The following is a 131,630-nucleotide window of genomic DNA, read 5'->3' as shown; positions in this document are numbered from 1 at the left end:
ATACTTTATTAGTTTTTGTAATCAAACCCACGTATATAAGACCTTACATATTTAATACAGTGTGTTACCCCTGTACAAATGGAAAAAACTTAAGTTCAACATTTCTAGACCAATATGGCTGTTAATTTCTGTACAGTGCCAACTCAACACAGTAAACGGGGATACTTTTTTCAAAAGTTGACAGCACAGGTAAAGTTTCAAAAAATTCAAATTATATATCTGTATATATATATTTATATTTATATAAAAAGACCAATAATAGCAGTGTGTTATGCATCAACAGCAGCAACAGCTTTTCCAGGTTCTGCAGTCATCTGAACAAAACTGTAGAGACATCCAGCACACTCCATTAAAAAAAAAAGTAAAAAAACAAAACCCGAGAAAACAGCACAGTTCTGTTACTCTTGTGGTACCTGGCACCATTTTTTTTTAAATTAGCTTCTCAATCATCATCTGGAAAGAAAACATTCTGAGCAACATCATTAAAAACAGCTCTGATAAAGCACGGTCACTACTACGTATCATAAAGCAGGTACAAGCTATTTTACATCCACAGAGGTATGATACAGTACTGTCCTACATCTATAATACTAGAGGATACAATTTAAAAGGCATTATTTGAGACTTGATTCTACTTTTCCAGCAGAGGGCCCAAAGGATGGTGTGACACAGCTTTGTAAAGAAACATACTCTAGACAGGATTTCCTTTCACTAGTGGCACACACTTCTAAGGATTCATTCTCTCCATGAATGTCAGCTAAAACCGTTATTAAAAAAATGAAATATCCCTAGAACAAAACCGTATAACCACCGGATTCACATGAAGATGACCTAGTGGAGACAAGCTGGACCTCACCTTACCAACAAGCTATCAAATCTGTTATGTTTAAACAGTGAGACCTCCAAGGAAGGAGATGCCAAGTAGTGCTTCAAAGCTTCGGACCACAATCAAACACAGCATCCTTTTCAACAGAAGCAGAAGCTCATCTGAATATGCTCATGGATGCTGACATCAACATTTAATCATCTCCTCACTCATCCAGGAAGAGGGGGAGATCAGTTACTACTGTACTTTATTGTGTTCAACCAAATCACCATGTTACAAAAATAGCAAGCTGCCATAATAAAAAATAAGGCTCCACTATCCAGCACCAGATAGCATCATTTTACTTTCAAGCCTAGAAATTGCACACTTGTATATAAACCAATCGAAGATGAGGATTGAGAGTTCATCTTGGTGGATTTTTCCTTTGATGAATATGAAGTGTCCTTCCTTATCTTTTTTGATGACTTTTAGTTGAAAATTGATTTTATTTGATATTAGAATGGCTACTCCAGCTTGCTTCTTCTGACCATTTGCTTGGAAAGTTGTTTTCCAGCCTTTCACTCTGAGGTAGTGTCTGTCTTTGTCTCTGAGGTGTGTTTCCTGTAGGCAGCAGAATGCAGGGTCCTCATTGCGTATCCAGTTTGTTAATCTATGTCTTTTTATTGGGGAGTTGAGGCCATTGATGTTGAGAGATATTAAGGAATAGTGATTATTGCTTCCCGTTATATTCATATTGGGATATGAGGTTGTGTTTGTGTGCTTTCATTCTCTTTGTTTTGTTGCCAAGACGATTAGTTTCTTGCTTCTTCTAGGGTATAGCTTGCCTCCTTATGTTGGGCTTTACCCTTTATTATCCTTTGTAGTGCTGGATTTGTAGAAAGATATTGTGTAAATTTGGTTTTGTCATGGAATATCTTGGTTTCTCCATCTATGTTAATTGAGAGTTTTGCAGGATACAGTAACCTGGGCTGGCATTTGTGTTCTCTTAGGGTCTGTATGACATCTGTCCAGGATCTTCTGGCCTTCATAGTTTCTGGCGAAAAGTCTGGTGTGATTCTGATAGGTCTGCCTTTATATGTTACTTGACCTTTTTCCCTTACTGCTTTTAATATTCTTTCTTTATTTTGTGCGTTTGGTGTTTTGACTATTATGTGACGGGAGGTGTTTCTTTTCTGGTCCAATCTATTTGGAGTTCTGTAGGCTTCTTGTATGCTTATGGGTATCTCTTTTTTTAGGTTAGGGAAGTTTTCTTCTATGATTTTGTTGAAGATATTTACTGGTCCTTTGAGCTGGGAGTCTTCACTCTCTTCTATACCTATTATCCTTAGGTTTGATCTTCTCATTGAGTCCTGGATTTCCTGTATGTTTTGGACCAGTAGCTTTTTCCGCTTTACATTATCTTTGACAGTTGAGTCAATGATTTCTATGGAATCTTCTGCTCCCGAGATTCTCTCTTCCATCTCTTGTATTCTGTTGGTGAAGCTTGTATCTACAGCTCCTTGTCTTTTCATTTGATTTTCTATGTCCAGGGTTGTTTCCATGTGTTCTTTCTTGATTGCTTCTATTTCCATTTTTAATTCCTTCAACTGTTTGATTGTGTTTTCCTGGAATTCTTTCAGGGATTTTTGCGATTCCTCTCTGTAGGCTTCTACTTGTTCTCTAAGGGAGTTCTTTATGTCTTTCTTGAAGTCCTCCAGCATCATGATCAAATATGATTTTGAAACTAGATCTTGCTTTTCTGGTGTGTTTGGATATTCCGTGTTTGCTTTGGTGGGAGAATTGGGCTCCGATGATGCCATGTTCTTGGTTTCTGTTGTTTGGGTTCCTGCGCTTGCGTCTCGCCATCAGATTATCTCTAGTGTTACTTTGTTCTGCTATTTCTGACCGTGGCTAGACTGTCCTATAAGCCTGTGTGTCAGGAGTGCTGTAGACCTGTTTTCCTGTTTTCTTTCAGCCAGTTATGGGGACAGAGTGCTCTGCTTTCGGGCGTGTAGTTTTTCCTCTCTACAGGTCTTCAGCTGTTCCTGTGGGCCTGTGTCTTGAGTTCACCAGGCAGGTTTCTTGCAGGGGAAAAGTTGGTCCTACCTGTGGTTCCAAGGCTCAAGTTTGCTCGTGGGGTACTGCCTAAGTCCTCTCCGCGGCGGCAGCAACTGGGAAGATCTGCGCCGCTCTTTCCGGGAGCCTCCGTGCACCAGGGTTCCAGATGGCATTTGGTGTTTTCCTCTGGCGTCTGGATGTGCACAGAGTGCAGTCTCTTCTGGTTTCCCAGGCGTGTCTGCCTCTCTGAAGGTTTAGCTCTCCCTCCCACGGGATTTGGGTGCAGAGAACTGTTTATCCGGTCTGTTTCCTTCAGGTTCCGGCGGTGTCTCAGGCAGGGGTCCTGCTGCCCCTGGGCCCTCCCCTACGGGAACCCAGAGGCCTTATACAGTTGCCTCTTGGGCCAGGGATGTGGGCAGGGGTGGGCAGTGTTGGTGGTCTCCTCCGCTCTGCAGCCTCAGGAGTGCCCACCTGACCAGGCGGTGAGGTCTCTCTCCCACGGGGTTTGGGAGCAGAGAGCTCTTTAGTTAAGATTCTTATCAGTCCTGTTTTATAACTAAATTTTACATTTTTTCCAGTCTTGTTTCTCAAGGTAGATTCCAAGACACTCCCTACGAAGTACACAAAGACTAAACTCCATCTCACATTCTGTTTCCAAAAGACTGCACACTGTGTAAGAGTTCATATGATGTTTTCATCTCTGCAGCTTGCTTTAGTAACCAACCCTGTGCCGAACCATGGGCATAAATCTGATACATTCTTTCACTGATTCTGTGATGTTTCTAAGGCTTGCTTAAACTAATTTGTTCATTCTAGTGATTCTTCCTCAGACACCATCCACCCAGTTCTTTGAGACAAGGTCTCTTACTGGCCTGAGAATTGCTTACTAGGGGAGGCTTGGGGGTGGGGTGGGCAGCGAGCCCCTAGGATCTGCTGTGTCTGCCTCTTCAGCCTTGGGAGCACAAGCATGCTTCAGCACATCCATGGTTTTCATGAGAATCCTGACCTTGAACTCAGGTGCTCATGTAGAGGTGACAACATTTCCCAACAACTCTCTTCTAAGAGCCTCCAAATTTTTCAAACAAATATGCCCATCACAGACCAATTTAGGCACAAAACACTTCCAAAGATCGCATTACAGTTTTCATTAATGGGTCCTTTATTTTTTTTTAAATACCCACACGTTAATGTATTTCTTCTTCTGCTTTCTTTTCTACTGCTTCCAACACAGGTCAATAACTTGTATACTTGAAAACCTTGTGGCTAGTCCATACAGAATTAAATGTATATATATTTTTCCTGTCATTTCTCTCTCTGATTTTGTGAAATGTAAGAAAACGGTATCAATATTATTCGTTATCTTGGATAAAACGTAATAATGTTAATTTACTCTTCTGTAAGTGTAGTCCACACACACTAGAAGCATTTTAAGCTATAACATTTGAAATAATAACAAATAGATTAGATTCCAGACTATCAAAAAATCATATAGTTAATATATAAGAAACCCAAATTGCTTCCAGTTTCTTAGTCTGTAAAGTAACTAAGCCTCTGGATAGAGTGAGAAATAAAGATTGTGTAAGCTCATTGTTTCGGCAGAGGGTTTTGCACAGAAAGGATGAATCATAATCATGATTACAAATTTTTCATATGCTTGGATTTTCTTTCAGGTCAGGGGCGTGTGTGTGTGTGTGTGTGTGTGTGTGTGTGTGTGTGTGTCTGTGTGTGTGAGACCTTTTCCTCCCAAAGTTGTTAATTTTGAGAGAAATTCACCTTACCTGTTCTTTGTTGTAGGTAAAGAACTGTGCTATATGTAGGCTTCATGATACCTAATTCAAGGCATTTACCATCTTAATCATTCCCACTGCGTTGGTCACCAGAATGCAGTTCTACACCGATACTGAAGAAGTAGACATGGATAAAACCTCTGACTAAAGTCAAACTTTAAGCTGTAGAAAAATAAAGCAGAAACAAACATCCACACAAACTAATCATACCATTTCCAAGAATCAGTTCACATCTAAATGAGGGCTTTTGTCTTGATGTAGAGTTAATTGGTGCTATTTTGCCTCTTCTTTCCTTTGCCCAGAAATCAAGTTCCTCAGCTGTTGGGGCCCAGGAGTCTTCATTAACACTGCAGCAGAAACATACAGAAGGGTTTTGTTTTGTTCTTTGTTTTTTGTTGCTGGCTGTTTTCAGGTGACCCTGGTTTGCCTTATAAGTGATCCTCAGATCTGCTACATAATTTCAATATTTCGTTTGTTTGTTTTTTCCTTTTCTCCTCTGTTTGACATGTATTCTATTGGGCAGCGTTTAACCTCAGGTTTTTGTCACCGTGATGTTGGAGCTTTCTTCTTGGCTTACTTCTACCTGGTCTAGCAAGCCTGCCGACCCAGGTTTATGGGAATCTGGCTCCTATCATGCGTCGTCTCCTCTTTAAGTAAAAGTAGATCCAGGGTACAGTAAGAATCTCTTACACCTGGGAGAGGAAACTGTGACTTGGAGAGCAGTGGATGGATCAGAACACCTCCAGAGGAAACTAGGAAGGGACTAAAGAATTCTGAGAGAAGACGCTCAAAATCTTCTCCCTGTCTTCCAAGGCAACAGAAGATGAATCCAGGAGGAAGCCTGCTGTGGTTTAGTGAGTCAATGCTTTGTAGAACAACAGTCCAGAGCAAAAATATAACACTCATTCGGCAGTCTCACAAGTAATATTTGGGGATGGGTGTTAGAAGATCTAATAGAAATGGGTACTCATTTAGCAATTTTGTATTAAACATGCCATTCAAAAATATCCGTACTTTCATTCAATGGTTCATAACCGAGTATGGGATTATTCCACAATGGGGCATTTAAAAAAAGGTAAGGACACTTTTATCATTAAAATGATGGAAAGATATCCCTTGTCTGATAATGGCAGTGATCAAAGACGTAAACTGAATGTTTCTGGAAATTCAGCCCAACAAAGAATCAGTTTATACAGATTACTACCAAGACTCTGGGAAATCTAGCAACGTGGAGAGAGAGACAGACTGTCAGCCAATAGTGACCTCCTATTTTACATATTACTGATAATGAGTAACCTTTAGCAAACACAGTAATTACTGCAGCACTGCCACCTCCACCTTCGGCTGTGTAAATAAATTCTGTACGTTTCAAAGCTGTCTATTCAGTGTCAAGGAGAAAGGTCAAAATCACTCTTTATTATACAAAGTCATAAAGCAAAGAATGCCTAGTTAGGTCAGCTACTTTTCATGTCCTCATCAACTAAAGGGTCTTAGTTTCATAAACACGAACGCTTGCACGCATGCATGCACACACGCACGTATGCACGTACGCACGCACATACGCACGCACGCATGCATCAAATAAACCTCCCCAATTCAGAGACGCAGTCTCTTGAGACTGGAGGTTTCTAGGAAGACACAGATATATCTCTGCTTATAAACACAAGCATATGTTCATACACAAGTTGTCATGCAAATTGCCAAACCCCCAAACAGACTTGTTTATCAAAGGAAAAAATTCTCTGCAGAGAATTTTAATAGATAAGTAAATGATGATTCATTGCAGTAGTGTGGGGCATCATCAGATTCAGACACAGATGTCTAAGACATGCATGACCATCAGTGCAGGTGATGTCCAGGGACAGCAAATGTTAACTACCCTGACAGAAACTTCTATTACCATCTGAAAATGTTTTCAGGTGTATGGAAGAAATACTCGTATTCTTTTGTGAGTGTTGCAGGTATTTAGATTCATCCTGACTTGAAGATTGACATTGATGCTGATGGGGTAAGCAGTTCGCAGCAATGGAACTCTTAGGAGAAGCATTTTTATGGACTTCTAGGACAGGGGTTCAAAGTTTCCTTCTTCTTTTGTGACATGCATCTTTGAAGGGATGTGATTCTTGTTTAAGGTATCATATTTTACGGTCATCTAAATATTTTGTCTCCAAGTATTAATTAATTAGAATATATACTTAATATCTGATTATTTCTCATTTTATTTTGAAATTCATAGTGGTAGAAAGTGCCTTCTTTTGGCTTCTGTAACTATATCTTTTTCTTCCGGAGCTGGGGACCGAACCCAGGGCCTTGTGGTTGCTAGGCAAGCGCTCTACCACTGAGCTAAATCCCCCCCCCCCCGTAACTATATTAAAAGTAGCTCCCTTTAACACCCATCCTTCCTTCCTCCCTCCCTCCCTCCCTCCCCCTCTCTCTCTCTTTCTTTCTTTCTTTCTTTTAATTTCAGAGTAGGATGCTGCCCTGGCTCATGCTGGCCATGAATTAATTATGTAGTCCATGCTGGCCTCAAATTTGCCATCCTTCCTCCACACTGTCCAGACCGATGAGAATAGACTTGTCTCCTACTTTATGTGTTAACTTCTACACTCTAAAATTTTCTTGAAATTACTTTACTCCTTTTTCTCTTTGCATTAGTGAATAAAGGAAATTTCTATTATGTAAAGGAGACCTGATGCAAAAATAGAGATTGCAAAGTCCACCATCAGTTAAATGTTAAAGTAAGATTCACAGCAGGTTTTCTTACTCTTGGCTGCTATAATTTGAACTTTTAATGATTTTTGCTTTCTCTCTCATATCTAACTAAATGTCTAGGTAATATCTGTAGTCTAATTTGGGATTCAAGAAAGTACAGAATCATAGAGATGGAGTCCATGGACAATTTGTTGTCTGGTAGCATCAGGAATTGTTTCAAATGTTCTGAACCACTCGATAACGTAAAGCATAAATGAGTCCCTGTTTGCTTCTTATGTATACAAAGGTTAGTACATATAATAAATTAAACTCATGATTCCATAACTTTGGAATATTAGATATTATCAGAAATGAAAATATTTGTACCATTGGTGTCACAAGTTTCCCAGAAGTTTACCAGACCTTCTTCCTATGTAACTATACCAGTGGCTTATGGAGTCTCCTAACCTCTCAAGGTCTCAGTGAAATTCGTTAGATAAAAATGAGTGTTAGCACATGGTATCCACTCATTGATAAGTGGCTATTAGCCCAAATGCTTGAATTGCCCAAGATGCACAGAACACATGAAACTCAAGACAGATGATCAAAATGCGAATGCTTCACTCCTTCTTTAAAAGGGGAACAAGAATACCCTTGGCAGGGAATAGGGAGGCAAAGATTAAAACAGAGGCAGAAGGAACACCCATTCAGAGCCTGCCCCACATGTGGCCCATACATATACAGCCACCCAATTAGACAAGATGGATGAAGTAAAGAAATGCAGGCTGACAGGAACCGGATGTAGATCTCTCCTGAGAGACATAGCCAGAATATAGCAAATACATAGGCGAATGCCAGCAGCAAACCACTGAACTGAGAATAGGTCCCCTATTGAAGGAATCAGAGAAAGAACTGGAAGAGCTTGAAGGGGCTCAAGACCCCAAAAGTACAACAATGCCAAGCAACCAGAGCTTCCAGGGACTAAGCCACTACCTAAAGACTATACATGGGCTGACCCTGGACTCTGACCCCATAGGTAGCAATGAATAGCCTAGTAAGATCACCAGTGGAAGGGGAAGCCCTTGGTCCTGCTAAGACTGAACCCCCAGTGAACGTGATTGTTGGGGGAGGGCGGTAATGGAGGGAGGATGGGGAAGGGAACACCCATATAGAAGGGGAGGGGGAGGGGTTAGTGGGATGTTGTCCTGGAAACCGGGAAAGGGAATAACAATCGAAATGTAAATAAGAAGTACTCAAGTTAATAAAGGAAAAAAAAAGTGTTAGAATCCAAATGCTGTATTTTCCTGGATTTATTTTTAGAAGTACAGTGGAAGCATAGAAAAATAAAATAAAGGAAGAGAAAATTCGATTTCATGACCTTAAAAAGATAGTTAGATGATAGATAGATGACAGATGATAGGTAGGTAGAGATTCCCTATACCAGAACTTATGAACTAAAGCACAAAGTAGTCTCCAATATGGAAAAATGTTTCTAGAAATAAGCTAACTGAATACACAGTTATATTAAAAACTCACAAACTTCTAAAGAAAATCATGACTCACATTTTAAAAACAAGTTGATGACAATATGTGATTTACCAAAGTCAAAGTTCATGTCTCAAACATCTAGTCCATGTATGAAGAGCTACACTAATAGTCCGGGGAGGCTCACTGTTTTCTTTTCTTACTCCAATTTCATATTTGAAATATTTTTACTTCGTGACTTCATTGTTTTCTTTTGACAGCCTTCCTTCCGTCTACACTCAGCCTCCTCTTGGTTCATCATGTTCCCCTACTTTCCAATGAAGAAATAAAAGTAGTCAACATCTCCCCCAACATCACTGCATAAGACTGACAGATTTACCTGCTCTTGTTACTATATTCTGTCTTGTAAACTACAACGATCCAATGTAGCTATTTCCAAAACCTGGCAAACTCTGGGCCCGATTCTCTGAATCACATGGGCCTTATATGATGCATGGCGACCCCGTGTTCTACTCTTCTCTGCTTTGTTTACTTAGATCTTTCCGAAATAAACCCATGTCCTGAAAACATTCATCTGCAGATTCACAGACCTTAAAAGCAGATGAAAATTGATCATGGTACCTTTGATTGTCCCAAACATCTTGCAAGGATGAGCTGGCTATCTCCATTCTCCCCCTGGTTCTTTTTCACTTTGCTGCAGCCCTGTTGCTAAACTGCAGCCCACAGAACATGCCACCATCAACTGTGTAGACTATCTGGAGTCTACTTTTCTAATAACTACTTTCTGTCTAAAGGCACCCTGGTATCCAGGCTGGTTGCTATGTTGCCTCCTCCTCATCAGGCCAGATTTTGGCTCTAGAACTTTTAGTTTCAGGTAGGGTGCAGAGCAGTTCTTGTCTAACTGACCTTTTAGACTTTCATGGCTTTGAACTTCGTCCAAGTTCCAGATCTGTGAATTTATGTATCTACCTGTCAATCAGTATCAATTTTCTATTTCATGGAAAATCAACCGTGAAAAACCCAAATGGACTCCTTTTAGTGCCGTTCCAATTGGCTATGGCCACAAAGATGCTACATAACAAATAATCCTGAAAACAACTCCTTAAAATATATGACCTCACACAATGATGGGGTGGCTGGTTTCTTCTGCTTTATTCTTCTATCCACCAATGGGATTATAGGGGTTCTGTGCTCTATTATATTGTTCTGGCTTCAAGTTTCCCAGTGAAAACTTTTGATGAAGAGGCTTCAAGTGTGGGAGGTGGAAGAATCATCATGCTATGGCAAAGTCTAGAACTGGCATACAGCCACCTCTGTCCCATTGCCTTTACCCAAGCAAGTCACTAAAGGAGGGAATATATATATATATCTCCATCCATAGGTTGAGTACCGCTGGCTTACAGAGATGTGCAGAGAGCATCAGATAATGGATACATAGGGCCTTCTATTGGTAGGTCACTACTTTCTTCCTATCTCCAGAGAGGCAGTGCTTTGGCTTGCTTGAAATAGATTCTCCTAGGAAGTCATTCTCTTATATAGCTAAATTTCAATGACGATTACTAATATCTATGACAACGGCTTTACAGTGAGTCCTATGCATTAGGAGCATAAGGTTAATTTTCTTAAGGGCACAGAAACTGTCATCTTTCCATTTTATAGGTAAAATTTGTTCTTTAAAAGACATAGTTACTTAGCTGGACACTTGTATTTTGTTCATGGTAGAGCAGAAATTTGAAGTCATGGCTTTTTGTTTCCCAAGCCTGTGTTCCAGTCTCAGCTAAACATCTACTCATTTACTCTTTTGTATAAACTGCCTTGTCTTTGGGGTGTTATTTTTCCTGTAATCAGCAGGGCAGACAGAAGTACTTTTGCAGCATAGCAGATTAGATTTGATCATATCTACCTTTGCAAAGCAGCCATATGTTGCAGATGTCCATGTTAGCTCTTATTATAAGGCCCTATATTAAGAGAATATTAAGTATGTTTATAGACAACAAAAAAGCAAGAGCTATGCTAAGTAGAAAGTGGCATGGTGCTTAGACATTTAAGAGAAAAAAAACTTGGGTTTAATAGGAAAGGTGAACTAGGAAGAGATTGGAAATAGAGATGCTTTATAACTTCTAGTTCAAGTGAAAGAACTGAGGGCTGAAATAAAGTGTCATTGACAGCCTAGAACTCAAAGGGAAGGACTGGGAAGTACGATGCATGATAATCTCTAGGCTCAGCTGATTGGTTGAGAGAGAAAATGATATGCACAGCTTTCTAACTGAATGTACTCAATGTGTTCAATGGATTGATGTATCTCAATGAAAACATGGGAGACAGAACAGATTTGAGGAGGAAGTGTGGAGTCAACTATTATGTATGTGTGAGCTGTGGAGGAGGGAGAAGATACAGCCAAGGAGATGGTGAGTCAGTATATGGTACAACCAAATCCCAAACATGTGACATCCAACACATTTGATCCGCAGGCAGTTTGAGTTCCTCACTGTTTGTTGGTTTTGACTCAGATGGACCTGGCAGTCAAATAGATGCATATACACGTCTCAGAAGTCCATGCCTCCTGTGGCAACACAAAGTCCTTGTAGTTCTTTCATTTTAGTTGGAGAACGTTTTTTTTTTCAGTTGCTGATCTGTTTTTCTTTGTTCTACAATGTGAAATAGTCAACACTCACCAGGATGGTTCTCACCCAGCAGGTTCGTGGTTAGAAAATCATAGTGACGTACCAATCTGGCATTTTGTTAGCAGCCAACATCTAGCCGAGTCTTTAGGGGTTGACTGTGAGCCTGGGAGAACACGCTATTGCTATCTTAGTTAATGAGAAAGCAAAACACAATTCTGACTGGCCCTGAGCCACACTAGAGTGGTGGGACGATGTCCCTCTCTGCATCATCATACTTACCAGGTCTCCTTACCCAAGCCCTTTGGAGCGATATTGAAACATAAAATAAAAGAAAGAGAGGTCCTGTTAATCATGTGTCCATCTAATTCTAGTTTGTTCTTGTTGTTCAGAGAGCATTATGGATAAAGCTCAGAAGCCCTTCCCAATTATAGATGCTATACTCATGATCACGTGTATCAGAAGGACTTTTGCCTCTTCAGACATTTTGAGATGGTTAGGATGTACTAAAGAGATTTACGAATAGCAAATAGTCTACTAAAATCTCAGCCATGAGAGTTTGGTCATTAGTGCTCTCTAGTGGAACAAGAATTTTGTGCTTAACTCTGCATATCTGCTGAAGAAAGCTTGTTTCCAGGGAAGTTCCAAGGTACTCAGTGTGACCCTTGCCCAACACTCTGGAGGCTTCAATGTGGTGCTAAATGCAGGCCCTCAGTGCTGGAAAAGACTTTTTATCACCATGGACATGGTATGACATTGCCTCGTTTGGATAGAACATGTTTTAGAGTGAGTAAAGTGTCACCTTGCTCCTCTGCCCAGGGCCTTGTATCTGTGGCTTACCCATGAGGCACTAGGACCACCCGACTTCAGATTTAGCCCTTCTGTTTTAATCTGTCAGATTCCCTTCTCTTTTTAGTCTTCGGTTACAAATAATTACAGCTCTAAGATTATTCAAATTGCAGATCAACATGAATAACTTTGTGAGTCCAAGATAAGTAAATTATTTGCCCAAATTAATCTGAACATGCAGTAAGAGAAAAAAGTAAAATCCTCAGGCAAGGATGAACTTTGAGAAAAGTTGTCTGAATGAAAAACCTATTGACATCTTTTTAAGCATGATTTCACTCAGATTCTTTTCAAGTTGACATTGTTTGTAGTATTTCAAAATTCAGCACTTTGGAAATTTAATCCAGCAACTTGATTGCTCTGACAAGGGATCTTATCCAAATACCTTCTAGGTCTGTATGATCCAGCTGGAGCAACATACCTATAATCTCCCTCTGACTGGAATACAGACACTCCCTTGGGACATATCTTTAATCCTAATGATGAAGGTCAAGTTAGTTTGTAGAAGGAAGCCGTCGTGTTTGAAATTGAAATTGTCTAATTGAGAGGCAGACAAGTGATGAATCAGAGGCAGATTGGCAGAATAAGTCAGATATGCCCAACTCTCAGGACAACAAACAGAAAGAGAGCAGCACAGCGAGCTCCACTGAGAGCCAGTCAGTTCCACTGAGTTAAGTTGACTGCAGAAACAGTCCAGTTGAGTGGAGTTCAGTTCAGTTAACCGCAGTCAGTGCAGTTCAGTTCCGTGGAGTTCGGAAGCCATTTTGCCAAGCAGAGCAATTCAGTGAGAAGTTGAGAGAAGCCAGTTCAAATCATTCAATTTAGAGAAGACTTTGAGCAGAACAGTTGAGTTGAATCAGCCAGCCAGATTTCAGGAAAGGAAAAAAACAAAACAAAACAAACTATAAAGGGCAATCTTATTCAGTAAGCCTCCAAAAGGGGAATTATACCTGATGAATAAAATAACTGGGAATGGGGGATAACATTTGAAGTGTCAATAAATAAAATAATGAAATAAAATAAAAATAAAAGAGCATGGATATGCTGGATCTTGGCACCTTCACTTATATACCACATGTTCAAACTGGTCTTCATGTGCTTTCCCTAACAAATGGAGCAGGGGTTGTGTCTGACTCTGTGGCCTGGCTTTGGACCCCTTTCTGTGAGCTGGGGGGCCTTGTCTAATCTCAGTTGGAGAGGATGTGCCTCACCCGGCTGGAAATTGATGTGCCAGAGTGGGTTGGTACCCATGGGGTCAAATCAAAGTGGAACGTGGGAAGGGCGTATAAGTGGGTACTAGAAAGAGGAGGTAGGGCTATAGTCAGTAAGTAAGGTGAATAAATAAATAAACACCTTTTTAAAAAGTTACATTCACATCCAAGTGGTTGATATATAAACAAATGTGACTTTAAGAATGGGGAAAAAAAGCCACATAAGGCAACTTGTATTTTTGATATCCTAGCTCATGTGTATATGACAAAGCCAAGAACAGCATCTGCTTCCCTCTCTCTGTCTGTCTGTCTCCTTTCTCCATCTCTCTTAGAATTCCTATTCACACTTGATTTCTCACCATCCATTTTCCACTCATTTACTGAAGCTTCCCTTTACCACGCACTGGTGTGGCTAAGCAACTCCCTCCCTTTTGTCGGGAGTCCTTTTCTGGTCACTGTGGGTCTTAGTTCTTTCTTTGGGTAAACAGCAAGCACTCTGGAACAAAACCATAAAACAGAACTGGAAAGAAAAGGCAGGGGTTTAACAGAAAGAAAAACGGGATGGAGGGAGCTTTCAAAAGATGATGGCCAGCACCAGGCAGGGGTAGCCGGGGAAGTCTAGAGACAGAGGAGGAGAAGGTTGTTTGAAGGAACTGCACACCATAGGAGGGAAATCACTTTAGAAACCTGGTCTCCCTTCACAACTGCTGAGAGACCAAGCATCCTGGACTTTGGCCCTCTGACAAGCTCTGTTTTTGTTAACTACTTTCATATCAAAATACTTCTGCTGTTTGAATAGCAATCTCCATCTAAAGGCTGAGTTCACTGTATAAATAACAGGACGGAGTGGTTCATATGGCTCCAGGTTTCACAGTGACAGTAGGTTAGGCCACTTTGTCAACTGCTGTGGTTATTTTTACCAACACAAACTCTACTCAACCTAAAAATTTCCTTTCTGTTAGTTCCATGATTTAGTGTTGGGGTGGGGAAATCTATATCTGTATCTATAATTTTGCTATTAAGAAATTACCTATGGTAACATGACTCAGATCAATGATAAAGGCTATTTCAAAGCTATCCTACTTGGGGTTATTTCAGAGGAATTGAAGCCCCAGACAGTTCTTATTAGTAGGGAAATTTCCTGCATCTCATCTAGCTTACTCAGACTTATTAAAAACTGTGGTGATGGTAAATTAACGTAGTTGTGCCATCTGGAAAGATTTGTTCCATGCTGTAAGTGAGACTAAGTAGGAGCCTGCATTTCACAGAGAGCTTCTCACCCAACACCTGTAAGTATCAAATGTTACCTTGGAAACCGTATCCTAAATAAGAATATTTCCATCTTGTTCCAAAAAGGATTTGACAAGGCTTCATACACCATGGTACAATGATTTACGGCAGTTGATGCTGGGTTTAATTCCTCTGGACTAATGAATGAGTGAATATTTATTCAGCAAGTAGACTTGAAACCTGGTTCAATGCTAACAACATTCTTGACTCAGAGTTACTTCTAGCACTGTCTCCCAGTGACCAGGAGAGTGGAAAACCCTAGTCGCAGAGGCAGAATGTTGCCAAAACCAACCAACCAACCAACCAACCAACCAACCAACCAACCAACCAACAAAGTAACAAGGTTGGGGATGGAATCTCACCGTATTGAAGAACCCGAAGATGACATGAAATGCAAAACAGGCTGCGCTAGACGTGGATAAAGAGTGCGACTGCTGGAAGTGAAGAGCTTGAGGAAACAGACTGACCTAAATAATCATACAGGGTAAGCTTTTGACTGTATTGTGAGAACAAAGTGAACTGGACACTGCTATCTTCTAAGTCTGTTCTCCTGAGGAATAAGGGTTAATAATTATGACACACACAACACATGCAGACACCTATGTATTTATCCAGTACAAAATGACCTATACCAAGAACACAGTGAATTTCTCACCTGATAATGACTTTATTCTACAGCCATGGGCTTTGTTTTTTTTTCCCTTTTCTTGTATTAAATGGCTAAATTGTTTAAGACAGGATACTGGCAGTCACTACTTTCTGCCTATGTTGTGTCTCCTTCTTGTTTGGCTTGTTTTTCCACAGCCTACCTGGCCCTTAACCATGTCCCTGATGTCTTCCTGTCTTGTTCCCACATTGTGAAGGATACAAGAACCCTTATTGTAGAGAGATTTAAGGATCTCGATGCTTAAAATACATTGTTTGGTTAAGAATAATAACAAATTCAGCTGAGTTCAGTGAAATATGTATCAACGATATTAGAAGATACCATTGGATGATAGAAACTACAGTTGCTTTTGTTTCAAAAAAAAAAAGACGTGAGTGAACTCTTTTGATATTTCTGAGATTGATTGAGCTGGCATAAAGATATATGTAAGTTTGTCTTAGCAGCAAACTAGTGAAATGGTAGCTCTAAGAAACATGAGCAGAATTCTGAAACCAAGTCGTCAGATTACTAATGCATTTGTTATATTTCGATTGTCTACACTCAGCGAAGCGGTGTAACTTAACGATGCTTTGCCTTTAATCAGAAATAGCCTAAAAACATGCACATAGAACACAAACCTGGATTGCAGGATTGCAGGAGGAGTAAAACAAAGGGAAAGTTCCAGAGAAAGTTATGCCATTTAACACTGCTGGGGGCTGACTTCCTGGGAATTCACAATTTTAGAAACTGGCATTTATGTTCATACAATCACGATACTCTTCTCAGGGATAGACAGTGCTCGCGCTTTTGATTAACACAACTTACTGAAGAACATAGAAGGACGAGCACGTGCCTCAGATTAAAATATAACAGCCGAAAAGACAGCAGCATCACTTTTTCCTCACAATCTTAGAACGCTCAACTATGATTGATTTCATACTCACATACAAATGCACTGTTAATGTAGAAATAAATGCTTCCTGGCTAAATATTCACTTCCTCGAATCCGCCCGCCATCCTCTGGTTTGAGGAAAAGCAGGGGAATTGAGCAGTAATTAAATGCTAATGTTTTTGTGATCCATGTAAATGTTACTGTGAAGGAACAATTCCCAGAGTTGAGGGAGTTCCTAAGAAGAGAGATACCTGATGGGGTATGTAGGCTGTGCGTTGGCCAGGCAGGCTGGTTGTAACAAATGGCAAATAGATCCCCTAAAGATAAGAGAGTAGCAGAAGTCAGGGTTGGGGAGATGAACAGGAAGTAAGAGGCAAGTATCCAGGGAGATGCCAAGTGGGTAGGGAATTCTGCTCACCAGGACTGATGAAGCTAGCCTGCCATTCAGCTCAAAAGGCCCTAAAATTGCAGCAGCACAGCCATAAAGTGGCTAGAAACAAACATCATTACAGGCCTGAAGTGGCAGCCAGGGAGAGCATTGAGTACCAGGCAGGAGAGAGGTGGCGACAGACTGCCCTGACTTGCCACTCTCTCTCTCCCAAACAGGCTCTTTTGCTTCCATGATGCGGGAGCATAAAGAGACAGAAACCTGGACCATGCAACCCAGGAAGCTGATAAGCTGCAGACAAGAGAGCTAACTCAGGAAGGAAGCAGATTAGAGAGAAGAGAAAAAGAAGAAGCTGCCGGGAAGTTTCTTCAAACAACCTGTATCGTTCGCTATGAAGGTAGCCAGGGAAAGCAAGCAAATTGTCACATTAGGTCTAGAAGTAGAAATGGAGTAACTAGAAGGAACAAACAATGATATCTTGGAAAAGGGTCTGTGATATGTCTAATAAATATGGGTCACTAGAATTAAGTAACCTGAGTTGAAGGAAAACACACACACACACACACACACACACACACACACACACACACACACACACACATAGATTCAACTCTGTGTGTGAACTCTATCCATGACTAATATACATGATTTGCTTCTAGCATTCGACTAATTATGCTTTCATATTATTTCCTTGAGTAGAAAAAAAAAAGCATCTCTTTGGTTGAAAGTGTAATGTGAGTTTACTGAAGAAACAGAAAACACACGAACACCGTTAGAAAAACCCAACTTGAGAGAGCCCCTGGGCAGCACCCCACGAGCAAACCTGAGCCTCGGGACTACAGGTAAGACCAAATTTTCTGCTGCAAGAAAGCTGCCTGGTGAGCTTGGGATACATGGAAGCAGAATTTCTCTAGGACCCAGCACGTTCTGTGTTTACCGGAAGTCCCCCACCCGCAGATCCCGGTCCGCAGCAGCTCTCTGCTCCCAGACCCGGTGAGAGAGAAACCCAACCGCCTGGTCAGGTGGGCACTCCTGAGGCTGCAGAGCGGAAGAGACCACCAACACTGCTCACCACTGCCCACATCCCTGGCCCAAGAGGAAACTGTATAAGGCCTCTGGGCTCCCGTGGGGGAGGGCCCAGGAGCGGCAGGACCCCGCCGGACCCTGAAAGAAACAGACCGGATAAACAGTTCTCTGCACCCAAATCCCGTGGGAGGGAGAGCTAAACCTTCAGAGAGGCGGACAAGCCTGGGAAACCAGAAGAGACTGCTCCCTGCACACACATCTCGGACGCCAGAGGAAAAAGCCAAAGACCATCTGGAACCCTGGTGCACTGAAGCTCCCGGAAGGGGCGGCACAGGTCTTCCTGGTTGCTGCCGCTGCAGAGAGCCCCTGGGCAGCACCCCACGAGCAAACCTGAGCCTCGGGACCACAGGTAAGACCAAATTTTCTGCTGCAAGAAAGCTGCCTGGTGACCTCAAGACACAGGCCCACAGGAACAGCTGAAGACCTGTAGAGAGGAAAAACTACACGCCCGAAAGCAGAACACTCTGTCCCCATAACTGACTGAAAGAAAGGAAAACAGGTCTACAGCACTCCTGACACACAGGCTTATAGGACAGTCTAGCCATTGTCAGAAACAGCAGAACAAAGTAAAACTAGAGATAATCTGATGGCGAGAGGCAAGCGCAGGAACCCAAGCAACAGAAACCAAGACTACATGCCATCATCGGAGCCCAATTCTCCCACCAAAACAAACATGGAATATCCAAACACACCAGAAAAGCAAGATCTAGTTTCAAAATCATATTTGATCATGATGCTGGAGGACTTCAAGAAAGACATGAACACACTTAGGGAAGCACAGGAAAACATTAATAAACAAGTAAAAGCCTACAGAGAGGAATCGCAAAAATCCCTGAAAGAATTCCAGGAAAACACAATCAAACAGTTGAAGGAATTAAAAATGGAAATAGAAGCAATCAAGAAAGAACACATGGAAACAACCCTGGATATAGAAAACCAAAAGAAGAGACAAGGAGCTGTAGATACAAGCTTCACCAACAGAATACAAGAGATGGAAGAGAGAATCTCAGGAGCAGAAGATTCCATAGAAATCATTGACTCAACTGTCAAAGATAATGTAAAGCGGAAAAAGCTACTGGTCCAAAACATACAGGAAATCCAGGACTCAATGAGAAGATCAAACCTAAGGATAATAGGTATAGAAGAGAATGAAGACTCCCAGCTCAAAGGACCAGTAAATATCTTCAACAAAATCATAGAAGAAAACTTCCCTAACCTAAAAAAAGAGATACCCGTAGACATACAAGAAGCCTACAGAACTCCAAATAGATTGGACCAGAAAAGAAACACCTCCCGTCACATAATTGTCAAAACACCAAACGCACAAAATAAAGAAAGAATATTAAAAGCAGTAAGGGAAAAAGGTCAAGTAACATATAAAGGGAGAGCTATCAGAATCACACCAGACTTCTCGCCAGAAACTATGAAGGCCAGAAGATCCTGGACTGATGTCATACAGACACTAAGAGAACACAAATGCCAGCCCAGGTTACTGTATCCAGCAAAACTCTCAATTAACATTGATGGAGAAACCAAGATATTCCATGACAAAACCAAATTTACACAATATCTTTCTACAAATCCAGCACTACAAAGGATAATAAATGGTAAAGCCCAACATAAGGAGGCAAGCTATACCCTAGAAGAAGCAAGAAACTAATCGTCTTGGCAACAAAACAAAGAGAATGAAAGCACACAAACATAACCTCACATCCAAATATGAATATAACGGGAAGCAATAATCACTATTCCTTAATATCTCTCAATATCAATGGCCTCAACTCCCCAATAAAAAGACATAGATTAACAAACTGGATACGCAACGAGGACCCTGCATTCTGCTGCCTACAGGAAACACACCTCAGAGACAAAGACAGACACTACCTCAGAGTGAAAGGCTGGAAAACAACTTTCCAAGCAAATGGTCAGAAGAAGCAAGCTGGAGTAGCCATTCTAATATCAAATAAAATCAATTTCCAACTAAAAGTCATCAAAAAAGATAAGGAAGGACACTTCATATTCATCAAAGGAAAAATCCACCAGAACTCTCAATCCTAAATATCTATGCCCCAAATACAAGGGCACCTACATACGTAAAAGAAACCTTACTAAAGCTCAAAACACACATTGCACCTCACACAATAATAGTGGGAGATTTCAACACCCCACTCTCATCAATGGACAGATCATGGAAACAGAAATTAAACAGTGATGTCGACAGACTAAGAGAAGTCATGAGCCAAATGGACTTAACGGATATTTATAGAACATTCTATCCTAAAGCAAAAGGATATACCTTCTTCTCAGCTCCTCATGGTACTTTCTCCAAAATTGACCATATAATTGGTCAAAAAACGGGCCTCAACAGGTACAGAAAGATAGAAATAATCCCATGCGTGCTATCGGACCACCACGGCCTAAAACTGGTCTTCAATAACAATAAGGGAAGAATGCCCACATATACGTGGAAATTGAACAATGCTCTACTCAATGATAACCTGGTCAAGGAAGAAATAAAGAAAGAAATTAAAAACTTTTTAGAATTTAATGAAAATGAAGATACAACATACTCAAACTTATGGGACACAATGAAAGCTGTGCTAAGAGGAAAACTCATAGCGCTGAGTGCCTGCAGAAAGAAACAGGAAAGAGCATATGTCAGCAGCTTGACAGCACACCTAAAAGCTCTAGAACAAAAAGAAGCAAATACACCCAGGAGGAGTAGAAGGCAGGAAATAATCAAACTCAGAGCTGAAATCAACCAAGTAGAAACAAAAAGGACCATAGAAAGAATCAACAGAACCAAAAGTTGGTTCTTTGAGAAAATCAACAAGATAGATAAACCCTTAGCCAGACTAACGAGAGGACACAGAGAGTGCGTCCAAATTAACAAAATCAGAAATGAAAAGGGTGACATAACAACAGATTCGGAGGAAATTCAAAAAATCATCAGATCTTACTATAAAAACCTATATTCAACAAAATTTGAAAATCTTCAGGAAATGGACAATTTCCTAGACAGATACCAGGTATCGAAGTTAAATCAGGAACAGATAAACCAGTTAAACAACCCCATAACTCCTAAGGAAATAGAAGCAGTCATTAAAGGTCTTCCAACCAAAAAGAGCCCAGGTCCAGACGGGTTTAGTGCAGAATTCTATCAAACCTTCATAGAAGACCTCATACCAATATTATCCAAACTATTCCACAAAATTGAAACAGATGGAGCCCTACCGAATTCCTTCTACGAAGCCACAATTACTCTTATACCTAAACCACACAAAGACACAACAAAGAAAGAGAACTTCAGACCAATTTCCCTTATGAATATCGACGCAAAAATACTCAATAAAATTCTGGCAAACCGAATTCAAGAGCACATCAAAACAATCATCCATCATGATCAAGTAGGCTTCATCCCAGGCATGCAGGGATGGTTTAATATACGGAAAACCATCAACGTGATCCATTATATAAACAAACTGAAAGAACAGAACCACATGATCATTTCATTAGATGCTGAGAAAGCATTTGACAAAATTCAACACCCCTTCATGATAAAAGTCCTAGAAAGAATAGGAATTCAAGGCCCATACCTAAACATAGTAAAAGCCATATACAGCAAACCAGTTGCTAACATTAAACTAAATGGAGAGAAACTTGAAGCAATCCCACTAAAATCAGGGACTAGACAAGGCTGCCCACTCTCTCCCTACTTATTCAATATAGTTCTTGAAGTTCTAGCCAGAGCAATCAGACAACAAAAGGAGATCAAAGGGATACAGATCGGAAAAGAAGAGGTCAAAATATCACTATTTGCAGATGACATGATAGTATATTTAAGTGATCCCAAAAGTTCCACCAGAGAACTACTAAAGCTGATAAACAACTTCAGCAAAGTGGCTGGGTATAAAATTAACTCAAATAAATCAGTTGCCTTCCTCTATACAAAAGAGAAACAAGCCGAGAAAGAAATTAGGGAAACGACACCCTTCATAATAGACCCAAATAATATAAAGTACCTCGGTGTGACTTTAACCAAGCAAGTAAAAGATCTGTACAATAAGAACTTCAAGACACTGAGGAAAGAAATTGAAGAAGACCTCAGAAGATGGAAAGATCTCCCATGCTCATGGATTGGCAGGATTAATATAGTAAAAATGGCCATTTTACCAAAAGCAATCTACAGATTCAATGCAATCCCCATCAAAATACCAATCCAATTCTTCAAAGAGTTAGACAGAACAATTTGCAAATTCATCTGGAATAACAAAAAACCCAGGATAGCTAAAGCTATCCTCAACAATAAAAGGACTTCAGGGGGAATCACTATCCCTGAACTCAAGCAGTATTACAGAGCAATAGTGATAAAAACTGCATGGTATTGGTACAGAGACAGACAGATAGACCAATGGAATAGAATTGAAGACCCAGAAATGAACCCACACACCTATGGTCACTTGATTTTTGACAAAGGAGCCAAAACCATCCAATGGAAAAAAGATAGCATTTTCAGCAAATGGTGCTGGTTCAACTGGAGGGCAACATGTAGAAGAATGCAGATCGATCCATGCTTATCACCCTGTACAAAGCTTAAGTCCAAGTGGATCAAGGACCTCCACATCAAACCAGACACACTCAAACTAATAGAAGAAAAACTAGGGAAGCATCTGGAACACATGGGCACTGGAAAAAATTTCCTGAACAAAACACCAATGGCTTATGCTCTAAGATCAAGAATCGACAAATGGGATCTCATAAAACTGCAAAGCTTCTGTAAGGCAAAGGACACTGTGGTTAGGACAAAACGGCAACCAACAGATTGGGAAAAGATCTTTACCAATCCTACAACAGATAGAGGCCTTATATCCAAAATATACAAAGAACTCAAGAAGTTAGACCGCAGGGAAACAAATAACCCTATTAAAAAATGGGGTTCAGAGCTAAACAAAGAATTCACAGCTGAGGAATGCCGAATGGCTGAGAAACACCTAAAGAAATGTTCAACATCTTTAGTCATAAGGGAAATGCAAATCAAAACAACCCTGAGATTTCACCTCACACCAGTGCGATTGGCTAAGATCAAAAACTCAGGTGACAGCAGATGCTGGCGAGGATGTGGAGAAAGAGGAACACTCCTCCATTGTTGGTGGGATTGCAGACTGGTAAAACCATTCTGGAAATCAGTCTGGAGGTTCCTCAGAAAATTGGACATTGAACTGCCTGAGGATCCAGCTATACCTCTCTTGGGCATATACCCAAAAGATGCCTCAACATATAAAAGAGACACGTGCTCCACTATGTTCATCGCAGCCTTATTTATAATAGCCAGAAAATGGAAAGAACCCAGATGCCCTTCAACAGAGGAATGGATACAGAAAATGTGGTACATCTACACAATGGAATATTACTCAGCTATCAAAAACAACGAGTTTATGAAATTCGTAGGCAAATGGTTGGAACTGGAAAATATCATCCTGAGTGAGCTAACCCAATCACAGAAAGACATACATGGTATGCACTCATTGATAAGTGGCTATTAGCCCAAATGCTTGAATTACCCTAGATCCCTAGAACAAACGAAACTCAAGACGGATGATCAAAATGTGAATGCTTCACTCCTTCTTTAAATGAGGAAAAAGAATACCCTTGGCAGGGAAGGGAGAGGCAAAGATTAAAACAGAGACTGAACGAACACCCATTCAGAGCCTGCCCCACATGTGGCCCATACATATACAGCCACCCAATTAGACAAGATGGATGAAGCAAAGAAGTGCAGACCGACAGGAGCCGGATGTAGATTGCTCCTGAGAGACACAGCCAGAATACAGCAAATATAGAGGCGAATGCCAGCAGCAAACCACTGAACTGAGAATAGGTCCCCTATTGAAGGAATCAGAGAAAGAACTGGAAGAGCTTGAAGGGACTCGAGACCCTAAAAGTACAACAATGCCAAGCAACCAGAGCTTCCAGGGACTAAGCCACTACCTAAAGACTATACATGGACTGACCCTGGACTCTGACCCCATAGGTAGCAATGAATATCCTAGTAAGAGCACCAGTGGAAGGGGAAGCTCTGGGTCCTGCTAAGACTGAACCCCCAGTGAACTAGACTGGTGGGGGGAGGGCGGCAATGGGGGGAGGGTTGGGAGGGGAACACCCATAAGGAAGGGGAGGGGGGAGGGGGATGTTTGCCCGGATACCGGGAAAGGGAATAACACTCGAAATGTATATAAGAAATACTCAAGTTAATAAAAAAAAAAAAAAAAAAAAAAAAAACCCAACTTTAGGAAGCAATGCTATACATTTCCAGGTGACGACTGTGTAATTCCTCAGGTTTTCTACACATTTTTTTTCTGAATTGAAAACTTTCTTTTTACAGAATTAACTTTCCCATGAAGACTTTATGACTGTTCCTTTAATACTATTCCACCTGTTATTAAAACAGCTTAAAAGCAGCATACTGTACGTGGGTACAGTATGACAAGACAAAGGGGACCAATAAAGAATCGGGACCAGGAAGAGTGATTGCAGACAACGGACACAAATTATGGAAGAGGATATGAAGATAATTGTTTTGCAAGTTCTAAATCTGTTGAGGAGATTTTGCTTTTGGTGGTTAATAACTGCATAGAGAGATATTCAGTAGTGAAAGAATAAAATTCAATATGAAGCTTCACAACTTCTATGAACAGCAACTTCCACTGTAGAAGTTCACTGAAAAGTATAGCCTTTGGACTGTTGTTATTGTATTATTATTATTATCATCATCGTCATCGTCATCATCATCATTACCATTATTACTTGAAACTTTGAAAATAAAAGTTAAATATTTTTGACGTGATATTTCTATTAGATACATGATTTATTCTGCTGTGGATAAACAGAATTTTCTTTTTAAAAGTTCTTCTGGAAAGCTGGGCTTTCACTGAACTTTGCTTTGAGAAAAGTTACAGCTTTTGAAGTCACCGTATACGTAAAGGTGCCTATATATTTGTAAATTGTTACTCTCACTTGGAATCCCAGTGGTCCGCCAAAGTGAACCTTTTGAGTGAAGGGACAATGCCTGAAGAACTTTTGGTCTGATTTCATGCACAAGATCAGTGCAGTTTGAAATTCCTGCATGGAGCAGGGAGTTACTCCAAGGCCCAATTCCAAATTGATGGCTGACCTAGGAGCAAGAGTTGCCTTTCATTGTTGGGGTCCCCACTGGACGGCTGCGTATGTTCAGCTATACAAGGATGGATGTCACTGTTTGGACTCTGTGAGCTATAAAAAGCAAACAGAGGGCTTGAAACTAAAAGGGAGGGGAACTCAGGGGGCTCAAGGGAAAGAAATGAGGGTGAATATATTAAGATCCATCTATGAAAATTTCAAAGAGTAAGAATAAATTAAGATAGCCCTAAAGAAAATTGTTTTGAAGAGAAAATGTTTCCAGTTTATTGCAGCCCATACTTTTAAATCATTCTTATTTTAAAATTAAGTTAGATTTATTAGTCTAACTATTGCTTACTTTCTGATTTATGTTTTTATTAGATTTAATTACATTTAACATTAAAGTTATTTTTATTGGTTTGCTCTGCCAATTTTAAAATAGACTGAAATGAGTAAATTTCTATTTCTTAAGTTAATACAACTAAGCGAATTTTCTGAGTGCATCGGTGTTTGTATCTTTGTGTTCTCTGTGTACTTACTTGTCTTTCAACATGTCATGAGAATTAATTCCTTCAAATTTTACTTGTAATAAATATATCACCTAGTCTGTGCGTGGCATGTATAAAGTCAGGACATTTAGAAGTTTAAAGTTTTTATTTGATATTTGTAGGTCTCCTTGGGACTTTCCATTTGCTTCTCAATGAAAACTTTTAAGTTAGGAAAAAACACATAGACCCATAGTAAGACACATGCTTGTCAAATATTCTTTATTTTTTTAAATGTTACTGACTTTTGTTCACGTGTATATGTATGGTGTGTGTGTGTGTGTGTGTGTGTGTGTGTGTGTATTTTCACATATGTGTGGATGCACACCAGTAAGCACATGGGTGATAATGTGTATTGAACACTAGAATTAACATCAGTCAAGAACATTAGGAGATCACTCTCCAGTACTCACTAAGGAAGAGTCTCTCAGCTGAAGTCAGAACTGTTCTATGTGTTATTCCTGCTAGACAGGATTCCCACTTCCATTTCCCAAACCCAGGGATTATGGACAGCAGTAATGCCCATGTGACATCTATGCTCGTGCTGGAGGTCACACGGCTCCTCCACCTTTCCGTGGCAAGCGATTTATCAACTGGTGTATCTCCCCAGCCTCTATCCTGTTCTACTGTCCTACAGTTTTCAATTTTTGATGAAATCATCTAGCTTAAAAGTTACGACAGGGTGAGACATAAGAACTAGAGTACCAACCCTACTCCCACCCATTAATTTCTTCAATAAATACTGACTTGAGTCTACATGCTACCATAATTGTATATTTTCTGGAGTCACACTCTGAAGTAGGGACATAAGCATAAAGCAAACCTGGATTTACTCGTGTTTGCATTTTTTTTTCCCTCAAGGGAATTCAATGAAGCCAGAGGGTGGCAGGGAGTGAGGTCATGCATGTTCACAAAGGAGTAATTGTGATGTCCCTGAGGAGATGCAAACTGGGGGAACTATGCAGAATGGTCAAAGGAAAAGGGAGGAACCACTCATGGGGCAGGGGGAGTATTGACAAATTACTGGAGCAGAAGAACTTATAGGAGTGAGTGGAGGAGACCAGACTCTGAGGTTTCCATAGGACTGCAGTAGTGGAACTCAAGGATGCTGGCACTGCTGAGGCTGGGCGCCCCCTTTGAAATTGGTTATTGCCATGGTTCCCCAGTCCTAGCCTTGGGTCAGGAGTCAGTCAAGTGCATGAATGCTAAAATTGTTTGTCTATACAAGAAAGCAGTGTTGATTCAATGAAATTAAAACAAATGAGAAGGTAAACTTTAACTAGAAAAAAAGGATGTCTGTCTTGGGAAACAACTGAGGCCAGCACAAAGGCGGCAAGAAGGTCTCAGACAGGATAATAGCAGATCTCACCCACGGGAAAGGAAGTGCAATCCACAGAAGACAGAAACAGTGACAATGCTAAAAGCTTTTGAAACTAGGACTGGCCCTTGCTCCCCGCTCCATGTGTCCTCCTGATCTCCCCTTGTCTCAGCAGTCTGCTGCTTGTTCTAGATTTCTCTATTTGACAAAGCAACGACTCAGCTTCTCTGGCTCTGTTCTCTCTCTCCATCCCATAGATAATAGCTTCCTTTCAGCCTCTGCTGGCTTTTGAAATGATTCAAGGAACTGACCTTGTTGTCCTGTCTAGAAGACCTACTCTGTGTAAATGTGTCAGGGGCTAGCCTTTAGCACTTACACAGGAATCATGGGGCTACAGCCCATCTTTGTCACACCAATGGACCAATTTTAAGAAACTGGGCTTGAAGAATACAGCAAATACAGAGGCGAATGCCAGCAGCAAACCACTGAATTGAGAATAGGACCCCCGTTGAAGGAATCAGAGAAAGAACAGAGCTTGAAGGAGCTCGAGACCCCATATGTACAACAATGCCAAGCAACCAGAGCTTCCAGGGACTAAGCCACTACCTAAAGACTATACATGGACTGACCCTGGACTCTGACCTCATAGGTAGCAATAAATACTCTAGTAAGAGCACCAGTGGAAGGGGAAGCCCTTGGTCCTGCCAAGTCTGAACCCCCAGTGAACTAGATTGTTGGGGGGAGGGCGGCAATGGGGGGAGGATGGGAAGGGGAACACCCATAAAGAAGGGGAGGGGGGGGCTAGGGGGATGTTGGCCCGTAAACCGGGAAAGGGAATAACACTTGAAATGTCAATAAAAAATACTCAAGTTAATAAAAAAAAAAAAAGAAAGAAAAAAAATGGGAAAAAAAAAAAAGAAACTGGGAGACACCGCCGGAACCTGAAAGAAACAGACCGGATAAACAGTTCTCTGCACCCAAATCCCGTGGGAGGGAGAGCTAAACCTTCAGAGAGGCAGACAAGCCTGGGAAACCAGAAGTGACTGCTCCCTGCACACACATCTCGGACGCCAGAGGAAAAAGCCAAAGACCATCTGGAACCCTGGTGCACTGAAGCTCCCGGAAGGGGCGGCACAGGTCTTCCTGGTTGCTGCCACTGCAGAGAGCCCGTGGGCAGCACCCCACGAGCGAACCTGAGCCTCGGGACCACAGGTAAGACCAAATTTTCTGCTGCAAGAAAGCTGCCTGGTGAGCTTGGGATACATGGAAGCAGAATTTCTCTAGGACCCAGCACGTTCTGTGTTTACCGGAAGTCCCACACCCGCGGATCCCGGCCCGCAGCAGCTCTCTGCTCCCAGACCCAGTGAGAGAGAGACCCAACCGCCTGGTCAGGTGGGCACTCCTGAGGCTGCAGAGCGGAAGAGACCACCAACACTGCTCACCCCTGCCCACATCCCTGGCCCAAGAGGAAACTGTATAAGGCCTCTGGGCTCCCGTGGGGAAGGGCCCAGGAGCGGCAGGACCCCTGTGCCTGAGACACCGCCGGAACCTGAAAGAAACAGACCGAATAAACAGTTCTCTGCACCCAAATCCCGTGGGAGGGAGAGCTAAACCTTCAGAGAGGCAGACAAGCCTGGGAAACCAGAAGTGACTGCTCCCTGCACACACATCTCGGACGCCAGAGGAAAAAGCCAAAGACTATCTGGAACCCTGGTGCACTGAAGTTCCCGGAAGGGGCGGCACAGGTCTTCCTGGTTGCTGCCACTGCAGAGAGCCCGTGGGGAGCACCCCACGAGCGAACCTGAGCCTCGGGACCACAGGTAAGACCAAATTTTCTGCTGCAAGAAAGCTGCCTGGTGAACTCAAGACACAGGCCCACAGGAACAGCTGAAGACCTGTAGAGAGGAAAAACTACACGCCAGAAAGCAGAACACTCTGTCCCCATAACTGACTGAAAGAGAGGAAAACAGGTCTACAGCACTCCTGTCACACAGGCTTATAGGACAGTCTAGCCACTGTCAGAAATAGCAGAACAAAGTAACACTAGAGATAATCTGATGGCGAGAGGCAAGCGCAGGAACCCAAGCAACAGAAACCAAGACTACATGCCATCATCGGAGCCCAATTCTCCCACCAAAACAAACATGGAATATCCAAACACACCAGAAAAGCAAGATCTAGTTACAAAATCATATTTGATCATGATGCTGGAGGACTTCAAGAAAGACATGAACACACTTAGGGAAGCACAGGAAAACATTAATAAACAAGTAAAAGCCTACAGAGAGGAATCGCAAAAATCCCTGAAAGAATTCCAGGAAAACACAATCAAACAGTTGAAGGAGTTAAAAATGGAAATAGAAGCAATCAAGAAAGAACACATGGAAACAACCCTGGATATAGAAAACCAAAAGAAGAGACAAGGAGCTGTAGATACAAGCCTCACCAACAGAATTCAAGAGATGGAAGAGAGAATCTCAGGAGCAGAAGATTCCATAGAAATCATTGACTCAACTGTCAAAGATAATGTAAAGCGGAAAAAGCTACTGGTCCAAAACATACAGGAAATCCAGGACTCAATGAGAAGATCAAACCTAAGGATAATAGGTATAGAAGAGAGTGAAGACTCCCAGCTCAAAGGACCAGTAAATATCTTCAACAAAATCATAGAAGAAAACTTCCCTAACCTAAAAAAAGAAATACCCATAGACATACAAGAAGCCTACAGAACTCCAAATAGATTGGACCAGAAAAGAAACACCTCCCGTCACATAATTGTCAAAACACCAAACGCACAAAATAAAGAAAGAATATTAAAAGCAGTAAGGGAAAAAGGTCAAGTAACATATAAAGGGAGAGCTATCAGAATCACACCAGACTTCTCGCCAGAAACTATGAAGGCCAGAAGATCCTGGACTGATGTCATACAGACACTAAGAGAACACAAATGCCAGCCCAGGTTACTGTATCCAGCAAAACTCTCAATTAACATTGATGGAGAAACCAAGATATTCCATGACAAAACCAAATTTACACAATATCTTTCTACAAATCCAGCACTACAAAGGATAATAAATGGTAAAGCCCAACATAAGGAGGCAAGCTATACCCTAGAAGAAGCAAGAAACTAATCGTCTTGGCAACAAAACAAAGAGAATGAAAGCACACAAACATAACCTCACATCCAAATATGAATATAAAGGGAAGCAATAATCACTATTCCTTAATATCTCTCAATATCAATGGCCTCAACTCCCCAATAAAAAGACATAGGTTAACAAACTGGATACGCAATGAGGACCCTGCATTCTGCTGCCTACAGGAAACACACCTCAGAGACAAAGACAGACACTACCTCAGAGTGAAAGGCTGGAAAACAACTTTCCAAGCAAATGGTCAGAAGAAGCAAGCTGGAGTAGCCATTCTAATATCAAATAAAATCAATTTCCAACTAAAAGTCATCAAAAAAGATAAGGAAGGACACTTCATATTCATCAAAGGAAAAATCCACCAAGATGAACTCTCAATCCTAAATATCTATGCCCCAAATACAAGGGCACCTACATACGTAAAAGAAACCTTACTAAAGCTCAAAACACACATTGCACCTCACACAATAATAGTGGGAGACTTCAACACCCCACTCTCATCAATGGACAGATCATGGAAACAGAAATTAAACAGTGATGTCGACAGACTAAGAGAAGTCATGAGCCAAATGGACTTAACGGATATTTATAGAACATTCTATCCTAAAGCAAAAGGATATACCTTCTTCTCAGCTCCTCATGGTACTTTCTCCAAAATTGACCATATAATTGGTCAAAAAACGGGCCTCAACAGGTACAGAAAGATAGAGATAATCCCATGCATGCTATCGGACCACCACGGCCTAAAACTGGTCTTCAATAAAAATAAGGGAAGAATGCCCACATATACGTGGAAATTGAACAATGCTCTACTCAATGATAACCTGGTCAAGGAAGAAATAAAGAAAGAAATTAAAAACTTTTTAGAATTTAATGAAAATGAAGATACAACATACCCAAACTTATGGGACACAATGAAAGCTGTGCTAAGAGGAAAACTCATAGCGCTGAGTGCCTGCAGAAAGAAACAGGAAAGAGCATATGTCAGCAGCTTGACAGCACACCTAAAAGCTCTAGAACAAAAAGAAGCAAATACACCCAGGAGGAGTAGAAGGCAGGAAATAATCAAACTCAGAGCTGAAATCAACCAAGTAGAAACAAAAAGGACCATAGAAAGAATCAACAGAACCAAAAGTTGGTTCTTTGAGAAAATCAACAAGATAGATAAACCCTTAGCCAGACTAAGGAGAGGACACAGAGAGTGCGTCCAAATTAACAAAATCAGAAATGAAAAGGGAGACATAACTACAGATTCAGAGGAAATTCAAAAAATCATCAGATCTTACTATAAAAACCTATATTCAACAAAATTTGAAAATCTTCAGGAAATGGACAATTTCCTAGACAGATACCAGGTATCGAAGTTAAATCAGGAACAGATAAACCAGTTAAACAACCCCATAACTCCTAAGGAAATAGAAGCAGTCATTAAAGGTCTTCCAACCAAAAAGAGCCCAGGTCCAGACGGGTTTAGTGCAGAATTCTATCAAACCTTCATAGAAGACCTCATACCAATATTATCCAAACTATTCCACAAAATTGAAACAGATGGAGCACTACCGAATTCCTTCTACGAAGCCACAATTACTCTTATACCTAAACCACACAAAGACACAACAAAGAAAGAGAACTTCAGACCAATTTCCCTTATGAATATCGACGCAAAAATACTCAATAAAATTCTGGCAAACCGAATTCAAGAGCACATCAAAACAATCATCCACCATGATCAAGTAGGCTTCATCCCAGGCATGCAGGGATGGTTTAATATACGGAAAACCATCAACGTGATCCATCATATAAACAAACTGAAAGAACAAAACCACATGATCATTTCATTAGATGCTGAGAAAGCATTTGACAAAATTCAACACCCCTTCATGATAAAAGTCCTGGAAAGAATAGGAATTCAAGGCCCATACCTAAACATAGTAAAAGCCATATGCAGCAAACCAGTTGCTAACATTAAACTAAATGGAGAGAAACTCGAAGCAATCCCACTAAAATCAGGGACTAGACAAGGCTGCCCACTCTCTCCCTACTTATTCAATATAGTTCTTGAAGTTCTAGCCAGAGCAATCAGACAACAAAAGGAGATCAAGGGGATACAGATCGGAAAAGAAGAGGTCAAAATATCACTATTTGCAGATGACATGATAGTATATTTCAGTGATCCCAAAAGTTCCACCAGAGAACTACTAAAGCTGATAAACAACTTCAGCAAAGTGGCTGGGTATAAAATTAACTCAAATAAATCAGTTGCCTTCCTCTATACAAAAGAGAAACAAGCCGAGAAAGAAATTAGGGAAACGACACCCTTCATAATAGACCCAAATAATATAAAGTACCTCGGTGTGACTTTAACCAAGCAAGTAAAAGATCTGTACAATAAGAACTTCAAGACACTGAGGAAAGAAATTGAAGAAGACCTCAGAAGATGGAAAGATCTCCCATGCTCATGGATTGGCAGGATTAATATAGTAAAAATGGCCATTTTACCAAAAGCAATCTACAGATTCAATGCAATCCCCATCAAAATACCAATCCAATTCTTCAAAGAGTTAGACAGAACAATTTGCAAATTCATCTGGAATAACAAAAAACCCAGGATAGCTAAAGCTATCCTCAACAATAAAAGGACCTCAGGGGGAATCACTATCCCTGAACTCAAGCAGTATTACAGAGCAATAGTGATAAAAACTGCATGGTATTGGTACAGAGACAGACAGATAGACCAATGGAATAGAATTGAAGACCCAGAAATGAACCCACACACCTATGGTCACTTGATTTTTGACAAAGGAGCCAAAACCATCCAATGGAAAAAAGATAGCATTTTCAGCAAATGGTGCTGGTTCAACTGGAGGGCAACATGTAGAAGAATGCAGATCGATCCATGCTTATCACCCTGTACAAAGCTTAAGTCCAAGTGGATCAAGGACCTCCACATCAAACCAGACACACTCAAACTAATAGAAGAAAAACTAGGGAAGCATCTGGAACACATGGGCACTGGAAAAAATTTCCTGAACAAAACACCAATGGCTTATGCTCTAAGATCAAGAATCGACAAATGGGATCTCATAAAACTGCAAAGCTTCTGTAAGGCAAAGGACACGGTGGTTAGGACAAAACGGCAACCAACAGATTGGGAAAAGATCTTTACCAATCCTACAACAGATAGAGGCCTTATATCCAAAATATACAAAGAACTCAAGAAGTTAGACCGCAGGGAAACAAATAACCCTATTAAAAAATGGGGTTCAGAGCTAAACAAAGAATTCACAGCTGAGGAATGCCGAATGGCTGAGAAACACCTAAAGAAATGTTCAACATCTTTAGTCATAAGGGAAATGCAAATCAAAACAACCCTGAGATTTCACCTCACACCAGTGAGAATGGCTAAGATCAAAAACTCAGGTGACAGCAGATGCTGGCGAGGATGTGGAGAAAGAGGAACACTCCTCCATTGTTGGTGGGATTGCAGACTGTAAAACCATTCTGGAAATCAGTCTGGAGGTTCCTCAGAAAATTGGACATTGAACTGCCTGAGGATCCAGCTATACCTCTCTTGGGCATATACCCAAAAGATGCCTCAACATATAAAAGAGACACGTGCTCCACTATGTTCATCGCAGCCTTATTTATAATAGCCAGAAAATGGAAAGAACCCAGATGCCCTTCAACAGAGGAATGGATACAGAAAATGTGGTACATCTACACAATGGAATATTACTCAGCTATCAAAAACAACGGCTTTATGAAATTCGTAGGCAAATGGTTGGAACTGGAAAATATCATCCTGAGTGAGCTAACCCAATCACAGAAAGACATACATGGTATGCACTCATTGATAAGTGGCTATTAGCCCAAATGCTTGAATTACCCTAGATCCCTAGAACAAACGAAACTCAAGACGGATGATCAAAATGTGAATGCTTCACTCCTTCTTTAAATGAGGAAAAAGAATACCCTTGGCTGGGAAGGGAGAGGCAAAGATTAAAACAGAGACTGAAGGAACACCCATTCAGAGCCTGCCCCACAGGTGGCCCATACATATACAGCCACCCAATTGGACAAGATGGATGAAGCAAAGAAGTGCAGACCGACAGGAGCCGGATGTAGATCGCTCCTGAGAGACACAGCCAGAATACAGCAAATACAGAGGCGAATGCCAGCAGCAAACCACTGAGCTGAGAATAGGACCCCCGTTGAAGGAATCAGAGAAAGAACTGGAAGAGCTTGAAGGGGCTCGAGACCCCAAAAGTACAACAATGTCAAGCAACCAGAGCTTCCAGGGACTAAGCCACTACCTAAAGACTATACATGGACTGACCCTGGACTCTGACCCCATAGGTAGCAATGAATATCCTAGTAAGAGCACCAGTGGAAGGGGAAGCCCTGGGTCCTGCTAAGACTGAACCCCCAGTGAACTAGACTATGGGGGGAGGGCGGCAATGGGGGGAGGGTTGGGAGGGGAACACCCATAAGGAAGGGGAGGGGGGAGGGGGATTTTGCCGGGAAACCGGGAAAGGGAATAATACTTGAAATGTATATAAGAAATACTCAAGTTAATAAAAAAAAAAAATAAAATAAAAAAAAAACTTTATGGAACCTATGGAAAATAGAAAACAATTATAGAAGTCCAAATGGTAAAAAAAAAAAAAAAAAAAAAAAAAAAAAAAAGAAACTGGGCTTGACTTCAGCTACTGTATGAAATGATTCAACTTCATTTCTATTGCATAGTTTAGCTTCCTGAAGCTTTTCAAAGGAGAATTAAATGAAAGTAGGGGGTGGGGGGGACCACCATGGAAGCTAACTCTCAACCAGTATCTTTTAAGACTTTTACTAGAACTGTGTCACCTCAACTGTTAGCCAAAGAAAATGCTCTAAATGCTAGTTCTTCTGAAATGCATCTTTATCGCAAACGATATTTTAATCTCTCTCTGATTAATGAAGTTCCAAGGCTTTTGTTACTTTCCCTTGTTTTGTCTTTTTACACATTAAGAAGTGTCCTATTTTCTATCCAGGTACATGCGTGTATTCTGCTGTGCTGTCAGACTCTTTGAAGAAGTATATGACTATCTGGAGTATACAGTTTGGTGTATAGACGTGTTTCAGATTTGACTTTTTGTGTGTTTGTTCTTGGTTCTGTTTTTAGATATGGGTCTTTGGTCCTATTTGTTATTCTCTCTAGTGAAAATATGAGTCTTGCAGTAGAATCTCAACACTGGCCTCTGTTCAGTCAACACCCTGCTTCTCTGTAAGACTCTACAGCCTTCCCTGTGTTCCCAGCTGCTCAACCACTCCATATTGTCACCCCTTGAATTGTAGATTTACTAGAAGTCAGCTGAGGTGGTCTTGGAAATCATTTACTCCCTTTCAATGGTTGTCATTTTAAATTTCAATAAATCTACTACAAGCTATTTATGTGTGGAGAAACAAACCAGAAAAGAATATTTGTGTAAAAATTAAACTGAATGCCTTGAAAAGTCTCGATCAAGGTGAATCATAAATTGTGGTTGAATTCTGTGTAGAAAAATAAGAACCTGCAAAGGATTGGGACAGGGTCTTGCTCTCTGGGACTTTTACAATATAACTCTGCCTTAATGAATTCACAACAGGAAATGTTAAAGGACAAACTGTGAGTGTAATGTACTGAAAAAGAAAAGGAGCAAATAAGAGTTTAAATCTAAAATCAGGTGAACTGGCCAGCCAGTTCGAGGAGCAGCGGACAGGTTGAATGGACTGTGTCATCTACACTAGACTATCCAAAAAATAAAAAAGTAAGTAAAAAAATCTAAGTTCAGAGGCTGATTTATCCAACCGAGCCCTCACCTCACCACTGTGGTAACGTTATGAATTTTGGATTTTTAAAACAAAGGACAACAATGGGAAAAACAAGATGGATGACAATATAAAAAACATATATCTTAGAATATCCATTTGTTTACACAGAAACCAACTTCTCTTCAAGTCCAAATTTGTCTAAAGAATATATGGATTCCATCATTCACTCAACGCCGAGAACCCACTGTCAGGCAGACAACAGCTCTGGACCATGACAGGAACTGAGATGGGGTGGGGTGACTCATCCTTCTTCTAGCTTCCCCAACTGACCTCACCATGCACCTTGACAGGTAGCCTACCTCTTTCTCCCGATCCTCCATTTCTGGGTACTTGTTCCTCCTGTCCTGCAGGCCTGCTTTTCAAATCCTGCACGCAGAATTTGTCAATGGCTCTCTTATGTCCTCTTCTTTAATTTCCTGAGTGTAAAAGCAAAACATGGCATTGTATAAAACTAGAAACTAGACATTGCCTTGAAAGAATTCCAAATTAAAAGCCATGTTCATTCCACCTAGTGGTTAACCCTCACTCTCATCAGACTGATACTTCCCCTGCCGTTACATGCTTAATGTATCAAAATGGAAATGAAAGGATAGCCCTGTTGAGTTTTGATATATAAAATATCTTTTTGCTTATGTATTATAATTTACAGTACCTAGTGTCATTAGTGAACATATATGTGTTTGTTTTTTTGTATTAAATCCTAATATCTGACTTTGTGCTAGTCTGTGATTGGTTTGCCTTTCCTGTTACTATTATTATCTGGCTTTCAAGTTTAAGGTTTTTTTAAATGCAAATTCAGAATTTCAATTTTAATATATTTACATGGGTTGGCCTAGCTGTCATCTTTGTTCCCCAGGCCTTTGTACATGCTAGGCAAGGGCTCTACCATTCAGCTTCCTAACCTGCTAAAATAAAGGTAAAATAGTGGTCTCCTGAGACCATACATGTTTGAAGAATATATCCCTATTTTCTTCACAAATACATGGTTTGGCATAGAATTCCTAGACCATCTCATTGTCTTATGAGACCTTCATACTTTAGCCTATGTTTTCGGAATTTACTATTATGAAGCAAATGTATGAAGTTGTATTTTAGTTTTTATAGCTTTCATCTTTCTTCTTCACCTATGAACTAACAACTTTATTGGCCTAGGAATAGGACTGGCTGTCCAAAATTATCATTGTTAGAGCAAATTCATCAAGGGCCAGCAGCATAGAGAACACAGACATTGACATCATCCTCCAAAGTCATAAAACTGCATTTTCTTGATGTAAAACTGGCCGACTCCCACATCAGAGTAAATGTGTAGATTCTGGTAAGCAGTCCTCAGACTCATGAAGCAACATAAATTTAGAAAAAGACTTTGGCAAAAGTACTAAGACACATTATTCAATTTTGTTTTAAGTCTTATAAATGTATCCACTTTATGATCCCAAGTTATGATATATTTGTACATAACAGTGATTTATAAGCACATTCATGCACACCATTTAATTTGAGCCTCATCCCAAGTGTGGGGCGATGCTGGGATATTGTGCATTTTATACACGAGATGCAAGATCCTCAAAGCAACCCAGTGACTCTCCCAAATTTAACCACTAATTGAGTTTCTGATGCCAGATATGATTTGCTGCACCCATTATGTTGAAATTTTTATATAATTTATATAATTAAGAGACCGAGAACAGACAAGCAATTCCCGGGAGCCAAGGTAAGGCAGACTTTGAGCCCAATATATACTGAGAAACTTTCTGCTTACCTTAACCCCAGTATCCTGGGTTTATTAGATAAATATCACCACCACCCTAGTTCTGCATATTATCTATCAGAAATACAAACTTTCTAGCAAAAGTAACAACTCATTTTTTCATTATTGTTACATTAATACCCATGGAGGAAAATGACAAGAACTACTGTTAGCAATGTGTACTGGCTAATAAAAAAGGAAGCTTTATTTCATTAGGTATTCTGTATTGCCTCTACTTGAAGGCATGATCACCTTGATAATGTGTTAACATTCATATCCAGTGAATTATCACCTACAATTGATAGTCTTGCTATCATTTAAATACATTTTAAATCCGATAACCCTTATACATATCTAAAATACAAATCCCAGCGTATTTTTATCTCAAATATCTTAGAGCAATGTAAAACTTAGAACATGTTTCTGTACACAGCACATAATTTTTTCTTAACTTACAAATTCCTAAAATAGTAGAACACTGCACAATGTAGCAAATATGCTAGGGTTTGTGGCACAGGCTAATCGACACGCCTGATGTTTGATTGCTGTCTAGTGTCCATCATGATTAAGTATGCCCACAGTAAAAAAGTTCTTCAGCCTTATATGTAGGACTTAACAGCTTCAGTAGTTAGGGGTTGCATCACTCCAAGAGATGAGCTAGACCAGAGAGGAGATATCTGAGTACCTTCTTGTCTCCCTCGATATGGAGGAAAGCAGCATGTTCCCAGACTGTTTGCTGTGCAAAGTCATTGAAAGACTTGCCCCAAAACAGAGGTCAGTTAGCACTTCTACAGTGCAAAGCAGGAATGTAATAAATGCAGTCTCCCATCAGACCTTTCTTGATGTATTAAGAGATAATTTCTAACTCTATAAAATCAATAGCAGCTGTGGCTGCCTGCCTAAGACTGGCAAAAGCCAGCCAATGTTCCAGCACGGAGTGGGGAAGTTTTCCTGAGCCCCAGTGTCTTCTGAGGATGGGAGAGTCCGTTTTCTTTAAAGGTGTGGCTTCTGGTCGGATGGACGCACTCCGGTGGGTAGTTCCAAACCTAGAACTAAATGAAGAACGAAGACTGGAACGGTTAGGTTGTGAACTTAAATCCAGCGAGCAAACAGACAACACAAAGAGCAAGCTTGAAGTGAGAGGGCATGAAGGTGTGTCTGTGAGGAGTTGAGGAGTTGGGGAGTAATATGTTCAAAATAGATAGTTGAAACCTTCAAGGAATGAATAAAAATATTTATTTTTTAAGAACAACAGCCGGTAGAGAGAGGCTAATTTTAAAAATCTGTAGTATATATTCATATTAATTTTGTCGAGACACACGAACCTTTCTCTTCTTTCTGCAGTATTTTATGACTGGTCACCTCCATTGTGTGTTTCATCACTGGAAACCTGTTCTTATTTTTAAGAATGCAGAGTAAATAGGCGTATTACAGTATGATCAGTTTAGGGGATTCTTGGAACTAACTTGTGACAGTCGTGTTCATGCGGTAACATCACTGTTTCTGAGAAACCATCAGCACAGACATTTGTCAGCCACCTACTTCAAAACCTGAAACGGATTCGAGATTCAGACATACCTGTCATTATATAAAAACTCACATGAATTATTTTATGCTACTCATAAAAACCCTTGGGTAATTTTGTTTGCTAGAAAAAAATAAAATTCATACATACTGATAGAGAACACAAGTGAGAAATATAAGTATTTCCCCTTCCTTTGTCAAAAAAAAATAGAGGTACACCACTAGCACCTGCCCTGTACAAGAACATTTTGTGTGCACACTAATATACACAGGATATAATGTATACAGGATATACAAATCATGTGTCATATACATATTATATATAATATGGCAATATGAATTTTTAAATATTTTTTATACATTCTCCTCTTTCCATGATACACATGACTACCTAGCCTAGACTTAATTAAAAGCTCTTCTCTTGCATTTTGGCTTTAAAAACAGACCTGCTTCTTAAAAATGAAAACAAGCAACGACAGAGAGGGGCTGGGGACAACTAGGCACTAAAAAGGGTAGACAATACTTCTTCAGAAATCAATAGCTCTGTCCCCTGCTCGAGGATGATTCAAACATTCATTATCACTCAAGTAACTGCCAAGCAATTGAAGTTCCTCTAATTGCAAGTCCCTAAATGTAGCTTATTGCCTTCCCCTCAAATCTCCTGACTTCTCTGGGTCATTTCATTCGCACCTCTCTTTCAAGCCATCTGGGATCTCCAGCACTGCGAGCCTTAATGCTGAACACCTGGCCTGACAGTGTCTGCTGCTCTCTTTCACCTGCCAGCCCTTTGTTCCTCCCCAAGATTGAATGAGCACTACAAGTCCTGTCAAGCACGCACACACTGCGGCTTTTCCTGCGCCTGGTCTTGCGCTGGTCCTTAAGTCTGCTAAATCCTTTCATTATTTCGCCTCGCCCATCTAGGGACTCCATCTACTTTGTGATCTCTAGAAGCTAAAAAAAAAAAAAAAAATCCACAGAGGAGTTAACTACACTAGATACTTCTAGAACGCAGGGGTAGAGGGAGGAAAAAAAAAAACGCAACTGAAAATAAATCACACAGAACCACCCTGCTCTGGCTGGAAAATAGTTATAAATCACCCGGTGGTAGCTCAAATTTGAAAATTCACTGTAGGCTAATTGAAAATATATGTAATCGGTGTGACAACAGAGTTAAGTAGCTACTCTACCAATTAGGTACCCCTGACCCTGAGGCTGGAATTTTCATTCTTTGCCTAGCAGCCCCCCCCCACACCCCCCACCCCCCCACCCCCCCACCCCCCCACCCCCCCACCCCCCCACCCCCCCACCCCCCACCCCCCCCACCCCCCCACCCCCCCACCCCCCCACCCCCCCACCCCCCCACCCCCCCACCCCCCCACCCCCCACCCCCCCACCCCCCACCCCCCCCCCCCCCCACCCCCCACCCCCCCTACCCCCCACCCCCCCACCCCCCACCCCCCCCACCTCCCAGGATCTGTCGCAGCTTTTGGGCTCCTCCCACACGCAAACCTCCTTTTACATTTCCAAAAATAATCTCTGATCTGACATTCCCAGAGATATTGAGTCTATACCTCAACTTCCATCTGTTTCCTACTCTCGATTTCTATAGACTATACACTAAGAATATGGCTACTTGGCTTAGCACTCCCTCTTCTTAATTATTCACAAGTCTTTCCAAACTTTAGCCTTTTTCGAGCTGCTTCTTTCAGTCAATACAGACTATTTTCCCAGTTTAACTCAGACTCAATGACATGTCTCCGACCCAGGCTTCTGCTGAAAGCGGGTCACTGCAGTGTTCAGTAAGACAAAGCCGGCAGCATAGTTGCCATTCCTGTTGCGAGAAAAGAGCCAGTGGAAACAGATAACAAAAATTCCTATTGGTTTTGCTGACTAAACAGCCACAACAAAGAAGAAAACAAACCGAATGCCAAAGAAGTGTGTGTGTGTGTGTGTGTGTGTGTGTGTGTGTGAGAGAGAGAGAGAGAGAGAGAGAGAGAGAGAGAGAGAGAGAGGAGACTAGAATATTTCATCAGAGTCAAGTCCTGTCTGTACTCCGGGGACATCAAAATGCTGTCATAAGAAACACAATAACTCAGAAAGAAAGAAAGAGAGAGAGAGAGAAAGAAAGAAAGAAAGAAAGAAAGAAAGAAAGACCAAACCAGCGAGGCACAAAGGAGAGAGAGAGAGAGAGAGAGAGAGAGAGAGAGAGAGAGAGACTGAGACTGTATCAACAAAAAGCTCTCAAGTATCCAGCATTCAGTATGTAGACACTGAGATTAGAATCTGATGATACACTTTATTGAAATCATAAAAAAAGGTGTTATCATAGGCAGTCTCTGAGTTGATTAGGGAAGACTAGGCTTTTATTGACTCACCTTTGATAAGATAGTTCCAGAAATATATATATATTTTTTGCAGCTTATATACAGGAAACAAAAGAATACCAACTCAGCCACCTGATGACAGAGAAAGTTTTAAACACTGGCTCTGCCCTTTTTCCTTTTCCTTTGTCCTACTATCACATTCCTGTCTGATATATAGGTAATTTTAACCAGTAAGCCATGAAACACAATTAAGAAATTCTGAATCCAAGCCATACACACACACACACACACACACACACACACACACACACACACACACACACACACACACGTATAATTATAGAACAGAAAAGAGAAAAATTCTTATTTGAAAATTTAAAAATAAAGGGAAAAAATTTAACCTTAACTTGTTGTCTGCTGAACATGAGGTTAGGACTTGTTAGTGGCTAGGGGATTTATAAATAAAGAGAAGTTGTACCAGGGCTGGGGTGATAGTACAGGCAGGTTTCTAATCATCTGGTCTGTAGAATAAACTTAGCTAACTTGAGATTTCAGCTAAGGAAGTGAACTTTCACAATACCATATGTGAAAAGGAGAAGTGGAAGGATCCTTGGTTTAAAAGACAAGCATGGGGAGGGGGGAAAAGCAAAGAACCCAGGATGCTCTGCCACCCCGTATTTGTAGAGAAGCCCAGGAAGACAGGGTACAGGATTCAACACGAAGGACAAAGGAGACATAGGTATAAATAGACTGTAGACCACCAGAGGAGATTTCAAAATGGGAAAAAGAATTAAAACAGAGCTTGAACATGTGAAAAGATATTTTAACTGTGATTGGGAACCTCTGGGGAAAGGACTTCAATGGCATCTTTTAAGATTCCTTCTATTGTCTTTGTTCTGACATTTTGCCAGTATTTTGGATGAGAACATGAATGACACAATGTATCTGCAGTAGGAAAAAAAATGAACAAAGGTAACACTAGCTAGTTTATCAATTTGCATTTCTTTAATTGTTCTGGCAGTCTTATTCCTCACTGCTGATTTTGTGTGTGTGTGTGTGTGTGTGTGTGTGTGTGTGTGTGTGTGTGTGTGTGTGTGTGAGCTTAGCCTTTAATGGCTGAACCATCTCTCCAAGCCCACTTTTTTTTTAATCCATTGGTGTTTTGCTGGCATGTATGTCTGTGTGAGGGTGTCAGTGTGAGGGTGTCTGTGTGAGGGTGTCCTGGAACAGGAGTTAGAGACAGTTGTGAGCTTCCATATAGATGCTGGGAACTGAACCTACGTCCTCTCTCCAGCCCAGCCACTACTGATCTTGATTGATCCAGTTGTTCTCGTGTGCTTTCTGCCAAAGGCAATATGAGGAAGGAAGGGTCTATTTCAGCTTACATGGCATGTCTTGAGTTCATAGTCCATCATAAAGGGAAATCCGGGCAGGAACTCAAGTCAGTAACCTAGAGTCCATGGAGGCTGTGGAGGAGTACTGCTTCCTAGCTTGCTCTTCCTGGTTTGCTCAGTTTGCTTTCTTAGATACTCCATGTACAGCACTGCCCACAGTGGATTGGACCCTCCACATCAATTAACAATGAAGAAATGCCCCATAGACTTGACTCAGGCCAACCTTATAGTGCCATTTTCTCAGTTGGGATTTCCTCTTCTGAGATGACACGAGCTTGTGTCAAGAAGACAGAAACTAACCACCTTAATGGTTCTTCCTTTTTCTTCTCAGACAAAAATTCTTAGCAATTTTTTTTTAATACCATGGCTTTTCCCCTCAACAATATTCACTCCCTAGACCTCTCAAAATGGCTCCTGCCCTCACTACTGACATGAATTATACTTGATAATCTTAATAATTGTGAGCAAGTTGTAAAATCTGATTGACTTATTTCATTGGTACCTTTTGATCCTGCATTATATGACAAATGCACCCTTGGTTCTCAGTCACCATTTTTGCATTCTTTTCTGATCCCCTCATAACAGAGTCTACTGTGTTCTTTTTGTATTCAAGTTCTCTGCTCAGTCTCAGGGCAATGCCATAATTAATGCTTCTACAGCGGTCTTTTGTTGTGGGATGATGTCATTACACAGGTGAAAGCAGGTACAAGATAGAATGAAGCCTGTCATTGGATGAGAAGGAAGGATGGGTGGGAGAAAAGTTTGAGGGAAGAGGAGGAGACTGGAACAGGAAGGCAGAAGAAGTCTCAAGAAAACTCTGTGTGTGTTTACAGGTTGTTATGAATGTTCTTAAGGGATGGATGTGTACAGGGCTTTGTATGTTTAGGTGGGCAAGATATCTTACCAATTAGATCAGAGGATATTGTGTTGTGTGTTCTTTCTTGTGGCAAATTAAGTTTAAGAGAGCATGTGGCGGCTGGGACACTAAAGTGCCATGGAATTGGGATGTATATTTCTGGCATGGTAGATGGGTAGAGAGATTGTTGCCAGGCTCAGAGAGAGGCCATCGGCAGTGTGTCACGGAAATGGGAGCAAAGCGGGTGAGAGGCTTTGCTGACAGATGAAGATATCTACCAAGTGTCTTGGGGCACTACGGTGCCGGACCTAGAGCGGGATAAAAGAGAGGCCTTTTTATCATTTTACAGCAACATTTTATGTCTCTGAGTTCCGGATCAAATATCTCCTCCTAAATATTTGAGATGATATTCAGCAAAATTAACAAAAAACTATGTCTTTCTAACTAGTTCATTGTCCTCCAAGAAGGTGTGGGTTCAGAAATGGACCTGTCAAACAGTCAGCCATAATAAACTACAGCCTTTTCAACTCTTTGCTCTACGTTGAGCGATGTGTGGGGATGCGTACAACTATAGTGAAGCAGATCTAGCACACAGAGTAACAAGAAAGGAGTTGGATGAAAGAATCTTGTTTCCTTATAAAGTTTTCATTACACTATCATTTCAAAGAAGCATTAAAAAGTCTATTGCAAGTTCTGAGTTTTTGTTTCCTTATTGATTATTGAAGTTTTGTTCATCATCCTTTACTTTTAACATACCAAAACTTTTATAGGCTAACCCTTTAGCACTGTCCCACTCTTGTTATAAGGAGAGAAAACGTGTACGTGTGTGTTACAGACTCTTTACTGTGGTAAAAAACTACTGATTATTTCTTTGTATAAAATGACAGTTTTAGCCTTTTAAGGAAATCAGGGGATATTAATTTAAAACTTAATATGAAATGTCACACTTAATTCTTCCTGATACTTGGATGGTGCAAGCTTATATGTGTTACTGCTTAATTATAACATGGGAGACCAATAGGGTTCATCTACAGCTGTACAAAACAGCCCTGCTCCCTTTTTGTTCAGGCAACCTTTCTAACTTCCTTTTCTGCATTCCAGGCACGCACAAACACCACTGCATCTAAATTTAGAATTTAACAACAAAAAAAATTGGCTTTTGCATTTCAACTTGGCTTTGATAAAATCTTAATTCTGAGCTGCCCTTTCAAAGGTTCCCATGTTCCTTCACCGGGGTTTATGCATGTGGCCTCTCTGCTCACAGAGCACTTTATGTGAGGATACAGGTTGACTTTAACCCTGTATAAGCAGTGGACAGTTATAAAGTCAATCAGGGGGCATGCGATAGGGACAGTACAAGGCTCATGGTGCTAGGATAAGTAGCATCTGCCTATTTTGGGTCATTTGTGAATGATACAGAGGAAATAGTTCTCTTGCATATCATTTTGTACTCAAAATGTACAGTTCAAAAGCACAGATAGTTGAATAGAGATGATTTAATTTCTTGATTGCAGATAAGCAGCAATCACTAATTCCACTGTTTCAACCATTAGCTTTTGGACTTCAAGTACATACCCAAGTTCTAGTAGATGGATTTCTTGCTTTGTATAATTTAACTTTTCCCTGTGTAACAACCCTGCTCAAAAGCCTTCTCCATTATCTCAAGAAGTCTTAGTGGCTTACCAGTGAATCTTTCTTATTTCTGTCTGTCTGTCAGCTGGCCTTGGCTATAACAGGTGTGGTTTATCATAACATGATGTCACTCCTTGTCTTTTTTCTTATCTGCATGAACACACTTGCCTTTAGCTTTTCTCTTAAGATACACTTACTACAAGGTTCTTACAAGATGTAGCTGTCTAATCTTGCACTCACCAGACCCCAGAAACATAGACAAAATAGACTTTTCCCTATAAATTATCCAGGCTTAGGATATTTGTTCTAGCAACAGAAAGTGGATAAGGGCAAACAGGGATGAAAGAGAAGCCCCGTGTTGTTAAACAAACTGAAAAGACACACTCTAAGGCAATTTGTTGTCATTGCTCTTATGGGAGCCAGCGTTGTCTAAAACACAGTGTTTTAAACAGACATAATTGGTCAGAAATTTAGACAGAATCCGCAGGCTATCCTTTAGGTCTTCATTGTTTTTAGAAAACCTTGAAATCTAGGAATGCCTTGGCAGAATATGAAATCAGAATCACAAGAAAGTATTTGTGTGTTGAACTCTCTCTCTCTCCTCCCATCTTGTGAGATTGCTTGAAGGCTGTGGAATCTATGGGAAGTGGAACTCGGCCAACAGAAAGGTAACTAGAGGAGGCCTTGGGGGTTATACCTTTCCTGTCTCCAGCCTCCTTTATCTTCTTCCTGTTTGCAGTTGTGTAGACTGAGTCACGTTCATGCTGCCACCACAGCCCAGCATGTTTCCATCATGCTCAAATCCTGGCCTCCCAATCTTAAGTTGTGAAATACATTGTCAAATGTATTTCATATATATATATTTCAAAATATATATATATATATTTCAAATACAATGACAAGAGTTACTAGTGAAGAAGATTCATCTGTTCCCATTAGGAAGGAGGGACTATGAGGAATCAAATACTAGTAGCATTCAGTGGAGGAGCCTACTCATGACTTTCCACATTATATGGCTTCTAAGCGTCAGCTTCTCCAAGCTCAGAACTCTAAGACAAAGCTGTGTTGTGTTTCATGGCAGCATTGAAAGCCATACAACATCAATTTCTCCCTACTTCATGAACACAAGTCATGAATGTAGCTTCCTTTGCTCAAAAGTAGAATGCCGAAGTTACATTAGGGGGTAATATATTATTGCAGCTAAGAACAATGAAATATTACAAAATATGTTATGGACTAGCATTTTAGCCCTCATTGATTGACTTTCCCCACCCATGCAAAATATAATCACGTTCCCCTCTAGCCTCTATTATGGCATCAGCTTGAAGTCCAATGACTCATTACCTAAATCAGGTCCAGGTGTGGCTCGGGCTCCACGGTCTGGTTCTCGGTGTTCTGCTCCCCCACTCTAATCTCATGACGAGTGAGCTAAAGAGCTTCCTTGTCAGGCTGCTATGGGAGCAATGGCTTCAAGAGTTTTGTCTGTACTAATTTTTGACAAAATAGCTTTTGGGGATATGATGGATTTGCTCAGAGAGGATTTCATCTGTTTTAAAGGGTCCATGAAGTCTCAGTGTTCATTTCTGTGATGTCCTAACAGGCTAGGCCTAGTGGTACAAAGCTAAACTCAGTTGCTTTGGAGGCTGTAATAGAGGATAGTGAGTATGAGGCTAGCCTAGGTATATAGCAAGACCCAATGTCAGTTGCAAAGGGTAAGGTCTTAATAAGGGTTACACTGAAAGCCCTTTGGTTTTATCTTCCCGCTATTAATTGAAACAGTTACAGGCCTGCTCTGTTTCTTTGGAGAAACTATTGCAACTAAGTGTAGGAAACACAACTGGCCACAGGAGTGATGCCAGAAGACCCTTAACTATGTGAGATGCCCATGTAAATAATGCACCATGCCTCTGACCAAGTTATCCACTTGCCCGTTTATCAAATATTTATATAGAACCTTCTGTTTTCCAGGTCCAGTTCTAGGTACCAGATGTAAAGTGGTGGACAGAGCAGAGAAACCTTCTACCTTCCTCATGATTTACATCCTCATCAGGGAGACAGATTGAAAACTAAGCAGTGAACACAGTAGATCAGGTGGCGCTAAGTGCAGAGGGGAAGGGAAGCAGAGAGGTAATTTAAGGGGCAAGTTACAAGTTTGGGTAGCCTTACTAGGGGGAGCTCATTGAGAAGATCTGAGCAAAGGATCCAGTTAAAGTAAAGGACACTTGTGTCATTGATGTGAGAAGGGAGACGTGGAGAAGCAAAGAAGAAGTATTTTAAAACTCCTGAGCTTTTTCCTCACAAACTAGTTGTCCTTATTGTAAAATAACTGAGACAAAGGCTAGTCATATAAATAACATTTAAGAAGGCCTCATACCCAGTTGAGTATGGACATAAAGGTGTTGGAAGGCCTCAAGGATAATGAAGGGTGCACTTCTGTTTTAAGTTACCGTTCCTTTGGAATGTTTTAGTCAGCCTCGTCAACGCCTGAGTTCTGTGAACACTGGTTCCAGGCATCTGTACACTTACCCTTCCTGGGTTGCAGTAGAATGAATGCCTTGTACATAGCTGACTAAGGTTCTTTCCTTAACTCTCCTCTCCATGAAATTGTTTCTGGTCGCTCCAACCAATACTGATCTTTAGAAGTGCCTTTGATCATACCTCCTTTCACTGCCGTTCTTTCCTTAGTGATTAGTTTATAGCCTCCTTTTAAGGGCAGGATGTCTCACAATGAAAAGGAGTAGATCAGATACACCCCTGAATCTTATTAAAGTAGCTATGCATTTTTGGTCAAAAAGCATAGATTTAAATCAAGAATGAGCTTAGGTTTTTCCCCCAGACATTATGTAAGATTCAGCGAATACTCAACTGTTCCAAGTGTTACTTTGAACACTTATTATGAATAAAATCTGATCCACTTAGACGGCAGAAAGAAGCGCTGTCACCCTTAGGTTCATTGTTCTGAGGATGTAATTAAGACATTGGCTTGGCCTACTGTCCTCATCATTGCTCACCCAGCACACAAACAAGATAGCTCAGGAGACATCCAGGCATGTTGAGCTCATTCTAACAGTTCGCAACAGCTTCCACATAGCTACAAATGCCATCTCAGTCTTATTCTTCCAAAAAGCTAGAGTTCTTAAGATGTAATAAAACAGAAGCCCCTAAGGTTGAAATGTTGAAAGGGACTGTGGTGGTTTGAATATGCTTGGCCCAGAGAGTGGCACTATTAGGAGGCATAGCCTTGTTGGAGCAGGTGTGACCTTGTTGGAGTAGGTGTGACCTTTTTGGAGCAGGTATGACCTTGTTGGAGCAGGTGTGACCTTGTTGGAGTAGGTGTGACTTTGTTGGAGAAAGTGGAGGTGAACGTTCCAGCTTGTAACTTTTTTTTTTTATAATCAACAGTTTTTCAGTAGACCTTCCAATTATCATTTGGCTTTTATAGTGATTATCAAAACAATCATTGAGCACCTACCAAATATTGCATTTCCACCACAGTTTAAAAGACAGCCATTGCTCTTGTGCAAGTTTGCAGATATCTTTCTTCAGGTTTTCACTTAGCTCAAGGTTCTTACGTGTACCTAGATATGCTAATAAGTGAAAGAGGAATCAAAAGGCAAAATGAGACAAACAAGAGACAATCAAGGAGAGTCCCCAATGGATGCCTGACAAGCATGTTTATCTAAAGACTCCTGGGTGGAATTCTGATTTTTTTTCTTTAAAAAAGGATTTAGTTATGTGACTCAGTCCTAGAAGCTACAAGATTCTTTCCTAAAAAATTATTGTTGCTTACATCTCTCTATACAGGTGCCTGGCATGGATAGTGATACATTTAAACTGTGTGTGTGTGTGTGTGTGTGTGTGTGTGTGTGTGTGTGTGTGTGAAAATGGTTGCAGGTGCCTACAAAGGCCGGCTTCCACTTGAAGCCAACTGAGCTGCAGGTAGTTGTGAGCTGTGTGTTGTGTATCTTCTGGGAGAGCAGTACAAGCTCTTAAATTACAGAGCTATCTCTCCAGCTCCACACACATGCAGTTCTAAGAATAGAAACAGAAACTTAGGCTGACGTGAGAAGCAGCAAGCAAGAAGAAAATGCAAGACCATGAAGATGGGCCGATGTCCATCCTAAAAACATCCAGAACTCTGGGAGGAAACAAGCACAGGGTAGTAAGTATTTTCTGAGAGGCTGGATTTTGGGAGGGCTGAATAAATTGACATAAGGCTTTCAAAACTACAGTTAAGAAAACTGGGCAAAACTCACTTGGGGCCATGAAAATAAAGGCTCCTTTTAATTGCTTAGTGACAGACTATAAACATTCCTCTCTGCTCAACAGTTTTGTCACCTCTTACTGGCGACAGGATACTGGGGACAGTTTCCTAGTTTAGAACAAGGTACTCCAATAACTATGGTTTTAAATTTTTATTTTTGAAAGATTTATTTTTATATTTAATTGTGCCCATATCTATATATGTCTAGGTATGGTACGTGCATATATATATGAAGGTGCTGTAGGAGTCTAGCAGACAGGGTCAGGTCCCCCAGAATTGTAGTTTCAGGCTGGTGTGCAACACCTAACATAGGTGGAGGACACCAAACTGGTGTCCTTTACAAGAGCAATACTCACTCCTAAACACGGAGCCATCTTTCTGCCCTGACATTAGGTGTTTGAGACTTCTTTTTATCAATGATTCCTCTCTCAACCCGTGGGAATTTGTTTTGAACAATGATTATGCTGGTGCTACTTTTTCCATGTAGTAATTAGTTAAATATTCAAAACAATATTCCCATGACCTTGTTTGTAAACCTCATATATATATATATATATATATATATATATATGAAAAACAAGGCTCCACACAGATAAGTAAGCATGGCTGACTGCATGGGTGGCGCAACACAACAGAGTTTGTTCCAACTCCCACTTCTGTGGCTGTCACCTATTATTCTAGAAAGCTCCTCTTCCCAAGGAACCATCACTAAGAAAATCCTTAACTTGATAAGAGGCACTAATTTACCTCCTTACGGCTATGCTGCTCGCCGGGAGTGTAGGGCCGGACACAAGGTCAGAGTAGGTAACGCCACCAAGCATGAAACAAGACGAAGATAAATAGCATGTGTCAGTGTGCTCAAAAGTCAGCCATAGGCAAGAGCAAGGAGAACAGAGCAGAGGGAGCAAAGGGTGGGGGCTATTTACAGGACTGCAGAACGAGGACAACGTGAAATCCTTGGGCAGTGGCCAGGATTCAGGAAATGTATACAAACAGAAAGGGTCAGAACAAGAGCGAGCAGGAGAGCAGAGCACATTAGTGTCCGTCAACCTTAATCACTGAAGCAGATCCCTCCTCCTAGGATATTTTTTTTACCACCCCTGTATGCACCAGGAACAACACTGCATAGCAATACTAGACACAGCATGAAGAAGCTGAACTGGCAGCTCAGAGCCAGGAGGCTGTTGGGGAGCAGCTCCTGACGCCTTAGCGTGCCTTCGGAGCTCTCAGAGCTTCCCCTATCTCGCCTGTCCCCTTTGCAAGGGGAAATTGGTTCTGCATCATATATCATAACTTCCCAGCTGGAAGAGTGCAATTACGGATTGCTGGAGTCCACCACGGATGACAGGTCCTTTCACTCCCCCCTCCCTGTCAGGAATATGTAACTCGTAACGACCACATATTGGTGTCATACGGGGGGGGGGGGGCTCTTCTCTGTGCCATTCTCCCCTTCTCCATGTACCAACTCAGTATTGTCATGAAGCTATTTTTGAAATGTTCCATCGATAGGATGTGCAAGACACTGTGCTAGCTAGAGGAGATAAAAAAAAAATGAGTAGGCGTGGTCCTGCCTCCGAGGAGTTCGCAGACTACACAGCACAGTAACCATGGCTAGCAGATCTAGCAGATATGGGGTACATAAAATGGGGGAATGGTATGGTATTTATTTACTAACTCATTTAATCCCCACAACCATGTTACAAAGTAGGAATCTTACCTGAAATTTAAAGTGGGGAAACTGGCCTAAAAGGGAGCCAAATAAATCACTCAAAGATATACAGCTAATGAGTAAAAAAACTAGAGTTAAAAGAAAGCACTATGACTCCATACCCTGATTTCCAGAGTGAGTGACACATTGGCTTATCACCAACCCCAAAGTTACTGATCACAATTATAAGGACAGTGCTCAGGAAATACAGATTGGATAAAACAGTCCTGTGGAAGAGGGAACTAGTGAGGCTCTGTCAACTGTCATAGGACTCTAGCTACACTTCTCAGTTTATTGGGGTTTAAAGTTATTCACAGAGAGAACAAAGTCTGCTTCCAGACATTATTACAAAGAAAGGGACTGTACATAAAGACCACAGTTCATAGATTATAATCCAGTTATTGATAGAGGAAACAAGGTCTATTTCTAGGCATTATTATAAAGAAAATGACCACACATAAAGATTATATATAGTTCATGATTTATTAACCAGAGTGAGCATAGAAGATCCTTAAGAAAAGATGACTATAGGGCTGGAGAGATGGCTCGGCCATTAAAGGTTAGGCTCACAACCAAACATATAAGAAAAGATGACTATAAATCTTCATTATTAGATTCTGGTATTGCTACAAGAAGATGTAAAGGAAGTAGTTCAAGACATTGATATAGACAATGAGTTTCTATTTAGGACGCAGAACACAGGCAACACAAATAAACATGGAAGACAGGAATCCAATAGAACTAAGAATATTCTGTGCAGTAAAAGCAACAGTCAACAGAATCAGCAGTCAACCTCTAGACTAGGAGAACATGTGAACATGCTCGCAAAAGACATGTCCAGGAATGGCATCCAGAGTACAAGTAAAACTGGAAAAAAAAAAAGGTGGTCAACAACAGATAAAACTAAGAAAAACTAAATAAAGAAATGAGTACACATGTCTCAAAAGAATACATACAAGGGACCAACAAACACATTAAAAATCTCTAAAATCAATAATCAGAGAAATGTAAATCAAAATTGTAAAAAGATATCGTGTCACTTGAATTATCACAGCTAGAATGGGTGACAGTACGGAGAGTCTTCAAAAATCAAAAGAGAACTTTCATAAGTTCCAATCCAAAGGAAACAGAGCCCCCACCTCTTCCTCCCTCCCTTCCTTTACCCTCTCTTCCTTTCCCTTCCTCCTCTCTCCCTTTGTACTTAAACCCTCCCTAATTTGTATTTTGAGCTGCAGTCCCACTATGTAAACCACGCAGGTCTGGAAACCATTGCATAGACCAAGCCTGACTATATCTGATAATGCAGCTTCAGCCTCCCTAGTGCTAGGACTACAGGCCTCCACTAACTCCAAGGTCTAGGAAACGAAATCTTTATAGCAAAGACAACACTTTCGCTCATCTGTGTACACTGTACACAATAGTTGAATACAGAATCATCTCCACTTCCTGTCAACAGTGAGTGGGTAAACTGTGGTATGTTTACACAGTCGAATAGTAGTCTGCTCTAAAAATGGAATGCTGTTATTTGCAGCAACCTGGATGGGACTGTAGGACAACTTCTACTTTAAGAGAAATGCCTGGTACAAAATGGCAAATATCACATATATTTGCCCAGCTGATGAAACCATTGTCAACCTTGTCAAAACATTTAATGCTTATTAGAGGTGGGGGAAGGAGAAGTTTTTTTTTGTTTTGTTTTGTTTTTTGTTTTTACGAAAAGGAATTTTTAAGGATTGGAAATGGTGCTGGGGGAAGAAGACATGGCCTGGGTAGAAGACGTGCACAAGATGAGTGCACAGATTGGAGTATCGAGATAAACTAATATGTAATTTTATATAATTAATATGTAACTTTAAAAACACAAAAATAAGGATTATTAGTAATAATAAAAACAATATTGTGAAGTTTGGCAGAGAGGAACATTTGAATTATACCCAGAATGACCATCAAATATTTCTGAGAAAGAGAAATCAAATGTGCATAATGTCTTTGGAAAGTAAAGTGCTGTTGCTTTTATTATTATTATTATTATTATTATTATTATTATTATTATTATTTCATTAATTTATATTCCAAAAGTTGCCTCCCCTTCCCAGTCTTCCCTCCCTGAATTCTCCATTCCTTATCCCTCTCCCTGCCTCTTAGAGGGTGCTCCCCCAGCCACCCACCCCCACCACCTCACTCCTACCAGCATTCCTCTTCCCTGGGGCATCAAGTAACCTACCCAGGTATGCTCCTTGGTTTTTGGCTTATTCTCTGGGAGCTCTGAGGGGTCCAAGTTAGTTGACACTGTTGTTCTTCCTGTTGGGGTTGCAATCCCCTTCAGCCCCTTCAGTCCTTCCTCTAACTCCTCCATATTGACAGTCTGTTCTTTTATAGAATTGACGAGAGAAAGAGAGAGAGAGACAGAGAGACAGAGAGACAGAGAGACAGAGAGAGAGACAGAGTGTGTGTGTGTGTGTGTGTGTGTGTGTGTGTGTGTGTTAGAGAAGAATGGCCAAAGATAGTGCAATAAATATTGGAAAACATCGATGATTACAAAATGCTTATAGAACATGAAATACTAAAGCAGTTCTTCATGTTCCCATTTTGTTGTTGTTGCTGTGTGTTTGTTTTTAGAGGCATATTGCCTTGCTTCCTTTTAAATATATTAAAGCACAAGCCACTGTAAGCCAGGACACAGTGTTCTAGAGTTGGCTGAGTGCTTTGTTTACCCTCTGTGTGAGTGAGTGAGCTTCCCTCCACCTACAGCTCAGGAATAAGGCAGGTGGAGGAAGATGGATGGATGTGGCTTAGACATCCACTTGAGTGACTTGTGAGAACTTTTGCCTTTCCTTGTTTTGGGGCCCAGACTATAATAAATAAATAAAAGAGGAGTATCTTATCATCAATTTGGATAAGAACATTCTTTCAAAATATTAAAATCAATTCTTCCTGTGAAGAGTCATTAATAACATGCATACAAATACATTCGTATAAACGTATATAACAGAATACTTATTTCTAAAATTATGGGACGGATCAGTTTGAAACACGCCTCTACTACACCAGTAAGTAAATGAATCCTTTGTCCATAAATTCTTTCCTGGGAATGGTACTAAGCATGCAATGTTGAAGGATCAAGAGATAAAACCTAGTGCTGATGTTTCCTCTGGTCTTTCACCAGAGAAATAACTGTCCTCAGCGACTCTCTTCTCTTACCCCTAACTAGGTGAAAAACCCCCATCTACCCATGCTGACAAATGGATTCCCATGGATCCTTTGAAACCATTGTTTGACTCTTTGCAGTTATTGATGTGGTATTGATTCTTATTTCAACACTTCTGCTTATTTACATGGCTTGGGACATACTAAATTAATATATATATATATATATATATATATTATAGAAATGTGTATGCGAGTGCTTACTTAGCATTCTATCAGAAACACCATGCTTGTTACTTAAATAGAAGTGACAAAATCACCTTATTCTGACCACTTAAAAAGCAAGGTAAAAGGGTATTAGTACCAGTCTTTGATGAAGAATATTACCCATATTTCCTTAATGATCCTTTTTCTATAGTTTGCAAGCTATTATTATTATTTTATTCATTATTTTAATTTTTCCTAGAAGTTTATCAGAAACACTTCTTAATCAACCTTACTAACCATTTTATTTCAGAAGTGTTTAGTACTAGTCATATCTTGGAATAATGGTAACCACCCAGTGTTTCCCAATATTTAAACATTTATTTTGCTAGAACTACATAGAGACGTAGTTTCCTCTTCTTGTTATAAAATGACAATGTAACATTTCCAATGCTTAAACACTGTGTTGGCTCCTGTGCCCTTGCACATTACTGTGGTGAAATCTGCTAGGAGTAGCCATCGTTTCTGCTATTATTTATGCCTTGCTCCCCTCTTACGCTGAATAAAGTTTTAAAATTACTATTTAAACCCATAGCCTTGGCCAGACTTTTAAAGTAAAGGTCATTCCTTTCCTTAGATACATATCAGCAAAATAATTTATCTGCCTCGTTGCTATGCCTGCTAACTTAGTACTCTTCAATTTAGCACCATCTGCAAATTTCATTAGCATATTGTTTACCCTCATTTCTAGGTGATTAATGTGGATATTAAACATGACTATAGCTAGCATCAATCCCTGTATGTCTTGGTTGGATATTTCTTCGAAATAGAATAACATTTTTATCATTACTTCTAATTTGTATTTCCATCAATTTCCTTTGCTGGTGGCATGAGAAAGTTGCATGCAACTTAATTTTAACTTTTAAGTGTCTGTCTGAGATTGCTAAAATCAAATATGTTCTGCCTGCTGCATTTTTCACATTTATTTATGGTTTCTTTTTTAAATTGAGAACAACCCCATTGACCTGTAAAATTAATTGATAATTCCAAGTTGTCTTTCAAACATGACACAATCATCCTGGAGAGGTTTAAAGGTCTATAGCAACTGAAGTATGCTTGTAATATTTTTTTATAATGCCTCCGTGGAATTCAGTTGGTTTTCCCATAATTTTACTTGCTCTCTAATTTTAATAGTTGCTTGAAGTGTGTTATTTTCTGGAGTGTGTATAGGAAAATTATGTTTTGTTGCTTATAACAGTTTTGTTTTAAACAAATAGGCAATTAATAAATATTATTTTTCTTATCTCTCTTTCCTAGTTAGGGACAAATAAAACATCGTGAGCAAAACCAACTCCAAGTGGAAAGGATTTACTTCATCTTAGAACTCTCACATCACACTCTGTCACTAAGAAAATTCAGGGCAGAAACTCTAGGCAGGAAGCTGGAGACAGGAACTAAAGCAGAAATCATGAAGGAGTGATGGTTTTCCCAGCATGCTTTCTTATAGCACCTCCTGAGGGGTGGCCCAACCCACAGTGATCTGGGTCCTCTGATATCAATTATTAATAATGAAAATGCCCCAAAGGTTTGTCTATAGGCAATCTAATGGAGGTAGTGTTTACTAGGAAGAGATCAGTCTACCTAGATTTGTCTAGGTTTGTGTTAAGTTGAAACGAAAAAAAAAAAAAAAAAAAGCACAGTATGTTCTTATGCAATGTGCAGATTAAACTAGTCTAACACCTAAATGATTGTTTATATGGAAATGTCCTTTTCATTGTTACCAGGGTGTTCTCAACACAGTCCTTGAGTCACATGATTTTTGAAGTAAATTTTATGTTACAAATGTATTTTCCTTAAAATCTCTTAGTTCCTAAGAAATGTTTCCCAGTACAAATGGGGAAGTATGACATGGCAGTCATTTTCCCATATCCCATCCTCCCTCTACAAATGGATTAGGCTAATTAATCATACTCATGATCTGCTGGGCAAGCAAAAACAGAACCTAGTTGGTAGAAAACATGTCAGGAGAAGGGAGCCACTCAAGAAGCCCGCACACAGGGGGCTGCTGAGTCTTCATGGAGATGTTAGAGTAAAACATCTGTACCACGAAGCTCATCTCTAGGCTGACTCCTTTGATCTTTCTCTGTAAATCCATCCTTAAGGCAGAAGGCCAAAGCATTCCTGAGTTATTATTGAGGATACACTCCGAAAACTTAAGAAAGAATACATTTGTTTAGGCTCTCTCATTGTTTTGATTTAAAATTCAACTTTTAAAAATTAAAAAGATTAATTAAAAATTAATTTTAACTTTTGCTACTTGCATGCATATATGTGTAGATACTGTGTAGAGATTAGTGACAATATGTGAGAGTTGGTTCTTTCCAACTACCTTGGGGTCAAGAGACAAAACTACTCAAACATGGGTCCTCATGCTTGAGAAGTGAACGTGTTTACCTTTGAGGTTACTTTCACTATTAACGCATAAACCATGAATCCTAGATGTCTGTTAAAGACGTGTTTATAACAGAAGTGTGGCGAGTCACATCCCAGCAATGGCTTTTGCCCTTAACTATAGCTGCTCCTGACACTAATGAAGGAGAATGCACACAAAGGGTTTTCACAAGTATGCTTAAGACAGATTATCATGAGAGTTGGAGGAGGAGTGGGAGATGGTCATGATCAAAACTTCAAAAGAAAATCATACAGGTGAATCAAAAGTCAATAATTTTCAGGGAAATTAGAAGACAACTTTTCACAAAAGATAAATGGTCACCAAATGTGATCAGCATCAAGAGAATTGAATGTCGTAGTACTAATTTTACTGAATTTTACTAATAGGCTTTGACTAGATAGATACTCTCATATGTCATAGGGGATTACTCTAAGGTTGTTATTAAAGAAATATATTTAAAAAGGAGAAAAATGTATCACATGAGCAATTTCCTGATAACTAAAACAATCATCACTTCATCTAAATCAGAATAACAATATGGAACCATTTTAGCCCAAGTGTTCTGAAAAAATATGTTCTGTCAAAAATCTATCTATCTCTTCATCTACCTATCTATCTATCTATCTATCTATCTATCTATCTATCTATCTATCAACCATCACCTATCATCTATTATGTACCTATCAACATATTATGTACCTATCTATCCATCAGTCTTCCGTTTATATTTTATAAACCTACTATCCATCTATTATCTACCTATCAATCACCTATGTATCATCTATCTATATCAATGTATCAATCTATCTGTCAAACTATATATCATCATCTATCACTTGTCATTTATATTTCTACATGATAAGAATAAAGATCCTGGAAGAAGTCTACCTATAGGTCCTGATCCGAAACACAAATTTTGCTTTGCACACTATTCCAGATGAAGTTGTCTTTCATAGAAGTATAGTTCACCTTACTTGGAAGGATCACAGTGAATTTGTTACTGCATATAGAGTCAAAGAGTTTTGTTCTATAATGCTATCATGGCATCTAAACAACAAAACAGGAAGTCATCATCCATTCAGGCAGTCAGAAAACCCAGAATACTATAGAAAGAATGGATAAGAACCACACTGTGTTATTGCAGACTGAACATAAGCACACAATGTCTGGAGCTTCTCGGGGCTGGGATTCACACCATACCTGCAGCTGTTTGATCTTGGAAACTTCCTTAACCTAACTGCAATACAGGATTCCCCTTAATACATCGAAGACCATTATACTGGTTTTGAAGTGCTGTTGCTATAACTCACCACACAGTGCAGAACCTAACACACAATGGGAGGGACTTCACTGTGAACCATACACATGACTGACTTTTACCTTTACATTGTCTCCTGAGGTGATTTGTTGGAATGACATGTAAAAATTTCAGATTAACTTAAAAGGTAAACTAAGTTTTTTTGTCATCAGTCAATGCATCAAAAGAAAAAGTAAGATTAGTGACTTTAACAAAACTGAAAGGTGAACCTTTTTAGCTATGACAGGGTCAAACTAACATACTAACCAATAGTATGTTAAATATCAATTATGAAGCACTTAGACATGTTTGCTTTTGCATGCTGTATTCTCCCCACTCCCAACCCAGCCTTGGCTCTAATGTTTACCACAGAGAGATCTGCTCCTGCAGGGGTATTCCCTAGGCCCCCGAGTCAGCTGGTAACATTAGAATATATCTAATGGTAGACCCAAGCAGGAGACACATGGCAAGAGAAGAGTGGAGACATGGTCGAGCAACTATAGAAACTGAGTCATTATTTCCAGAATCTGAATCTCTTCTCTTTCTCTGTTTGACTGTTTTTTCAGGAATAGCCACATCTTTTAATGTTTTCAGCACCATGTCTGAGGCTCGCCAGACACTTTTCTGGTTTGAATATAAAATTTCCATTACAACTTATCTATTCAGTGTCTGGTCCCCAGCTGACTGTGCAGTTTTACCCAGTCCCAAACTAGCAGATAACCAGCTTTTGTAATGTTCTCCAGGAAAAGCCTAGGAAACCTAACACTAAGTGGTTTGGAGTTATTGAATAAATAGGTCTGTCGTCAACAGTAGGCAAATATTAAAAATTAACTACTACTAAGCTCTTGGATTTATACATATTATCTTTTAAGAAATATTTTCAAAGTGCAGCCATGGTGTTACTCACCAAAGTAACCCCCCAAAATAGGAAAAGTAGCTACTTAATTTAATTTAATATCCACTTGAAGTAGGGTATAAACACTACAAAATTCCATGTTTGCTATAACAATGCATAGTGACATGATCAAGGATCATCCGATTTCAATTCTGAAAGCTGAGGCTTAGGTCCGGATGAATGTCCTCAAGGTTACATAGATGTGAGGAGATCTCAATGAAATCAATAGCAGATTTTCTGGGCACCCATAAATCTTCCCAGCATATGGAATATATAAAGTGCTTACAATCAAATATGTTATATGTTAGCAAGAACAGTACTGAGTTATAAAGCAATGAAGAATAAACTAAGACAGTGAGCATAATTTGACTTCCCACTGTATACATGTATACAGTAGTTGCTCTAATGGTTTTCTTTCTTGGTCATGTGACAAGGCCATGTTTTCCTGTTTGTCCAACACATATGTTCAGGGAAGCTGAATATTTCAATGAATGATTGTGTGCCACAGTGAGACAAGGTTGGTAAGAATCATCTTTGACCTCTAGCAATTAACATAGACTTGAAGGAGATTACACATTTATAAATCATTTTAAATGTCTGACAATCGCTGACTTGGAGGCTGTTTGTGAACAGCAACCATAACAACCTCCAGGAAACAGTAACCTATAAAATACTTGCAAATAAAAACCTGCTTTAGCAAAACATTTTATAACCTCTCAGCTTTCAGATTTTATTATCCTTTAAAAATATTCACTATTTCTATTAGAAGAAATCACACACTGAATTTACAAGCACCAATTCCTGTATATTTTTGTGTACATAGCACACATCCAAATGTTCTACACATAATACATTGCTTAATATAATGAATATGCCCTGTGCTGGTTGGATAAGAATGCTCCCCATTGGCTCACATATTTGAATTTGAATGCTTGGTCATCAGGGAGCCGCTCTACTTGAGAAGGATTAGGAGGTGTGGCTTTGTTGGAGGAAGTGTGTCACTGGAGTAGGGCTTTGGGATTGTAGAAGCCCAAGCTAAACCTAGTGGTTCTTGCTTTTTGGGCTGCCTGTGGACCCAGATGTAGAGCTCTGAGCTACTTCTCCAGCATCATGTCTGCCTGCCTGCCACCATTCTCCCTGCCACGTCAACAATGGTCTAAACCTCATAAAATGTAGGCCAGCCCTAGTTAAATGCTTTCCTTTATAAAAAGTTGAGTACACATGGAGCAACCCATGGCTCCAGCTGTACATGTAGCAGAGGATGGCCTTGTGGGGCAACAATGAGACGAGGGACCCTTGGTCCTGTGAAGGCTCCATAACCCAGTGTTGGGGAATGCCAGGGCAGGGAGGTGGGAGGAAATAGGTGGCAGAGGACTCTCATGGAGGCAGGGGATGTGGGAATGGGATGGGAAAGGGGATAACATTTGAAATGTAGATAAAGAAAATATACAATAAAAAATGAAAAAACAAACAAGAAAGTTGCCTTGGTCATGGTGTTCTAACAGCAATAGAATACTGATAAAGGCATCCCCCTGAGAAAAAAAATAATAAATTCACCCCCTGAATTCAGTCTGCAACGTTAGGCAAGAGCCACATACAGAATATGAACACAGACATGAAATCTCAATTCTGAACCTTGAGGCATCACTGCCTCTCTGTAGACAACTTGAAGTGCTTGTTGTACACAAAGCATCAAGTGGTATGCCCCACTTGGCTGAAGTGGCTTGGAAGTTAACTGGAGGGCCACAGCATACCATCTCTACTTGTAAATAAGTATTAGCACATATTTAACTTTAAGGACATACCATCTCTCAGACACTGACTTGTTCTTGTTTAAACTAGAAAACGAGACCTATTATTTTTAAGCTTAGTACATTATCAAACAGAAAAAACAGAATATATTTTGAGTACTATAAATTGTTTGACAGTTCACTAAGATAGATTCTGTTAGCACCCTCATGTTATGACAGTGTACACTATGCCAACCCATAAAGCTGAAGGGCTGTACTCAAGCTGTATACTCTGTCAGACACCACCATCAGCATTAACATCAAGATTAAGTTGTGTTCATAAATGCAGATGCAGAGGTCAACCCAATACCAGTGAGTCAGAACTCTGGGAAACTTTTGCGTCAGTCAACTTTCAGGGTGACTTTCATTTACACTTAAACGTAAGAAGCACCTAACTGGTGTGAGTTTTATGACGTTTTAAAGTCTCTGTAATACTCTACTTCCTGTTCTTGCCACTGAATTGTGCTGTAACCTAGGCTGGTTGGGAAAGCACCAGGAAGGAATTAAAGATAAAAGCTCTTTCTTGAAGGATTAGTTGGATATGGAGACGTAGAAAGAATGGAAGGAACCACAGGAGTATTTTCAAATATGTCATTCACAGTGGCTCTCACGTTTATCTTCTCATTATATTTATAATAATTTTACCCCCCAAATTCTTGTGAGACTCTGTTTTAGTTCTGCAAATCCACCCATGATTAAAAAGAAAAAAAAAGATGGATCATCTGCACAAGTCAGCAATTCCTGGAGAAGCTCCTATGAAGTACTCTGCCAACAATCCTATTACCAATTAACTGTGATCATTAGTTTGATTTGGACCACAGCAATGGCAATGTAGTCGTAAGAGAAGAGGAAAACAAAACAGACACATTGGAAAACACAAATGCAATGTAAAACTCATTTCTGTGCCTTTGGTCAAGCTCCTGTTTTTATCCTTTATATATTTTGTGAATATTCCTTTTATCTGAAAAGACACCCATGCAGCACAGACTGATCTCAACTCACTACATACACCAAGTTCTTAGATACTTTTCTGTTATTGTGATAAGACATGATGACCAGCGTAACACCAAAGTGTCTATTTGGAGCTCCCAGGCTCAGTGGGTTAGAGGCCATGATCACCACGGTGGGATCACAGTAGAAGGCAGGAAGGCAAGGTGCTGGAGCAAGAGTTGAAAGCTTTTATCACATTCGCAAGCAAGAGACAGAGAGACCTAACTGAGAATGGTGTGGGCTTTTGAAACCTCAATGTCCACCTCAGTTAGACACACCTCCTCCAACAAAGGCAGACTTCCTAATCCTTCCCAAACAGTTCCACCAACCAAACATTCAAACATATGAGTCTATGGGAGCCATTTTCAGTCAAACTACCATACCGAAGATTGCCTTAACCATTTGATCCTCCTGCTTCTCCTTCCTGAGTGTATTTATGGGAATTCTGGAATTTCTTCTCTAGGTAACCAGAGTAAGACTACACTCAAAGGCTGCAAAACTGACCACAGTCTTGAGGCGGCATCATGTCACAGGCGAGGAGGCTTAGAGAGTGGATATTGGAAGGAAAGCTATAGGATCAATTCCAAATGGTCAGAGGGTTTTTGGAAGGTGAATGTTTTGTTTATGCATTTTATTTTATTTTTTCCACAGAACTAAAAGCTGGGGTGGTGAGGAAGAAGACACAAGAGGAGAAGAAAGTCCTTAGGCTGCTAATTCCTTTCCATATCTCCTCCCTCTTCTGCTTTCTAATTACAAGAAATTACACAGAACCAAATCATCTATCACAGAAAGAGAGGAGGTTTGTGGGCAATGTACTTGGATAAAGATAATGCCTGCCACCTTTGAGAAATAACAAGGTTCTTTATGTTTCTTGTAAAAAGAACTATTGAAATGCACATCCTGTGCATAGACATGTCTCATAAATCTCTTCTATGTGCAATCACCATGCCATGGGCACTGAAACATTCCATGCCATTTCTTCGTAGTAAAGTACTAATTCTAGGTAATAAAGGCAACTTATTTCTCAAAGGACCAAACTGTTGTAAAACATTGCAAAGCGGGCTCCTTGTGTACAAAGATAAGTTCTTCTCAAGACTTCAGGTCACTGTGTAAAGTCTCTGCCTTCCTTTGCTTTGCCTTCTTCCCTTTCTGTCCCATCCTTTATCTGAAGACTGTATGAAAAATACTTGTTGACATCCCTAAATAAAACAATAATTTCATATTAAATATCATCTTCCACAAGGTTTAAAGAGTGAAATGAAGCTATTGTATAAATATAATTTGTAAACAGTTACATGGTTCTACATTATAGTGGTTATATTTCCATTCTTGGCTTCATAAAGTTTAAATTTTAATTTATACCATATTGAGTGCCTAATAAAGTGTTTTGGTTTTAACTTCTAGCACCCTTAAAGGTTTAAAGCAGGGTCATGACCAGTTAATGTTGGGTTTTAGTAATAAAAGATTTAGTTATTTCTAAAGAGATGATTGATTTGCAAGCAATTAAATTTAGATTAATTAAATTAATTGAGATTAATTAATTAATTTGTATTGGTGTTTGACTGCATATAGGTCTGTTTGAGGGTCTCAGGCTCCCTGAATCTGGATATTATAGACAATTGTGTGCTGCCATGTAAATGCTAGGAATTTAGCCTGGGTCCTTTGGAAGAGAAGCCAATGCTCTTCACTGCTGAACCATCTTTCTTGCCACTAACTTAAGACCTTATTACACAATATAAGGTACTTGGCTGAAAAACTGTTGTAGTCATAAAAATGGAAAGGACGGGACAATTTAATGTGGTATTTAAAATACTGAAATAGTTGTTCACACACACACACACACACAAATATCTGCCTGATTGTCTATCAGTCAGTCAGTCAGTCAGTCAGTCAGTCTGTCTGTCTGTCTGTCTGTCTGAGTATGTTTCATGTGTATGAATACTTTTGGATGTCCGAAAAGGATATCAGTTCTCCTAGAACTGGTCTATAGGTGCTCATGAACTGCCCTGTGTGGGTACCGGGAACCAACTTAAGTCCTAAGCATGAATAGTTAGTTCTTTTAACCTTTGAACCATCTCTTTGTCCTTCTCCTTCCTTTTTACTTTTGGAGACATATTTTTTCATTGACCTTGAAGGTGGTTGATTACGCTATGTGGGCTGGCCAATGAGCTTTGGGGATCTTCCTATCTCCATCTACTAGACACCAGTGGGATTGCAAGCACTTGCTGCCATGCCGGCTTCTTATGTAGTTTCTGGGGACTAGGAACTCAAATGTACTTGTTTGAAAGTCAAGTCAAGTTATCCACTGAGATATCTCCCCAGCTCTAAAACCATTAGTTATTGATGACTATATTATGGCAATGAAAAAGAGATTCAGAGATGACTTTGTATTTTGTATTCCATAACTTAGGAAATCACTGAGTTCCCCCTAATTCTTACCTCACATCTAAGCTAAACAGCTAGGTTTGCCTTGGGAATATTCAACTTTCTGTATAATTGAAAACATTCTGTTAATGATTTCAATGTATGCCCAAGAATTTGCAGCACGTATATTACAGACAAATGCAAATTTCTATAGTCCAACAATCTGTGTCTTAGCTTATTTATTAGAATAAGGACTTGACAGAGTCCGGAAACATTCAGGTTTTCTTCTGTCCTTGGGGTCTGGTTGGAACAGTGATCTCTGTAAGTCAAACTATCTCACCTCCCATGCTCAGTTGATTTGCCTTTTCACTGCTGGGCTATTAGCCACAATATCGTAGCATTTTGAAGTCCATGCTTTACTTTCCTACAGATATACTGTACATAGGAACAGAGATAGAAGCATTGTATATTATTATTGTTTATTCTGAAATAAACTTAATCAGAAATGTCAAAGAGGACAATGATTAACGACTTAGGATAATATAATTACCATACTTACAGACATGCATGCATGTGTGCACAGTATGCATATGTGTGTGTGCCCATGGTTTATCCAACATGAATATTTTGGCTTCTTTTTTTTTTCAAAGAGAAATAAGGAATTCTGCTTATTACTAAGGAGGATGATCATTATTTGACCTCAAGATGACAGGGCATTGTCTATAAACATTTCCATCTTCCTAAAGTAAACAAATTTGTTTTACTCTACTTTATCCTTTCTGTAAGAAAGGAGAGTGTTAAGTAGCACCAAACAAAATATGAGAGTTTATGCTGAGATCTCTGTGAATTTACATTTCAAGAAACATCCTTAGGAGACTTTGACTACTTCCTTTGAAAAGTTGGAGGGGACCATTTCACTGGTGTATCTCCAGTCTCATGCTCTGACATGATCACCACAGTTTCCATTCAGACACAGGCTTCTGTGATAATACACATTTGAGCTCTTCCAGTGCTGGCTGGGAGTGGGTCCCTAAGGAATACGACTGAATTATTAATAATGAATAACTTGAACATAAAATCCCAAGTGGATAGATACTGTTAATTCTTTCTAGACTTACAAATATTTCTAAGATGACATTGCAAAATTTTTATGTAAGATGTACATCTATGATTAAAATGAAATTTGTCTCTACAGGTTAAAAAATCAATACATGATATCACAACAGAAAATATTAGTTACCTTTAAAACTCGATTATTTGAGGTATAATTTTATATTGGGATTTAAAATGAAATGTGCCTGATTTTTATAAAATGAGCATCAGAAGATTGTTAAACATCACAGCTGACAAAATGAAATGGCAAATATCTTACTAGTAGTTGGTTATATCATGAGAGTACATATGCAGATGCTAAGCAATTACAGAACATAAGAAAAGTGTCTCCTCTATACAGTATTTCTTATTGACTTGAAGGTAACCCATGATATAGTCTGTAAGCATCTATGTCCAAAACTGATGGATAACAAGACAAAAATTACTGTAAACAATAAAATGAATAGGCAGATTTTTACCTTTAACATCTTATGGTGTTGATAATTTCAGAAACCTGGATGAGTATTATAGAATATACATGACTTCTAAGTATTATAAAATAAGAGTTTTGGCTTCCTGGGTTGATTTAATCATGATAGTAGATATCTCATATTGCCTTATTGTTTTTTTTACTTATTATTTGACCATTTGTTTGGAACCTATTCAATGAATGTCTTTTATATACCAGATACTTGGTCAGATGAAAGGATTTAAGATCAGTCATGGAGTAAGTGGGACTTCACTCAAAGGGGAAAAATTAAACAGAAGACCCTTGGAAGACCTAGTCCTATCTAAGACACCTGAGGTACTTACCACAGGGGAACTGGCAAAATTTACAATTCCTATGTGATCCAAAGGTGGCTTGGTTATTACACTGATGCATTGGGCCAGAAAAGAAAGTCATCCTACACCCTGCCTTTTTCACTTAAGATTGTGTTGTGTAGAGTCATCATGAAATCCCAAGGTCCTGGGTACTGCAGAGCAGATGACCAAATTTCTCCAGGCTTTTGGACTATCCAGGAGATGGTACCAACTTTCCTGGACATACATGTGTAACATGCACCTGTCCCTGATAATAGCCAGCCAGACTGCACAGAGCCACTGGGACCATGGAGTTCCATGGAAACAGAGTGACATTTTTCACTCATTTCCAACTCTAGGGAATAACTGAATAGCCTTTTCTAAGTGCCACGGTTGCTCTAATCTTTAGGGGGCAACCAGATATCACTTCTTTTGTGATCTCAGGTTGTTAAATAACCTGTTTTTAGAAGGTTAGCTCACTGAGGTTCTTAGAAGCAGTGACTCTCACCACTGCCCTACATTTGGGTTCCATAAAACAGCTAAACAGCAAAGGAGGAGTTTGGCTTCTGGAAGCTTCATTAAGTCATCCATGTAGCCCTAAAGGATTGGTATGTACTCTACTAGACGCTTCTTGTGTGTCTCAGCTTCCTCCTGGGCAAGTGCACCACTCCATTGTTAGACACGCCATGTTTTACTAACTCTAGTGGACAGTGCTACTGCCACATAATCCAGAAAAATTTGCAGATAAGCACCACCCGTAGCTAGGCATGCACACGGTGAACTGCTAAGGAATTTGCTGCCAGTTGGTGCTACACCTACTCCAGTAGAGTCTGTGTGACATGAAATCTCTTGTGCTTCGTTTCTATCCAGAACAGAGGGCTGTGCCTGAAATGGCTTGACCTCCTGAAGGTCCCTGGCCGTCTCCCTACAAAAAGATGATGACTGGGGTCTATGCTTGCGGTGGAGGTGCCTTCTGTGTTCTAGCCTTGGTGATCTTAGCAACTTTAATCCTGTCAACAATATCTGATTTTAAGAATATAGCAGTGTGGGAAGATGGTCATGTACCTTTAGATGTCTCAGGAGCTGAAAGTTCAGAGACGGAAACGTCTCACACCATCATGATCCTGATAAACTCAACGGCTGCAATGAATTCAACTGCTGTATCCATTAGTTCCCAGCAAATAGGAGAGAAATTAATTGCAGTTACTAACAACATGACTGTTCCAGAAAAGCCTTTCCCCCTTTTGGATAAGTTTTGTTTATCATAATTCAAAACAGTAACGATTCTTTTAAAAAGATCATAGACAAGTTCCAACAAGTTGAACAAACTTATCAAGAGTTAACTATGGTTACAATAGTTTCCTTACTATTCTGAGGGGCCATAAATATATAGTTTAAACTTTATTATGACAAAGATAAATGACGAATACATACCTGGTGCCCACAAATCTGGCAGTATAACTGAAGTTTTCTAAACAATTGTTTGCAGTTAAGAACTGTTTCCTAGACTGTACGTTCAGTTTTCCTCCTTACAAGGGACATTGGTGGGGTGATGAATAAGAGCTGGATGACTGCCAGTTATGAGGTACCTGTTTTAACTGTTTAAATCTATGCCAAGAAGTAAAGCTTTTTGCAGCAGCACACACCTCTAGTTTGTATCTGTCTGTCACACCGAATCTGTTCTCTACCTGAAATCGAAGCCTTGGTCCCTCTGCTGACACACTCCCCTGGGTGGTCTGTGGCAAGTTGGGAGCTACCTCTCAGGCAATGATGTAATTTCAGAACTGCAGAGCCTAAGTGACCAAAATATCTGTAGATGTAACCAAAGCTGACTGTAAATAAAGAGGCAACATAGATGTATACTAAAAATGTTTACCTAGGTCCAAAGACAGGGCCACATATCCACCCAATACTCAGGACGTATCTCCAGGAAGGTCTTTTACTAAAATCAAACAAACAAACAACAGACAATTCTTGACAAAAAATAGAAAACTTATCTACCAGGTACAAAAAAATTATAAAGTCATAAGAGAAAGGAAAAATGAAACAGTATAATAAATAACTCTCTAGCAGTCAGACCCAAAGAAAATTAAATCAATAGCTTGAGTAACAAAGAATTCAAAAAAAGTATTTTAACGATACAAGACAAATCAATGCAATTAGAAATATGAAATATGAAATTCAGTAAAAGATAAAAAACTTAAAAGGTATCAATCATAAATTGTAGATTTTAGAAACTCAGCAATAATATGTTTATATATGTATATATATATGGATGGATGCATACATGTATGTATTTATACATACATGCACACATGTGTTCATAATCTAGAACTTTGATAACAGAACTGATTAAATAGAGAAAATAATTTCTAAGTTTGAAGATAAATATTTTTAGATAATCAAACGTGATTTAAATAAAGTAAAAAGAGACAGACAAAGGTAAGAGGAATAGAAAAAAAAGAAAAGGAGTCAGGGTATGAATAGAAGGAGCAAGTAGAAAGAGACATGGAAAGACTAAATTTGGAACATTAAAAGAATGTCTTCAAGACTTATGGATAAGATTAAGTAAACAAATATTTGAACTATAGATAGTTCATCAAGAAAAAAAAGGAAATGAAACAGAAAATGCATCAAAGACAATAATTTCTAGAATCCTTTCTCATCTTGGAACATATTTGGAGATGACAAGGTGTATGAATTCCAATGGCATCAGTAAATTCAAATTTTGTAAAAACACACACACACACACACATACAAATAAAACATTAACAGAAAGACAGAAATTTTCTGTTTATCAATAATGGTCTTGAGTATAAATGAATCAAATTCCCCAGTTAAAAGAAACAGACTGGCTGAATAGAATAAAACCCTAAGTCTAATAAGATAGGGTCTATAGGGAACATCTCACCAGAAAGCAAAGGGATGGATAAAACCATGGCACCCAGATGAAAACAACTGTTTATAATACATTATAATAAATTATAATAAACAAATTTTAAAGCAAAATATATAAGAGGATATGAAGGATTATTATGACACAAGAAGGATAAAATTAGCAACAGGAGCTAATAATTATATAGTTTTGCACTGAATACTAGAGTCCCTAATTATACAAAGAACAATTAGCTCTAAGATGATAGATCCTCCCACAAAAACACTTAGAAATTTCTACATCCCACATTTGTCAATGACCATATCTTACAGACAAAAACCAATAAAGAAGTAATAACATATTGAAGGCTTGGTGGAGAACAAAGAGATGTAGCATGCACTTACAGAACGTTTCGCCCAGGATCTAAAGAACAAGCCTTATCATCACATGGACTACGACCCAGGCGGAACCCCACGTTAACCTATAAACAACTCTCACTAAGTTCAAACTAAACCAAAATCAAGCATGCATCTTCTTTGAACACAATAGAGTAAAATTAACAATGGAAAAAAGGAAATCCTAAAATTATATTCACACTTAGAACTCAAACATTAATCATTTTAAATGACTGGTTGTGCTAATGGAGAAATCAAAATGAGGGTTAAAAAAACCTCTGAAGCTGTTGGAAAAGAAATCGCAGAGGGATAACTGGAGATATACAATAATACCAGTATGAGTAGTAAAACATAGCACGTACATGTAAAAAGATACGAAGTATCTCATAAAGGTTTTTAAAAGTACAATTCAAGAACCTAGGAAAGCAAGAAGTTAAACTCAAAATTGGTAAAAGGAAATATATAACATACAGCACAGAAGAAATAAGTGACGAAATTAGTGTGATTGTGTGTGTATGTTACCAGTGAAACAATGGGATATGGCTTTTTTATGAAGAAGGATAAGGAAACTTGACAAACCACAAACTAAATTAATGAAGATAAGAATAGAGAACCGAGCTAACAAAATACAGAACTCCTAACGATCATTAGGGACCATTATAGATGATTATATGCAACAGAATTGGATAACATAGAAGACATGTATTTCTGAACACACACAAGCTACCAAAATTAATCCATGAGAATGTCAAAATGTGGGCGGGCCAATAACAATTCATGAGAAAGAATTATCAATAAAACATTTCTCCAGAAGCAATAGCCAAGCAATTGATTTGGCTAATTTTACAAGCTTTAAAAAAAGCTCATATGAATTCTTGGTGAATAGCTATAAAGTATTGAATGTATGTCATGCTTTGAGGCCAGCACTCACTCACACCTAAACCAGAGAAGGAAATGAAACAAGAGGGAGACAACCAGAAGTCAATAGACCTGATGAACAAGATGCAAAAATTCTCAAGAAAATACTAGGGAAGTGGTGATAGTAACAACAAGAAAAGATTACAAACCAAGAGAGAGGCAAGAACTGTTCAATACTTGCACATCAGTTAGTATGAACTATGCAGAAAATGTGGACTATTTATAATTACATAGTAAATATCTATCCTTACACCCACAAATGAGTGTATTCCTCATCCCTTGCCAAGAAAAATTCTCTTTGCAACAGATGGAGACCCTTACAGGAAATCAGAACCTATCAAAATGCAGTCATAGAGCTCAGTCCCAGTGATTGATTATCTCTCCAACTCCCTCACCTATGACTCACTGAAGAGGGCTCTTCATTGCAGAAGAGAGTGTAGAAAGATTGTAAGAACCAGAAGGTCGGGGACGTTGGTATGGGATGGAGTTTGCTCTGAGATGGTGTCTCCTAGGAATGTCAGAAGAGCTAGATCAATAAACATCCTTTCATGGTTAAAAAAATACTATAAAAATCGGGTATGGAAGGAATTTACCCCAACATAGTGGATATGTGTGACAACTTTATAGCTTCTATCATTATAAATGGAAGGAAAGTTGAAATCATTGGGTTGAGATCCCTTTGGGGGTTGAATGACCATTTTACAGAAGTTGCCCGAAACTATCTGAAAACAAAGATGTTTATATTATAATTCGTAATAGCAGCAAAATTACAGTTATGAAATAACAATGAAAATAATCTATGCTTGGTGGGCACCACAAAAGGAGGAACCATGTGAAAGGGTCACAGCATTAGGACAATTGAGATAGGACAATAGGTCTAAGATGAGGAGTACGACAAAGGTTTCATCTACACAACTCATATCGGGAGTTCAGGCCAAGAGTTAAAACAAGAAAAATAAATGAAGAACATCCAAATAGACAAAGAACAAGTCAAATTACTTCTGTTTATAAAATTGTGACTACACATATAGAAAATCTATTTCCCCCCCAAAAAGAAAATCTTTACAGTGATAAATTTAGTAGTTACAGGCTATAAAACCACCGTAAAAATATGTAGCATTTTGTACTTTGTTGATAATTTTTCTAAGAAATCAAAGAAGCAATCTCAAAGAGAGCTGTAAAAATACATAAGGAAAAATTTAGACACGGAAGTTAATGATCTCTGCAAAGAAAGTAACAAAACACTGTTGAGATAAATTGAAGAAGACACACAAAATGAATAGACACCTTAAGTTTTGGGACTGAAAAGTAATAGTATTAGTGTATTGAAGGTTTCTACCAAAATGTCATTGGGACTTCTCATATAAAAAACACACTCCAAACAAATTTTATGAAACTACAAAAGAACTTAAAAAATAGCAAAACAGTTCTGAGCAAAAGGAACAACACTGGAGATATGGCAATGGCTGCCAGGAGAACCCACTGAGGATTACTAAAGGAAGTAGAGAGTCACACAAAGCAAGGCGTAGGTGAGTGGCCTGAATCGACCTTCCCCAATATATTGTATAAATTGCTAGCAAGAATTTGAAAAAGAAAGTTTATCATCGGAGAAATGCACATTGAAACCTCAAGATATCCTATTACCCCGATTAGAGTGGATAGTATTAAAAAGAACAAACATCGGCTGGCAAAGATGAGTAAAAAGGGAACTCTTATGTAATGCTGGTGGGAATACAAATTAGAAAATACGGGAAAACAGTATGGAAATGTTATGGAATCTCCTTACAAAGCTCTAAGAATGCCACTACTGGGTGTACAGTCAAAGGAAACGACATCATCGTCAAGGAAGCTGCACAGCACGCTGGCTGCTGAACTTTCTAAATAACCAATACATCGAATCAGCCTGTGAGTAAAATGAATGGATGAGGAAAATGTGGTAAATACATGATGGAGTGAAAGCTATGAGGAGAACAGAAGTCCGTGGATTGCAGCATGATTGAAGACGTTAAAAAGAGTGATAACTCTGCCCGGGTCCCAATGGGGAAGTTAGGGCAAGGACTGTAGAAGCTGAGGGGGTTTGCAACTTCATAGGAAGAACAACAATGTCAACCAACCAGATCCCTGAAGCTCCCAGGGACGAATCCACCAACCAGGGTACACATAGGGTACCCATGGTTCCAGCTGGATATGTGGCAGAGGATTGATTGCCTTATCTGGACTCACTGGGAGGGGAGCCCCTTGGTCCTGTGAAGACTTGATGACCCAGGATAGGGGAACGCTAGGCCGCTGAGGCAGGAGTGGGTGGGTGGGTAGGGGAGCACCCTAATAGAGGTAGAGGGAGGGGGGATGAGATAGGGAGCTGGTGGAGGGGAAACTGGGAAGGGGGTTAACATTTGAAATGTAAATAAATAAGATAACCAATAAAAAATATATACTGAAAAAAAAAAGAGTGATACCGCAGACACAAAAGCCAAAGTCACATGTTCTCTCCTATGGGTGCTACAGTTGATTTCACAGAGAATAAAATGATACCAGAGGCTGCTTAGTATGCCGTAGAGTGTTCTTAGTTGGTTTCCAGTTTGCGGATTGATATGGGGAATAACTTCTAATGTTTTATAGCACACTGTAATTACTATGTTTCTTAATTAATTGAACATTACAAAATAGATAGGAGAGGAAACTTTGAAGGTTCAAATGTTGTAGAAAAAGTTCTAGATGTGTCTGTCTCTTATATTTCCATGCCACAAACAGGTAGGGGTCGGGGTTGTTTCTGTCATCTCACTGTAACTAAAATCCTCCACAGAAATAACTTGAGGGAGGTTTCCTTTCAGCTTGAAGTTTCAGAGGGTTGTAGTTGATTACAGTGAAGGGAAGCCCAGTAGAGGAGTTCGGTTCTTATTGGTGGAAGCTGTTCGCATCTCAATGGATGAGGAAGCCTGGCCAGGAGCCTGCAAAGGCGATGCCCCTTCAGACCTCCTTCTACCAGCTTGGCCCCATTCTGCAAAGCCTCTGCAACCTCCCCAAAGAGCACCATCAGCTGGGACAGAAGCCAAATACGCCTTTAAAATGGGAAACCCTGCAGACTAATTCAGAGGGAAATCACGCACCATGAATTAACTAAAAATAACCACCTCAGTGGTGCAGCCATGGATAAGCTGTATCCATCTCATACAAACAGTCCCAATTAAATTAAATGAGGATAATTATTTATAGAAATAAATATAAATGTATGTTAATACAAATATTTTACAAATAATATACATATATACTTATAAATATAACATAGATATAACTTAATATTTAATATTTCCTTTTATTTGTAACCAACATGTCCATCTCTACATGTAGTTTTTATAAATTCATTTTCAAATTCTTTCTTACGTTGGCCACAGACATAAGTGCCCTGCGAGTTACGAGTTGGCTACCAACAACGAAAGAATAGTTTATCTCCTTTTATATCATCACAAAGGATTATATAAAAAATTATGGGGACAATCCAGAGACTTATTTTTCTCAGTATCTCAAACACTTTTCATCACAATCAGCTATTAGTAATTCTTTCGGCATTCCGTCTTGCTAACTTCTGTGGTCAGGTTTTGTGAATTAATCCTGAAGAGATTGTGAAACCATCAAGGCCCCCAAGGCTGTCTTACGTCATTTTTGCCTCTTTATTATTCCCCCTGTCAATCTGCATGTAAACATTCAAGGAGGTACCCATGTCACACACTTTACGGATGGACGTTGCTGTGTATCCTTCCTTGTCATGATGCTGTCTGAGAACATTCCCAGGTCTATGTGAAGGATTAACAAGACCTATATTATTCCAGTTATGATTTTTTTCTCACTATTCATTCTGGTAGCACAAAATTTCCCCATCAGATTTACAAATACGAATTTATAAATACAAAGACCAATGACCTTAGAAAGTCCCGAGTAATCACAAACTAAGCCAATCTCTCAGTCCCATAAGGGAAGCAACTTTTTTCAATTATTTTAACCATAGACTTTGGGATTTTCTTTCATCTACCTAAATACAGCTATCTCTTAAGTTTTGTTTTATTGTTTGTTTTGTTGTTGTTGTTTGTTTGTTTTTAATAACATCTATGGAGTTCCTACTTCAGAATAGAAAAAGATGTCTTTATGTTAACCCTAGTTACTCCCCTTGTGTGTGTCCATGCGTATGAATACACACCCACATCTGCACACACATCTGCCTAGCCTTGCATTAGATATGAAATGACTTGAATGAGAATAACACGTTTCATAATAAATTGACACAAAGCTCACCACAGTGAAATTGTATAGTAGGGTTTATCTTGTTTTTATTTTTTTTCTTACTGCTCCTGTTTTCTGGACTCCAGATTTGCCTCCCCTTGGCTGGCCCTCATTTTTGGGAAAAGACAATGTCTAGTAAAATCCTGATAAAGAGTAAGTATGTTGGGAATTTCTGAAGATCTTGCTAATATAGTCTTTATTATACACACATTCAATTATCCTGTAACTGGCTCATCAGGAGTCTGTGCATTGTCTCAGAATGGCTCACCTAAGAATGTCATTTTATTCTGTGTTTCTGTTTCATTTAGTTTGGGTGTTTAAAGACCGTATAATACTTGTAAACAAGATTGGCTTGAAAACCCACAACTGTCCTCCTGCCTCATCTTACCTGCTGGGATTACAGGCTTCTGGACCCACCACTCTCTAGTCTTCAGGGTCAGCTTCATAAAACCTTGTGTGTGGGTCTCTAGGTTTGTTTTATATTCCTCACAAAGCTTTGAGATGGTCTTATAGGGCAGGTGATGGATTGAGCTGTCCTGATGCTCCTTTTCGGTCTTCAACACACATACTCTCTCTCTCCCTCTTTCTCTTTCTCTCTCTCCCTCTCTCTCTCCCCTCTCTGTCTCTCTCTGTCTGTCTCAATTCCGGGAAGTGTTTATAAACAACTTGTTCAAGTATTTTCTGTCTTTTGCCTTTTTTCTATTCTCTCTCTAAAATCTATATTTTAAACTATAAACTTTTCCCAGAGCTATCCCAATTTCATTACTGCTCTGTCTACTGTAGTTTGGAGAGACTACCTACATTTTACCATTTACTCGCTTAGAGAAATGCTTTGTTTTTGACGTTATTTCCTACAGCATTATTGTATTCTTTTTTCTTTTTCAGCCTCAATTCTTATTTAAAATTTGGAGCAGCTTCACCATTTATATGAAGATACAACCTTTTAAAGACTTACTTTTCTTTAAGGGTTTATTTTTCTTTCTGAGTGCTTAAGTCTTTCTTCAAAGTCCTTTGACTGTGTGTTTATTTGGCTGTTCAATCATATTGATCACGGAAGACCGGAATATTGCTTGATTGCTTTGTGTAAGGACTTACTGGTTCTTTTTTTTTTAATTAATTTATTTGTTTTTACACTCCAGATTTTATTCCCCTTCCGGTCTGCCCTCTGACTCTTCCACATCCCACACCCCCTCCCTGATTACCCCCTGTCTCTATGAGGATGTCCCTTCCCCACCCACCCCTCCAGATCTCTAAACTTCCTGGGACCTCCAGTCTCTTGAGGATTAGGTGCATCTTCTCTGACTGAATCCACATCCGGGAATCCTCTCCTGTATATGTGTTGGAGGCCTCATCTCAGCTGGTGTATGCTGCCTGGTTGGTGATCCAGTGTCTGAGAGATCTCAGGGATCCAGGTTAATTGAGACTGCTGGTCCTCTTACAGGGTTGCCCTCCTCCTCAGCTTCCTCCAGCTTTTCCCATTCAACCACAGGAGTCAGCAGCTTCTGTCCATTGTATGGGTGCACATATCTGCATCTGACTCTTTCAGCTGCTCGTTGAGTCTTTTGGAGGGCAGTCATGATAGGTCCCTTTATGTGAGCGTCTCATAGCCTCAGTAATGGAGTCGGGTCTTGGGCTCTCCCCTTGAGCTGGATCCCACTTTGGGCCTGTCCCTTGACCTTCTTTTCCTCAGGCTCTTCTCTGATTCCATCCCTGCACTTCTTTCAGACAAGAAAAATTATGGGTCAGAGTTTTGACTGTGGGATAGCAACTCCATCCCTCTATGCCCTGTCTTTCTGCTAGAGGTGGATTCAGTAAGTTTCCTCTCCACACTGAAGGGCCTTTCATCTAACCCCTCTGCCCCTTTGAGTCCCGAGAGTCTTTCACTTCCCAGGTCTCTTGTACATCCTCCCAACCTCCTTCCTCCTGAGGTCGCCTGTTTCCATTCGTTCTGCTGGTCCTCAGGGCTTCAATCCTTTTCCCTCACCTAATACCAGATCATGTTCCCCTTCCCTTAATCCCATCCCCTTTCCCTTGTCCCTCCCTCTCTCCCCCTTTGTGGTTGGTTTTTTCTCCCTCCCAAGTGGGACTGAGGCTTCCTCAAATTGGCCCTTCAGCTTTTGAGTTCTGTGGACTGTATCTTGGGTATTCTGCACATTATTTTTGGCTAATATCTACTTATTAATGAGAATGTACTATGCATGTCCTTTTGGGTCCGAGTACCTCACTCAGGATGATATTTTCTAGTTCCATCCATTTGCCTGCAAAGTTCAGGATGTCCTTGTTCTTAATAGCTGAGTAGTATTCCATTTTGTAAATGAACCACATTTTCTGCATCCATTCTTCTGTCGTGAGACATCTGGGTTGTTTGCAGTTTCTGCCTATCACAAGTAAGACCACTATGAACATAGTGGGCCACGTGCCCCTGTGGCCTGGTGGGGCATCTTTTGTGTATATTCCCAGGAGTGATATCTCTGGGTCTTTAGGTAGGTCTATTTCCATTTTTTTGAGGAACCTCCAAATTGATTTTCAAAGTGGTTGTACCAGTTTGTATGGATTGCATTAGGAGAGGATTTGTTATGTTTAATGCTTCTGGGACTCTTTCTCCTCAATGGAAACATTTGTTCTCTGATATCAGAGGTATGGACCAGGGTGCTCAGATTCAAGTTGGATGGGGTCCGAGAGTCTCACCTAGTTTTTTCAAAGATTTTTTTTTTTACTCAAGGTACTATTTTCATCGTGACGTTCTCTACTTTCAGTTCTATAATTCTTCGTTGTGGATTCACCAGCAATTAAAACCCTGAATTTGGGGGATTATGATGTTGCCCATCTTCTTGAAATGAAGATGTAAAATGTGCCTCAACCCTCATGGCAAAGACAGCATAGGACCAAGGGATCTGCAAGAAGAATTATAATTGATTTGATCTATCAAGGGTGGAGATGCTGTCCCAAGATAGCACCACTCGTTCTTAGAGCAGCATGCTTGAAACTTGACATATCAACATCAGATCATAACAGCACATTCTAGGACATCATCATGAACATGTGGAGGTCAGATGACAACTTGGAGGAACAGGTTTTCTTCTTCTAACCATGTGGGTTACAGGTGTAGAGCTCAGGCATCTGGGCTTGGCGGGAAACTGAGACATCCAACAGGCACCGATGCCTATGTTTCAAATCATTTTTCAAATATTTTTTTTAGGTTGAATTCTCTTTTCATTTCGTTAGAATAAAGAAAACCTGGTCCAATAATAATAAATTCTAACAAACTTTGCAAGCGATGATAACTATAATGATAACTATAACAGCAAAGAGCAGGTCAAAAAAGATTAGCTGTTAATTCTTTCCTTGAATCCATTACCCAAAAACTTGTTAGTTATAATACCTACCATTTCTCAAGCGCTTGGTATATTATAGGCTAGGTTTTAAGTAATCCATACATAATACTATATTAATCCATTAAAACCATGCAATGAAGTGGCATTGTACAACAGAGACATCAGACTCCAGATTCCAGTTTCTTTTCTTTTTTTCTTTTTTTTTTTTTTCATCTTTATTAACTTGGGTATTTCTTATTTACATTTCGATTGTTATTCCTTTTCCCGGTTTCTGGGCCATCATCCCCCTAGCCCCTCCCCTTAATCCCTCCCCCTCCCCTTCTATATGGGTGTTCCCCTCCCCATCCTCCCCCCATTACCGTCCTCCCCCCAACAATCACATTCACTGGAGGTTCAGTCTTGGCAGGACCCAGGGCTTCCCCTTCCACTGGTGCTCTTACTAGGATATTCATTGCTACCTATGAGGTCAGAGTCCAGGGTCAGTCCATGTATAGTCTTTAGGTAGTGGCTTAGTCCCTGGAAGTCTGGTTGCTTGGCATTGTTGTTCATATGGGGTCTCGAGCCCCTTCAAGCTCTTTCAGTCCTTTCTAAGATTCTTTCAACGGGGGTCCCATAGGCGAATGCCATCATTAAACCACTGAACTCAGATTCCAGTTTCTTAATCAGCAGCCTATTATATCTCTGCCATCTTTAACGGGTACCATCTTTGAGTTACAAAATGGACTCAACAAAGGTTTCTAAAAGACGAGCTCTTCCGGATTCAAAATGGGGAAACCGAGGCCCCGCTACAGCATCCCGGGAAGGTTCTCTCTTAGCTTTGATGAGCTGTTATATTCAAAATTCAGCTGCTGTTCTCCATGGTCAGGCTGATCCGGCATCAGCTCAAAGTGGGATCAAAGCAAGGTGCACGGGGTTTCCAGGCAACTGCAACAGAAACCTTGACCTGAAAGCCTCAGTTTTCAACTCCTTCTCTCCCTGGTTTCTTCATACAAATCTTGTCTGCCCCTTTCAAGCATCTTCCTGTTGCTTCACGAGATAAAAGAAGAATTAAAGCCTGTTTCCCAAGGCCAGACATAAGCTACTTTTACAAGTTATCTACGCATTGTTTCCTGAGATTCCCACCCCTCCAGTTCTTAAGCAGGTGAAGGTTGCATGCTTTTCAGGAAGTAAATTAAAAGAGTGTTCTCTTCTGTTGACTTGTCATTCTGGGAAATGTGAGTTTCCCTTTGAGAAAAATAAATAAATAAACAAACAAAACAAAAACCGGTTTTGTGAAGCCAAGGTCAAGAGTTTCTTTTCTCACTTCATGCTGGAGAACCGTGGTCGCTCTTCACCGGGCTACCCCATCATCATCATCATCATCATCATCATCATCATCATCATCATCATCATCATCATCAGCAGCAGCAGCAGCAGCAGCAGCAGCAGCAGCAGCAGCAGCAGCAGGTGACTGTCAGCTAAGTCAAGCACCAAGGACAAGGAGTTCCTCTTTTCTTCGTGCTGCTTTCTGTGCAGGTAAAATGAAAAATCAAATCCTTTCCTGTCCCTGCATCATTGTCCTTTCTGAACATGGCATTAACTTCCACAAAAGAGCCTGGTGGCAAAGGGGGTGATTAGCTAGATAGGCTCTAACAGCTGGGCTCCAGGAGACTGAAGTGAGGTGGAGGAGGGGCGCTCCCTCGCAGGTCCTGAGTCTGGTAGTTCTATCAACAGGGCAGCAGCGGCAGCAGATGAAAAGCTTCCAGAGGTGGGGGCAGGGGAGAGCCCAGATTGTAAACATCTCTTGCCTGTTGCCTAGAAGCCGGTGGCTGCGAACAATCTAAAGACTGCGCCTAGATTTTCAAAATTTCCTCTCTATGCAAAGCTCCGGTTCCTTTTTAAAATATGCGGCCATTTTACGAGGTCATCATCCCACACGCAGTGTGTGCATATATCCCAGCATCTTCCCTCCACCACATGTGATTGCTTACATAAAGTGGTCAACTATTGTTTAACAAAATCTTTGTTAATGTTAGGACATTAATTCTGAGGCTTAAGAAAAACAAAACACCTCACACTGCATAGTTTATAGGATGCACTCATATTTATAAGAAGCAACAGAAAATTTTAAATGTGCATTACTTGTTTATGGTGCAATTTTGATGATTCCTGAATAATATGTTCCTCACATATGCTGTGATGGACAACAAGTATCTGGTGTGATAAATTAGTAAAATATGTGATAAGAGTAATGTTTTAGGTTTGGGGGGGTGGAAAAGAACTGCTAAGTATTATGTGTGTGCAAGTTGGTGTCACACACACAAAGGGAGGGGGACGTGTAAGAAAAGGGCACAGTGGTAATAGTGGAAGGTTTTAATTACCTCAGTGCAGAACAGGATTACATCAAGTGGAGGAAATAAGGCTGGGTGGAATGCCAGGCTGATTTCCAATTTAATATGTACATCACCCGCAAAGGAAGAATGCTTTAAGATTAAATAAAACTCGGAACTCGAAGCAAAGATGGATCAGATATAGGAGCCGTGATTAGATCCCATTAAGCACATTATTTGATCTCAAATAGAGATCAAATAAAGGTATTTGGAGACAACATGGAAATTTAGGAAGACGGGAAAATAAAATACAGCATATAACCATTAATTCAGAAAAAAAAATACAAACCAGAGAATTGCGGTTGGGGTAAAAAGCAGGGAAGTGGCTTTTTAAATCCCAGCATCACCCCAATGCCAGTCTTACCAGTGAGCAGTAAATGCATTTAGCGTTTCACTACACCATTAGAATGACACAGCAGAGAAAGGCTCCCCGTCCGCTTCCGTGATTCAATTTTTTTTTTAATACTAGAAAATAAGATCTTCTCTAATTGGAAGAAAACTCTAAAAAGAACTGAGTGTAGAAAGGGGGCAAGAAGTGAACAGATTTGAGGACAAACTTGACATTAAAAGCCTACAGTCCAGCCAGGCAGCTGTGGGGCCATTAAGGGGATGAGGGGAAGTCAGTGAGAGATGAGGCTGCCTTGCCTGGAGCCTGAACGAATCCTCTGCCTGGGTATTTACAGAAGCAACTGAAGGTCACATCCTGGAAACTGGAATCCATCTTCTTGAGGGAAAAAGTGAAATGTTAAAAGGATTTTATGATTGGGTAAGAGCAGATCATTGGGCAATTAGAACTATTACAAGTTGACATAGCACAAGACACAGGCTAAGTGTGCCACAGAAATCAGAGAGAAGTGCACTGGAAACAGAAAATGTCAGCGGCTCAGCACAGGGTATTGAAAGAAAATTCCAAGAATCTTTCAAAATCTGCTTAGCAAAAATCCAAATCATGGCTGGAAAACGAGTAATACTGGCCCTTGTTTTGCCAAGTAAAGGCATGCTGGATCTGATAGGAGCTAACATTAGCTTTACAATTAAAAGTAATCAAACGCGCATGCGTAATTCTACAGAGGTGACCATGGAAGTTGGTCACTGTTTCTAAACTTCTTAGTAGAGAGTGCTCCTCGAAAACTTGCTGCATTAAATGGGACAGGAGAATTAACAAGAGTAAACCTGAACTACCCGTAGGCTAAAAATATGTTATCATGTAAAATGAAAAGGAACGTCCGCAGAGATCCTGGTCCAGTTATTTTTGTCAGTCATCATCACTACATCACCATCACCATCATCATCACCATCATCATCATCATCAGCATCATCAGTGTCATCATCGGTGTCATCATCGTCATCACCATCATCACCAACATCATCGGCATCATCACCACCGCCACACACAGTGATGAAATTGTAAGAAGGGGTAAGGCTAAGAAGAGTTTGTCTGTCTCAGGGTCTAGATTTCACACTCATTCATCTTATGGCTTTTCATTTGTTTTCTTTAAAAAATTGTCATAAAGCCAACACATTATGTTTATATTTGATGATCGATTTTTGTTTGGCTCTCAGTATGTGCACCTGTGCACGTGCCCTGGCATGCATGTGAAAATCTAAATATAACTTGTGAGTTCCAGGTATCAAACTCCTGCCATCAGGCTTGGCTGCAAGCACCTTTATGCATTATGTTGTCTCTCCACATTGTTGTTGTTGTCATCATCATCATCATCATCATCATCATCATCATCACTATTATCATCAATTATGCCCACTGTTAGAGGATGTGCTTAGGATGAGCAACTGCTTCACCCTCCAAGCTCTAGTTATATTTCTCTGAAAGAAATAAAATGCAAATATTCACTCATTGGTTGAGTTGAAACCTGAAGAATAAATAGCGTTATTTGGTGTCTCCTAATGATTTAAGAACTGCGTTACATTTTCTTTGCCCTTTCCCTTCTTGTATCCTACAAATGTATACTGGATTACCTTGGCAGATTGCAAGACTTAATGTTAGAATTTGCAAACATGTCATGACTGGTTTGAAGACATCTTCCTTCACTTGGCATCCATGGTAGTGCTGCTCAAGTTAAAGGGCCCAGAAGTCCAAGAGACACTAAAGGGCCTGGAAGTCCAAGAGATACTAAAGGGGCCCGGAAATTCAAGAAATAGAGAAAGACTTATCGAGGCACATCACAACATGAGCAGGTCAAGGCAAAGGTAAACTACAGAATAAAGCAACATTTTCCAGGTGAAGGTGAAATGAGGAAGATATTTAAATGTAAAGCCTAATCCCAGAAATCAATCAGAGAGATGAGACCACGCAGTGAAGCACAAAATCAACATGGCCAGCTCGCTTTCATCAGTGTGGACTTTCAGATCTCTTCACTTGATCTTAGCCAAAAGGCCGAGAAGCGATCAGATCTCTTTTCTACCAAACCCTAGCCCAGGTACTGCACTCATTGATGGAGTTCATTTCTAAGACTCTGTTGAGGACTAAAGAGCAAGACAGGAAGTAGAATGAACGGAGGGAAGAGCTAGCAGCTTAGGAAAAGGACGTAATTGAGGGTTACACGTTTGTTTAGCTTTTGAATAATTGCCAGGAGTCATAGAATCCAGAAGTAAAAATTCCATTGCTTGCGAAAAATAAAACTATATTATGAAATGAAGTGAGGATTGTGAAGAGAGTGGGGAACCATGGCATGTTTTAATCCATTTAGCTCAGAGGATAACGGAAGGGATACATGCATGTAGTTCGTGCAAGACGGTGGAAACCCTGTGATGAGTACATCCTATAACCCAGAGTGCCCCAGACGGGTCATCACAGGGAGGTCACTCTGAAAATAGTAATTTAAGCCAAGCCATCGCATTAGAAACAATTGCAGATCTTGTAAATGCCCTGAAAATGACTTGATTCTAATTCTAAAGCCACAAGGAGATTCCATATATGTCAAGTAGGCAGCCCTGTTTCTTTGCTTATTGAAGAGCCCTGTTCTGGAAACTGCCAGTGTGGTTCAGCTTTAAGTAGCTTTTTATTTACTGATTTTGAACACATCAAGTAGGACTCCTCCTCCAAAGGGAGGCTTTTCAAGTATCCCACAATCTATTCTTTTATTCTCTTCCCCACAATTTTGTTAATATTTTTCTCAGTTTTCTCATTTTTCCCATGATGCTTCAAACACAGCTAAATTATTTTGAGAAAAAAACCTCTCCTAACATGATATGGAAAATCATAGACTGATATGCCAGCTTTCCCTGGGTTATTTCCTATCATGCCATCACTGACTACAGGAGGAAAGTCTTTGTTCCTGAAAGAGAGGAATGTTGGAAACTTCCTGAGAGAAAGGTGTTTGCCTGGAATGAGAAAGGGGCTTGGCAGGGGATGAGATGGGACCATCAGTAGTTCTGTAGAATCGTAATACTGATGAGCAACTTATATTTCACCGGCCACAGTGCTAGAACAGGGCTTGAGACACATAGAGAGTTCCTGTAAGTCAGCCTATAGAAAAATGATTATTCTATCTACTTAATTCTAAAAAGAGCCTCTCTAATGAAAATTTATTTTTGCAAGGTATCTACTGTTTCTACTATCTGTGTAAATAATTTTAAAGACAGAGTGAACTATACCAACATTACTAAATTTTAATAAAATATTTATTCATTATGAACTGAAAAATATTGAACTGAAAATAATGTGTTCATTATGACCTTGCAAATAAGCATAGAATCTGAGTCACGTGATTCCTCAAAGAAGTAATGGAAAATGTTTATGTATATTACAATGCATGTATATATATTTGTATGAATACACACACACACACACACACACACACACACACACACACACAATTGACTTAAGCAAAACAGAGTTCTAGGCCAGAAATGGCTTTAAATTTCCTACTGATATTTGTCAAATCAATAAAAATACAGCTCTACTTATTTTCACTGTTGAACTTATAATACGATCACTACTCACAACTGATGAAATGTAAGCAATACAACTTCAAAATAATTTTAAGGTAAGTAACAATAAATAGTATTAAAGTAGTCATCTTTGTATAGCAGGGTCCTATAAATAACTGCTTATAGAAAAATATTTCTGTAAAATCTTAAAATCAATTTCTCCTGGGAAGAATGAAAGCTTGAAGAGAAACTACTAGGATGGAAATATCTGAGAAATTGTCATATATTATTGATGTATCTGAAAAAAAATTCTATGGTGAGGGTAAAATTGTTCACTTTGAGTGTGTGTGTGTATGTGTGTATGTGTGTGCATGTGTGTGCATGTATGTGTGTATGTGTGTATGTGTGTGTATGTGTGTGCATGTATGTGTGTATGTGTGTGCATGTGTGTGCATGTGTGTGCATGTATGTGTGTATGTGTGTGTATGTGTGTGCATGTGTGTGCATGTATGTGTGTATGTGTGTGCATGTGTGTGTATGTGTGTGTGTGTCTATGTGTGTGTGTGCGCACATGCACATATGCATATGAAGTAGTGGGCTAGATGAAGTGTATGCCTGGATTCTATGTGGGTGCTGGGAATCCAAACTCAGGTCTTCATGATTGTACAACAAGCATTCTCACCCACTGAGCCATCTCCCCAGCTCTATTTAATTGTTCTTATAATCTCCTTTCTACCTCTGTCTTGCTTGCTATACTTACTGGTCATGATAGCCAGTGACAAGACAAAACCTAGAACAACACTCTGTATTTTTTAATTTTTTTCAAAATAAAGTTTTTCATGTCAAAGCTTAAACTTAGGACTCCCAGTTTAATGCAATGCTTTCTGTTTATAGGCACTTACAAGTGTCCTTTGACTTATCAAACGGTAATTCACCTTTAGATATAAAATTACATTTGTACCTTACAGAACTCTGTGATTTATTCACAGAATAAATATAAACGGAAAGACAATGTTCCAGTAATATTTCAATTTTAAAACTTGGAACAAGGTTTAAAACAAGTATAAATTTTTTATAGTTTTAGCACCTGGATATATGCAAAAAAGTATTTATTCACCTATAGCAACAGAGGTTAGTTGTGCTTATAAAAACCATTATGCAGTTAATATATCTTTCTCAAAGTTTAAAAACTAGTATTAGAAAATTGATATCTCTATCCAATACAATCAAGGAATTGGCTAAGGGAAACGAAAAGAAAAAGTATAGAATTAGAAGTAATTCCACTAACATACAAAGTTGATATTAAAATCTTGTTCCTATACTGTAGTAGAATAAATTTATGCTTATCCCCAACTCGCTTACAGATAAATGAGACTCAGAATATGATTATTTATTTGGCTTTGACAATTACTGGGGTAACCCCTAAGCTACTTTTCAAACTGCTGGTTTATCTACCTCCCCAGCTGTATATCCCAGATACTTGCTGTTTCTCCTGGCCACATGTTCATGGCCCATCTCCCCTCATGGGGGCTTCTTCCTCCCTTCCAGTTCTTTCTTCTCTTCCTTGTCTGTCCTTTTTCTTCTTGACCCCCAACCAGGTAACTCAAAAAGCACCTACCTCTGATCCCTTTTGCACAACAAAAGCTTGTAAATGTGAGATTTCACTCATAGGCCTAGACCTTCTGGTACAGAATTTAGCATTATAATACTTAGCAACAGATAAAACCTCAATATTTCCCCCCCTTTAAGAATCTAAATAAATGGGTTATTTCTCTTATAATAATGAAATTATTATAAAAATTATTAGGTAAGAGTTACATTAAAAAATCCAGTCTGTTTATGTTTGTCAACTCACGAGAAAGTATTCTATTATCTACCCTATCCTGGTGAGTTCAAAGTTCTGTATCCAAATCCAATTTCTATGAACTTGCATTAGCATATTCAAATTACCTTCTTAGACCTAAAACAAACTTAAAACCACAAACAACTTATGTTTCTAGTAAGACTATGATTGACTAGTCTTGAATCCTATCAGAGACCTGAAGAGGAAATAAATATTTTCAAGAATGTAAGAAGGGCTGGGACACAGATTATAAAGATTAATGACAGAGACAGATGTTTCTAGTGTTATTTATAATGTTGGAGCATCTCTCTTTATCCTTCTGGTCCAGAACATCTGACAGACATTAAGTGAAGCAGGATCTATGAAGGACTACCTTACTCTGTCTTGACAGAGCTTAGCAATCTACTAGTTTGTGTCCATTTGTCCCATTTGGACAGATTTTTGTTTATAGATAAAGTTAGGGCACTTCTTGCCCATTGGCTAGCTTGTCACAATTGAAGCAACTCCATACAGAGGTTATTGATATTAATATTTTCTTTGAAGTGGAATGGGGTATTATCAGGGATATATAGGAACTAAACCTTGTATTTTTTAAATGAGGCATATGCCAATGCCTATCTAAGAGTTGAAACCTACATATTTTATGCTATAACAAAGTTAATTTTAAATTTTATATAAAAAGATTTATACCAATGAAAACTTTAAACCAGTATCAATATAAAAAATTCTGTACCAATGTACCAAAATATTCTGCATCAAAATATAAAGATCTCTACCTATGAAAGATTATGGTTGTAAAATGTCTTTTAGTTTAAGACTTGATTCATTAATCTACCCTTATTTTCTGATTTATTATAATATTTTTATATTTCTTCTTTTTCTTCTGAGCCCCCTTCCCTTTATCTAAGAAAGAAAGAAGGCTAGAGAAAAGGAAAGAAAAGATATAAACTCCTGAGTCTAAGCTCCCTATTTAGTTTCTTCCCTGTCCAAGATCATATGTATAACACCATGTATAATTTATAAAACGAGCAAACCATTCACCCCAACTTACAGGACTGGGACAATGGTCTCATGATTGCTTCCTGCTGAATTAGGGTAAAAAATTTATTTCAGGGGGTCCAAAATAAAATGAAAAGTAACAGGTTCATTTCTAGGCTCCCTTGTAATTTCTGTTTATTCTTCCTCTTCTTTATCTATACATTCCTGTTGTATCTCCATTATAATGCTCAGGGATTATTTCATCATACATGTAGCCCATCACACACATGGTTACATGGAACATGATGATTTTCTCTCTGTTTATCAAACTGGCCATTTTCAAAATACTCTTACACTAAAATTCTCATTTCTAGTTCTAGTTTCTAGTTCATTTCTAGCATTTTCTAGTTCTATCATCTCACTTTTTAAAGTCTAGGTTTATTGATTATTTATTTGGTTGCTCTGTTTTTATTAGTTTTTTTTTATTTTGTTACCATTGTTTCCTTAATTTAACTTTGTTTCTGTCTGCGTTTTTGTATCTCATCTCGTTTCTTGCTTCTTGAAGGTTATTATTTTAATTTCTTAGGCAATCAATAGATCGCCATTTTTTTAACGTTAGTTCCCTTTGTTGATGATTGGTTTTGTTTAACTTTTCACTTTAGTGTAACCTGGCTGAGGTCTACACATTAAGGTGGCAAATACCTCCTTCATTGTTTCCAGAATAGTTTCAAGAAGTAAACAATTTGCCCATTGATGTCCAAGGCTTTGTCTTTGAGTTTTACATCAATAGGGGTTAAAGTAGGGTCATTTGGTTGCTGTAGAGACTGCAGTGGCATTCTTCATCCAAGTCACCCTCTAGCCCTTAACCTCTGCTAGGTTTCATAAACTTTCCAAATCACAAAGGCTGGTGCTTTGTGGCAGATGGAGTAGCTAGCTGCTTGCAAACAACAGAAACGGACTTCGGCTACTCTGGCTAACTTAAACAGAAAAGCAAATCATAGGGAAGGTATTATAGAACTCGCAAAAAAAAAAAATCGCTGCTTAAAAAAACGTGGAACTGAACTCGTAAAATAGTCTGGGGAAAAGAAAGCTTATTAGTATTCAAGATTCCATCTGAAATCGGCTCACAGAGCTAGTCTAATGAGCACACTGCCGCTACCCCACTATCTAACCTCCTAGCATGTGCTCGATGCCGTCCTCTCTGCACTGAATCTGTGGCGCTATTGGTGCTTCGTTATGCTGCCATCCCTGGAAACACATGCTTGCTACCTGATGGACACTGCTTCTTGCTTTGCTGCTATGATATTTTCTGTGGCCAACTTTTTGTGGGTTACCAGCACCAGATATGAGGCTCAGGGTTGTTAAATGAGATTGACTGAGGTGGGGCACGCAGAGAATGGACATTTCTGTCTCTGCCATTACCTCCCCCTTCCATAAGATTCACAGGTCAGTGGATTTTTCTAAGCACAAGAAAATTTCAGATGTTTGACAGCCATAGAAATATAAGTAAAGGAAAGGGCAGAGTTTATCTGACTTGCTACAAGAGAAAGCGAACTCCTAGGAAACGAGACCCAAGGAGGCTCCAGATCTGAGGATAACAAGAAAGTTTTGCTTTAGAAATTGGGACTTCTCCGCTCCTACTAGAATGTGAATGCCACGAAGACATTAGAAAAGAATGCTATAGACTGATCTTCCGTCTAACCAATTCCTGTATATTCAGTTGAGATATAATTGTATTCAGAATCAAGCTGCTGCCTCACGTTGTGTCTTCTATGTTTCCGCTGCGTTTCATGCCGTGCTCAGGTTACAAATCCTTCCGTGATTTCAGGACGCCCAGAGTGCATCCCATTCCCAAACATACTTCGTCAGCTTGGTAAAGCCCCGTTATGAGCACAGCGATGAACAAACAGCGTGATTGGCTGTCTGCCACGAAACAGAAATGATTGCAAATCTGATGCAAGGATATCATTTTTAAAAATGCAACCACATATATTTTTGTTCTATATATGCTTGCACATAAAATAGACCTAAATATATAACACGACATGAGATTTAAATGGCATGTGATATGTATGCATGTATTTGTGTGTGTGTGTGTGTGTGTGTGTGTGTGTGTGTGTGTGTGCGCGCGCGCGCTCATGTATATGTGTGCATATGTATATCCTGTTACAAAGTAAAAGTGCTTGTGTGACAAATCCTTTAAGTGGACAGTACTAATTATAAATAACATTTACTTTAGAATACAGCATATTCCAGACTTTTAGATTAAACTGAAATTTGCTAACATTTATAATTACTTATGCTTCTGAATTTATTAACACTAATGGTACTACACTATACTATCATGTTGTTATTTGTAATTGTGGCAATTGTTTCATTATATCATCTAGTTTATTCTTTGTAAGATTTTATTTGATTTCTGTTGATTTTTGAGTCAGTCTCATGTAGACCAAGCTGGCCTCTAGCTCACTATGCAGCCCAGAATAATTTCAAAATTTAAAAATTTTTGTTTTAGTTATTCTAATCTATTATTTTGTGTTAAATTTTGATTTTATGTGTATGAGTGTTTTGCCTGGTGTATGCCTGTGTACCCCAGGACTGCATGATTTTCACCACAGTCAGGAAGAAAACTTTGGCTATTATGGAAATGGAGTTGTAAATAGTTGTGAGCCACCATGTGTGTACTAGGAATGGAACCTGGATCATCTACAAAAACCTGGAGTTCTCTTAACTGCTGACCTAACTCCCCATCCCCAGCTTTGAACTCTTGATCCTCTTGCTTGACTCCTAAGTGAGGGGATTACAGAAGGATTTAATCATGCTAGAAAGACTAAGCTAGGGGTTGGGGATTTAGCTCAGTGGTAGAGCGCTTGCCTAGGAAGCACAAGGCCCTGGGTTCGGTCCCCAGCTCCGAACAAAAAAAAAAAAAAAAAAAAAAAAAGACTAAGCTAGTTATTCTCATGCTGCAGCTTGAAGCTGTTATGAGTACTGTCTAACTTTGCAAAGGTATACAAAGGAATCATAAGGAACATAAGAAAGACCTATCTGATTCTAGCAGCCTTGTTTCTAGTAATTTTGCACTATGATGACTTTGCCTTGGCCTTTCTGCTATTGCTCTTAGACACCAACAGTTTCTCTGTATCTTAAGTGTGATTTTAGTATGTGCTCAAGGCATTTATGTTGTCCACCTGCTTTCATGCAATAGTTAGTAAATATTCAGTTTTACAGCTGTCATTTATCATTTACATATTTTTTCTCCACAGAGAACAGTACAGCCAGCTTCCCTTTCGTACCAAAGGAGCATCTGGGCTCCAGATCCTTCTGGCTGGATATCTGTTATGTTCAGAATCATCATCCGGTCACACAGATGCCACACCTCAGGAGGCTTTAGCACAGGGAAGGTGGAGGCCGTAGCTGCATCCCCAAGTCTTTGCAACAGCACGTAAGCTTGCGAAGGCAGGTAACAATGGTTTGTGTTTTAAAGTGAAGCACAGCAAATGTCGTAGATCAGCTGTAAAGCAGGCCATCTTGCCGGGCATCCTTTCCCTGTTGGGTGTGGAAAAGTCTCGGCGGAACCCATGGTGCGTGGTTCTTCACCACATACATTCTTCGGGAAGAGAGTTTCATTCCACCTTACACTGACTGAAGAGCTTCCTGCTGCTGGTGGTGCTAACGTTTTCATGCCTAGAAATATGTATTTATTCACTCACGGAGGCGCTTCAACAAGGGAAGCCACACGCCAGAAATTCTGAGCCCTGCTTTCTATTTAAAGGTAACTGGAAGCTAAATGAATAATCAGGAAGGTGTGTTCTAAATTTGGAATAATAGAAAATACAATTACATATTATTAGGGAGATTTCCCCTCAAGTCATGGAAAAAGACCCATGAATTATCCCTGTCCAATTACAGAGAGCCTTTCTTATAGCTGTAATATGCAAAGTCCTTCTCCTTCTTTATAGAAATGCTAGATGGCGTCAATCCAGTTACAAAACCATTCTCCTAGATGACGTCAATCCAGTTACAAAACCATTCTCATATCCACAGAAGTTTATCCAGGTCAGGAAGGGTGTGATGGTAAACAGGAGCATTAGTACATTGAACACATGACAAAGGCTGCCTGGTGTCCAGGACCAACAGAAGGAGATGCTGTCCAAAACACACAGGCAGACACACACACACACATACATATGCATGTACACACGTGCATGCTCAGACATGCCAACCATGTATATATACATATACATATGTATACATGCACATACACACATAAACATAGATGCACATACACATGCAACCACACACATGTGCCCACCTTATTAATATGCACATATGTACATATGCACCATGTATATGTACACACACAAACACGCATATACACATACAAATGCATATATATATATATACATACCATGTATATGTACCATATGTACACACATATATATGGAGGAAAATGATGGCTAGAGAGTTAAGGATCACTAAGGTCAAACTTAGAATGAATGGTTTTACAAGAACTTAAGCTTTTCTTCAGTGCCCATTCATGTTCAGTCTCCTTGGCAATACTTCTTAAAATAGATTGAAGTTACCACACCATGGGGCCAAAATGTCCCCAAGTATATCTCTCTTAACAGTGAAGTAGTAATGATATTAGTGTAGCACCCATGTGAAAAATATTATATGTAGCTTTTCTTTTCTTTTTTAAGGTGTTTGTTTATTTGTTTATTTTGTATACAATGTCTGCCTGCATGTATGCCTACATACCAGAAGAGGGCATTAGACCTCATTATGGATGGTTGTGAGCTCTCATGTGTTTGCTGGAATTTGAACTCAGAACCTCTGAAGGAGCAGCCAGTGCTTTTAACCTCTAAGCCATCTCTCCAACCCTGAACTTTTCTTTAACAGGTAAAAGTATTATTCTCTGTCAAGATGGGAAACTTATCCCATCTATAGATTTTATAGGAAAAACCTGAATTATTTTAAAACATAAAATCTTAACCCTTGGTAATAATTAGGATGGTGGGGTCCTGATCTCACAGAGTAGGTGGCAGCATTTAATTTCAGGACCAAAGTGAGTGAAATCATTTTAAATTCAGTAAGGTCAAAGGGAAGAATAGAGATTGGTGGTGTGGAGTTGGCAGTGATCATTAGCATCTACTGAGATTACTCTAGAACATGTTTCTAGGGAAAAAGAAGAGCTCCTGAAAGTATTGCTTAATATACTATAATACCTTATTTAATACCTTGGTTATATATTAATTAATGAGTAGAAGATTGGGATCAGCATCACCAAAGAAAGTCATACTTTTCCATGAGTTTGCAGGCTTATACTAGTACTGTGGGACTAACCTAATACCCAACCGGAAGGCAAGACCTTCATGAGGAAGAATTCTACGACACTTCATATATTTGTAAAGTTTCTTTCTTTTTCTCTTAAAGGACCCATGGTCACTGAATCATTTCCACATAGGAAAACAGCTGAACATGGTCCATGAATTTCAGCATGTCTCAAAGGCGCGAGTAGAAACTGAACCCAAACGCCATGTGTCCTTGTCAAGAGTTTCCCTCTGTGACAGGCATGAGGGAATATCCTCCTGGAGGGCAGCATCATGGCTGTGTAGCTATGGATGAAAAGAAAACTGGACTGAAGCTATAGTTTCTTTTTTTTTATTATTATTAGCTTGAGTATTTCTTATATACATTTCAAGTGTTATTCCCTTTCCTGGTTTCCGGGCAAACATCCCCCTCCCCCATCCCCTTCTTTATGGGTGTTCCCCTCCCCATCCTCCCCCCATTGCTGCCCTCCCCCCAACAATCTAGTTCACTGGGGGTTCAGTCTTAGCAGGACCCAGGGCTTCCCCTTCCACTGGTGCTCTTACTAGGATATTCATTGCTACCTATGAGGTCAGAGTCCAGGGTCAGTCCATGTATAGTCTTTAGGTAGTGGCTTAGTCCCTGGAAGATCTGGTTGCTTGGCATTGTTGTACATATGGGGTCTCAAGCCCCTTCAAGCTCTTCCAGTTCTTCCTCTGATTCCTTCAACGGGGGTTCCGTTCTCAGTTCAGTGGTTTGCTGCTGGCATTTGCCTCTGTGTTTGCTGTATTCTGGCTGTGTCTCTCAGGAGAGATCTACAACTGGCTCCTGTCGGCCTGCACTTCTTTGCTTCATCCATCTTGTCTAATTGGATGGCTGTACATGCATGGGCCACATGTGGGGCAGGCTCTGAATGGGTGTTCCTTCAGTCTCTGTTTTAATCTTTGCCTCTCTATTCCCTGCCAAGGGTATTCTTGTTCCCCTTTTAAAGAAGGAGTGAACCATTCACATTTTGATCATTCGTCTTGAGTTTTATTTGTTCTAGGCATCTAGGGTAATTCAAGCATTTGGGCTAATAGCCACTTATCAATGAGTGCATACCATGTGTGTTTTTCTGTGATTGGGTTACCTCACTCAGGATGATATTTTCCAGTTCCAACCATTTGCCTACGAATTTCATAAAGTCATTGTTTTTGATAGCTGAGTAATATTCCATTGTGTAGATGTACCACATTTTCTGTATCCATTCCTCTGCTGAAGGGCATCTGGGTTCTTTCCAGCTTCTGGCTATTATAAATAAGGCTGCGGTGAACATAGTGGAGCACGTGTCTTTTTTATATGTTGGGGCATCTTTTGGGTATATGCCCAAGAGAGGTATAGCTGGATCCTCAGGCAGTTCAATGTCCAATTTTCTGAGGAACCTCCAGACTGATTTCCAGAATGGTTGTACCAGTCTGCAATCCCACCAACAATGGAGGAGTGTTCCTCTTTCTCCGCATCCTCGCCAGCATCTGCTGTCACCTGAGTTTTTGATCTTAGCCATTCTCACTGGTGTGAGGTGAAATCTCAGGGTTGTTTTGATTTGCATTTGCCTTATGACTAAAGATGTTGAACATTTCTTTAGGTGTTTCTCAGCCATTCGGCATTCCTCAGCTGTGAATTAATTGTTTAGCTCTGAACCCCATTTTTTTTTCTTTTTTTTTTATTAACTTGAGTATTTCTTATATACATTTCGAGTGTTATTCCCTTTCCCGGTTTCCGGGCAAACATCCCCCTCCCCCCTCCCCTTCCTTATGGGTGTTCCCCTCCCAACCCTCCCCCCATTGCCGCCCTCCCCCCATAGACTAGTTCACTGGGGGTTCAGTCTTAGCAGGACCCAGGGCTTCCCCTTCCACTGGTGCTCTTACTAGGATATTCATTGCTAACTATGGGGTCAGAGTCCAGGGTCAGTACATGTATAGTCTTTAGGTAGTGGCTTAGTCCCTGGAAGCTCTGGTTGCTTGGCATTGTTGTACTTTTGGGGTCTCGAGCCCCTTCAAGCTCTTCCAGTTCTTTCTCTGATTCCTTCAATAGGGGACCTATTCTCAGTTCAGTGGTTTGCTGCTGGCATTCGCCTCTATATTTGCTGTATTCTGGCTGTGTCTCTCAGGAGCGATCTACATCTGGCTCCTGTCGGTCTGCACTTCTTTGCTTCATCCATCTTGTCTAATTGGGTGGCTGTATATGTATGGGCCACATGTGGGGCAGGCTCTGAATGGGTGTTCCTTCAGTCTCTGTTTTAATCTTTGCCTCTCCCTTCCCTGCCAAGGGTATTCTTTTTCCTCATTTAAAGAAGGAGTGAAGCATTCACATTTTGATCATCCGTCTTGAGTTTCCTTTGTTCTAGGGATCTAGGGTAATTCAAGCATTTGGGCTAATAGCCACTTATCAATGAGTGCATACCATGTATGTCTTTCTGTGTTTGGGTTAGCTCACTCAGGATGATATTTTCCAGTTCCAGCCATTTGCCTACGAATTTCATAAAGAGGTTGTTTTTGATAGCTGAGTAATATTCCATTGTGTAGATGTACTACATTTTCTGTATCCATTCCTCTGCTGAAGGGCATCTGGGTTCTTTCCAGCTTCTGGCTATTATAAATAAGGCTGCAATGAACATAGTGGAGCACGTGTCTTTTTTATATGTTGGGGCATCTTTTGGGTATATGCCCAAGAGAGGTATAGCTGGATCCTCAGGCAGTTCAATGTCCAATTTTCTGAGGATCCTCCAGACTGATTTCCAGAATGGTTGTACCAGTTTGCAATCCCACCAACAATGGAGGAGTGTTCCTCTTTCTCCACATCCTTGCCAGCATCTGTTGTCCCCTGAGTTTTTGATCTTAGCCATTCTCCCTGGTGTGAGGTGAAATCTCAGGGTTGTTTTGATTTGCATTTCCCTTATGACTAAAGATGTTGAACATTTCTTTAGGTGTTTCTCCGCCATTCGGCATTCCTCAGCTGTGAATTCTTTGTTTAGCTCTGAGCCCCATTTTTTAATAGGGTTATTTGTTTCCCTGTGGTCTAACTTCTTGAGTTCTTTGTATATTTTGGATATAAGGCCTCTATCTATTGTAGGATTGGTAAAGATCTTTTCCCAATCTGTTGGTTGCCGTTTTGTCCTAACCACAGTGTCCTTTGCCTTACAGAAGCTTTGCAGTTTTATGAGATCCCATTTGTCAATTCTTGATCTTAGAGCATAAGCCATTGGTGTTTTGTTCAGGAAATTTTTTCCAGTGCCCATGTGTTCCAGATGCTTCCCTAGTTTTTCTTCTATTAGTTTGAGTGTGTCTGGTTTGATGTGGAGGTCCTTGATCCACTTGGACTTAAGCTTTGTACAGGGTGATAAGCATGGATCGATCTGCATTCTTCTACAAGTTGACCTCTAGTTGAACCAGCACCATTTGCTGAAAATGCTATCTTTTTTCCATTGGATGGTTTTGGCTCCTTTGTCAAAAATCAAGTGACCATAGGTATGTGGGTTCATTTCTGGGTCTTCAATTCTATTCCATTGGTCTATCTGTCTGTCTCTGTACCAATACCATGCAGTTTTTATCAGTATTGCTCTGTAATACTGCTTGAGTTCAGGGATAGTGATTCCCCCTGAAGTCCTTTCATTGTTGAGGATAGCTTTAGCTATCCTGGGTTTTTTCTTATTCCAGATGAATTTGCAAATTGTTCTGTCTAACTCTTTGAAGAATTGGATTGGTATTTTGATGGGGATTGCATTGAATCTGTAGATTGCTTTTGGTAAAATGGCCATTTTTACTATATTAATCCTGCCAATCCATGAGCATGGGAGATCTTTCCATCTTCTGAGGTCTTCTTCAATTTCCTTCTTCAGTGTCTTGAAGTTCTTATTGTACAGATCTTTTACTTGCTTTGTTAAAGTCACTCCAAGGTACTTTATATTATTTGGGTCTATTATGAAGGGTGTCGTTTCCCTAATTTCTTTCTCGGCTTGTTTCTCTTTTGTATAGAGGAAGGCAACTGATTTATTTGAGTTAATTTTATACCCAGCCACTTTGCTGAAGTTGTTTATCAGCTTTAGTAGTTCTCTGGTGGAACTTTTGGGATCACTTATATATACTATCATATCATCTGCAAATAGTGATATTTTGACTTCTTCTTTTCCGATCTGTATCCCCTTGACATCCTTTTGTTGTCTGATTGCTCTGGCTAGAACTTCAAGAACTATATTGAATAAGTAGGGAGAGAGTGGGCAGCCTTGTCTAGTCCCTGATTTTAGTGAGATTGCTTCAAGTTTCTCTCCATTTAGTTTAATGTTAGCAACTGGTTTGCTGTATATGGCTTTTACCATGTTCAGGTATGGGCCTTGAATTCCTATTCTTTCCAGGACTTTTATCATGAAGGGGTGTTGAATTTTGTCAAATGCTTTCTCAGCATCTAATGAAATGATCATGTGGTTTTGTTCTTTCAGGATCCGCGGGCATGGGACTTCCGGTAAACACAGGACGTGCCCGGTCCTAGATGAACTCTGCCTCTGTGTGTCCCGATCTCACCAGGCAGCTCTCTTGCAGCAGACAAGTTGGTCTTACCTGTGGTCCCGAGGTTCAAGTTTGCTCGCGGGGTGCTGCCCAAGGGCTCTCTGCGGCGGCAGCAACCAGGAAGCGTGGTTTTGTTCTTTAAGTTTGTTTATATAATGGATCACGTTGATGGTTTTCTGTATATAAAATCATCCCTGCATGCCTGGGATGAAGCCTACTTGATCATGGTGGATGATTGTTTGATGTGCTCTTGGATTCGGTTTGCCAGAATTTTATTGAGTATTTTTGCGTCGATATTCATAAGGGAAATTGATCTGAAGTTCTCTTTCTTTGTTGGGTCTTTGTGTGGTTTAGGTATAAGAGTAATTGTGGCTTCATAGAAGGTATTCGGTAGTGATCCATCTGTTTCAATTTTGTGGAATAGTTTGGATAATATTGGTATGAGGTCTTCTATGAAGGTCTGATAGAATTCTGCACTAAACCTGTCTGGACCTGGGCCCTTTTTGGTTGGGAGACCTTTAATGACTGCTTCTATTTCCTTAGGAGTTATGGGGTTGTTTAACTGGTTTATCTGTTCCTGATTTAATTTCGGTACCTGGTATCTGTCTAGGAAATTGTCCATTTCCTGCAGATTTTCAAGTTTTGTTGAATATAGGCTTTTATAGTAAGATCTGATGATTTTTTGAATTTCCTCTGAATCTGTAGTTATGTCTCCCTTTTCATTTCTGATTCTGTTAATTTTTGATACACTCTCTGTGTCCTCTCATTAGTCTGGCTAAGGGTTTATCTATCTCGTTGATTTTCTCAAAGAACCAACTTTTGGTTCTGTTGATTCTTTCTATGGTCCTTTTTGTTTCTACTTGGTTGATTTCAGCTCTGAGTTTGATTATTTCCTGCCTTCTACTCCTCTTGGGTGTATTTGTTTCTTTTTGTTCTAGAGCTTTTAGGTGTGCTGTCAAGCTGCTGACATATGCTCTTTCCTGTTTCTTTCTGCAGGCACTCAGCGCTATGAGTTTTCCTCTTAGCACAGCTTTCATTGTGTCCCATAAGTTTGGGTATGTTGTACCTTCATTTTCATTAAATTCTAAAAAGTCTTTAATTTCTTTCTTTATTTCTTCCTTGACCAGGTTATCATTGAGTAGAGCATTGTTCAATTTCCACGTAAATGTGGGCATTCTTCCCTTATTTATATTGAAGACCAGTTTTAGGCCGTGGTGGTCTGAGAGCACGCATGCAATTATTTCTATCTTTCTGTTCCTGTTGAGGCCCATTTTTTGACCAATTATATGGTCAGTTTTGGAGAAAGTACCATGAGGAGCTGAGAAGAAGGTATATCGTTTTGCTTTAGGTTAGAATGTTCTATAAATATCCATTAAGTCCATTTGGCTCATGACTTCTCTTTGTCTGTCTACAATTCTGTTTAATTTCTGTTTCCATGATCTGTCCATTGATGAGAGTGGGGTGTTGAAGTCTCCTACTATTATTGTGTGAGGTGCAATGTGTGTTTTGAGCTTTAGTAAGGTTTCTTTTACGTATGTAGGTGCCCTTTTATTTGGGGCATAGATATTTAGGATTGAGAGTTCATCTTGGTGGATTTTTCCTTTGATGAATATGAAGTGTCCTTCCTTATCTTTTTTAATGAATTTAAGTGAAAATTGATTTTATCTGATATTAGAATGGCTACTCCAGCTTGCTTCTTCCGACCATTTGCTTGGAAAGTTGTTTTCCAGCCTTTCACTCTGAGGTAGTGTCTGTCTTTGTCTCTGAGGTGTGTTTCCTGTAGGCAGCAGAATGCAGGGTCCTCGTTGCGTATCCAGTTTGTTAATCTGTGTCTTTTTATTGGGGAGTTGAGGCCATTGATGTTGAGAGATATTAAGGAATAGTGATTATTGCTTCCTGTTATATTCATATTTGGACGTGAGGTTATGTTTGTGTGCTTTTCTTCTCTTTGTTTTGTTCCCAAGACGATTAGTTTCTTGCTTCTTCTAGGGTATAGCTTGCCTCCTTATGTTGGGCTTTACCATTTATTATCCTTTGTAGTGCTGGATTTGTAGAAAGATATTGTGTAAATTTGGTTTTGTCATGGAATATCTTGGGATTTTTGTGACTCCTCTCTATGGCCTTCTGCTTGTTTATTTATGATTTCCTGGAATTCTTTCAGGGATTTTTGTGACTCCTCTCTATGGGCTTCTACTTGTTTATTTATGATTTCCTGGAATTCTTTCAGGGATTTTTGCAATTCCTCTCTATAGGCTTATACTTGTTCTCTAAGGGAGTTCTTCACGTCTTTCTTGAAGTCCTCCAGCATCATGATCAAATATGATTTTGATTTTACCTGTGGTCCGGAGGCTCAAGTTTGCTCATGGGGTGCTGCCTAGGAGCTCTCCACGGTGGCAGCAACCAGGAAGATCTGCGCTGCCCTTTCCGGGAGCCTCCGTGCACCAGGGTTCCAGATGCTGTTTGGTGTTTTCGTCTGGCGTCAGAGATGTGTGCAGAGTGCAGTCTCTTCTGGTTTCCCAGGCGTGTCTGCCTCTCTTAAGGTTTAGCTCTCCTTCCCATGGGATTTGGGTGCAGAGAACTGTTTATCTGGTAGCTCTCTTCAGGTTATGGCGGTGTCTCAGGCGCAGTGGTCCTGCTGCTCTTGGCCCCTCCTCTATGGGAACCCAAAGGCCGTATACAGTTTCCTCTTGGGACGGGAATGTGGGCAGGGGTGGGCAGTGTTGGTGGTCTCTTCAGCTCTGCAGCCTCAGGTGTGCCCACCTGACCAGGCCGTGAGGTCTCTCTCCCTCGGGGTCTGGGAGCAGAGAGCTGCTGCGGGCCGGGATCCACTGGTTTGGGACTCCCGGTAAACACAGGAAGTGCCTGGTCCTAGAGGAATTTTGCCTCTGTGTGTCCTGAGTTCACCAGGCAGGTCTCTTGCAGCAGAAAAGTTGGTCTTACCTGTGGTCCCGAGGCTCAAGTTTGCTCGTGGGGTGCTGCCTAGGAGCTCTCCGCGGTGGCAGCAATCAGGAAGATCTGCGCCGCCGTTTCCTGGATCCTCCATGCACCAGGGTTCCAGATGGCGTTTGGTGTTTTCCTCTGGCATCAGAGATGTGTGCAGAGTCCAGTCCCTTCTGGTTTCCCAGGCGTGTCTGCTTCTCTGTAGGTTTAGCTCTCCCTCCCACGGGATTTGGGTGCAGAGAACTGTTTATCCGGTCTGTCCCTTCAGGTTCCGGCGATGTCTCCAAAGCTATAGTTTCTTGAGTGAGTTTGCTTGCTGGACTGGATAAAAATGAACCTGAGAGTAAGACCAGGAAAAGACTTTCAAGAAATGCAGTAAATGGCTGGCCAGGCTAAGAGCACTAAATGTTAGAGTAGCTCTTCATGTAAAGCACCCAAGGAAGTGGAAACAATGAATTGACTAACAATTGTGATAATTCTAAGGAAATAAGGCCAATGCTACATGCCATGAGTGGGAGAGTGTGTTCTGATACTAGGGACATTGTACCCTATGTAAATCTGCCTGTGTCTTAGTACAATCTGAGAATGTAACCAAAAGTCAGACTCCTCATGTGTGAAGGGCTGGGTCATATCACCAGGCCAGCAGATTGTCCAGTAGGATGAAGATGATGTCTGTCATAGACCTAGGGTAAACCTTAAAGAGAGAGATGTAGCTTTTTATTTTAACTTTCTGTGTATGTTTTCCCAGAAACCATTGCTAGCCAAAGGACTTGGATGAGGTGCACCTTACTTGCATATCCTTAACTAAGAAGCAATCTGAGTGATTCAGAGGATGGGACATGATAGCCCGCCGTATCCTGGCCATTCCAAATGAACAGCTCACAGAAGTTCCTTTAGTCAAACAAACACTGCTATATTCAGTACCCACATGGCCCCCTGGTAAGAGCATAGCTAAGCCAGTGAGTGGCTGATATTACTATATATTGAATTAATTTTGTAAGCCTGTAACACAGGCTGAGGGTTCCCATGAGGAGTCACTAGCTGAGACTGTTGCTCTAAAAACCCGCATGAACCTTAGTTTGCTGATATTCCCTTTTGTATCAGTCTGGATAAAGGCACCCCACATACCATGCTGGGTACATTTCTCTAACCTTCCCTTTTCAGCATCTCACTATGTCTTTTAAAAATCCACATGGTTATTTCTATAGGTGGATTGTTCTTGCTTGTGTTCATATGCTTACATTTGAACACCGAGAACCTTGTATTATTTGATTTAAAAACAAGACCTTCAACAGGTCAGTTTGCCCTAAATTAATTAATGTGAGAGAGTCCTATTGCATATGACTGGCATGGGTTTTAGAAAACACCACCACCACCACCACCACTAACAACAACAACAACAACAACAACAACAACAACAACAACAGAGAAACACAAGCATTCTGGAAAGGCCCCATGAGGGGCTAGATAGCCCCTATGAAGAAAAGCCCTTTGAGGAAGGCAGCCATAGACAAAGCAAGGAGAAAATCTTCAGAGGAACCAAACTTGTCCCAGCTGCTAGAACTTTAAGAAAATAAATTTGGTTGTTTAAACGTCTAAGTATATGGTACTTTACTATAGCAACCAGGAAAAACTAATAAAAACAATTTAATGCTTACTGTAATAAGACTGATTATTATGAGTACAGGTCTATTTAAAAAATATTTTCATTGGATTTAGTGACTGTGCCAGAGATTGAAGATAAAGAGATGAATGGGACTTAGCTCAGCTCTTCATAGTAGGTTTGTGGAACAAGTACATTGATGGCCCTAAAGGAGAGTCATGCTTGGAAAAATATTTGTATCTCTTGGCTCATGAGACATCATTTTGTTAGAGGAGACTGGGAACAGAATCAAGGATAGAGCAATTGAATCAGGTTTCAAATAATAAAAAACAATAATTAAAAATAAGAAGAGATCTTGCTAGGTTCATGTGCAGATGCCTATCCATGAAGAAATCAAACATGGTAGTGGTGTGGAGGAAGAGGGATTCCTGGAGCTACCACAGCCAACTAGAGTAGCAGCTCACACTTTATTAGCGGGTCGTCATCATATGTTATGTGGCATTTGTGTGGTGTTATGTAAATTCTTACTAATACTATTCACAAGAGACAATTTGTGAGTGATTCCCCTGAGGTAAAATCCAGAGGACAAAAAACAAAGCTTTCTCCCTTTACCAATGTCTTTTGTGTTAAAACGACTTTGGCTTTGTCCAAAGAGGTCTGGCCTTTGCCAATGGCTCTTGCAAAGTGTGCTCTAAGGACCTGGGAGTCTCTGGGTTTGGGTGGTTTATTTATTATTCATGATGGACCCTTTTGAGATACTTGAAAATTGGTACAAGCGAGATGACTAAATGGCCAATGCTCTTAGACCACGCCCTGTGGATTATGCTATGAGATGACTTGAGGCATGGTTCTAGGACCACATCTCTGTCCAGACTCCTGGAAATGTGCATGTACTCAATAATGTGGCAGCCTTGTATCTATGTTATGAAGGGCTAACAAAATTATGGGCATGGGCTCTATGGGAGCTCCTGTAGTCAGTAACGTTCCCAGAATACTTTCATGGGTATAGGCAGGGAGCCACAGCATCCCAAGAACAACAAAATGTTGAGTTCGATTCCTTCCAGGCTCTCACCTATGTTTTTCTTCCTTGAGTAATTTTGTTTGTATTTTGTAATAGCCCTTAATGGAATGGGGTGGATCTCGGTGACTATGATGCATCCTGGAGAAATTTTTCAACCTGAGGGTGGTTGAGAAAGGGGAATCCTAAATTTTCAGTTATCATCAGCAGAGAGAGTGGTCTTGCATGGAATCTTTCCTCCAACTTTGTACTGGGTCTTAGGTTCTTGGCTTTAGTGTCAGAAGCCTAGATAGAACTGGGAGCCTGGAGGAACACACTTTCATCGTCCCAGGTTGGCAAACTGTGGGTCCTACCTTGTTTGGAACAGCAAAATATTATGGTCAAAATTAACCTGAGTTATGTTTCAGCATGTCAGTCATCCTGTGTGTTCTGCTAAGAAAGCGGTGTGGAGACAGATGTAGTAGGTGAGGTTACCCAGTTGGGTTTTGAGCACCACAGGAATGCTTGCTTTATGAGTTACTTGAAGTATTCAGCCACATATTCCTGCCATAACTCTACAATCTGGAGAAATCCTTACGGTTTTCTCTATAAACACAGTACTCTGGCCCATGATTGTTCCTGTATGAAGGAACTGAATGGACAAAAATGGAAAAAAGCCTGAGGAAAAGGAGGTCCAACAATAGGCCCAAAGTGGGATTCAGCTCAAGGGGAGGCCCCAAGACCTGACACTAATACTGAGGCTATCTATGGTGTGCTCACAAAAGGGGTCCTATCATGACTGCCCTCCAAAAGACCCAACCAGCAGCTGAAAGATTCAGATGCGAATATTTATATCCAATGAACAGAAGCTGCTGACCCCTGTAGTTGAATTTAGGAAAAGCTAGATGAAACTGAGGAAGAGGGCAACCCTGTAGGAGGACCAGCAATGAGATTTCTCAGACAATGGACCACCAACCAGGCAGCATACACCAGCCGAGATGAGGCCCCCAACACATATACAGCAGAGGATTCCTGGGTCTGGGTTCAGTCACAGAAGATACACCTAACCCTCAAGAGACCGGAGGCCCCAGGAAGCTTAGAGATCTGGTGGGGTGGGAGTGGGGAGGTGGAGGCATCCTTGTGGAGATGGGGGTGGGGTGGGGAGCAGAGGATGTATGAGATGAGGAACAGTCAGAGGGTGGACCAGGAGGGGAATAAAATCTGGACTGTAAAAAAATGATTAAATACAATAAAAAAAAAGGACCAAAACTATTTCTAGTTAAATGATGTTTTCCTCCTTAGTCTCTTATTCTCACTTTCTTAATGTATGGTTGAATGTAAAATAAGGAACAATTCAAAGAATTATTAAAACTCCATAGAAAATACATGAAAGTGGCTTATAGACTGTAAAATATTAACACAAGTAGATAGGAAAGGCTGTTTTTCTTTTCTTCAATCAAATCCTTCAGCTCACTCAGTGTATTGTGGAGACGCAGAATCAATAGGACACATAGAAACACAGATAGAAGAATAAGAAATGAGTTACTGTAAGGAGCTGGCTCACACAGTTATGGAGTTGGAGAAGTGCCATGATGTCTGGTGCAAGCCAGCAAGTAGAGCAGACCCGAGGCCACGCCTACAGCCTGAGAATCCAGGAAGTCAGTGACATGACACCACTCTGAGTGACAAGATTCAAGAACCAGGAACCTCAAGGCCTGAGGAGACAAATGGCCCAGCCCAAGCAGAATAGATTCACCAGTTCTGTGCCTTTTGTTCTATACAGGTCCTGAATGCATTGGAGGCTGTCCCCCTTCCTTGGGGACAGCAGGTCTTCACTCAACCTAGTATTTTAAATGTTAATCTCGTTGGGATAGATTTTCACAGGCGTGCCAAAGGAACAATGTTTCTCTGGGAATCTCGGCTCAATCAAATCGACATAATTAACCACTACAAGCGAATGGACTCAAAAGTGTTCACTTATGTCGTCTTCTTGTCTGTTAGGTTGAGATCATTTCCATCACAGAGTTAACGCAAATGTGAACACTTTCATTATAATCTTTTGTGTACCAAAATTATAAATTGTGTGGTTTTTTTTAAATTAATTCTATCCAAAGCTTGGTGTTCCAAATAGACAAGAGTACTAATGGAAATTGATCAACAGGGTTTTGATTCTGTATCTGCCAAGCCAAGCATCATAGTTTTGTTCAAAAAATATGTTCTAGAGTGATTGATCTATATTGCCATACATATCTGTTTATCAAGCTATCTATATACCTATCTATCTAGCATCTATCCAAATATCTGTCCATCTGTCATCATCTTCTATCACCCAAGGGAATAAAATTTTATATGTCATTGGGTATATACATATATGTTATATGTATATGTGTATGTGAGTATATCTATGTATATACAAATATATATGTGTGAATGTGCATCATATATGTGTACACATATTTATGGGCACGTGTATGTATGAGTGTTTGTATTTTGTGTAGCCTTAAGGAGCAAAAGAAACTTTTTCAAGCAAGTATTTTCCAATTACCTTTCAGTAAAAATATTTAATTAAACTAACTGTATTAGACATATAATAATTATATAATTCCACACATCATCAGCTCACTTTTAAATAAATGTAAGGAGTGAAACTGATGTAATCTCAGTTTCTTGTTTCCTTATTTTACTCATAGAAACCTAACAGTTGTACTTTTGTGGAAACACGGGCTGAGGTGAGGAGTCTGTAGTTTGGGGATTATTGATTCTAAATACAAAATAAATTCATTCTTCTTCCACTTAGTCCTCTGTTTCTTGTAACCATATGCTCTTTTGAGATACATTTTCCCTCCCGTGTTCACTTTCTTTTTCTTTCTCTCAATTCAGACAGCTGAGAGCCCTGATCATTGCTGTGGGGATGCTCACGGAGAGGAAAGCAGATTCCTGAAAAGCCTTTCTTGGCTTTTATTTTCCAAACCTGGGTCTGCAAGGGCAGGGGGGAGGGGGCAGGTGGGTCATGGGCAGAGGCAAATGTCCTTTAGAACTTCAAAGAGAAAGAATTCTTTCAAACTAAAAAGAGATTCCATGAAAGGAGGGGGGTGACAAGAGAGGTGCCTGCCCTAGAATGTCTAGGGCTGGGGGGATTCTTCATGGCTGCAGCCTCATAGGCAGCAAGGCCAGGAGGGGAACTCTTGCAGGTGGCCAGGGTCTTTGTTCCACTCTATGGAGATTCCTCTTCCCCAGTCATCATTCAGAAACAGCAGGAAGGAATGAGAGCTGGGTAGAGAGGGGGAAATGTGGAAACCTGTATTACCACAAGTAAAAGCCACACTGGATGGTGAGGCTTCCTCTTCACATCTCCAAAGCATGGTACAATACCCAGGTATGATTTCGGAGGGTTGGCATAGCTGAGGTAAAGCTTCACAATTACCATCCAGTGGGATTAAGTATTCCAGCAGGATTAAGATTTAAATATTTTTTAAATTGCTTAAAAAATGCAGTATTTTATTACAGTATATCTGGGTCATGTTACCATAAAAATTAAAAAGCCCAACATAAAAAGTGTCTGAAGTAAATGACATATTAACATAATTCGATGTGTAGCTATTATCACGCAGATTATGAAGCCACGAATATCAAAACTAACACATTTAAAACCCCAAGTATCTGCCAGACCAGATTCTTAAAAGGAAAGTCACTGATCAGCTTCAACTTTTCCTAAATTTCTTCTATCATCTCTCCACTAATACATATAGAAGAATAAATATCAAGTAAGGGAAGCAGTAAGAAAAGTGAAACGCCCAAGGATCCAGAGAACACCCTTCTAGATACTACCTGATTGAGGAAATATTAATTGGTAGCTTAAAAGCTGAATCAAGAACAATACTATTTTGTGCTTATATGTGCCGGTATGCATGGTGATGAATCTCACAGACAGACTTCATCATACAGTTGCTTGAAAATTATCTTCCCATGTATTTTAATCATGTTTTAAGAAATAGATAAAATTCCTTTTTCCGAAAACAGAGGAGCACTTGTAGCCAGTCTGCTAATCCTATGACCTAGAAATTTTTTTTCTTTTTTGGCTAAAACTTTCGAAGGGAAAAGCAAGATTAAAATAGAAGACAAATTTTCAAGCTAGTCTGAATACTAATCTTAGATGACCTATCTCTCTTCTTGTTCCGTCGCTCAAGTATTTGCATCTATTTTCACTTTCCTGAACCTTAGATAACCTCCAAGTCTTTATTATGATCTGAGAACTGAAAACTCAAAAGAAACAGAATGCCCTCTGTCAAATTAGAGTCTATGAGGTGGGCACAAGTAGGTAAACAATTACTTGCATAGACTTAGAGCCATCTGGTTAACGATGTAATATAACTGTGTCGAGGGTTCTGGGGAACTGCAGAGGACAGTACGTCTGTCTGGAAGGCAGCGAGGCAAGAGAGCATTAGACATATTTTCTTAAATATCTTGCTGTCTGGGTTGGTCCCTGACAGACACATCACTGGTATTTAGTTGTTCTTGGAGGGGAAATATGTCCCAGTTATGAACATCTACATAAGCAAAGAGACAAAGTGATAAACCCAAAGGATTCCTATTTCAGAATCTAAAAGAAATGGCGTTACGTGGGACAGAGAAAGCAAGTAAGCAAGGTAGTGGAATGAAGTGAAAGCAAGAAGATGGGTCCAAAATTAAGCCTTCTTTTTAACATTTTCATTGTGTGTCTCTGAATTTAGGGTGAATAGGTAAAAAAAGAATGGTACTTCATTGGCTATTTTATTTACATTTTGAATGTTGTCCCCTTCCCGGTGTCCCCTCTGCAAACCCCCCTCCCCTTTGTCTCTGTGAAGGTGCCCCCCTATTCCTGCCTCACAGCTCTAGTGTCTCTTTATGCTAGGGCATCAAACCTCCACAGGACCAAGGACCTCCTCTCCCATCGATGCCAGATAAGGCCATAAGCAAAACAGTACTTGTTAAATTGACATTTTAAGAAGTTTTTCTTTAATTTTAATGCAGAAACACACCGTATACCTGAAGCTTGGCCATGGTTGTGAATAACTCATACATGGAACAGTATAATTTTAGAAAAAATTTAAAGACATTTTGTATTGTCCCTTAAGTATGCCCAAACCCAACCTGTTATTGCGTCATACACTGCAATTTAAACAGTTTCCAAAAGATGCTCTTGAATCCATGAGACCTTCTTTATCTTTCATTTGCACTGTTAGAGTGGTCTAATTCATAGATACACCCACAAGCACACAATATGTGTGCACTTATTCATGCCAGACCATGTTCCCTCACGTCTTCATTTCACCACACATGCCTCAGTTCTGTTCTTACTGCTGTGTAACATCTGTGAAGACAAGGGCCTTGTCTTTTCATTTGTATATGATTTTAGATTTTTTTCACATCTTCTTTTTGAGATGCAGTCTTCCTATACAACCCTGACTGACCTGACAGTGTTTCTGTGTAGCTCAGGTTAGCCTAAATTCATTCCACCCTCACACCTCTGCTACTCAACACCACAATAATATGCAGGTCCTATTGTGTCCACCTCAGGGGTTGGTCTTGTACTTAGGTCTGCTCACGGAACTCCTGGAGCTACAATAAACGAACTTAAAATATTCAGAGTTCATGCCACAAGCGATGATTAGATTTTTCTGCCCTTTCTTTCTCATCTCTTTTAACAAGTACAGCTGCAAATAACTAGATATGCAACACCACATCTGCACCTAGGGCTCAAAGAACACTGCAGAAGCTGGACGTGAAGAAATTGTAAGAATCAGAGGAACAGAAAGTTTGCTGTGACATTGCATCTTCTGGAACTGTCAAAGAAGCTAAACCCATGAAGTCTCATCAACATGGCCGCCTAAACAAGATCTGAATACAGATGACTCCAACAGACACGCTGGCATGGAAGGGGGGAATGTTTTGGGACTCACAAAGGAGCTCCTCTGGTTGGCTAATCCTGATCCTGAGTGGGCAGCCCCAAGGTCATATACATGCAGTGACATCATGTAGATTCAGTGAGGTTTTTCTTGGTGTATGTGTCTGTCTGTCTGTCTGCCGAAGGAGTTGGAAGGGGGAAAGAAAGGAAAGAAATGATATTATTACATTTTTAATTTCAGAAAACTTTTAAGGATAAGGAGCTATAATATATGTCTGTCTTGAAAATTTTGCTTTCTAATGCCTCTGTTATTTCTTCCCCTTAATAAGTATGGGAATTTAGAGGTTGAGAAAGATAATCAGTTAAGGAGACAAAAAGTGTATCCAGGTAAATCTTTGAGTTCCTCTCCCTTACTGAAACAGTATTACTTCACTTATTTATGTACATATTAGCTGAAAAGCCACAGGAAGGGAAAGAAAATCTTTTCTGCAGTCACTTTGAGACTTTTAACCTTCTAGAAATTTCCCCCACAATACCGGGCACCTGTGCAGTGCCAGGCCCAGTTTAGAATGTTATTAAGTGGCTTTACCATTTCAAAGTGCTTTGCAATAATTTATAAGTCAGTGTTCACAAAACTCTTCAGGGGAATTGGGGACAGCCTATGGCTACTTGGGAAAAAATAGCTAAAGATAACGAATGCAGAGTAGGGAGTAAGAGAGAGGGAGGATGGCTGCGTCCTTCTATTCTGTGATTCTGAGTCCCAACTGGGTTCCTGACTTGCCAGAAGGAAAGTATACATTGACACAGACACTACGTAAGGGAAGAAAAATGTCACTCAGACTGTCATCGATCACATAGGAGGCCCCTTATCCTTTGATCTGTCTCATCTCTTTTTATTAAACCATCCAGATTAAAGACTGAATCACCATAAGCATACACCTTGTCCAGCACTCCTTTTGCCACTGGACATGCCTGACTGGCCCACATTGGCTTCTATTTTACTAAAAGTGCAGTTGCACGGTTCGAAGCTGGTATTAATACTTCGGTCTGATCTTACTCTACTTAGTGAACTCTTTCACAGTAGCCTTGAAGTGTATGTGGGCCACACATTCAACAGCAAGTGCTGAGGCCAGTTGAACTACTAGTTTCTATGCTTTGTTTCTTGTAATACACAGCACTTTATTCTTCTATGGATTCCTGTTGAGAAGAGTTCACTTTCAAACCCCTGATCTTCAGGTGTGCAATGTACCTTACTTTGAACAATGGGATATAGTTCTTGTGACCTAAGGAGGGACTTGAATTGTCATGACAAGAGTAGCTCCTCTTCCTCTATCCAGTGGACTCGTGGTACATGGTATAGAAGTTTCATTCATTCTGCAGGTGTAAGCTAGATTATCCAAAGGGGTGTACACATGTATGAATGGAAAATTGCACTGATTGTTACAGATACTGAGGTTTAGTTTGGCTTATGATTCAAAGAAGAACTTTTGCAACAATGGCTAAATAATATAGATACCAAATATGCATCATGAAATGTAAAACTACATAGAATTTTTTTCCATCTTTATTAACTTGAGTATTTCTTATTTACATTTCCATTGTTATTCCCCTTCCCGGTTTCCTGGCCAACATCCCCCTAACCCCTCCTCCTCCCCTTCTCTATGGGTGTGCCCCTCCCCATCCTCCCCCCATTACCACCCTCCTCCCAACAATCACCTTCACTGCGGGTTCAGTCTTGGCAGGACCAAGGGCTTCCCCTTCCACTGGTGCTCTTACTAGGCTATTCATTGCTACCTATGATGTTGGAGTCCAGGGTCAGTCCATGTATAGTCTTTGGGTAGTGGCTTCGTCCCTGGAAGCTCTGGTTGCTTGGCATTGTTGTTCATAAGGGGTCTCAAGCCCCTTCAAGCTCTTTCAGTCCTTTCTCTGATTCCTTCAATGGGGGTCCTGCTCTCAGTTCAGTGGTTTGCTACTGGCATTCACCTATGTATTTGCTGTTTTCTGGCTGTGTCTCTCAGGAGAGATCTATACCCACTTCCTGTCGGCCTGCACTTCTTTGCTTCATCCATCTTATCTAATTGGGTGGCTGTATATGTATGGGCCACATGTGGGGCAGGCTCTGAATGAGTGTTCCTTCTGCCTCTGTTCTAAACTTTGCCTCCCTATTCCCTCCCAAGGGTATTCTTGTTCCCCTTTGAAAGAAGGAGTGAAGCATTCACATTTTGGTCATCCTTCTTGAGTTTCATGTGTTCTAGGCATCTAGGGTAATTCAAGCATTTGGGCTAATAGCCACTCATCAATGAGTGCATACCATGTGTGTTTTTCTGTGATTGGGTTACCTCACTCAGGATGATATTTTCCAGCTCCATCCATTTGCCTATAAATTTCATAAAGTCATTGTTTTTGATAGCTGAGTAATATTCCATTGTGTAGATGTACCACATTTTTTGTATCCATTCCTCTGTTGAAGGGCATCTGGGTTCTTTCTAGCTTCTGGCTATTATAAATAAGGCTGCTATGAACATAGTGGAGCACATGTCTTTTTTATATGTTGGGGCATCTTTTGGATATATGCCCAAGAGAGGTCTAGCTGGGTCCTCAGGTAGTTCAATGTCCAATTTTCTGAGGAACCTCCAGACTGATTTCCAGAATGGTTGTACCAGTCTGCAATCTCACCAATAATGGAGGAGTGTTCCTCTTTCTCCACATCTTCGCCAGCATTTGCTGTCACCTGAGTTTTTGATCTTAGCCATTCTCACTGGACTGCATAGAATTTTAAACCCATATGAGTTCACAGTTTATTGACATTTTCAATTCCCAAAATGCTATTAAAATAAGTAGACAGGATAATAAATTATAGGGATAAAGTACATTTTGCAAAGAGTGAAATTGACAGTTGGAGGCATAGAGTGAAGAGCATCGAGGTTTATCTTGTCAGACAAACAAGGATGGATCATTTAGATTTAGGGTAAAGGGAGAAGGGATGGTTATTTTAGAGAAGGCATAGATGGGAAGGTGTGACTGGTTAAACTTGGTGTAAGTAAATAAGAGAATTAAAGGGAACTTATCAATGCCACAGTAATGGGTATTCTTTAGCATTTGATCTATCAGCATACTCAGAAAATGCAAGGACTAATAAGTAATAAAAGATCAACATATAAGACAAGATAAATTTATAATTACAGTGAATCCATCATATATTCAGAAAAATATAAGTTCAACTCATTATAGACATTTTGAATAATGAGTAAGGGAGAAAGTTACTTGTACATTGACCTAGTCGACTAATACATGTTTTACAATGTGAGATTATTACTCAGAAAGACTGCCAAATCATTTGGAAACCAATTATTCCAAGTCTTAGTCTGGCCTCGATCCTGGAGATTATCCAACTTAAAATTGCACATGGGACAACTAAACTGAGAACAACATTTTTTGGTCAAAAATCAAAACACAAAATAGCCATAACCCAGGCCTTATTGATCAATCCTGACCTCTTTCCACCACACAATACTTACTACTTTAGCATTGCACAGTGCACAAAAAATGGCACCTGTATTTGTTGAAGGATCAGTGTTTAATATGCATCACAATGCTGATAAGTTACTAAGTGAACAGCAGAGGCAGACTATCGGTCGTGCACCATGTCTACAGGAATGTGAGACGTCTGATAAAAACTACAGAGCACGTCTGCCCAAGGCTACCTTTGTTCACAGAGGAAAGGAGTTTGGCCAGAAACTCATAGGACCAACAAGAAGCTAAAATCACCCTAACCACATTCCTCATTCTAACCAAACGTGAAACCACAGACAGATACACACAAGTGAGAAAACTGAACCAAGTAAATTAATAAAATCCAGCAGTGCATCTTCTAAAATTTTCCAGAAGATATTATTGAATTGTTATGCTTTCCTTCTTTTAATAGCTTCTAGAAAGTTCTATAATGTGAAATATTTTAGAGAAAGAACTATAGCCCCTTATAAAGCCTGATTTTGAAGATTGATGTCAAAGATGTCTGAGGGAAAAAGTATAGGGTTTTTTTTTTCTTTTTTCCAAAGCCATAAAATTCCCAGTGGTTGAAATGATAAACTCACTTTGACTGAATGATGAGACACCCCAAGATACGTCACTTGCCTTCACCTGGCTGGGACCTGTTTCCTTTGCACCTGTCCAATGCAGATCTCAAGCTCAGGTCACAGTGAAGCTGGCAAGAATTGCCAGTTCTCTTCTCGCAGTAAAAGCAGAACTATCTGTAAGTATATTGTTCACAAAACAAAAAAGATCAGGGCCATTCAGTCTAAAGGAAATGACCTCACCTTTGAGTGAATTAATAGAAAAAAGAAATTGTGAAGTGATAGCTATTATATCGGCATAAAATGGTCTCTTAGTCAGTAAAGCCTGAGTAAAAGAATTTATTAGTAAAGAGAAAGTAGGGATAAGCCAAAGCATTTAAATAGTAGGTATTGATTCAGGTCACTATCTCTAAGTCCAGGGACAATTCTTAAGACTCAATGCCAGCCCTGGCTTCCTTAGGAACATACTGAATCCTGGTAGCCCAGGAGGGTAGTTCAACGTGTGGATCCCTGAAAAAACTTCAGAAATGTTGCTTCTCATTTCTCTTTGCTTCTCAAGCTAAGGTCACGGTGGTGGCCGTCTCCGATTAGCTTATGTTTCCTCATCATACGCTGCCCCACCCATAACTCTGTAGTGCCAGCCTCCATCTGATCCACTGCATCCCCTCACTCTGGGGTTCTTCCACTCTCAGGTCAAGCTGAGCTTCTCCCGTGAACAGCAAAATGCTGAGCTCTCCTGCCTTCCTTCACAGCCCCATTTGAGATTTGATCCAAGGTCCTCGAAAGTCCATGGCCGATGCTCTTCTTGCTCTCTGTGTATTGCTGGTTTTGTTGTTTGGTTTTGTTTGTCTCTGGCTTTACCTTAGTCCCTCAGTATTAGAATCTTCATATTTATCATTAAGTCTCTCTCCTCTTGTGCATGTGCCAACATACTTGCCGTTGTGAAATTCTACTCGATTGAATGTTATTAGTTAATAACTGAATTTTTACATAAAATTTTAAACCATGAGAATGTCATACGTACGTACAATTCATCATATTTCCCCCACCACTCTTCGAACTTGCACACCCCAAAATTGTATGTCCTCTCTCATCAAATAACCATCAGAGTCTAATTTGTTTTGCCCATGAACTGATGAGTGTCGGGAGATGCACTGTAGCATCGTCAAGCTACCAGGGCCATATCCTTAAGAAAAATGACTCTCCATCATCTTTAAACTATCAACTGTGGGGGTGACCTTAGCCAAAATGACACAGGGGAGAGGAAACTTGAAGAGTACACCTCCAGGAGATAGACAGGCCTCAAGTGGAGGGACAGGGTTGCTAACCCACCGTCAAAATTTCTGACCCAGAATTCTTCCTTTCTAAAAGAACTGCAGGAGAAAAATAAATGGAAAGGAAACTGAAGGAAAGGTGGTCCAATGGCAGGTCTAACTTGGGATCCATATCATTGGGGGCGTGGGGGTACCAAGGCCTAACACTATTATCGATGCTATCATGTGTTTATACATAGGAACCTGACATGGCTCTCCTCTGAGAGGCCCTACCAACAGCTCACTGAGACAGGCAGATACTTAACACCCAACCATTGGACTGAAGTCCTGGACCCCAAAGGTTGAATTAGGGGAAGGATTGAAGAAGCTGAAAGGAGAGAGTGACCCCAAAGGAAGACAAGCAGCCTCAACTAAACCAGACCCCAGAGAGCTCCCAGAGACTGAGCTACCAACCAGGAGCATCCACAGGCCAGTCCAAGGCCCCTGGCACATGTGTATCAGAGGTCTGCCTGGTCTGGCCACAGTGACAGAAGATGTGCTTAATCCACCAGAGACTTGAGGCCTCAGGGAAGGGGAAGGCCAGATGTGTGTGTGAGGGGGGGGATGGGAGTACCCACAGAGGCAAGGGGGAGTAGGAATGGGATGAGGAACTGTGGGTCAGGAAGATCGAGGGAAGGCAATGACTGGAATGTAAATAAATAAAATAACTTATAAAAGAAAACCCATCAACTACAGGTAGCTATAGGGATAATATCTTGTTTACTGTATGAGAGCATCAACTGCCAATAAAAATCTGATGGTCTATTACCAAAAGGGAGGAAGCCGAAGGTGGTAGTTTAGTTGAGAGATTGGAACTCTGGGAGATACAGGTAGGAGATTGGCTGAGGATGTCTGTAAATTGTATTGTGAGTATTCCAAGCATTTGGGCTAATATCCACTTATCAGTGAGTGCATACCATGAGTGTTCTTTTGTGGTTGGGTTACCACACTAAGCATGATATTTTCTTTTCTTTTGTTATTGGATTTTTTAAATTTACGTTTCAAAAGTTATTTCCTTTCCTGGTTTCCTGTTCATAAACCCTCATCCCATTCCCCTCCCCCTTCTTCTATCAGTGTGTTCCCCCTCCCCAACAACTCACCACTTCCTGCCTCCCCACCCTGACATTCCCGTATACTAGGTGGTCCAGCTTTGGCAGGACCAAGGGCTTCTCTTCCTTCTCCTTTATCTTCTGCTATGGGTCAGTCCATGTGTATTCTTTGGTTAGTGGTTTAGTCCCTGGGAGCTCTGGTTGGTTGGTATTGTTCTTATGGGGTTGCAAGCCCCTTCGGCTCCTTCAATCCTTTCTCTAACTCCTCCAATCGTGACCCCATTCTCAGTCCAATGGTTGGCTGTGAGCATTCGCCTCTGTATTTGTCAGGCTCTGGCAGAGCCTCTCAGGAGAGAGCTATATCAGGCCCCTGTCAGCCTGCACTTCTTGTCATTAGCAATACTGTCTGGTTTGGCTGGATCCCCATGTGAGGCAGGCTCTGAATGGCTATTCCTTCAGTCTATGCTCCAAACTTTATCCCCATATCTTTTCCTATGAATATTTTTGTTTCCCCTTTTAAGAAGGACTGAAGCATCTGCACTTTGGTTGTTCTTCTTCTTGAGCTTCATGTGGTCTGTGGATTGTACCTTGGGTAATTCGAGCTTTTGGGCTAATATCCACTTATCAGTGAGTGCATGACATGTGTGATTTTTTTTGTTTGCTTGGTTTTTTTTGTTTGTTTGTTTGTGTTTTTTGTTTTTTTTTTTTTTGTTTTTTGCTATTGGCTTACCTCATTCAGGATATTTTCTAATTCTATCCATTTGTCTATGAATTTCATGAAGTCACTGTTTTTGTTTTGTTTTGTTTTGTTTTGTTTTAGTATAGATTAGAGTTTATTCGGGGCATGGGGAGGGCAGTTAAGAGGGTAGTAGAGGCAGAGAGAGGCAGAGAGAGACAGAAAGAGAGAAATAGAAGAGGCCTGGCATGAGCATGTCAAGAGAAGAGGGGAGGGGAATGGGGAGAGAAGGGACAAAGGGGCAAAAGCAAGCAAGAGGGAGCAAGAGCAAATAGAAGTCATTGTTTTTGATAGCTGAGTGGTACTCCAATGTGTAAATGTCCCACATTTTCTGTATCCATTCCTCTGTTGAAGGGCATCTGGGTTCTTTCCAGCTTCTGGCTATTATAAATGAGGCTGCTATGAACACAGTAGAGCATGTGCCTTTGTTGTATGTTGGAGCATCTTTTGGGTATATGCCCAGCTGGGTCCTTAGCTATACTGTATCCAATTTTCTGAGGAACCTCCAGACTGATTTGCAGAATGGTTGTACCAGTTTGCAATCCCACCAACAATGGAGGAGTGTTCCTCTTTCTTCACATCCTGGCCAGCATCTGTTGTCACCAGAGGTTTTGATCTTAGCCATTCTCACTGGTGTGAGGTGGAATCTCAGGGTTGTTTTGATTTGCATTTCCCTGATGACTAAGGATATTGAACATTTCTTTAAGTATATCTCAGTCATTTGATATTCTTCAGCTGAGAATTCTTTGTTAAGCTCTGTATCTCATTTTTAATAGGGTTATTTGACTCTTTAGAATCTAATTTCTTGAGTTCTTTGTATATATTGGATATTAGCCCTCTATCAGATGTAGGATTGGTAAAGATCTTTTCCAATCTGTTGGTTGCTGTTTTGTCCTATTGATAGTGTCCTTTGCCTTACAGAAGCTTTGCAATTGTATGGGGTCCCATCTGTCTATTGTTGATCTTAGAGCATAAGCCATTGATGTTCTGTCATGAAATTTTCCCCTGTGTCCATGTGTTCAAGGTTCTTTCCCACTTTCTCTTCTATTAGTTTCAATGTATCTATCTATTTTTGAGTGGAGGTCCTTGATCCAATTGGACTTGAGCTTTGTACAAAAAGATAAGAAATGTAAATAAAGAAAATATCTAATAAAAGAAAAAGAATAAGTATTCAGAACGTAGCATGCTACTATATATCTTAAGCCAAGCTCTAGTAGTAGGTAGTGAGCTCCCAAGCCATGGGTTCTTGGCCTCATTAAAATACCAGATATGAGTGTCCTCCTATGGACTGGATTCATATTCAGTCAGGAATCAGTTGGCTTTGCTGGTAACATTCATGTTACTATTACATCACAGGCATATGCTTGGCTTATCATTGTAGCTTGTAGGGTTCATAGCTGGGTAACTTTTCTTTCCAGTGACCTGCATAGTACCACCTTCCAGTATTATGACAAGACAACAGGGAGGATGGTCTAGTCAGAACCAGCTTGAGTTTTCTGTGCTCTGTAACTAAGGGTCTTATGTTAAAGTTCCTATGAGCAGCCAAGTGCAGTGGCAATAGCTTGAATTGTTTTGAGGGTTTCTGGGACACCTCCATGCGTCCAGAGTCTAACACAACCACTTGGTGCTTTTAATTCTACCTTTCAAAGTATTTCTCTTTTCATCCTTCTTTTCTCTGATCCCACTGTCTATATCAACATTTGAAAACATCCTAAAAGTCGCCTTCCTTTAAATCAACTCATTTAGCACGTGGCTCAAATCCATCTGCACATTGATTTGCTTTAGTAGCTCCCATATTTTCTTTAGATGTCAGTTTCCTTTCTATTCCTCATATTTAAACCATGCAAGGCCCTTATGATTTTACCTCTAGTTGTGTTTCACATTCATTCCTTATGAATCCCAATTAAACTCAACTTCATCACTAAATATATTCTTTCCTACCTTCTCTATGTGATTTTTCTGTGTGTGTGTGTGTGTGTGTGTGTGTGTGTGTATGTGTGTGTGTGTGTGTGTGTGTGTGTGCGCGCGCTCATGTGTCAATGCAACTATGCATGTTCCAGGTTCACATGTGAAGGGTGAAAGACAACTGTGACTCTTGGTCCTTTTTTGAGAAAAGAATTTTTGGATGTTTGCCGTTGTGTATATCGGGATGGCTGGACTATGGTATTCTGAGGGCTCTGCTATCTTCACTGCCTCTCTTCCCATAGGAGCTCACACTCTCACACCTAGCTTCTCATAGATTATGGGTATTTTAATTCAGGTTGTCATTCTTACACGTCAAGCACAAGCCAATAAACCATTTCTCCAGCCCTTTCCAATCATCTTAATATACATAATACCCGCAATTTGGCAGGATCTAGCTCATTTGCTTGCCCCTTTATTAGTTTTTACCACAACTAGAAATAATTCCCATTACAGAATTCAATTGTGCTTTGAGGTGCCTCTGCGGATTGAATATTTTGACTAATTAAGTGTATTTCCCCTATGAGATACTAAGTTCCTAAGGGGAGACCTTTGTCTAATTAACATTTAATATCTCAGAGAAAATACTCCAGTGCCATTAGTGTAGAATAATTGAATAAATATTTCTTTAACCTTCATATTTACCAAGTTTTTTGAGGGACAAGTGCTCATACTGCATAGAAACTGGAGCTATTTTTTCCTTGTTTTGTGAGCAGTCCTGGAGATTGAGCATAGGGTCTTGCATGTGTGAGGCATTGGCCTTTATGTTTTAGCAGAGAATAATGACACAGTGTTCAAAGTGGTTAAACAATGTGTGTAAAGTCACACAGTGAATGTCAAGGTTGAACTTTGAAATTTAAACTGAAAGAGACCTCTGCCTGACCTTCAATCCTATACACCCAGTTGCTTCTGTACGTTTTCATTTAGAGTACATGCCTTATGACATATTTCATAATTATCCCTCACATTCAGTCTCTTCAGTTATATAAATATTATGACTTTGTATCAAGACTATTAGATTTATTTAGTAACTGATCTCTTACCCCAACTTAAATACATTCCATTTGTTCTCTATCCATAATTCTAGGTAACATTCTAGAACACTGCGACTATTCTACTCCTTTAAAATTAGCAGTGTCTCCCTACTGATAACAAATGTCACATTTCCTCTATTACCAGGTAAATAATCCATATGGTGACCTCAATCTTCCTGCCAGATGAATTTCTCCTATTACTGACTTGAGGCCTCCACGTCTCAGCTGAGAGATCTCGTTATCACATTTGGATTCGATATGCATATTTTTCTAATTTTCAGAAACTTGACACGAGGTTCTGGCTCAGTAAAACATACTCCCCCTACCCATCAAAGGCAAAAGTGACCAACCCAATAAATAAAGCACAAACGCAACTCACTAAGCAGTAGCTTGTACTAAATTGTCCATACTTTATTTTCCCCAGAAATTTCAAATTTCTCAGACCATCCCATATTTATCTAAACAAGTCTAATTCTTCATATCGTCTACCTGAAGAGAAACACATACATGCACATCATATACGGCCATGCAGTGTCTATTGGGATTTCCATACTGAATGTGGTTATAACAGAAACTTTGATCTGGAAGTCATCTTCCCTCTTCACTGTTGTCCTGCTCTTCCTTCCTCTCTTATTTTTACCTAGCTGATATCTAATCAACTTTTATACTTCTTCTAGACATCCCAGACTCCTGGTGTCTAGGCATGGGTCGCCCTTAGAAAGATCTTCAAAACCCACAACAAAGGCCACACAAACAAGGATCAAAAATTCTCCCTACCTATGAGTTTCTCAAGGACATAGACTGCCCATCACTTCTTAGCAGTACCTAGACAGTCTGGCATATGCTACTTAGAAATTGAAAGATGTGGGATAAAATAAAAGATGGAGGATAAGAAGAGAATGAGGAAGAGGGAGAGAAAGACAAAGGAAAAGACTTTTCTTTCTTCCCCAGAGAAGGTTGAAAGAGTATAAAAGCTCTATGACACCATCAATACTCCCTTTCTGCCCCAAATCAACACTGTATTCAAAATCATATCAATGAGTTATTTTGCTCTGATAAGAGCCATAGTCTATTGAAAAAGCCAAACCATCATGCAACCTATTGAAGAAAAAAAATGTGGACCAAATTTAGGAAGGTGAATTTACCCAAATTCTTATTCTTTTCCTTCTTTGTTCATATAAGAAAATCACTCCATTTGATCTGGAGAGCTCGAGTGGAACACAGGGGCAGGGGCAGGGGGCAGGGGCAGGGGCCATGAATGCCTAGATGCTTTTAAAAGTAAGGAATGATAATTTTCCATTTGAGGAGCTTGCTGAAGATTCGTATGCTTGCATTGAGATCAGAGAGAAAAAAAATCCAAATTTGTGTTAAGCCAATGAAAAAAGCAAGCTTTAGATTAAAAGAAGAAACAAAATAAAGGAGAGAAGAAATGGAAAAGTTCGTTTTGGTCCTAAAGCCTATATGCTACCTGTGAGCATGTGGAAAGGAAAGGACTCATCTGATTCTATGTGCTGTCCCATGCTGAGAAGGACAGAGAGGCCACCTTCTGTAAGTTCATGAGCTCCAAATTAAAGTATCTATGTACCAAACCAACTGGTCACCATCTGGCTAAAGGAACAATGGATCAGATGTTAGAGGACAACAGACAACAACAGGTACCACTGGTCTTTGTTGTAGCAGAAATGTCTTATATAGCACCTCTTTTTGTTTTGTTTTGTTTGGGGGCAGATTTGTTTTGTTTTTGTCTTTGTATCATATTATTTTAAAAGTATATGCTTTAAAAGTTGGGGAGATTACTCAAGTTTAGGAGTACTTGCTCTGGGTATGAAGACCTGAGTTCTCATCCTCCAGTACCCACATTAAAATGCTAGCCAAGAGTATACATGCTTGTAACTCCAAAATTTAAGGATGTAGACCAGCAGACCATGAGCACTCACTCTCTTGATAGTCTAGCTAAAACAGCAAGCTTCTGCTCAGTGAGAAACTCTACCTGAAGGCAGTAGAGACTTGTGCTCTATTGGAAGCCATTTAACATGATACTGTATCCTCTAAATGTATGTACATGTGTGTTCACACTAGCACATCACATGCACCAAATACATATGCAAGTGAACGTAACTTTAAATTTTTTTTACATATATTCAATGTTTAAGGAAAGGAAACAAAAACAATTATGGAGCAAAGAACGATGGTGATTGCTCTGCTACTGACTGCATCCTTAGGACAGGGCTCTTTCTGAGTTCCCAATTCCTGTTGTCAAGTTCCCTGAAATGGGTAAAGCTCAAAGAAGACAGCCTTAAGACAAGGGGAGACAATCCCTTTCTGCTAGGCTACTTGTCCAAACCAATTCTGTAGGAACAAGTGTCTAGTGGGTGGGGAAGATGGACAGATGGCTGCCTGAATATATCACAGGCCTGGCTGCCCCAACAGCCCACTGCTAGATTTATTACTGACAATGTAATTAACTGGCTCACTCCTTGTTTTTAAATTGGTCACCACCCTCAATGGACGGCTGCACTAGGGGGTTGCACTAATCATGCTTCTGACAGGAGTCAGCTCCACAGGCCCCACACAGCTGCAGGGGTCTTTGTGATGTGATCCTGTTACTGTCACACAGACATTACTGCTTCGCCTTCTCTCTCCTGGGGTCTTTTAACAGACTTCCTGTTCCTAAGGAATACATGCCATTTGTTCTTTGGTTGCTTCTTTTTTTTTTTTTCTGGAGGATGATACAATAGGAAAGAATTATTTTCAGTGTCTTTTCCCAGTGACACTTTCCTAAATAGAGCCTAAAGTTTACCTGTAATGCCTATTGTAAAAAAATATTTCCATGCCCAGACCCGGTGAGAGAGAGACCCAACCGCCTGGTCAGGTGGGCACTCCTGAGGCTGCAGAGCAGAAGAGACCACCAACACTGCTCACCCCTGCCCACATCCCTGGCCCAAGAGGAAACTGTATAAGGCCTCTGGGCTCCCGTGGGGGAGGGCCCAGGAGCGGCAGGACCCCTGCCAGAGACACCGCCGGACCCTGAAGGAAACAGACCGGATAAACAGTTCTCTGCACCCAAATCCCGTGGGAGGGAGAGCTAAACCTTCAGAGAGGCAGACAAGCCTGGGAAACCAGAAGAGACTACTCCCTGCACACACATCTCGGACGCCAGAGGAAAAAGCCAAAGACCATCTGGAACCCTGGTGCACTGAAGCTCCCGGAAGGGGCGGCACAGGTCTTCCTGGTTGCTGCCGCTGCAGAGAGCCCCTGGGCAGCACCCCACGAGCGAACCTGAGCCTCGGGACCCAGGTAAGACCAAATTTTCTGCTGCAAGAAAGCTGCCTGGTGAACTCAAGACACAGGCCCACAGGAACAGCTGAAGACCTGTAGAGAGGAAAAACTACACGCCCGAAAGCAGAACACTCTGTCCCCATAACTGACTGAAAGAGAGGAAAACAGGTCTACAGCACTCCTGACACACAGGCTTATAGGACAGTCTAGCCACTGTCAGAAATAGCAGAACAAAGTAACACTAGAGATAATCTGATGGCGAGAGGCAAGCGCAGGAACCCAAGCAACAGAAACCAAGACCACATGCCATCATCGGAGCCCAATTCTCCCATCAAAACAAACATGGAATATCTAAACACACCAGAAAAGCAAGATCTAGTTTCAAAATCATATTTGATCATGATGCTGGAGGACTTCAAGAAAGACATGAACACACTTAGGGAAACACAGGAAAACATTAATAAACAAGTAGAAGCCTACAGAGAGGAATCGCAAAAATCCCTGAAAGAATTCCAGGAAAACACAATCAAACAGTTGAAGGAATTAAAAATGGAAATAGAAGCAATCAAGAAAGAACACATGGAAACAACCCTGGATATAGAAAACCAAAAGAAGAGACAAGGAGCTGTAGATACAAGCTTCACCAACAGAATACAAGAGATGGAAGAGAGAATCTCAGGAGCAGAAGATTCCATAGAAATCATTGACTCAACTGTCAAAGATAATGTAAAGCGGAAAAAGCTACTGGTCCAAAACATACAGGAAATCCAGGACTCAATGAGAAGATCAAACCTAAGGATAATAGGTATAGAAGAGAGTGAAGACTCCCAGCTCAAAGGACCAGTAAATATCTTCAACAAAATCATAGAAGAAAACTTCCCTAACCTAAAAAAAGAGATACCCATAGACATACAAGAAGCCTACAGAACTCCAAATAGATTGGACCAGAAAAGAAACACCTCCTGTCACATAATTGTCAAAACACCAAACGCACAAAATAAAGAAAGAATATTAAAAGCAGTAAGGGAAAAAGGTCAAGTAACATATAAAGGGAGACCTATCAGAATCACACCAGACTTCTCGCCAGAAACTATGAAGGCCAGAAGATCCTGGACTGATGTTATACAGACCCTAAGAGAACACAAATGCCAGCTCAGGTTACTGTATCCAGCAAAACTCTCAATTAACGTAGATGGAGAAACCAAGATATTCCATGACAAAACCAAATTTACACAATATCTTTCTACAAATCCAGCACTACAAAGGATAATAAATGGTAAAGCCCAACATAAGGAGGCAAGCTATACCCTAGAAGAAGCAAGAAACTAATCGTCTTGGCAACAAAACAAAGAGAATGAAAGCACACAAACATAACCTCACATCCAAATATGAATATAACGGGAAGCAATAATCACTATTCCTTAATATCTCTCAATATCAATGGCCTCAACTCCCCAATAAAAAGACATAGATTAACAAACTGGATACGCAACGAGGACCCTGCATTCTGCTGCCTACAGGAAACACACCTCAGAGACAAAGACAGACACTACCTCAGAGTGAAAGGCTGGAAAACAACTTTCCAAGCAAATGGTCAGAAGAAGCAAGCTGGAGTAGCCATTCTAATATCAAATAAAATCAATTTTCAATTAAAAGTCATCAAAAAAGATAAGGAAGGACACTTCATATTCATCAAAGGAAAAATCAACCAAGATGAACTCTCAATCCTAAATATTTATGCCCCAAATACAAGGGCACCTACATACGTAAAAGAAACCTTACTAAAGCTCAAAACACACATTGCACCTCACACAATAATAGTGGGAGATTTCAACACCCCACTCTCATCAATGGACAGATCATGGAAACAGAAATTAAACAGTGATGTCGACAGACTAAGAGAAGTCATGAGCCAAATGGACTTAACGGATATTTATAGAACATTCTATCCTAAAGCAAAAGGATATACCTTCTTCTCAGCTCCTCATGGTACTTTCTCCAAAATTGACCATATAATTGGTCAAAAAATGGGCCTCAACAGGTACAGAAAGATAGAAATAATCCCATGCGTGCTATCGGACCACCACGGCCTAAAACTGGTCTTCAATAACAATAAGGGAAGAATGCCCACATATACGTGGAAATTGAACAATGCTCTACTCAATGATAACCTGGTCAAGGAAGAAATAAAGAAAGAAATTAAAAACTTTTTAGAATTTAATGAAAATGAAGATACAACATACTCAAACTTATGGGACACAATGAAAGCTGTGCTAAGAGGAAAACTCATAGTGCTGAGTGCCTGCAGAAAGAAACAGGAAAGAGCATATGTCAGCAGCTTGACAGCACACCTAAAAGATCTAGAACAAAAAGAAGCAAATACACCAAGGAGGAGTAGAAGGCAGGAAATAATCAAACTCAGAGTTGAAATCAACCAAGTAGAAACAAAAAGGACCATAGAAAGAATCAACAGAACCAAAAGTTGGTTCTTTGAGAAAATCAACAAGATAGATAAACCCTTAGCCAGACTAAAGAGAGGACACAGAGAGTCCGTCCAAATTAACAAAATCAGAAATGAAAAGGGAGACATAACTACAGATTCGGAGGAAATTCAAAAAATCATCAGATCTTACTATAAAAACCTATATTCAACAAAATTTGAAAATCTTCAGGAAATGGACAATTTCCTAGACAGATACCAGGTATCGAAGTTAAATCAGGAACAGATAAACCAGTTAAACAACCCCATAACTCCTAAGGAAATAGAAGCAGTCATTAAAGGTCTCCCAACCAAAAAGAGCCCAGGTCCAGACGGGTTTAGTGCAGAATTCTATCAAACCTTCATAGAAGACCTCATACCAATATTATCCAAAGTATTCCACAAAATTGAAACAGATGGAGCCCTACCGAATTCCTTCTACGAAGCCACAATTACTCTTATACCTAAACCACACAAAGACACAACAAAGAAAGAGAACTTCAGACCAATTTCCCTTATGAATATCGACGCAAAAATACTCAATAAAATTCTGGCAAACCGAATTCAAGAGCACATCAAAACAATCATCCACCATGATCAAGTAGGCTTCATCCCAGGCATGCAGGGATAGTTTAATATACGGAAAACCATCAACGTGATCCATTATATAAACAAACTGAAAGAACAGAACCACATGATCATTTCATTAGATGCTGAGAAAGCATTTGACAAAATTCAACACCCCTTCATGATAAAAGTCCTGGAAAGAATAGGAATTCAAGGCCCATACCTAAACATAGTAAAAGCCATATACAGCAAACCAGTTGCTAACATTAAACTAAATGGAGAGAAACTTGAAGCAATCCCACTAAAATCAGGGACTAGACAAGGCTGCCCCCTCTCTCCCTACTTATTCAATATAGTTCTTGAAGTTCTAGCCAGAGCAATCAGACAACAAAAGGAGATCAAAGGGATACAGATCGGAAAAGAAGAGGTCAAAATATCACTATTTGTAGATGACATGATAGTATATTTAAGTGATCCCAAAAGTTCCACCAGAGAACTACTAAAGCTGATAAACAACTTCAGCAAAGTGGCTGGGTATAAAATTAACTCAAATAAATCAGTTGCCTTCCTCTATACAAAAGAAAAACAAGCCGAGAAAAAAATTAGGGAAACGACACTCTTCATAATAGACCCAAATAATATGAAGTACCTCGGTGTGACTTTAACCAAGCAAGTAAAAGATCTGTCCAATAAGAACTTCAAGACACTGAGGAAAGAAATTGAAGAAGACCTCAGAAGATGGAAAGATCTCCCATGCTCATGGATTGGCAGGATTAATATAGTAAAAATGGCCATTTTACCAAAAGCAATCTACAGATTCAATGCAATCCCCATCAAAATACCAATCCAATTCTTCAAAGAGTTAGACAGAACAATTTGCAAATTCATCTGGAATAACAAAAAACCCAGGATAGCTAAAGCTATCCTCAACAATAAAAGGACCTCAGGGGGAATCACTATCCCTGAACTCAAGCAGTATTACAGAGCAATAGTGATAAAAACTGCATGGTATTGGTACAGAGACAGACAGATAGACCAATGGAATAGAATTGAAGACCCAGAAATGAACCCACACACCTATGGTCACTTGATTTTTGACAAAGGAGCCAAAACCATCCAATGGAAAAAAGATAGCATTTTCAGCAAATGGTGCTGGTTCAACTGGAGGGCAACATGTAGAAGAATGCAGATCGATCCATGTTTATCACCCTGTACAAAGCTTAAGTCCAAGTGGATCAAGGACCTCCACATCAAACCAGACACACTCAAACTAATAGAAGAAAAACTAGGGAAGCATCTGGAACACATGGGCACTGGAAAAAATTTCCTGAACAAAACACCAATGGCTTATGCTCTTAGATCAAGAATCGACAAATGGGATCTCATAAAACTGCAAAGCTTCTGTAAGGCAAAGGACACTGTGGTTAGGACAAAACGGCAACCAACAGATTGGGAAAAGATCTTTACCAATCCTACAACAGATAGAGGCCTTATATCCAAAATATACAACGAACTCAAGAAGTTAGACCGCAGGCAAACAAATAACCCTATTAAAAAATGGGGTTCAGAGCTAAACAAAGAATTCACAGCTGAGGAATGCCGAATGGCTGAGAAACACCTAAAGAAATGTTCAACATCTTTAGTCATAAGGGAAATGCAAATCAAAACAACCCTGAGATTTCACCTCACACCAGTGCGATTGGCTAAGATCAAAAACTCAGGTGACAGCAGATGCTGGCGAGGATGTGGAGACAGAGGAACACTCCTCCATTGTTGGTGGGATTGCAGACTGGTAAAACCATTCTGGAAATCAGTCTGGAGGTTCCTCAGAAAATTGGACATTGAACTGCCTGAGGATCCAGCTATACCTCTCTTGGGCATATACCCAAAAGATGCCTCAACATATAAAAGAGACACGTGCTCCACTATGTTCATCGCAGCCTTATTTATAATAGCCAGAAAATGGAAAGAACCCAGATGCCCTTCAACAGAGGAATGGATACAGAAAATGTGGTACATCTACACAATGGAATATTACTCAGCTATCAAAAACAACGAGTTTATGAAATTCGTAGGCAAATGGTTGGAACTGGAAAATATCATCCTGAGTGAGCTAACCCAATCACAGGAAGACATACATGTTATGCACTCATTGATAAGTGGCTATTAGCCCAAATGCTTGAATTACCCTAGATCCCTAGAACAAACGAAACTCAAGACGGATGATCAAAATGTGAATGCTTCACTCCTTCTTTAAATGAGGAAAAAGAATACCCTTGGCAGGGAAGGGAGAGGCAAAGATTAAAACAGAGACTGAAGGAACACCCATTCAGAGCCTGCCCCACGTGTGGCCCATACATATACAGCCACCCAATTAGACAAGATGGATGAAGCAAAGAAGTGCAGACCGACAGGAGCCAGATGTAGATCTCTCCTGAGAGACACAGCCAAAATACAGCAAATACAGAGGCGAATGCCAGCAGCAAACCACTGAACTGAGAATAGGTCCCCTGTTGAAGGAATCAGAGAAAGAACTGGAAGAGCTTGAAGGGGCTCGAGACCCCATATGAACAACAATGCCAAGCAACCAGAGCTTCCAGGGACTAAGCCTCTACCTAAAGACTATACATGGACTGACCCTGGACTCTGACCTCATAGGTAGCAATGAATATCCTAGTAAGAGCACCAGTGGAAGGGGAAGCCCTGGGTCCTGCTAAGACTGAACCCCCAGTGAACTAGTCTATGGGGGGAGGGCGGCAATGGGGGGAGGGTTGGGAGGGGAACACCCATAAGGAAGGGGAGGGGGGAGGGGGATGTTTGCCCGGAAACCGGGAAAGGGAATAACACTCGAAATGTATATAAGAAATACTCAAGTTAATAAAAAAAAAAAAAAACTAAATGTCTTTGACATTCTTCAGCATTCTGTTATCCTAGAATAAAATGGAGGGAGACTAAGACAATCCTGTTGTTTGTATTTATGTGACCTCCCAGGAAATGTTTTCATGTGTATTTTTTCCTGTCAGCTCCACTTGAAAACAAACCAATATTGTTGTTATCTTTTCTTTAGCCATATTATTACATATTATTATAACACAATAAAAGCTAATTATTCTAAAAAAATATTTCCATAACTCAAGTAGAACCACGCAACTTGGCAAATGAAAACAGAGCCACGGAAAGATGTTTGAACTCACCTCTGGATCTAGAAGCACATGCATATTTTTATGTGATGGAGAGTGATTTTTGCTTCCTCTACAACATAAGCATCTGGTGTCTACACAAGGCTGGGTTCACAAGCCACCCGCTTCTTTCTATCATCAACCCCCTCCTAACCTGTACAGGACAGTCGCTGTTATTTCCAATCCATACTTCTACTGGACTTAATTTAGGCAATGTGATAAAACTTTGTTCTCTGGGGTTTTATCTCCCAGATCAGAAGAATAAAAACAGTAGATGTCTCCAACTCTGGAATTTGCAATCAACGACAATTTAATGTGTTTCTCACGTTACTAATAAAATACAAAAATTAAATGTAAGGGACATCCAGTAAAACTTACAATGTAAGAAATTCCTGAGGTTTTTTTTTTTATTGTCATAAATATCAGTGTCCGTGATATGACAGCAAACTGATGAAAAATTCCCTTACATTTTCCTTTCTGTGGTTGGCTCATTTTCCATTCTGTATTCCCAGGCAGTCATACGGATCCCAGTGAAACAGGGTTAAATATTGATCTTCCCTCCAGACACTGTCTGAACTTCCGTAATAAACATTTTCACTATGTCAGTCGCAGCCTGTTTACATATCGAGGCCGGCAGCCAATGGTCCTCCTTCTAGAAGACGTCCTATCCAGAGGGAGCACTACCTGAAGACCAGAACCAAGCCTGAGCCTTCTGCCTTTTAATTGTGTGTATCAGATTAACTTTTCCTCTTCCTCCAAATACCCTTAAAGCATTTGAAGAAATTTCCTTTCCGGTTGATTTGCTAATCACCTGTTCTTGCTGGTTTATAGTGAATCCATGTCTTTCCCCCTTCAGGCCTGTGCAGTCCTGGAGACAGGATGCTGAGCTCTGACCTCCAGACTTCCAACACCTGATCACGAAGGGAAACTCATCAGTGCGATGAAGAAGAAACGCAGGAAGACTAGCATTGTTAGTGTTCTAGAACACGAAAGTAATGTGAAGACATACACCACTGGGAAGAAAAAAAGTCAACCCATTTTGGCTTATTCATGACAGAGTTAACTATACAGGATATCTCGAAGAGTATACACTTTTTTTCTAATTAATATGCTGTTTTTCTAACTAGTGATAAGGAGAAAATTACTTCCCAAAGGGCACAGCCAATGCACAAAAGTCATTTGTTTTCCCACAACAGCAATGAATATTTGAAAGCCAGACATGCATATAGATAAAGAAGGTTCAGTATATGCACGCATACATGCATGCACATGGTACTATAGACATGGATCCATAAGAGTATTAATACAGGCAGTTCAACAAGGCCACCTTATTTGCATTTTGAGTGATCGGCACTTTAATTTTTAACTATGACATTTTACAGCCAAAGAACCCTGTCTGTTTGTAGACTTAAAGCTACAGATGCTCTTATTGACCTATTATCAATAAAGAGAGAATAGATAACATGTGTATGACTTGTCAGAAAAAGTCGATTCCATTGTGAGCAGGAAGTGGCAGGCTCTCAAGACTAACTTTTGGTGTTGCCTGGTAACCGTACTCGCAATCAGCTGAGGTGTTTATCGTGCACTTAGGAAATGTGGCAATTAGCTCTCAGTCCTGGTGCCACAGATCAATATCATATACAACTTTTACCTCTGCCCCCCAGAAAAATGACTTGGTTGAGATGGAATTTCAAGGCACAAGACCAGGGGGCAGCTTAAGTCTGACATTATCTTCTAATGCAACTGTATTTAATATGCTTTCATCCAGGAATGAACAAGTCATTTGCACGGTGGAAGTTTGCATGACTTCAGGGCTAAGCAGTAGACTCTAGCCTATTTTATCATATAATTTCAGAATTATGTGACTCCTACCCCAAAATAGTAACCATCATTTTATTTAAATACTGTTCATCTGGAGTAATTATTACCTGCTTCTCAAATCCGAGCCTCATTGCATTCTAGTGATTCTAGCCAATTAAAATAATCATCATCACAAATGCCTGATTTCTCAATGCTTTTCCTCAGCAATTTATTTTTTTTTAAACTTAAAGTTGCGTAAGAAATGATAACTTCATAATAGAAAATAAGAACTATTTACAATTGTCGGAAGGCACACATATACACACCCAAACATGCACATACACATATGTCAAGCCTGGCTAGATTTTCTAAATCAATAACTAATATTCAATATCTTTCTAATTTTAATGCCTGTCCCATCACCAGGGACTTTTTGTCAAACCTAGCTTTGCCTAAATGTTCGTACTGAGTCAATGTGCATTCTCCAGAACAACTATTTTTCGACGCTTGATTTAACTTTCTGGGACAATAAGCAATCAAACTTCAGATTTCATCAATAATGTTTATACAGTTCTACTAAATTATGCAGAAAGTCAGGTGCTCCTGAAATGTGAGCTGTGCTTTCTCTAGTGTCCACTTTGCAGTGTGTGTTTGCCGAGGATGACATCCAGTGCACATTGCCATGTCAACTCTGGTGAAATGTGTCTGTTCACACAGGCACTGGAAGTTTGTTGCTGTAAAGATACCATAGTAGCAGAACAGCCCGTGAAAATAGTTTCTTCTTACAAAAATGTTATGCTGATGATGTTTTTCATGTAATTCTGTCAAAAACAAAACCTAGTACACGATCTTGGTGGTAATGCTTTTTCTGGGTAAACTCTAAATTGAAAAATGAACATCAAAATGATTAAACTTTTGTGCTTGTATAATTAGATTTCATATACACATAGGAGGTCCTATTACTGGTTAATGACAAAGCAATCAAACATCATATCTTACTAGAAAAAAATAGAGCTAAAATCAGTGTGTGATATATAAAGAGGCCCGAGTTAGAAAAAGTGAAATACGTGAGTTAGGAGTTGACTCAACCATTCTGTACAAGAAATGTTTATTCAAGTTATTAAAAATATCAGCAAAATCTGTTACTCATATCGTCCTTGCACAGATCTGCCTTTGGACTCCAACATCTCTTCCTGACTGCTAATGTCCCTCCTAGTGTCAGAGAAACAATGGTATTTTTATGAGTTTATGGGCAGAGAAAGGGACACATTTATTGTGTTTTATGAAAAGCAAGGAAATGAAGTTGTCTAACGCTTTCAGTCCCTTCAGCCTCTCTAAAGATAATTACTCACCTATGTTACTGTGATCGGTAGACTTGACTGTATTTCTGTTTAGTCCTTTTAGTTTTCTTATGCACTTTGACATTCGTGATCTTATCTTTACTAATTTCATTCAAACTTTTTATGGCTACTCCATTGTTCTATGCTTAAAAGACATCGGAGAGTTTATGAAAAGTCAAAACTGATTGTGTTTCGTTAGACAATTTAAAGTATACAGTTTTTAGCTGTTAACTATATTATTAAGTCAACATTAATCCTTTAAACTTAGAGTTCTCTGAAAACTGAAAGTGTTCAAACTTACTTCTAAACCTTCTATTTTTCTCTTTGACTCTTCTATGGGGAGATACATATTTTAAGCCTGCAT

The 131,630-nt window shown here is 40.0% G+C and overlaps 2 long non-coding RNA genes across 3 annotated transcripts; one reads left to right on the top strand and one right to left on the bottom strand.

The window, feature by feature from the left end:
• Positions 1–37,750: 37,750 nt before the first annotated feature.
• Positions 37,751–40,969, bottom strand: LOC147996562 (uncharacterized). Its single transcript, XR_015676972.1, has 3 exons — positions 40,666–40,969; positions 38,896–39,120; positions 37,751–38,622 (listed from the first exon to the last, which is right to left on the bottom strand). It is a non-coding gene; the product is annotated as an uncharacterized LOC147996562 (long non-coding RNA).
• Positions 40,970–79,367: 38,398 nt separating this feature from the next.
• Positions 79,368–130,123, top strand: LOC147996561 (uncharacterized). Of its 2 annotated transcripts, none has more exons than XR_015676970.1 (3): positions 79,368–79,617; positions 90,447–90,955; positions 128,983–130,123. It is a non-coding gene; the product is annotated as an uncharacterized LOC147996561 (long non-coding RNA). The 2 variants fall into 2 exon arrangements; XR_015676969.1 differs by lacking the exon at positions 128,983–130,123 and adding an exon at positions 92,617–93,805.
• The last annotated feature ends 1,507 nt before the right edge of the window (positions 130,124–131,630 follow it).

The sequence above is a fragment of the Rattus norvegicus genome, chromosome 2, assembly GCF_021556685.1.
Source record: "Rattus norvegicus strain SHRSP/BbbUtx chromosome 2, alternate assembly SHRSP_T2T, whole genome shotgun sequence".
Taxonomy (NCBI): Eukaryota; Metazoa; Chordata; class Mammalia; order Rodentia; family Muridae; genus Rattus; species Rattus norvegicus.
This window is presented reverse-complemented; position numbering and strand designations above follow the sequence as displayed.